At 43.5% G+C, this 101,123-nt stretch overlaps 1 protein-coding gene across 3 annotated transcripts; it reads right to left on the bottom strand.

Annotated features, from left to right (window-relative positions):
* Positions 1–24,032: 24,032 nt before the first annotated feature.
* castor1 (cytosolic arginine sensor for mTORC1 subunit 1) lies at positions 24,033–99,513 on the bottom strand. Of its 3 annotated transcripts, none has more exons than XM_084307982.1 (9): positions 99,278–99,513; positions 81,832–81,902; positions 51,901–52,094; positions 48,336–48,471; positions 47,919–48,096; positions 43,726–43,827; positions 36,859–36,941; positions 34,652–34,746; positions 24,033–25,159 (listed from the first exon to the last, which is right to left on the bottom strand). In XM_084307982.1, exons 1-9 carry the CDS (start codon positions 99,388–99,390, stop codon positions 25,088–25,090), a joined length of 1,044 nt encoding a protein of 347 aa, XP_084164108.1. In that variant the 5' UTR covers positions 99,391–99,513; the 3' UTR covers positions 24,033–25,087. The 3 variants fall into 3 exon arrangements, with proteins under 3 accessions (XP_084164108.1, XP_084164109.1, XP_084164110.1); XM_084307983.1 differs by having other exon boundaries at positions 47,919–48,042; XM_084307984.1 differs by having other exon boundaries at positions 47,919–48,042; positions 48,345–48,471.
* Between the last annotated feature and the right edge of the window lie 1,610 nt (positions 99,514–101,123).

The raw sequence follows: 101,123 nt of genomic DNA, 5'->3' as shown, positions 1-101,123 counted from the left end.
CTAGTCCCCTTTTGTCACCGTTTGGCCACCACCACCGCACATCTATACCGCCTATATGCCTGCCAAAAAACACCCTGTCTGCTGTTGAACAGGAACATACAACAAACCGAAAAGTCCAGATGACTGGTGTGAAGCATGAGCACTGGCTCTGATGTCTGAGTCTGTGGCTGAACGAGCTCCTTATCTTGGCTAGCTCCTCATCAAGGGGGCGGGAAGGGTTTTTCAGGATAGCGTACAGCTTTTTCCTCATCCTCCTCTCTGCCACCACCTCTAGTTTGACCAGTTGGACTCCCAACACAAAGCTAGCCTTCCTCGCCAGCGTGTTCAGTTGGACTCCCAACACGAAGCTAGCCTTCCTCACCAGCGTGTTCAGTTGGACTCCCAACACGAAGCTAGCCTTCCTCGCCAGCGTGTTCAGTTGGACTCCCAACACGAAGCTAGCCTTCCTCGCCAGCGTGTTCAGTTGGACTCCCAACACGAAGCTAGCCTTCCTCGCCAGCATGTTCAGTTGGACTCCCAACACGAAGCTAGCCTTCCTCGCCAGCGTGTTCAGTTGGACTCCCAACACGAAGCTAGCCTTCCTCGCCAGCGTGTTTGTAAGTGTGTCTTGAGTTCATGTTACCCCCCCCCCAGCATAACACGGCGAAGAAGAGGACGCTGGCTACTACAGGCTGGTTCTCACGTCCTCTGACCCCTGACCCTACAGGCGCTCGTTTCCTGTGTATGTGAACCGCACACAGGTAACACAGTCTCCACAGTCTCTTGTCATCATAAGGTCGCAGTCAAAGGGAAATGCCAACCAAGTTACCAGTATCAGTAATTCTAGGCTATCGCTTCCATGGAATGAGTGCAGTTTTAGGCCAGATAACATGGCTATTGGCCAATACAGGTAAGTGGCTGGTGGTGGTGTTACTACAGAATTGTAATCAACAATTCTCTCAGGCTGCACTGATTGTAATATTAAGTCAGCAGGGTGGTGCCATTTGGACCCATGGCTTTTATTGATGATCATTATCTTTTTTCACTTACCAAATGTACAGTTTTTTTTTGCTTTTGCAGAAGTGTCTGGTCTGGGGTTTTGAGTCTTCAGGAACACTAGTTAGATTGTCGTAGACTGTAGGAAACAAACACTTGGTGAACAAAACAGTTTCAAGTTTCAAGTTTCAAGTTTCTTTAATAGTTGTCATACAGAAGTACAGAATACTTTTATACAAAATGCTTCTTACTGTTGCGCTCCAGAGACTGTGCAAGACAAGATAAGTATGAAATAAAATAACATAGTAAAATTAGAAGTAAAAAAAATGAGGTCACAGTGTTCAGTTTAGACATATGTACAATGTTCGATGCAGAATCGATGCAGAATAGACGTAGTTACCATACAATATACAATACTGTGCAGTGTACTAATATACAATACTATATAGTGCAAGGCAGAAATGGAGAAATGGGACGAGGTGCAATTTAGGTACAATTCACAGTAGGTGTACGAGTTGTAGTGCAAATCCTTTATCAATAAATATAAAGTGTAAGTGTGTTTGTGTGATCTAAAGTGTGGAGAGTGGGTGCTGCAGTGTGTTGTTTGTTTGAGTGAGTGTGTGCGTGTGGGTGTGTGTGCTGTGTGCATTTGATGGTTGTTGCATAGTGATTATTGTTCGTTTAGCAGCCTGATGGCCTGGGGATAGAAGCTTCTTCTGAGTCTTTCTGTGCTCGCCTTAAGACTCCGGTATCGCTTGCCTGACCGCAGCAGTTCAAAGAGGCAGTTGTTCGGGTGGCTCGAGTCCTTAATAATTCTCTTAGCCTTCCCCTTGCACCGCTTGTTGTAAATGTTCTGGAGGGTGGGAAGCCCCCCTCCAATTGTGCGTTCGGCTGAACGTGTCACTCTTTGTAGTCTGCTACGGTCTTGTGCAGTGCTATTCCCAAACCAGGAGGTGATGTTGCCGGTCAGGATGCTCTCTATTGTACATGAGTAGAAGTTCCTAAGGATCTTCTGACTGACTTGGAACTTCCTTAGGCGCCTGAGGAAGTAGAGGCGTTGTCGTGCCTTCTTCACAACACTGTCAATGTGTGTGGTCCATGTCAAGTCCTCGGATATGTGGGCTCCGAGGTACTTGAAACTGTTCACTCTCTCAACCGGTGCCCCGTCGATGCTGAGGGGGCTGTGGTCCTTGACCCCCGACCTCCTGAAGTCCACACTGACGTTCAGGGAGAGGCAGTTCTCCTGACACCACTGTGACAGGTTCTCTACCTCTTCCAGGTAGGCCCTTTCGTCGTTGGCAGAGATCAGGCCCACCACTACTGTGTCATCAGCAAATTTGATGATGGTGTTGTTGTTCCGCTGTGCTACGCAGTCATGTGTGTACAGGGAGTAGAGGAGGGGGCTCAGAACACAGCCCTGGGGGGCCCCTATGTTGAGCGTGATGGATGAGGAGGTGCAGTTGCCGGCTCTTACCACCTGGGGTGAATGAATGAATGAATGAAAACTTTATTAACAGATTGCAGAATGGGTACAGTACAGTACTGCTCAATACATACAATTGTTAAGAGGATGCAGACCAGAGAAAGACTTTCGTCTTGTTTACATCAGGGTCCCCCATTTTCAATTCATCGTAACATATATGACATACATGACATACAGATAGACAGTACTGCTACATCTATACATTTATGACATACCAGATTTGCAATTACAGTACTGTTTGTGATACAAAAAGAGTCCAGAAAGAAAAGAGTATATACATTAGGCGTAGAAACTGTACATTGGATTGGGTAGGTGGGGGTGGGGGGGGACTGTACATTGGAGGTGGTTGGGGGGGGGGGGGGGGGGTTGGGTAGGAGTGGGGGGGGGGGGGGGGTTGGGTAGGAGTGGGGGGGGGGGGGGGGTTGGGTAGGATTGGGGGGGGGGGGTTGGGTAGGAGGGGTGGGTGGGGACTGTACATTGGAGGTGGTTGGGTGGGTGGGTGGGGGGGGGGGGTTGGGTAGGAGGGGTGGGTGGGGACTGTACATTGGAGGTGGTTGGGTGGGTGGGTGGGGGGGGGGTTGGGTAGGAGTGGGGGGGGGGGGGTTGGGTAGGAGTGGGGGGGGGGGGGGGGGTTGGGTAGGAGGGGTGGGTGGGGGACACTGTACAACTGTACAAACAACACTGTACATTGGATTATTGACAAGACCATACTTGGTAATTTACTGTACATTGGAGGGGGTTGTGTTCGGACATTTACAGGGGCCAGTTTCGAGTTGCAGTCTCCCTTAGGTGTTTTTTGAGAGTGTTTTTGAAAGTGGGTAGTGATTCACATTCCTTTACAGCTTTGGGTAGGGCGTTCCACATTGATGTGGCATAATTGCGAAACGTGTTTAGTCCCTTGTTTGAGCCGAATCTGGGTTTAACATGATTTGTGGAGCTCCCTCTGGTGTTGTGATCGTGGTATTCACTGACCTTTGGGAAGTATTTAGTCATGTACATGGGTACCTTGGTCGTGTAGTGTATCTTGTAGACCAGGCCCATTGCAAGTTGCTGTACTCTGTCGTCTACTCTAAGCCATCCTAGGTTGTCAAAGTGGGCAGGGGTGAGGTGGGTTCTAGGAGTAAGGTCAAGCAGTAGTCTGACCAGTTTGTTTTGAGATGTTTGTAATTTTGTTTTTAGCGCCTTTGAGGTGCTTTGGTACCATGAGGTGCAAGCATAGTCGTAGTACCCTTGAATGAGTGCTCCTGCTAGAGTCTTCAGGGTATTCTTGTTTACCAGTGAGGAGATCCGGTACAAGAAACAAGTTCGTTGGTTGACTTTTTTTATTACATTGGATGCCATTTTGTCACAGGAAAGATTTGCCTCTAGGATGGAACCCAGGTAGGTAATATCTTCTTTCCTTGTGACAATATTGTCACCCACTGTAACTGAGAAGCCGTCGGTCTTGCTGAGTTTGTTATTTGAACCGAAGAGAATGGACTCTGTTTTGCCCATGTGTAATGATAGTTTGTTATCAGCGAGCCATATGCAGATTTTGCTTAGTTCTGAGCTGAGGGTTTTTTCAACCTGTAACTTGTTCTTGTCAGAGACCAGCAGGGCTGAGTCGTCCGCAAACAGGAACAAGTTGCAGTCACAAGCTGACGACATGTCATTTGCATAAATTAGGAACAGTAGCGGACCTAGTATGCTTCCTTGTGGAACACCACAGTTTACTGTGAGGGGGGGGGATAGGGTACCGTTTACCTCCACCATCTGCTCTCTCCCCTCCAGGTAGGATTGCATCCAGCTCACTGATAGACTATCAAAACCAATTGCTTTTAGCTTGTCAATCAGAATGGTGTGACAAGGTCTGCCCGTCAGGAAGTCCAAGACCCACTGGCAGAGGTCATAGTTCAAGCCCAGGTCCCTGAGCTTGGCTATGAGTTTGGAGGGGACTATGGTATTGAATGCTGAGCTGTAGTCGATGAACAGCATTCTCACATAGTTCCCCTGCCTCTTGTCCAGGTGTGATGCTGCTGTGTGCAGCACATGGGCTATGGCGTCCTCCGTGGACCTGTTGGGGCGATATGCAAATTGCAGAGGGTCCAGGTTGATGGGGAGGGAGGAACAGATGTAGCCCTTCACTAGCTTCTCAAAGCACTTCATGGCTATGGAGGTGAGGGCTACAGGGCGGTAGTCGTTGAGGCAAGCGGGCGTAGATTTTTTGGGTACAGGGATGATGGTGGACTTCTTCAGACAGGTGGGGATGACAGCCTGTTCCAAGGACAGGTTGAAGATGTCAGTGAATACCGGGGCCAGTTGGTCGGCACAGACTTTTAGGACGCGGCCGGGGATGCCGTCCGGTCCTGCTGCCTTCCTGATATTCACTTTTTTAAAGATCCGTCTCACCTCATGCTCTGTTACCCTGAACACTGAGTCTCCATCAGCAGACCCCCCCCCCATTGCCGTGGTTTGTAGGCTGGTGTTGTTATTCACAGCCTCAAACCTCGCATAGAAGGAATTGAGATCATTTGCTAAGGAGATGTCACTGTTCAGTTTGAGGGGGGTGCCTTTGTAGTCTGTCATTGTTCTGAGGCCCTGCCACATGCCTCTAGAGTCAGCCTGTTCAAACTGAAGTTCAACTTTATCCCTGTAACGCCGTTTTGCCTCTATTACTGCTCTCCTGACGTTGTATCTTGCCATCTTGTGTTCTTCCATGTTGCCTGTCACCAGCCCGGTGTTGTATGCTGATGTGCGCACTTTCAGAGCCTCACGGACGGATTTGTCTACCCAGGGCTTTTGATTTGATTTGAAACAGGAAGACCTTCCTAAGGAGAAGCATAAACATTCCAGACAACAGGCAAAATAACAACATCAGAAGTAATAATCATAGCAGTCTTAATAATAATAATAATAATAATAATACCAATAATAATAAATAAAGTTCTGTAAGTGCCCATATTATGTAAAAAAGTGCAATAGTGTTTCCCTTTACAATGTGCACAGTAGGGGGGAAAGACAACAACAACAAATCTTAAAGTCCCTGCAAAGTAAATTCAGAAATTTGTTTCTAAACACATTATATAGTTTAAGCAAAACGTTTTAGTGCTTGAATGGAAAACAAAATGGCAGTTGAGCTGAAAGGGAGCTGTCAATCAAGCGTGATCTGAACACACACCCCACAATCCTGAGAAATGGTCTGAGCAGCCAGATGAGCTGTTTTATTATAGTTGTAACGTTTTCCTAATCATTCAAATTTGTCTGGGTGGTAAACAACACCCTTTTCTGTGGTGTGACAAACAGAACACACATGTATTATTACTTTACAGGGACTTTAATAACCATGTATGCTACTACTATGCTCAAATCTAAAAATAAATACTATACTAAAATAAATAAATAAATAAATAAATAAATAAATAAATAAATAAATAAATAAATAAATAAATAAATAAATAAATAAATAAATAAATAAATTAAAATAAATTAAAATAAATAAATAAATAAATAAATAAATAAATAAATAAATAAATAAATAAATAAATAAATTAAAATAAATTAAAATAAATAAATAAATAAATAAATAAATAAATAAATAAATAAATAAATAAATAAATAGATAGATAGATAGATAGATAGATAGATAGATAGATAGATAGATAGATAGATAGATAGATAGATAGATAGATAGATAGATAGATAGATAGATAGATAGATAGATAGATAGATAGATAGATAGATAGATAGATAGATAGATAGATAGATAGATAGATAGATAGATAGATAGATAGATAGATAGATAGATAGATAGATAGATAGATAGATAGATAGATAGATAGATAGATAGATAGATAGATAGATAGATAGATAGATAGATAGATAGATAGATAGATAGATAGATAGATAGATAGATAGATAGATAGATAGATAGATAGATAGATAGATAGATAGATAGATAGATAGATAGATAGATAGATAGATAGATAGATAGATAGATAGATAGATAGATAGATAGATAGATAGATAGATAGATAGATAGATAGATAGATAGATAGATAGATAGATAGATAGATAGATAGATAGATAGATAGATAGATAGATAGATAGATAGATAGATAGATAGATAGATAGATAGATAGATAGATAGATAGATAGATAGATAGATAGATAGATAGATAGATAGATAGATAGATAGATAGATAGATAGATAGATAGATAGATAGATAGATAGATAGATAGATAGATAAATAAATAAATAAATAAATAAATAAATAAATAAATAAATAAATAAATAAATAAATAAATAAATAAATAAATAAATAATATAAAACAAATAAACAAAGTACATAATAGTAAAAGACATTAACACTTTCAGAGCCGGCCGTGTTTTCCTTTTTACCCCCTTGAATGCCCAGCAACCACTTCAATGTTAACGTTAATATCGCCTAATCTATGTTTTAAATTATGTGTCTAATCTGCCTGTCGCATTATCAATGACCCATTTCTAGTCAACATTGTCGAAGCGGATTGTTTTTTTATCGGTTCATTTCCGTTTTATAGCATTTTGAAAAGCCCTCGTTTTCAAGAAGAAAAAAAATAATCCCTGATACACGCTGATGTACTGTAATATTCTAGAACGTTGTCATTGTTCGGCCAATTTATGAATCGTTTTCAAATAAACGCTAGATTATCGATAGTATATGTGTACGTATGCATGCTGGTGCCACAAGCTGTAAATCGATTCTCTTATTTCCTGATCACTCGCACAGTCAAAACAGCCATATCACATATAGGGGGAAAGCTTATATCTCCGTGAAAAAAGGTCTGATTATCCTAATACTGGTAAAATAGATTCCTTACCTGAGATCAGATGGTATCCAAATGGATTATTCCAATTCCTGATCGACCATTCCAAAAATCGATCCTTTTATTGATCCCACGCGTATACTGTAAAACAGCGTATACACGCTGTGCTGAGGGTCCAACATGAAGCTGATCGGCCCCGGTTACATGCGTGAGAAGTAAAATGTGGAGTCCGGGTTTTTTTTTCGCATGCATTTTCATTGAGTCCAATCCAAAAGGGTGAATTACCATCTGGGAGACGATAGGGGGCGCTTTTTTCACATCTGAGCGCAGTGGCTGATTTACCAACGGTAGACTCGGTTGATGAAATATGAATTCAGATCGCTAATAAAATAAAAAAACGAATATTCTCGTTATGGGCATTCAACCCGCGGGGGGGTAAACCCGAGAAAACACGGGTTGGGCATTCAAAGTGTTAAGAAGGTTTGTTTTCTTGTTGTCGTGCGGTGATGGGAAGCCAGTGCAGCTCTGTCATCGCGTGGTGACGTGAGACGTTGGTAGGTTGGAGATCAGGCAGGCCGCAGCGCTCTATGAGTTGAAGTGCCTTGGTGGCGCAACGGGCCGGATTAACGACCGGGCCTCTAGTGACGAGGGGCCTCCAATTTTTTCTTTTTTTTTTCTTCTTATTTTGGAGATCGATGTCATACTGTGACACTGAAATGAAAAACTATTTCATCAACTAAAATATTTAGTCAACAAATATTTTATCAACTAAAATATACAGTAGGTCACACCCCGTGCCCATGGCCGTAGCCAGCTATGAGGTCACCGAGGTCCGGACCTCGGTAACTATTTGTAACTACATTAGTACATTAGTACACTGTACATTGTACATTAGTACACTGCATAGTATTGTATATTATATGGTAACTCAGAACATTGTACATATGTCTATACCGAACACTGTGACCTCATTTTCTTCTTCTAAATTACATGCTATACTATGTTATTTGATACTATCTTGTCTAGCACAGTCTCTGGAGCGTAACAGCATTTTGTATGAAAGTATTCTGTACTTCTGTATGACAACAAACTTGAAACTAAAAAAATAATAATAATATATTTTTTTTTGGTCAACGACCGGCCCACTACTAGGCTGGGACAGCGGCCCATTGGTACTGACTGACACTGGGCTGGCCCAATCACATCTCTTACTAAGCACAATTCGTAGCCGCATTTCTGCAGACCCCTCTCTGATTGGTTGAACTCCATTTTTGCAGACCCCTCCCATTTCTGCAGACCCCTCTCTGATTGGTTGAGCGAAGCCCCTCTCTGATTGGCCCCCCGCATGAGCCGAGACAAGCTCCTCTAGCCAGGAGTCGAAACTCCGTTAACTGAACTCCAGAGAGAGAGGCTGAACGCAATTTATACGCATGGAAGTATTCATTACGCCATAACGAATCATTAAAAAAATATACCGTTAACTGGAATATGTTGTGTGTGCCTTTACACATGTTGGATAGGATTATGTAATTGGTTTGTATAGCGTCGCGTATAACGTTATTTCGCGTGACTTCACGGTTTATTCACATTTCACAACACAGCCAGCGGTCAACTTGTTTACACTCCCCACTTACTGTACAATGTAACATTTAGATTAACCCAGTTGTCTATCTGTATGTCATATGTTACGATGAATTGAAAATGGGGGACCCTGATGTAAACAAGACGAAAGTCTTTCTCTGGGGTCTGCATTCCCTTAACAACTGTATGTATTGAGCTGTACTGTGTACTGTACCCATTCTGCAATCTGTTAATAAAGTTTTCAATCAATTCAATCAATCAATAACTAGACAGTTACAATATAACATTTAGATTAATTAACCCAGTTAATGCCTTAAGAGAGAGAGGCTGGTGGTCAAGTCAAGTCAAGAGTTATTTGTCACAAGTTGTTTATTAGCCTAGACATTTTCAATTCATCATCTTGTTTACATCAGGGTCCCCCATGTTCAATTAATGATAACATATCATACAGGTAGACAGATGGACAGTACTGCTACATTTAGACATTTATGACATACCAGATTTTGAACTTGTGGTAGGCCTAGACATTTTCAATTCATCATCTTGTTTACATCAGGGTCCCCCATGTTCAATTCATGATAACATATATGACATACAGGTAGACAGATGGACAGTACTGCTACATCTAGACATTTATGACATACCAGATTTTGAACTTGTGGTAGGCCTAGACATTTTCAATTCATCGTCTTGTTTACATCAGGGTCCCCCATGTTCAATTCATGATAACATATATGACATACAGGTAGACAGATGGACAGTACTGCTACATCTAGACATTTATGACATACCAGATTTTGAACTTGTGGTAGGCCTAGACATTTTCAATTCATCGTCTTGTTTACATCAGGGTCCCCCATGTTCAATTCATGATAACATATATGACATACAGGTAGACAGATGGACAGTACTGCTACATTTAGACATTTATGACATACCAGATTTTGAACTTGTGGTAGGCCTAGACATTTTCAATTCATCATCTTGTTTACATCAGGGTCCCCCATGTTCAATTCATGATAACATATATGACATACAGGTAGACAGATGGACAGTACTGCTACATCTAGACATTTATGACATACCAGATTTTGAACTTGTGGTAGGCCTAGACATTTTCAATTCATCGTCTTGTTTACATCAGGGTCCCCCATGTTCAATTCATGATAACATATATGACATATATGTATGGGCCACTCTCCAGGTGACCTGCATCGACCTTGCCCACACCAGGATCTCCTCCTCAGACTGGTGAGTCATTCGCACAGTGGCCTCAAAAGAGGTATGGTCAACGCAGGTCCAGGATGGGTTCACCGCACGTCTGTACGTGCAGATTATGTGTAACCCTTCGGTAAAAGTCCTTCAACACACAAGCAACAAGATGTTATTTTTTTGAAAGCCAGTAAATACTGACAAAAAAAAGCATAGACACTTAGAAGAAGCAATGTATAGTCCCCCCCACCCACCCAACCTCCTCCAATGTACAGTTTCTACGTCAAATGTATAGCCTTTCTTTTCTGGACTCTTTTTGTATCACAAACAGTACTGTATTTGTAAATCTGGTATGTCATAAATGTCTAGATGTAGCAGTACTGTCTATCTGTCTACCTGTATGTCATATATGTTATCATGAATTGAACATGGGGGACCCTGATGTAAACAAGACGATGAATTGAAAATGTCTAGGCCTACCACAAGTTCAAAATCTGGTATGTCATAAATGTCTAGATGTAGCAGTACTGTCCATCTGTCTACCTGTATGTCATATATGTTATCATGAATTGAACATGGGGGACCCTGATGTAAACAAGACGATGAATTGAAAATGTCTAGGCCTACCACAAGTTCAAAATCTGGTATGTCATAAATGTCTAGATGTAGCAGTACTGTCCATCTGTCTACCTGTATGTCATATATGTTATCATGAATTGAACATGGGGGACCCTGATGTAAACAAGATGATGAATTGAAAATGTCTAGGCCTACCACAAGTTCAAAATCTGGTATGTCATAAATGTCTAAATGTAGCAGTACTGTCCATCTGTCTACCTGTATGTCATATATGTTATCATGAATTGAACATGGGGGACCCTGATGTAAACAAGATGATGAATTGAAAATGTCTAGGCTAATAAACAACTTGTGACAAATAACTCTTGACTTGACCACCAGCCTCTCTCTCTTAAGGCATTAACTGGGTTAATTAATCTAAATGTTATATTGTAACTGTCTAGTTATTGATTGATTGAATTGATTGAAAACTTTATTAACAGATTGCAGAATGGGTACAGTACACAGTACAGCTCAATACATACAATTGTTAAGGGAATGCAGACCCCAGAGAAAGACTTTCGTCTTATTTACATCAGGGTCCCCCATTTTCAATTAATCGTAACATATGACATACAGATAGACAACTGGGTTAATCTAAATGTTACATTGTACAGTAAGTGGGGAGTGTAAACAAGTTGACCGCTGGCTGTGTTGTGAAATGTGAATAAACCGTGAAGTCACGCGAAATAACGTTATACGCGACGCTATACAAACCAATTACATAATCCTATCCAACATGTGTAAAGGCACACACAACATATTCCAGTTAACGGTATATTTTTTTAATGATTCGTTATGGCGTAATGAATACTTCCATGCGTATAAATTGCGTTCAGCCTCTCTCTCTGGAGTTAACGGAGTTTCGACTCCTGGCTAGAGGAGCTTGTCTCGGCTCATGCGGGGGGCCAATCAGAGAGGGGCTTCGCTCAACCAATCAGAGAGGGGTCTGCAGAAATGGGAGGGGTCTGCAAAAATGGAGTTCAACCAATCAGAGAGGGGTCTGCAGAAATGCGGCTACGAATTGTAGAGACGCCCGCCAGTCGTGCAGGGTACATGACTGAGAGGGGAGCTGGTACATGACTGAGATGGGGCTGTGGTACATGACTGAGAGGGGGCTGTGGTACATGACTGAGAGGGGGCTGTGGAACATGACTGAGAGGGGGCTGGTACATGACTGAGAGGGGGCTGGTATACAGGACTGAGAGGAGGCTGGTACATGACTGAGAGGGGGCTGGTACATGACTGAGAGGGGGCTGGCTGGTACATGACTGAGAGGGGGCTGGTACATGACTGAGAGAGGGCTGGTACATGACTGAGAGGGGGGCTGGTATACATGACTGAGAGGGGGGCTGGAATACATGACTGAGATGGGGCTGTGGTACATGACTGAGATGGGGCTGTGGTACATGACTGAGAGGGGGCTGTGGTACATGACTGAGAGGGGGCTGGTACATGACTGAGAGGGGGCTGGTATACAGGACTGAGAGGGGGCTGGTATACATGACTGAGAGGAGGCTGGTACATGACTGAGAGGGGGCTGGTACATGACTCAGATGGGGCTGTGGTACATGACTGAGAGGGGGCTGTGGTACATGACTGAGAGGGGGCTGGTATACATGACTGAGAGGGGGCTGGTACATCACTGAGAGGGGGCTGGTACATGACTGAGAGGGGGCTGGTACATGACTCAGATGGGGCTGTGGTACATGACTGAGAGGGGGCTGTGGTACATGACTGAGAGGGGGCTGGTAGATGACTGAGAGGGGGCTGGTATACATGACTGAGAGGGGGCTGGTACATGACTGAGAGGGGGCTGGCTGGTACATGACTGAGAGGGGGCTGGTACATGACTGAGAGGGGGCTGTGGTACATGACTGAGAGGGGGCTGTGGTACATGACTGAGAGGGGGCTGGTAGATGACTGAGAGGGGGCTGGTATACATGACTGAGAGGGGGCTGGTACATGACTGAGAGGGGGCTGGCTGGTACATGACTGAGAGGGGGCTGGTACATGGCTGAGAGGGGGCTGGTACCATGTATTGTGCATCATTGTAGGTCAAACCATTAAAAAGTTAATTTCCACAGCAGTCATTTTGGATTTTGGTCTCTCACAAATTTCCCCCGCCTTTAAAAAAAATACACCCCGGCTAAATCAACTCTCCTAGATGACAAATCCATTGAGAAACGAAGTGCCACAGATGACCCAACTACTAGGTCCATATCGTATCTTCATAATATAATTTTTTTAAACATTAGGATAAGGGTTCCCTTGATAAAGATGCATGAAAAGGCTGTATAATATACAACACCTGTAGCTCAACTGCAAAAACTGCTTTTTTGATTTGATTAGATTTATTTGGAAATTAAAAACACATCATAAAAACAAATTATCTTGACCAATTTGTATTCCTGAGGATATCACCTAAAAGCATTAATTAAAACACTTATTTCCAAGGTTTTAAATTGTACAGCTTTTTGTACAGCTTTTTGCACATCTTTGTCAGGGAATTCCAACTATTCTGGACCTGAATGTACCAGTTACATGTGAACAGGCTATAGACTACTTTGCCCATCCTGAGCCTGCTATGATGCAGGTGTTTTTACATCACCACCCAAAACAAGATTCAGCCAAGAGCGAGGGAGTACACTGGTCCACTTGTCCATGGCACTTACTACCCAGCTTTGTAGTGGTTTGGGGGAATAGTACAGTAGGTACGCATATTTAAGGGGACCGCAAGGATGGTGTACTGGTGGGTGGTGTCCGACCGATTATAGTGGGCGGTCACCAAAAAAATAAATGGACCTCCCTAATTTCTAAACCCTGGCTACGGCCCTGCCCGTGCCTCTCCCTGCCGTCTGCAAGTGGCTAATCTTGAGTCTCCGACCCCCCAGTAAGCTAACCATGGATAAATCCAAGAAAAGGAAAGTCTGAGGAAAATAGAGGGTTTAATTCAGCGTGGACAGATTAATTTGCTTTCACGACTAACAATGCAGGCTTACCTGTATGCCTGATATGTGGTGCGAAATTTGCGAACAACGGAAAATTTACTTTTTATTTTATAAATGTTCCACAAATAAGGGAAGGACTCAAATATACCTGAATAGTTCAGGGTTTTATTTAAAAGTCGGTCTACAGACACCAGTGTTTTGTCTCCTCTTCTGTGTTTTATAAAAAAAATAGATCTACACAGCCAGTATTTTTTCTCCTCTTCATAAGAGTTTGAGGTTTTCCTTTGTTATAACAGGTCAAAACAGCAATAAAAAGTCAAAACTTTTCTTTTTGTTGCTTTATAATTCCATTAATGCAATAAGTATAAAGTATAATATACACTGTGTTATCTTCATTTTAAGGGTAAATAGGTTGTGCGGCTCCCTGAGCATTTTATTTTGTGGGAGGGGGGAAAAGTATCTATTTTGATAGTAAAGGTTGCTGACCCCTGGACTAGATGTATAGGGAGGGCTGGAAATCTATAGTGCTCCCTCTGTCAAGTCAAGTCAAGTCAAGTCAGTTTTATTTATATAGCACATTTCCAGGCAGCGGCAGCTGGCACCAAAGTGCTTCACAGGCAGGTTGATAAAAACAAAATAATGTGATGCAAGATATAAGATTAAAAACATAGTAAAGCAATGAAAGTAATAAAAACAGGTAGGACACAGTAAAACAAAGAGGATAGGAGGGCCAGGGGTCTAGTGGTGATTAAGTGGGGGGGAAGGCCAAGGAGAACAGGTAGGTTTTTAAAAGTGATTTAAAAGCCTGCATGGTCTGGGCGGTCCGTACACTGAGGGGGAGGCTGTTCCACAGTCTAGGCGCTGCGGTGGAGAAAGCTCTGTCTCCCCTAGTCTTGAGCCTAGTTCTAGGCACCACCAGTAGCAGCTGGTCAGCTGATCTGAGGGATCGGTGGGGGGTGTGGCGGTGCAGGAGTTCGGACAGATAGGGAGGAGCCGTGCCATTTAGTGATTTAAAAACATTTAGGGCTAATTTAAAATCGATCCTAAAGCGGACAGGCAGCCAGTGGAGCGAGGCCAAAACTGGGCTGATATGTTCATGTTTTTTTGTTTTGGTGAGGAGGCGCGCGGCTGCGTTCTGCACCAGTTGTAGGCGGCGAAGCAAGGATTTGTCGATGCCCGTGTAAAGGGCATTGCAGTAGTCGAGGCGAGTGGTGACAAAGGCATGTATCACCGTCTCTAGGTTACTTTGGGAGAGGTATGCCTTTGTCTTCGCCAGGAGTCTAAGGTGGTAAAAACTGTTTTTGACTACGGCGCTGACCGGTTTGTCAAATTTAAAATTGCTGTCGAAGATGACCCCGAGGTTCCTGACAGAGGTGGAGAGGTTTGGACCCAGGGGACCAAGTGCGTCAATGAGGGGGGCCGGGGGGGCACTATTAAAAACAATGACCTCGGTTTTCCCTTCATTTAATGTCAGGGAGTTTTCAGACATCCAGCACTTGATTTCTGCCAGGCAGTCAAGTAGTGGTGTTATTGATGTTTTCCCTTGGGTGGGTTTTAAGGGGAGGTAGACCTGCACGTCATCGGCGAAGCAGTGGAATAAGATGTTATGTTTTGCCAAGATTTGGCCTAGGGGGGAGTATATATAGGAGGAAGAGAGTGGGACCCAATATCGAGCCTTGGGGCACCCCGCAGGTGAGGGGGGCCACAGAGGAAGTGAAGTCACCAAGTTGGACAGAGAAGGTCCTATTACTTAAGTAGGACCGGAACCAGTCTAAGACGGGGCCCCTAAGGCCTACGTAATGCTCGAGGCGAGCTAAGAGGATGTGGTGATCTACCGTATCAAAGGCGGCTGTGAGGTCAAGGAGTAGTAGTAGGGATGAGTTACCTGCATCAGCAGCTGAAATCAGGTCGTTTAAGACACGGAGGAGGGCCGTTTCAGTGCTGTGTCGTGGAGGGCGGCAATACGCCTAGACGCGTAGTCCGCCGGAAATATACAAGAAGAAGAAGAAGAAGAAGAAGACTAGACGTAGAGTCTGCTGTCACGCCCGCGTCTAGTTTTTTACCAACGGATTTCCAGTTCCGCGTTCGCGTTCTGCGATCTGATTGGCCACTGACGTTTCTGGTGAGATCTGATTGGCCACTGACGTTTCTGGTCATGTGACATGTGCGCCCAATCGCGTGACGCGCCCATTTCCGCCTCGAACAGCCTGCAAACTACCTAACGCCTAGTTTATCACTGGTTAAGCTTAGGCGACTCTTTCGAAGTTGGTTAAGGTTAGAGTTTGGAATCAGGGCTGGTGTTCTATCGCCCTGCTCTAAGACAAACTCTAACCTTAACCAACTTCGAAAGAGTGCCTAAGCTTAACCGGTGATAGAAACAGGCGTCACACGATTGGCGCAGATGTCACACGCCCAGAAACATCAGTGGCCAATCAGATCGCAGAACGCGAACGCGGAACTGGAAATCCGTTGGTAAAAGTAATCAGGCGTCACGCCCGCATCTCCACATCCCAGCCCCGACACGAATGAGGCAGATTGGGATCATGACAGACAGCAGAGACCCGCCGGTGCTGATAGCGGATATCCTCGAGCTCCCGCTAGTGACTAGGGGCCTCCACTACACACTAGTAAAAAAAATTTAAATAAATACGAAAAAATAAAATATATAATCAGATCCAGCGTTTACTTTCACAGCATTATAGTGACTACTAGTATCATCTCATCTCTATCTATTTTTATTGAATTTTTTGTATTGCAAAAATATGATTGATTGTTTGATAATGAGGGGGTGAGAGACGTTGAGTCGACGTGACACTGACGTCCAGGTCCAGGGGTCACTGTCAGGTCAGGTGACCACTGACCGCGAGAATTGCACTTGCAAGTTGATCAAGTAGGCTAAGACTCGAGTAGTACTGTATCATATGAGACTAAAAAAACATGGATAAAAAAGTTAAACGGTGGGAAAGCGGAGCTGCTAAGTTAAAATCTAAACAGGAAAGGGACAGAAAGAGCGCGTTACTTCGGCAAAGGATACCGACTATCTCAACTTTTTTCACCCCGTCAGGTAAGGCTAGCCTGGCTAGCACTAGTAGCAGCAACGTTAAAGAGGCTGAGCCAGACGCCGCGGGCAGAGAGGACAAGAATGTTAACGTTATTGATGCTAGCGACAGAGAAGAGGCAGCTTCTAGTTCAGCCGGCCCACCAGTGGCTGCCACCTGTTCGTCTATGCCCGCCGCATCTCCACAGCCCAGCCCCAACACCAACACGAATGAGGCAGACCGCGATGATGACAGCCCGCCGCCGGCGGTGCTTGAACATGAAAACCAGGATTGGTTGAACAATGTTACAGATCCAGCTTTATGGGAAGACACGAGCAGCGATAGGATCAAATCTGTGCTTATTGAGAGAGGTGCATGCAGCATATCTTGTTATAATAATATCATATATTTGCATATCGTATATGTCACAAATGTAACAGTACTATATAACTGTATGTCATGTATGTCCCTATGCCATAAATGTCATGATGATGTCATTATGTTGTGTGTCAGTCATACATTTAAATCCGCCCTAAAAACATGGCTCAGCAGCAACTCAAATTGGTCTTAATATGGTTTTGATCTCTTTTATCATAACTTGCTTTTATTTCTCTTTATCATGAGTTGCTTTTAAGAGTTTGCAGATTTTCTTTTAACATTAGTTGACTGTATGAGTTGTCAGGTTAGGTGTTATTGTACCTAACAAACATGTCCATTTGTGTTTTTGTGCCCTTTATGTTCCATGTATGGACCACAATGGAAACAAGCCTTGGCTTTATTGTGTTTTATCCATTTTTGACCAGCGTGTTGACACTGTTATTGTTTGTCTTTCAAATGTTTGTCCTACGATTGTGTAAAAATAAAGTATTCAATCAATTCAATCAATCAACTATGAATTGAAAATGGGGGACCCTGATGTAAACAAGACAATTGCACTGTTGCAGAACTGTTCTTTCTTTGTTTCTTTGTTGTTGAAATTGTTATCAAAAATGACAGTTTTCTCGTTGTGTTTTCCTGCATTTAACCTTTTCAAACAAAGCCATCATGAAACTGACAGAATAACTGAACAATAAAGTATAATATATGGTGTGGTACCCTGTCAATAACTTTGGCAGACAGGGAATATAATACATTTTACTCAACTATACTTTCTCTCTCTCGATGGATAGCTGTTTGTTGACGTGTTAAAAACACATCAGTAGCAGGATTACTGTCATTTTGATTACTGTATTTTGCCTGGTATGTAGCCTTGGTTAGTGGCTGCCCCACCAATGTTTTACATATAAAAACGCCACTGTGCGTGCATGTGTATGTGTGTGTGGGGGCCTCCACAAGAGTCTGGCCCAGAGGCCTCTGAATTCTTAATCTGGCCTTGCGCAAGCCGGTAAACCAACTAAGCAGTGCAGTGTAGTCGAGGCGAGACATGATAGGTGGCTTCTTCTGTCACCCTCTTCCACCCTTTACTGTTACACGCTTCCTTTTTCTCCAACTCCCTAAACTCTTTACGCACCTCTGTAAGCAGACCCTTGAGCGTGGCTGCAACGGACCATCCATAGTATTTCTTGGCATATTCATCGGGGTGGTTCAACACTGGTGGGGCCTCCATTGTTTTTTTTTTTTTTTTCTCCATTTTCCTCCGATTTTCTCCCATCCCAATGTTAGTCGTATGCCAATTCCCAATCCCCTTCCTAGTCGCTGCGCACTTACCCCCCACAGTCAGATCATCTGGGAGAGTGGAGGCTATCACGTGCTTCCTCCGACACACGTCCAGCCAATCAACCGCTTCTTTTCACCTGGCAGCGCGGATCCTCCCTGAGAGGGCGTAGCGTGTGGAAGGATCACACTATCCCACTCAGGTCCTATCCGCGCTTAGCAGGCGCCCCGACCGAACTGTAGGAGTCGCTGTTTACAACGACCCGGACCCACCCCGCAAGCTTCTCCCACCCTCTAATACAGCCAATTGTATTAGTGTGAACGGCCAGCCAAGCTGGTGACAACCGCGGAGCTGTGAGCTGGAATCCAGCTCACAGCTCCGGGGTTGGTGACGAACGCAATCTCTGCTACGCCACCTAACCGCCGGTGGGGCCTCCATTGTAAGGGGAGCATGTTGTGGGTAAAAGTTGTTGAGATAGTCCTTTACTCTACTGAGGTGTGTGGTGAGTCTAAACTTAATTGATTCAAGGGTTCCTTCAAACATAGATTGTAGTGGTGGTTGCCCAACTGGACCTTCAGGTAGGCTTCAACTTCAGAAAGGTGCCACTGGAACAGCCTCTCCGCGGTGTAGATGCCATGCAGCCGCTCTGGAGCGCTGGAGCCCTGGAGCCCGTGATTGTGGCGTTACGGACACCGTCGACGACTTCTGGGGTGGAATTGTTATTGAATCCACTATACACAATCTATAAGAAAGTAAAGGGTTTGCAATCAATCCAATGTGTTCTTATTTCCATCCGTCTGTCTTATTTGCATGCAGCCAGACTGTGTCGTCACACTGTGTGAGGTCCTGTTGACCTCCACCATGTGTGTCAGTAAACATCCATGTTGTCATTATGGCTCTGCACACAAAAACAACACTCCCTGACAAATCCCTGTACATTTAGTGGACTTGGAGATTACAGTGATTCTGATTCAGACTGATCATGTTAAAGGGATAGTTTAGATTTCTTTGACATAAAGTGGTATGACATAGCCTACTTGAGAGTAGTGTCATTGATTTATAGCCATTAGCTGACAGGGTCGGCGTGTGTGTGTGTGTGTGTGTGTGTATCTTGTGTTTGTGTTTGTGTCTTGTGGATAGCAAGAGCAGCATCTCTAGCTGGTACTTACATATGTGTGTGTGTGTGTGTGTGTGTGAGAGAGCTGGTACTTACATATGGTGTGTGTGTGTGTGTGTGTGTGTGTGTGTGTGCTGGTACTTACATATGGTGTGTGTGTGTGTGTGTGTGTGTGTGTGTGTGTGTGTGTGTGTGTGTGTGTGTGTGTGTGTGTGCGTGTGTGCGTGTGTGTGAGAGCTGGTACTTACATATGGTGTGTGTGTGTGCTTGTACTTACATATGGTGTGTGTGTGTGCTGGTACTTACATATGGTGTGTGTGTGTGTGTGTGTGTGTGTGTGTGTGAGCTGGTACTTACATATGGTGTGTGTGTGTGTGTGTGTGTGAGCTGGTACTTACATATGCTTTCAGTAACTGACTGTGTTGCTTCATGTTCTGCTATCACAGTGAGGCCTTTGGTCAATTGTAGGGCCTCACATTTCTCACTGGGTGCAGATGTCGGAGCACCAAGCACTGAGCACATCTTGCCCACCAGGAGAATGAGGAAGAGGGCTGTGGGAGGAAGGGTTGTGGTGGTTAGTTTGACGTATCCTATCAACTATTTTATACAACTTCCTTGAATCTGCGGAAAATGTTTGCTTGTTTTAATTTTTTATTTTGATCATTTATTTTCCACCACCACTTTCTTTCCTTGTACCACATTTTAAATGAATTATTTCACAAGGACTTTTGCAAACAGGGCAGTACATCAGGTAAGCAGTGTTGCTGGTTCCAAAAAGCACAGCTAATTGTTTAATCAAAGCATTAAATTCAAAATTCATCACAAACTGCAATAATTCTGAACAGCTTGCTTAGGCTTGTTAAGACTTCAGACCCTGGCCAAACGGCAAGGAGCACCTATGCAACTTCTCCCCACTGGCTAAATAACCAGACGATAGCCACACAGAGACCAGTGGCTAAATAATACCCACACAATAACCACACAGAGACCAGTGGCTAAATAACCACACAATAACCACACAGAGACCAGTGGCTAAATAATACCCACACAATAACCACACAGAGACCAGTGGCTAAATAACCACACAATAACCACACAGAGATAAGGCAAACCCTGCTTTCTTTATGTTCCCTTTAAAAGGGATATAGTCTGTGATGTACATTTAGATCATGCATGTGGATATAGACCTGTTCAGTGGTACTGCACTGCTGGGAAACAGCTGACTGTAGACTGACTCTATCTAGTTTAGAACATTGGGGCTGTGACCCGTCCTCTTCTTATTATAGCAGACCTCAGACTGACCTCAGACCAACCTCAGACTGACCCAGACCGAACTCACTGACCCAGACTGACCTCATACTGACCCAGACCGACCTCAGACCAACCTCAGACTGACCCAGACCGACCTCACTGACCCAGACTGACCTCATACTGATCTCAGACTGACCCAGACCAACCTCAGACTGACCCAGACCGACCTCACTGACCCAGACTGACCTCATACTGATCTCAGACTGACCCAGACCGACCTCACTGACCTCATACTGATCTCAGACTGACCCAGACCGACCTCACTGACCCAGACTCCCTACACACTGTGCTTCCTACAAGTACAGCTGGAAACAGCGACACATACACAAACACACTTCCCTCTGGCTCTAAAATGTTAACTAGCAATACAAATATCAAAACGTTTCATTAAGTGAGAGCATGTTAACACAAGTAGCAATGAAAATATGAAATTAAATACCAAAACGTTTCATTAAGTGAATTCATGGTATTATAAGGAGGAACCACCAGCAAGCCATTCAAACGTACTGACCAGTTTTGATCAAATACAATTATAAAAGTGATGATTATTATCTTTAACATTCTTCAGGTATAATAAAGATATTCACCATTGAGATGAGAGTCCATGATGACAGTGAGCATGGAGTCGTTCTTCCCTCAGACACAGTTGAAATGATGAATTATGTTTATGATCCAACTTGTCAACCAATGGGGTAGACCAGGGGTTCCCAAACTTTTCAGGCCGCGACCCAAAAATAACGGGGTCAGAGAGCCACGTTATAGGAGGTACATTTTTTTAATTTTTTTTTAATAATATATTAAAAAAAAAAAATTATAGATGGAAATGTATGGTTGAAACATGCACACGTTCAAACGCACACACACTAATAAGCATTGGAGGCTTTTAACCAGGGCCGGACTGGGGAAATCATTCAGGCCAGGAAATATAGTGCAAAATATAGCCCCAGTCAGGCTTAAAAAAAATAATGGTTTGTTTCCGGTTGCCGACCGACCCTGCCGATTTAGGTGCGACCCAATATATTTTATGAGTAAAAAAAAAAAAAAAAAAAAAATTCCTTTTTTATTTTTTATTATTATTTTTTTGAATAAAGTTTCATAGAAATCTTAGTCAAACCTTTAGTATTATGGATATTAAACATGCTGGCAGAGTACATGCATCCATGTTGTTGTGAACATTTTAATTAAATAAAGAAATTCCCTATCCACAGTCACCGTGGGAAAGAATAAAATAAAAAATAAAATAAAATAAATTCCCTACCTACCCATGGCCTTAACTGACAAGCAACACCAGGACATTTCTTGTTACAAAGACTTCATTTCCTGCATTCTGGTGCAGGCATTTTTTTATTTGTACCCTTTAAATGCCAGTGTTTGTGATGGCATCACAAATTATTGTTAAAAAACAGGCTAGCATATGTATGATTAGCAACAACACTGATTTTGATGGATTTTCTGTTTTTTTGTAATGTCAGATTGAAAATAATACAATCTTTTATTCAACTTCAGCCCTGATCATAACACCACATATTAATTTTATAATTCTAACCCTTTAAATGCCAGTGTGTGTGATGAGAGAGAGAGAGAGAGAGAGAGAGAGAGAGAGAGAGAGAGAGAGAGAGAGAGAGAGAGAGAGAGAGAGAGAGAGAGAGAGATAGTTCTCCAACTTGTGTGAGTTGCAGTGATCTCCTGGTTGTTCCCCACATAGAGATAACCTAACTATTGCGCTGCTGCAACTAGAAACACTGTCCTGGCCTGCTTCTAAGTTCAGTGGCCTGACTGCAATAATAAAAAAAAAAAAAAAAAATGGGATTTATTTTTATAAATCATCTGGCGACCCACCTGTAAACTATTTCATCTCGGAAATCTTTTTTCTTTTGGTGAGGTTTTTTGGACCCAATTTGCTATCAATTTGTATACAGCAAGTGCACATGTAGCCAGGGGGTTAATGAAACAGTCATCAGGATCATCTGATGCTCTTTGTGGCTCAAAACACTGTATTTACGCTCAGGTTAGTTTTCATGTGAAGTGCCCCCCCCCCCCCCCCCCCTACCAACCCTCAAATGAAACCTACGCCCCCTGATGGAAATGTCTCTAAGCTGCCTCCGTTTGACGTGTACTCTTGGTGAGCGGTGGCCTACAGGTGGAGAGGCTGACTGTTAACGGGAAGGTCTCTGGTTCAATTCCCAGGGTGTATTCCAGAGGTGAGTGGGTAACTGTGTCAGTGCCAAACATGGACTCACACGTCACTCACTCTCACACACTCACGTGTCATTGAGAGGGTGTACGTGGCTAACACCGTAGCCTCCTCTACATAGGAATTTGTTGAGATTAAGTGACTCAATGACACTCAATAGGCAACAATGTGAGCCACCACGATATTGTGCAATGTTTTAATGGTTACTTGTGTAACGTGTATTGTTATTGTATGTATGCCTGCCTAGGTAGTATATGTATACACTATATATTGTACAGGTGGTATGAAGTAATGAATTACATTATTTCCTTCTAAATGACTCATCCCACATGATATTACATCATAATAATAATAACTTTATTTGTATAGCACCTTTCATACAGGGGATTGCAGTTCCAAGTGCTTTACATCAGTAAGAAATAAGACATCAAATCAGTGTAAAACAAGCAGCAAGAGCAAAGCATAAAGTGGGATAAAATAATGCAGATATATTAATCAAATCATATCAGAACCTCACGTTCCAATAGGCTTCTTGAATTAGTAGTAATCTAACCCTAACTAACCTTACCGTCATGCACTTGTCCTAATAAACTAACCCACACTGTAGCACGCAACACTTTGATGAACATTGTTCTCAGCTGATAGAGTTGTACCCTTCCTGATGACTTGTCGTACAGAACTTGTAAGTCGCTTTGGATAAAAGCGTCAGCTAAATGACTAAATGTAATGTATATATTAGGTTGTAGGTATATTGGGCAGTGCACCTAGGTAATGTATATATTAGGTTGTATGTATATGAGCAGTGTGCCTAGGTAATGTAATATTAGGTTGTATGTATATGAGCAGTGTGCCTAGGTAATGTATATATTAGGTTGTATGTATATGAGCAGTGTGCCTAGGTAATGTAATATTAGGTTGTATGTATACAAGTCTAGGTAATGTATGGGGGGGGGGTATTTTATAGGCACAATATGGGGTATACATGTGATGTATTCAGTTGAAGTCAACCAAAATCATATAATTATTAGTCAACAAAGATAATGCTTAAATACATACACAATAAAGCCAAAATAGACCACCTCAATTCAATGTTCTTTATTGAATGAAGCAGCACAAAATTACAAATGTTTAAAGAATACTTCTTTTACTTCAAAATGTACAAAACGTAATTGTACCAAAGAAAACATACCTAAATAATATTAGCGCAAGTCTTGAGAGTTCAGTTTACTGTGCAAATCAAAACAAAAATAAGACAATAGTGTTGTTGACCTTGGAATAATGCTAAAAAGTTAAGAAATGTTGACCCTTTAAAAAAATGTAAGAAGCAACATGTTGCCATAGAAATACAACATTGACCAAAGCTACCATCATGCTCATTAGCTTTTGCAGTCTTTGTAATATTACCGGCACATTCTTTTCAAAACAAAATGAGTGTGCCCGGTCTTAAAAAATAAAAATAAGTCTTAAATGTTTATTGCCTGACAATCCAGATCAGATTTTAACCGATAGGCTTCACTTTGGAGCCTCGCTCCTTTGAGCTCCACAACAAAAGAAAAATAGTTCTTGAAAGTCCAAAGTATGAATCCACTAATGACCTTTGACACAAAGGGCTTCTTCAGACACACGGCATTACGATAGAAACATGGGAAGACTCAGTCATGTTTACAGCACTGGTAACATGTGTGGAAGTGTGTCTGCTGGACGCAGCAACGTATTCCAAGTACAACTGGACTTCAGATCACAACTCTCAAGTCCTGTGTGTGTGTGTGTGTGTGTGTGTGTGTGTGTGTGTGTGAGAGAGAGAGAGTAGAGTGTTAGTGTGTATGTATTTGTGCTTGTGAATGGGAGTGTGTGTGTACTTAATGTTTTATGTCAGAGTGTGCATGTGGATGAGCACGTGTGTGCGTGTGCTTTGGCAGGGCCTCTCTGAGAGTCAGTGCACTGCCCCACATATGTAAGACAAGAGGCCTATCACACACACACACACATACTGTATATGCAAACCGCAGAGAAGCGCTTCTGGTGGTCATGGCAACAACAAGTTCAAAGTGGTATTAATACTGCTGGCGATGCAGTGCTAATCTAGGCACAGAGTTAGCCTCCTTCTCCCTCCTGCCCTGCCACCCCAAGCCACCAGGGGGCAGTGTGGGGACCAGCAGTCTCAATAATTAACTGGCGGCTGGCTCCTTCCTCAGCTGCTGCAGCATGGCCGTCACACTCACGATGTCCTCCTCGGGAACCTGGAGCCGGGAAGAATAGAATAAAAGAGACAATAGGTTCTAAATAAAGAATAATAGATGAGAATCTATTGGAATTTAGAGTGACCAATGTATTAGATCTGCAACCCTTTTCCACCAAGTTAGTTCTGGTTCTCGAACCGCTTCCGTTGGGGAGTAATCAAGGATGCGTTGACTATCTGGTGTAACTCAAACAGTTGTGGTCAGTCTGGTCCCTTTGCTCTGGAGGTGCGTCCAGTGAGGATGTGTTGGAGGATTATGCCTAACATCACGGCTAGATGGTATGCACTGAAATAACAAATTACCCAGACTGCATTGTGCTGCACGACAGGAAATATCAACTTTACGGCTAGATGGTATGCACTGAAATAACAAACTACCCAGACTGCATTGTGCTGCACGACAGTAAATATCAACATTACGGCTAGATGGTATGCACTGAAATAACAAATTACCCAGACTGCATTGTGCTGCACGACAGTAAATATCAACTTTACGGCTAGATGGTATGCACTGAAATAACAAACTACCCAGACTGCATTGTGCTGCACGACAGTAAATATCAACATTACGGCTAGATGGTATGCACTGAAATAACAAACTACCCAGAGTGCATTGTGCTGCACGACAGTAAATATCAACTTTACGGCTAGATGGTATGCACTGAAATAACAAACTACCCAGACTGCATTGTGCTGCACGACAGTAAATATCAACATTACGGCTAGATGGTATGCACTGAAATAACAAATTACCCAGACTGCATTGTGCTGCACGACAGTAAATATCAACTTTACGGCTAGATGGTATGCACTGAAATAACAAACTACCCAGACTGCATTGTGCTGCACGATAGTAAATATCAACATTACGGCTAGATGGTATGCACTGAAATAACAAACTACCCAGACTGCATTGTGCTGCATGACAGTAAATATCAACATTACGGCTAGATGGTATGCACTGAAATAACAAACTACCCAGAGTGCATTGTGCTGCACGACAGTAAATATCAACATTACAGCTAGATGGTATGCACTGAAATAACAAACTACCCAGAGTGCATTGTGCTGCATGACAGTAAATATCAACATCACGGCTAGATGTTATGCACTGAAATAACAAACGACCCAGACTGCAAGTGGCCCAAATCTGATTTCTTTACTCATATGTGACATGACGTGAGCCGTGTACATCAAAGTCTTCTCAGCCTCTATTTCATAAGTTAAGTATCCTCAGTGTTTATCAAGTGAATCATCTTCAGATTGGTTTATTTGTGTATAGTTCTTTAACACAATGGGGACCGGCCACGTATATATATGGCTTTCGGTGCCATGCGTTGTGGACCAGAGGCACGTATATAGCCGTGGCAAGTTGTTATCGTTTTATTCCATATTAATAACCGGATCAAGATCCCCGACCGGCTCTGCAGATCTACCCTCGTCTGTGGAATCGCGAACATGCAATACCGGCCAGATCCTCTTAGGGGCACCATCGCTCCACTGCAGTATACCATGTGGGCGAATGGGAAAAAAAAATTTACCTTCCAATGGCATTTCATATTACCCTGATCCCGAACCAACAGCATGCACCGTTTCGAATCGCAGATTTCACCATGGAATAAGGGGATTTATCATCAACCAATGGATATATCGATCTACCAGATGCCGATCGATAACGGGGAAATGCTGGGGGGTATCCCACGGGCTGACGGTAAGACCTTATTCACCTAAATTACAGCCGGATCAGACCTTTTTGTGAGACGCAAGCATTTGATCAGTGAATGTGGCTAGTTACACGGACACTGTATTGGTAATCAATAATACTAAACGCCGTCCCCCGCCGCCCCCCTTTCATCCATACATGCTTTGGGAGAGCCCGGATCATATGCAGTTTGTTTTATTTCTTTAGCATATATAAAACGGAAATGCCGTTGAATATAACGTTAGTAGCCTTTAGCTCCATAACTAGCTTTCCAGAAAATATATGAGACGAAATCTGCGATAAAGCTTATATTCACGGCGCTATAAAATGACAACCTATTGATGGATTTTTTTTTCTTTAAGCCATTTTGAAGGGACGGTTTATGAACTCAAGTGACAATGAGAATGGACAGATAGCAATACTATAAAGTATAGATATAGCTCTACAAAAAGACATCGGTGTGTTGACAAACCTTGGTCCTCTACCACCATATTAGATGGGTCCCAGCGGTCGTCAAAGTGTTAAAAAGAGCCCTTCCCCTTTTCTTTCATAATAATAATAATAATAATAATTCATTACATTTATATAGCGCTTTTCTCAGACTCAAAACGCTTTACAACGTAGGATTAGGGAAATTGTCTCCTTCACCACCACTGGTAGCACCCAACCTTGGGCTATGCAGGCTCAATGGCTACCATACACTGGCACCCGGCACACATCACACTACACAATGGCTTAGCGGCTCAGGAGACAGGGATTGATATCAGCCAATTAAGGGAAAGGGATGATTAGGTGGCCTTGATGTCAGAGACCCGATTGGGAATTTGGCCAGGAACATCGGGGAACCCCCTACTCTTTACGATAGGCGTCCTGGATTCTTTAATGACTGAATTCAGTCATGAGTTTATTAGGATCCCCATTAGCTGTTGCATGACAACAACTAGTCTTCCTGGGGCCCACAATTACCAATTTCATAATTACTCCACACGTAGCTCTTGTTTTCTTAGACCACCCCATTCCCACACTTCCCCATCTCAGTTTAGTATTCTCTACCGAGGGTCAAAGTTGTGGAACTCTTTGCCTCCACATATTTTGGATTTTTCTTTTCTGAAGTTCAAAAGAGCACTGAAAGAGCACCAATATTTTCCATATGGGCTCCCTATACAAACTGTGGTCTGATGGCTTTCTTTTCATAGAGCTTGTTTGATCTTTGTTGTATTTTGTTAATGTTCCTGGTCATTATTTGTACCTTGGTCAAAATGTGCTTTAAAATGATTTGTGCTTTAAAATGAGTTGTACTTTATTTAGACCTAAAACGCCTGCTAATAATGCATTATATAGCCTGCATATACACACACAAAATGTGTTTCCCTGTTTCAATGGGTTAAAATGGTATGCCTTAATCCACTATTCTTGGGCAACTGAATAGAACAATAAAATACGTCAGTGATTTTGCCATTCAGGCCTAAAAAAAATAATGGTTTGGTTCCGGTTGCCGACCGACCCTGCCGATTTAGGTGCGACCCAATTTATTTTATGTTTATATATATATAAAAAAAAAAAAAAAAAAAAAACACAATAAAGTTTCATAAAAATCTTAGTCAAACCTTTAGTATTATGGATATTAAACATGCTGGCAGAGTACATGCATCCATGTTGTTGTGAACATTTTAATTAAATAAAGAAATTCCCTATCCATAGTCGTCGTGGGAAAAAATAAAATAAATTCCCTACCTACCCATGGCCTTAACCGACAACCAACAGGAACCAAACAATATTTTCTTTTATGCCTCACGGCCACATGGTAGGACATTTTATTGTAAGATTTGTGTGGATTATCCTGACAGCACAGGAGGCTAAGGGACACACTTGTGATTTTATGGGTTTTAAACTGGCCTACAGGCTTTGTCCCTGTGGGCACTCCCAATGTTTCACATCCCTCTTCACTGTGTACCATGATACATCTCAGTGCTTCTCGGCCGTTGTCAGTCTACTACTCCCAGCATTGATACACAAGGCTGCAGAACCCATTTGAAGTCTCAGGGACTGTTGTTGGTAACTATGATTACGTCTAGAAACCCATAGCAGTCTCCAACATCTTTTCAACCTCTCCCTGAGGCTGGAGAGGGTGCCCCAGCTCTGGAAAACCTCCTGCATTGTCCCGGTGCCCAAGAAGGGACGACCCAGCACCCTCAACGACTACAGGCCAGTCGCTCTGACGTCACACGTCATGAAGACGTTTGAGAGACTGGTCCTGCAACACCTCAAGCCCCTGGTGTGTGACTCCCTCGACCCCCTGCAGTTTGCATACCAGGCAAACATCGGGGTGGAGGACGCCATCATCTACATGTTCCACAGAGCGTACACGCACCTGGAGAAGCCACGCAGCTCAGTGAGGATTATGTTCTTTGATTTCTCCAGCGCCTTCAACACCATCCAGCCGTCACTGCTAGCGGAGAAGCTCTCTGCGATCAGGGAGCGAAATTAACTTTTTGACTCACCGGCCAGTGGCGGGTAGATGGGAAGAATCTACCCGCCAAGCATATTTCTTACCTGCCAACTTTTTTTTGATAATTATTTTTTTATTATTTTATATATTTTTTTTAATAAAATATATATATTATATAATCATACTTGTAGTTGTATTATCTGCGAGACATCGCCACCTCGCTGTCTGCAAACAGCTCCACTGTCTGTGTGTATACTCGAGTGGCCTCCAGCTCCAGCAAGGATTCTCCGGCGCTGCAGCTGGTCCCTAAACTCTACATTCAGCATGCAAAAGGATTCTCCTGGCTACAGCTGGACCCTATTCAGCAGCCCTCATGCGATGTAAGCCAGGGACTCGAATACGCATGTTGTAGGACATTGATGTCAGGAGCTATCTGTAGCTACTGCTGGATGGCGTTGGGACAACGCCTCAGTGAACTATTTAGTTTACTGCGACATTTCGTAGTGACTAGTGAGCTACCTAGCCAACGGAGGTATTATGCACTGGACTATTGCTGGAGCATTTGTTGATGTCGGGAGCTATCAGTAGCTAGCCGGCTGGATAACGTTACACAATGTCTCATGTATTAAACTAAGTGAATAGTTGACTGGGTCATTTTGTAACGGTCTGTAGCTAACGTTATCTCACGAAGGTCCCACACTGACTAGACTAACGTCACGGTGACTGTCGGAGGCAATAGCCTCTGTTTACATGCAGCATACAGAAACAGGTGCGGGAGGGGTAGGAGCAGCAGTGCGCTGCGTGTCTGTGCTGAGACAGCGAGTGAGAACTCCGCTAAAGAATTGGATCATGATTTTCGGTTTTCACATGACTATTTGATTGCCCTGTCTGCGATGCAGCTGGAGCACGGCTTGGTGGCCTGGATCAAGGACTACCTCACTGAGAGACCGCAGTACGTCAGACTAAAGGACAGTCAGTCTGACGTACTGGTGAGCAACACCGGCGCCCCCCAAGGAACTGTGATGTGACCATTCCTCTTCACCCTCTATACCTCAGACTTCTGCCACAACTCAAGCGGGTGCCACCTGCAGAAGTTCCCAGACGACTCCTCCATCGTAAGCTACATCACCGAAGATGATGAGGAGGAGTACAGAGCCCTGGTGGAGAGCTTTGTGGGGTGGAGCGACAGCAACCACCTCCAACTCAACACCAGTAAGACAAAGGAGCTGGTGGTGGACTTCCGGAGGGGCAAGAAGAGGCCCCCCCCGATTCCCATCACCATCCGAGGGGTGGTGGTGGAGGTGGTGGACTCATAAGTGGACTCATAAGACTGGTCGGATAACACAGAGGCCCTCTACAGGAGACTCAGGTCCTTCAACGTGTGCAATAGACTGCTGCAGTCATTTTACCAGTCTGTAGTGGCCAGCGTCCTCTTCTATGCTGTGGCATGCTGGGGAGGCTACATCAACTCAAGGGACACCAACAAGCTCAACAAGCTGGTGAGGAAGGCTAGCTCTGTGGTGAGAGTCGAGCTACCTAGACTAGAGGTGATGGCAGAGAGGGGGATGAGAAGGAAGCTGGCTGCCATCATGGAGAACCCCTACCACCCCCTCTACGACGAGCTAGTCAAGATGAGAAGCTCGTTCAGCCACAGACTCATAACCCCCCCCCCCCCCCCCCGACACTCAACTAACCGACTCGGACAGTCCTTCATACCAGCGGCCATCAGGCTCCACAACAGTGGGCAGCGACTAGCGGCCTCCAGGCTCCACAACAGGTGGCAGCGACTGCTGCCAGACATTGACCTAGGACTAATAGGAACCCAAGGAGGACAATAACACTACCTTAGGCATACTGCACCTTATGTGGATACTGTGATAAATGTATATTTCAGTGGATACTGTGATACTGTGAATAATGTATATTTCAGTAGATAGTAAATTATAACACTACCTTATGCATACTGCACCTTATATGACACTGTGAATACTGTGAATATATTTTTTCAGTTAGTTAGATAGTAAATTATATTGACCTATTTGTTTACACAGCTTGTGTTGTTTTTACTACCTGTACCCCCCCTCCCCCCATGCTGCTATGATGCCTGAATTTCCCCAAGGGGATCAATAAAGGAATATCTTATCTTATCTTATAATGTAGTTGACGAGTGAACAGTTGAGAAAGTTAAACCTATGATCAGAATAGTCACTCTTGTATATAGAACCACTGTACCTTCTAATAACAAAGACCCACCCACAAATTGTATTTATGTTAAATATTATAGAACTCTATTTGAACAAATCTCTCTTTAAGCTGAACAACAGACTAACAAAAGACTCCAACAGACTCTACTAGTGATGGTGTCATCAAGAGATACATTCTAATGCTGGTCCAACAGACTCTACTAGTGATGATGTCATCAAGAGATACATTCTGATGCTGGTAGACTCTACTAATAGAAAAGTCTGTTCTGATTCAGAGATTTACATTTAAATACAACTCATTTAGATGTACTATCTGTAATAAAGTCAGTCACCAGTCAATAGACTAACTCCAAAAAGAGTCACTTGATGACATCACAAATTCAAGTCTTAATGCTCGTTTCAATGAATATCTATGAAAATCCACTTGGAGACGTCAATAAATGCTTCAATTACTTTTAAGAGTCGGGCATAACCGCTTTAGTGACTCATTAGATCAAATATGTTTTGCAGATAAGATTCTGTGTAGGAAACAACCCAATAACTGATGACAAATACGCAAAAGGCATGCATGCATGTGCACCAGTGCATGTGAGCGGATCGGAGCGTGAGCGGCGCGGGGCGCTGCGCGGCCGGTTTTGACGTGAGCGAGGAGTGGGTTTTAAAATGAGTCGGCGCGACGTCCGGAGCGAGAGTTCTCCTCCGCTCCAATCCACTCCAGGCCGCTCACAGTGGTTTAACACTGATGTAATATATACATGCAGTACAATGCCAAAGCAACAGATGGCGATGTACAAACATGAAGGCCATTTTCAACCAATGAGAAGGGTGAACCTGTGATAGGCTGTTCGTTCAGGCTTTGTCACTGTAGAGACGCCCACACTCACTCCAGTTAGGAAAAAGTATCGACGCCATTGTTGTTGACGTTAGCTTACATGCTAACGTTAATGGCAGCGACCATAGCATTGTGGCTCGGCTAGCCTATCATCGCTTAATAGAGATAGTGAATGGATAAACAACGTTATTTAACATTGCAGAATGGCTACAATTACAATGCGGCTCAATACAAACAATTGTTAAGGGGCCCAGGGGGTGTAGACTGTTGTAGTTTGAGCTCATTTACACCATGCTCCAAAAAAAGAAGAAATAAAACTGCCGAGCGATCTGGCGCGGGGAGCGGAGAGCGCTCGATTCAAGGTGAGCGGGGAGCGAGCGGAGAGCGACTTGGGGGCGGGGTCAACATGAGTGATTAGCGGAGCGGACCAAGCTTTAAAGAGCGAAGAGCGGATTTCTCGGCCGCGCCGATCCGCTCACGTGGTCTGATGTGCACACACACACACACACACACACACACACACGTGGTTTGGATGTTAGTGAAGCTGGAATAGATAAGGTACATCACTGCATCCTGTACGTAAACCCACAGGAACTGTATTTGAAATCGTCAATTTCCATGAGTTTACCACGACTTCTCCATATGACCAATATTTGTCTTTGCATATATTAATGTGGCATATATACGTATATCTATTATGTCATATACTGTAATGTTACTAGATCTACCAGCAGATAAACTTAATATTTAAGAAAATGTAAATTTGATTTAGAGCCCTTTAGAGCCTCTTACTACCGTCTATGTCTAGTTCCCCCAATGATTTTGCAATGCATACCAGATGTAATTAATAAATTTTTCACATTTACTCACTGTTTGTCACTTTTGAAATACAAAACCATGCAACGTAAAACATTGTAGCCCACAAGGCACAAATAACTGAGTATATTATTCTAACAGAACAATCACTAAGTTGAGAAGGTTTAGTCAAGGTTTAAGCAAACACAACAGGTGGTGCTTGAAGAAAGGTCATGGTGTCACCAAAATACATAGTTTCTTCTTCTAGTGGTCATGAATGTTCATAACAAATTGTATGGTAATCTGGCTGTAAATTTTCAGTTTGGCCTCATGGTGGTGCTCATCTGGATCATAGGCTACATATATGACACCCTTCACAATGACCTATGGGTTTTGATTAACTTGATACATCCTTTACATACACATTAAACTTGCACTATGGAAAGTTTTAATGATTTTTTTTTGCTTCTTTAGAAAGCGAATTCATGGAATTATGGAATTGAAAAACAACATTAATGTTACCTTGCTTGAAGAAATTTCCTTCTTGTCATTTTCTCCAACCCCCCATGTTTAACTGGTTGAGTGCCAGCGATGAATGACGATTTATCGCTTGAGTGCCAGCATTCTACTCAATGGGAGGACAGGGATATTTGCGAACGCATAAACTATATCTTAAATTATGGCTATGGGTCTAAAACGACCCTGGCTTATCAATGACTTGCTTGCAGTCAACATGTATGAAACGGATTGTTTTTTTCATCTGTATATTTCCGTTTTATACCGTTTTGAATACAAGTATAGTTTTGGAGATTTCTAGGGGGGAAAAAAGATTCTGCGGGAATAGCCATTTACTGTAATACACAAAACACGTGTATTACGTGTAAACACTCAACGCATGGCGGCGAATCACAAGAAATCTCGTGGCTGGCACTGAATGTGTTAAACATGGTACAGTTACCTCTCACATGCCAACATGACATACCGTAGTACAGATTTAATAGTATTATTAGCAAATATCCCGGTTAAGGCTCAAACTCCGAATATTTGTATGCATTTTCAAATCCCGATTAGCAATGTGCCTGGTAACTGGACTATTGCCAGTATCAACATGGAAACAGAACTCACACAGACCACAAGACACAGAAGTAAACGGGATAAAGTCTTTACACACAACCTCAGTATCCCTGATAATATTGCCATATCCCAACAAGCATATTCAGGTTTCTCAGGGTCGAATAGCTTATCCTGGCTATTCTAAATAGAATGCCTCAAATGCCTCATAGACGGAATACTCCAGTATCCCCAATAATAGCAGAATATACATAACTATGCATGTAAACGCACCAACTGGACTTATCGGTTTGTAGTTCACCACAGTCTAAACTCAAGTGATGCAATTTACCCACAGACCACTCCCATGTGTCCTTAACACCCCCCCCCCCCCCCCTGCTACTGATGGTGAACAGTGCCCTCTGGTGGCCAGAATAGGGAGGTGACGAAGGTGGGCTTACCAGTGCGTGGTCAAAGCTGAAGGTGCTTATGTAATAGGCAGAGATGTCGCTGTCTGCTAGAGGCTGGGATATCTGGGCAACGATCCCACACTCATCTAGGACACAAGGGGAAGAAAGAGAGAGAGAGAGAGACAGAAACAGAGAGACAGAGAGAGAGAGCGTGCGAGAGAAGCACACTTTATATGTATTGGTAAAGAATTTGCACTACAACCCATACCTCATTACACCTTACTGTTAATTGTACCTAAATTGTACCTCATCCCACTTCTGCTTTGCACTGTATAGTATATTGTATGGTAACTCAGCTACCTCTACTCTACATTGAGCATTGTATATATGTATATACTGAAAATGTTTGTCTACGTACTTTACTTCTATTTTATACTTGCTATACTTATTTTATACTTATCTATTTTTGCCTAGCACAGTCTCTGGAGCGAAACAGAAAGAAGCATTTTGTATAAAAGTATTCTGTACTTCTGTATGACAACTAATAAAGAAACTTTAAACTTGAACTTGAGAAGAGAGAGAGAGAGAAAGCATTAAAATATCACATGACACTTATGCAGGTACCAAGTGAACATATGCAACGGTTGTCATATCGTCACCTTAAACTTCGATGCCCCAAGGGAGTTTCAAACCCGTGGTCTGCCGCACAACGGGTCGACAGCACAGACCACTATACCAAGAGGTGAATTCACTGCTTTGCAACGTGTCTAGGTGTCTTTTAAGGGTGAGAGTGAGTTGAACCCATAGCACCGCTACTCGCCCCAGTCACTTCACAACATCTGAAGTCCATCGTGACTGCGCCTCGCGGTGCCATCCGTTACACATATATAATTCTAAATAGTAGACTGATATAGTATTTTGACATGCTACTATTTGAGACCACTATATCCATCAATCTCAAAAGTAATATTATACTTTAAACGCTTTTATTTGAAGTCCCTATCATTTATTCACATAGCACTTTTCTAAGAACATAGCTTACAAAAGAAAAAATCTGAAAATCAAATATAGTTCATGCACACACATCCACATGTACACAATCACTTTAAACAAACGCTCACCTTACCACTCACTTTATATTGATCTATTATTAAAGAGGTTTGCACTACATTCATACCTCATTTGCACCTTACCCTAAGTTTTGTACCCCATCTCATTTCTGCATTGTACCCCACTGTTACTAATTTTACTCTGTATTGTATATAATATTGACTGAATATTCCTTTACTTAATTTTTACTTACTTCTTAATTACTTTTTATTTTACTGTATGTAGCACTCTCAGGGGCTCATACATAAACAAGCATTTCATCATAAAGTATTCTGCGTAGATTTTGACTGGCAAGAAGCCTGGGCAAATGTTCGACTTGCATCAAGGAACCCGGACCATCAACAAATCAATCTTAACTATATTCACAGGACATACTTAACTCTTATACGACTGAACAAAATGAGTCTTAAACAAGACTCCAAATGCTCCTTATGTACAAATGGGGACGAGGGGACATTTATGCACATGTACTGGGACTGCCCACCAGTTAAGATATTCTGGAAAGAAGTGACCCAACAATTATCAAATCTCTTAACTCTGAATATACCTGTACACCCCTCTGTATTACTGCTGAATGATGTATTTGAGTGTGCAGTACATCCACAGCTAAAGAGATTGGTTTTATCTGGTATCACAGTGGCTAAAAAGCTGATAGCATCACGATGGTTTCAACCGGAAAAAATGTGCCGGAAGGTCTGGATTCTTACATATCTCGATGTGATTTATCAAGAAATATCTACAGCAAGAATTTTGGGTCTCAATGAATCCAAAATGACAATGTGGTTAGAAGTGGTGGAGAGAATAAAAGCTAGCATATAAAGGTAGTGTCTGGTAGGAACAAGTTATAATGGATGGATTATCCAATGGGGGGTCCGGGAGGGGGGGGTACGAGCTGGAGCATATGCGTGTAGGGTACTAGATAACAGGTATTAGGGGTATATCCTGTATAAGACATTTAACTAAATGGTGATTTCATTGGATATGCACTGTTAATTAATGCTTGTATATCTTATCGTGTGTTGTCATGTTTGTTTATGTGTTTGTTTAAAAAATAATAAAAAAATAAAATACAAAGTATTCTGTGTTTTATTGTGACAAATAATAAACAAACTTGAAACTTGAGTGAAAAAAGGAGGAGAGGTTTGTACCGAAGCCCAGCGGCTGTCCTCCGATGCGGACCATCCTCCAGAGCTCCCCGGAGGAGCTGGTGAAGAGGAGGTCGGCCGGGAACCTGGAGCACAGGAGAGCAACACACACACACACACTTCATTTCTATCAAGGGCATATTCAACGCACACAGCAAATACAAGTCCTTGTTTTGCACAAAGGATGGGGGAATTTCAAAACGGCAGTGTGGGAAACCATAATATGCTCCAAGAGAAATGTTATATCTGCTAGCAAACACGCACGCACCCACCCAGAACACACATCCCTGTGTTGCAGGTCTGGGCAGCAGTGCACAACAGAGCGTGGTATGGGTATTGTGGTGGAAACCGCGCGTGAAATTTGTGCGCGTTGTATGTGCCCGGGCCGTAGGGTAGGAAGGGGGGAGGGTACAGGTAAAGGGTAGGTGTTAGGTAGGAAGGGGGGAGGGTACAGGTAAAGGGTAGGTGTTAGGTAGGAAGGGGGGAGGGTACAGGTAAAGGGTAGGTGTTAGGTAGAGACAGAGGGGAAGTGTATTGACGGGGGAAGGCCAGACGGCAGAGAGCCTCTCTGCCTGGGTCACGATGAGCATTTGGTCCAGGGCCAAGCTACAGGGGTCAGGAGCGTACAGGGGTCAGGAGCGAGCTACAGGGGTCAGGAGCGAGCTACAGGGGTCAGGGCTACAGGGGTCAGGACTGAGCTACAGGGGTCAGGACAAATACAGGGGTCAGGAGCGAGCTACAGGGGTCAGGACAAATACAGGGGTCAGGACCGAGCTACAGGGGGTCAGGAGCGTACAGGGGTCAGGACAAATACAGGGGTCAGGACCGAGCTACAGGGGGTCAGGAGCGTACAGGGGTCAGGACAAATACAGGGGTCAGGACAAATACAGGGGTCTGGACCGAGCTACAGGGGTCAGGACAAATACAGGGGTCTGGACCGAGCTACAGGGGTCAGGAGCGTACAGGGGTCTGGACCGAGCTACAGGGGGTCAGGAGCGTACAGGGGTCTGGACCGAGCTACAGGGGGTCAGGAGGGTACAGGGGTCTGGACCGAGCTACAGGGGTCAGGAGGGTACAGGGGTCTGGACCGAGCTACAGGGGGTCAGGAGCGTACAGGGGTCTGGACCGAGCTACAGGGGCAGGGCTGTACGCTGCGATGATCTCATCGCAAATTGCCCCTTTAATTGGCCGTTGCGATTGGTAAATAATATTTGGGGGCGGGCTTGCGAGTAGGGATTTCAAGCCTTGCATTCGCATTTCACTCCTAAATGATCCAAGGCGTGTGATGACGCTGAGCACTCAGGTATGATCAGCGGGGAAAATCAACTGAGCACTCACTCTGATAGACTGGCTGACTGTCTGATTTAGCTATGAAGAAAAGTAAAGTTAGTAGTAGGGATGGGAATCGATGGGTCCTAACTGGGTTTTGGCCATATGCTCCCGAAATTCTCCCGCTGTTTGGCTGCTTCTATGTGCAGTGAAAACTACTCGAAATGATGTCATTTAGTTCAGGGTTAGCCGCGGAGCTAACGCTAGCTAACGTGAGCTAATCAAGCTCACAGAGAGAGATAAACAGCTGACAGCAGGTAGTACAGGTACAAATACAATAAAACAAGGGGTGGGGGCTGTTGTGTAAACCTTGTGTCGCGTCAATCTGGTCCACACGTTACTCGTTCATATCTCAGCCTGTGCTGAGATATGCCCATTCCGCGGTCTGTTAATAAAGTTTTCAATCAGACAGATGTATGGAAAGGCTTTTATTATAACATTCGTTGAGGTAAAATCATTATGCCTCATTTAGTCATCCTGCAGAGCACTGGTCTCCTACTCGTGGGCCGCGGGGAGCTAATGTAAGTAGCTTTGTTGATGTCAGCACACGGGGCATTCAGGAAGTCAAAAACGAATGCGCTTGCCGATTGGTGCTAAGAACAGCAGGGCGGGTGCAAGCGTTGTGACGTAATTGGCAGACTCTACTGTCAATCAAAATGGGTACAGCTCAATACATACAATTGTTAAGGGGATGCAGACCAGAGAAAGACTTTTGTCTTGTTTACATCAGGGTCCCCCATTTTCAATTCATCATATTTCATATCTAAATCATATAATATCTCATTGCTAAATATATGCAATATATAATCTAATAATCCAATAATCTAAATCTAATATATAATATAAAAATGCTAAATGCATGGGTATTTTATTTTGTCTTTAATGTTAGCTTGCAAACTCATACTGTCTTGGTAAGCCTCATAATGAATTGTTTGGGGTAAAAAAGAAAAACATTGTGATGTGTATCGTGTATCGCCGAAAGGTCAGAAAATATCGTGATATCATATTTAGGCCATATCGCCCAGCCCTAGTTGGTTCATTATAAAAGATACAAACCTGACAACAAAAGCACTTAAATGTTAAATAAAAGGACCACAGTAATGAGGCAGGAGGAACATATTTTTTTGCACTATAATGGTAAAATTGTTATTTAAAAATGTGCCCCTAAAACATATTTTTTGCCCCTAAATTTCTAATTTAGGGGCAAGTGTGCCCCTAGTGAAAAAGCCTAGCGTACAGCCCTGAGGGGGTCAGGAGCGTACAGGGGTCTGGACCGAGCTACAGGGGGTCAGGAGCGTACAGGGGTCTGGACCGAGCTACAGGGGGTCAGGAGCGTACAGGGGTCTGGACCGAGCTACAGGGGGTCAGGAGCGTACAGGGGTCAGGACCGAGCTACAGGGGTCAGGAGGGTACAGGGGTCTGGACCGAGCTACAGGGGGTCAGGAGGGTACAGGGGTCAGGACCGAGCTACAGGGGGTCAGGAGGGTACAGGGGTCTGGACCGAGCTACAGGGGTCAGGAGGGTACAGGGGTCAGGAGGGTACAGGGGTCTGGAGCGAGCTACAGGGGGTCAGGAGGGTACAGGGGTCTGGACCGAGCTACAGGGGGTCAGGAGGGTACAGGGGTCTGGAGCGAGCTACAGGGGGTCAGGAGGGTACAGGGGTCTGGACCGAGCTACAGGGGGTCAGGAGCGTTGTTGTGGAAAATATTATCATGTCATTATAGATCTGTGTTGAGATATCATTTTATCATTTTACAGCTCGACTGGTCCAGTGTGACCAGCTAGTGTAATGTGTGTGTGTGTCTCTTTAAGAGACTCCAAGGTATCAACATCTCCCCAGCCAGCCAAAGCAAGGTTATTATTACTTCCCGTAACTGGGAACCATTTTTATTTACTTTCATCATCATATCTGTTCTAATGTTACGTCTTGCAAGTGTGTATAAACTATGTTCTGCCCAGACCTCCTGGTCACTTTATGGCCAGACGCGAGTGTGTGAACATGCTGCTATGATGCCTAAATTTCCCCAAGGGGATCAATAAAGGAATATCTTATCTTCTCTTATCTTAACATGATGTATCTGTCTGTAAACTGTCCTTTCATTGTGGCCACGGTGAAATAAACGTTTCTATTATTAATAATGACTCAGAATTAGGGATGCTCGATATTGGCTTTTTTACCGATACCGATATACCGATATTGTCCAACTCTTAATTTCCGATACTGATATCAACCAATACCGATATATGCAGGGTTTCCCCCCCCCAAAAAACGGAATAATTTCAGGTAATTAACATTACATATGTATTGTTGTGGAATTAACATAACATTATGCATACTTTTGACAATAAATAAAATCAGAATTTGTTCTTACTTGCTTGCCTGGGTAAATAAAGGTTATAGAAATGTAAAAAAAAATATATATATATATATATATATATATATATATATATATATATATATTTTTAAACAGATACTGATATTTTCCGATATCACATTTTAATGCCAATATCGGCCGATAATATCGGACATCCCTACTCAGAATGATTTATAAAACGGCTCATCGTTTTGTCCTTTAATATTTCCCATTAAAGCGTACAGGGGTCAGGACCGAGCTACAGGGGTCAAAAGCGTACAGGGGTCAGGAGCGTACAGGGGTCAGGAGCTACAGGGGTCAGGGCGTACAGGGGTCCGAGCTACAGGGGTCAGGAGCGTACAGGGGTCAGGAGCGTACAGGGGTCAGGAGCTACATGGGTCAGGAGCTACAGGGGTCAGGGCGTACAGGGGTCCGAGCTACAGGGGTCAGGAGCTACAGGGGTCAGGGCGTACAGGGGTCCGAGCTACAGGGGTCAGGAGCTACAGGGGTCAGGAGCGTACAGGGGTCCGAGCTACAGGGGTCAGGAGCTACATGGGTCATGGCGTACAGGGGTCAGGAGCTACAGGGGTCAGGAGCGTACAGGGGTCCGAGCTACAGGGGTCAGGAGCTACATGGGTCATGGCGTACAGGGGTCCGAGCTACAGGGGGTCAGGACCAAGCTACAGGGGTTAGGACACATCTTTAAATGACTTGTTCTGTGCTCGTCAAGTAGCCTCGGCCACTTAACCCTTTCTCTGCCACGCTTATATCCATCCTTATACCGTCCTCTGCCAGCTCTATTTGTCTATGGAGATGTTCCCCTTCTTTGCAGGGCTATAACTTTTTAAATTGTATTGCTAAATTGACATTACTATGGCCCATTCAACGTCAAGTATCTATCGTTTAGGATGTAGCAACGTTCTACTTTTTCATTCACATATTCATACAAAAATATGGTCTAAAGCAGGGCTATTCAACTAAATTGTTCAGGGGGCCACATTGTCAGAAACCCAAGGGGCCAGGGGCCGGACTGCCACGGCGCCTCCCCATGCTATGAATATATGTACACTTGACACAACACGCAACCACATTTTCACAACTTTTATTTAACTACATTGCAAAAGTAGTATACTTTTCAAAAAAAGTGCTTCATTTATGTGCCACATCTGCAACATCTCCTCTCCTGCAAAAAGTGCTTCAGTTATGACTGTGCAACAACTGCAACATCTCCTCTTCAACATTTCAATATAAAAATAAAATAAAAAACATGATGTGCATCTGAACATTCTAACATCAACACTTGAACAAAAAAACACATTTATAGTGCAGCTGAGCTTGTGAAAAAGTGCTTCATGTCTGTGCAACAACAGCAAATCACAGCATCTTATTAGCACTTATTGTCGACTCTTAACTCTCAAACATCAGGGGGGTGGGGGGCAGACAGGCCTAGCCTACATACACACATCTAATGAGAGCGATTGCACTTCTTTGACTGGGCAATGGCAGAGAAAGAGGGTTCATAGGAAGTGAGGGCTACCCGCAAACAGTGATGCAAATGCTCATTTGTCAAGGAGGCATGGTTGCTTGTTTTAATGGCATTCATGTGAGAGAAACTGGATTCACAGGTGTATGTTGAGCCAAACATTGTTAGCACAGATATTGCCAGCGTTTTTATTTTGGGGAATGTCTTGACATGAATACACTTTATCCAAAATGTTGTGGTGGATTCATTCTCAGGTGCCTGCTTCAGAGCAGATGATGCTTGCATGTCAATTATTTCAAGTTGCAGGAGACCTTCATCAATGTGAAGTGATGCAAGGAACTCTTGTCCTTTTGTGGAAATAGCAGCTACATTGGCAAATGGGTTGCTCACAAAATGCATCAATTCTCTGGACATGTCAAATTCATCAAATCGACTTGCAAAGTTTTCCCTCAATTTATCAATGAAATCTGTCATTAATTGAGTGACTTTTGGCTCAATTGTGCGTGTTAACGTTGACATGAAAAAAAAAAAGTAAAAAAAAATATATATATATATATAAAAAAGAAAATATTTATTTTTAATTTTTTTTAATTTTTTTTATTATCATGTAATCTTTGGCGGGCCGGTCAGAATCATCCCGCGGGCCGGATCTGGCCCGCGGGCCGCCAGTTGAATAGCCCTGGTCTAAAGTATAAATATGTTTTTATCGTTTTCTGCAGCATTCTGCAGAACGTGAGTTATAGCCCTAAATACATATATTAGATCATCAAATGTAGTTTGATACCGATTGACGTCAGATAAAAATGTTCAATTGTACAAGGTCCTACACGTCATGCCTCATCATCTGCTGGTGACCGAAGGGGGGGGGGGGTTTATAAGTCCGTGGCCGTCGTTAAATCATTTATTTAGTATGGATGATATGTTGATCGGAGCAGTGTGTATGTTTAATAATAATCAAACACGCTGAAACTCACCGCAGCTTCCTCTGACCGTTGGGTGATCAGCGTGGAGCAGAAAGATCGCTATTATGGGATGTTGTTATATGCGATCCATTTCCAGCTTGTATAATAGTATATACGTCCAAATCATGTTTATCGAGTTATTGGCAACAGATCGCTATCCAGTGTATCAAGCTGGAGTCCCGCTAGCAATCGCGAGTGGCCGAACGAAATATGGGTGAGCACCACTTCCGGCGCGGCACTTCCGGTTTTGGCGATTCGCCGATCGGCCACCAGATGGCGGTCTTGAACCGTTGGAGAGTTGAGAGGAGATCAACAGCAAGTCTCAAGTCTCCGTGGGTGAAATATGATTGCCATGACAGATTTTTGAAATATTGATCTCAAAGACGCTGTAAGACGCCATTGGCAGATTACGCATGGCGAGGAATGACGTCTAAAGTCGTCCATGGCGATTTTAATAATTATTGATTTGTTGGCGTTATGTGATAACGTCATAGCATTATTATTGTAAAATTGTCATAAAATAGGAAAACTATTTTGGAGGACTAGTCGGAGGGCTAGATGAGTACTTTGCCAAGACACCAAAGAACTGGGACGCCCTACACTACGTGGCCACGCGGAGGGGTAGGGCCAAGTAGTAGGGGGTATTGGGATCAACCCTTTAACTCCACGCCTATGTCTCATATGAGGCGTGGATGTGAGGGGTGCATGGAGTCCCGGTGCACAAGGAGAAACAAGGCCTTACTGTCTCTGTGCCTCCGTGTCCATCACCAGAGATATGTAGCCGTCGATGAGGGAGAAGGAGAAGAACTTGATGCGGTCCAGGTCCTGGGAGCTCTCCTTAGGACTGGCATCACGTCAGACGAGAGGAAAAACGCAGATTAATTAACACTGAATATGGTCCATTAAAGTCAAATGTACAACTTCAACAATACATGGGTGTCCATGTCCATCACACTGAAAATCAGGTTGTTCTCCATTTCGGAGATACAAGGTTTCACCCGACAGCACAGAGATGTTTCTCTCAAGTAATGAGAAGTAGTTATGTACTTGTAGGTGTTTCAACCAACCAGTGACAAGAGGACCACATGTAACCAATTACATTTAACACAACAGACACACTTATCACTGCTTCTAGTTCTAGACATTCACAGGGAACACCCTTTCCAATATGTTTCTTCCATGGCCTAGGAACGTTCAATCAGTATTTGTGAATATGGGCTACTCTCTCCCTTTCATTGGGTTTATCTTATCGGGAGGGGAAACCCTTGAGAGCACGGGGAGAACATGCAAACTCCACACAGAAAGGCCTGGGAGATACCCCACCTGGGTAACTGGCAAAACGGCAACCTGGTCCCCAAGCGGGAATCGAACCCTGGACCTTCTAGCTGTGAGGCGACAGTGTTAACCACTACACCACCGTGCCGCCGGTGCCAAATGAGCTTTTTATTCTATAGTAGTGTTCTGTTCTCAGTTCTGAAACAGAACATGTACCTATGGGTTCTCTCAGCGCCATCTAGAACATCTTTACCAAGTCATTGTTCTATGGAGCAGCTTCACACTTTATACCTGATGACATCACAAGAGTTGACGACGACCACCTCAAACTGAACCTAAGCAAAAAGTGAATTCACCTGCCGGCGAAATCCTCCCTGCTGACCTTTCCATCACAGTGGAGAATGTAGCCGAGGCTTCGTCCCCGACCGCCAAGAACCTAGGTGTAGCCGTTGACGACCAGCTGAACTTCTCTGCTCACGTCGCTGCAACAACCAGAACCTGCAGATTCCTCCTGAGTAATGTCAGAAGGATCCGCCCCTTCATGACAAAAGAAGCCACTCAACTCCTCGTGCAATCAACAGTCATGTCTCGCCTCGACTACTGCAATGCACCGCTAGCTGGTCTACAGACTACCGCCACGCAGCCGCTGGCCTGATCTCCAAACTACCAAAGTCAGCCCATGTTACCATGTTACTTCTTAGAGAGCTGCACTGGCTCCCTATCGCCGCACAAATCCGCTTCAAGGTCCTCGACCTGGCATATCGTGCAGCAAAAGGAACAGCTCCCGCCTGCCTCCGGTCAATGGTCTCTTAACTACACACCCTCAAGACCCCTCCACATCTTCTAACTACACACCCTCAAGACCCCTCCGCTCTATATCTTCTAACTACACACCCTCAAGACCCCTCCGCTCTACATCTTCTAACTACACACCCTCAAGACCCCTCCGCTCTACATCTTCTAACTACACACCCTCAAGACCCCTCCGCTCTACATCTTCTAACTACACCATCAAGAACCCTCCGATCCACATCTTCTAACTACACACCCTCAAGACCCCTCCGCTCTACATCTTCTAACTACACACCCTCAAGACCCCTCCGCTCTACATCTTCTAACTACACACCCTCAAGACCCCTCCGCTCTATATCTTCTAACTACACACCCTCAAGACCCCTCCGCTCTACATCTTCTAACTACACACCCTCAAGACCCCTCCGCTCTACATCTTCTAACTACACACCCTCAAGACCCCTCCGCTCTACATCTTCTAACTACACCATCAAGAACCCTCCGATCCACATCTTCTAACTACACACCCTCAAGACCCCTCCCCTCCACATCTTCTAACTACACACCCTCAAGACCCCTCCGCTCTATATCTTCTAACTACACACCCTCAAGACCCCTCCGCTCTACATCTTCTAACTACACACCCTCAAGACCCCTCCGCTCTACATCTTCTAACTACACACCCTCAAGACCCCTCCGCTCTACATCTTCTAACTACACCATCAAGAACCCTCCGATCCACATCTTCTAACTACACACCCTCAAGACCCCTCCGCTCTACATCTTCTAACTACACACCCTCAAGACCCCTCCGCTCTATATCTTCTAACTACACACCCTCAAGACCCCTCCGCTCTACATCTTCTAACTACACACCCTCAAGACCCCTCCGCTCTACATCTTCTAACTACACCATCAAGACCCCTCCGCTCTACATCTTCTAACTACACCATCAAGAACCCTCCGATCCACATCTTCTAACTACACACCCTCAAGACCCCTCCGCTCTACATCTTCTAACTACACACCCTCAAGACCCCTCCGCTCTACATCTTCTAACTACACCATCAAGACCCACCTGCTCTACATCTTCTAACTACACACCCTCAAGACCCCTCCATTCTACATCTTCTAACTACACCCTCAAGACCCCTCCGCTCCACATCTTCTAACTACACACCCTCAAGACCCCTCCGCTCTACATCTTCTAACTACACCATCAAGACCCCTCCACTCTACATCTTCTAACTACACCCCCTCAAGACCCCTCCACTCTACATCTTCTAACTACACCATCAAGACCCCTCCACTCTACATCTTCTAACTACACACCCTCAAGACCCCTCTGCTCTACATCCTCTGGCCGCCTCAGACCCCCTCCTATCCGAGCTCCGGAGGGGTCATCAAAGAGAAGCCGGCTATTCTCTGTCCTTGCTCCACAATGATGGAACGAACTTCCCACCACAGTTAGGACAGCCGAAACCCGCCCAATTTTACGCCGTCGACTAAAATCACACATCTTCAATAAAAAAAATGTTTATCTACTTTTTCTCCTTTTTCTGTGATTTTTCTCCCATCCCAATTTTTCCTCTCGTGCCAATTCTCCCTCCCGTGTCCTGATCGTTGCTCGCATGTGCCCCCCACTGGCCGGTCGTAGGGAGGGTAGAAACCCATCACATGTCCCCTCCGATACATGTGGAGGCAGCCAGCCACTTCCTTTCACCTGCCAGCGCGGACTCTCATTGGCGAGGTGTAACGTGTGGGAGGCTCACACTGCCCCCGCCATCTCCTGTCTTTGTTGTGCAGGCGCCCTGACCGACCTGTAGGAGTCGCTGTTTACAACGACCAGATTACCACCCATCGACTTCCCTCCCGCTGACTCTGCCAATTGAGTCAGTATGACGGCCGGCCCAAGCCGGAGGCAACGCTGACAGCCGGATTCGAGACCGGTGTCTCTTGCGTTGGTGACAAGCGCAATGTCCGCTGCGCCACCCAGCCGCCTTCTTCAATAAATATTTGAAATGAAGAAGGGGGGAAAATACTAACCTTCATACTCACTATGCACTTTGCCACAAAATAATCTTCCTTGCCTATATTACTACCTACTATGCTTGAGGCTGGTCTTCCTGTGTATTGGGTTCTGGGTGGAGTGAAGCCTGGTCTGGCTCTTGAGGGTGGTCTTCCTATGTTTTGGGTCAGCACCCTTCTCTCTTCCCTCTTTTCTCAGTCCTCAGAATAAACTGAGTAGCATAGATGGGTGGCAAGGGAATTGGGTTTCTTCATTGAGCGTTCATCCTTATCATTAGGGCACATTAGGGTATCTTGTGTTTTATTATGAATTAATAAAAAAAACTTTACTACTATGCACTCAAGACTGCAGCACCCAAGTTCCAGCACTGTTTGATGAACATTGTTACTCAGCTGATAGAGTTGTACCCTTCCTGCTGACTTGTTGTTCTGACAGAACTTTGCTTTGGATAAAAGCGTCAGCTAAATGTAAATGTAATGTCATCATGTCGTTATCCATGTGATCACTGGACTATAATGGGAGAGATCAGAATGGAGGCCTTGCACGGAATGCTGCCGGTAACATAGCAGCCATTGTTTTGTACATGGCGATGGAAGAGACAATGGTTGCTATGTGCAAAACAATGGTTGCCATTTGCCAGAAATATATCCTCAAAATATATCAACAAAAACAACCATTTGTCTCATTACTGGATCTTATAAATAAGTCACAGTAGAAGAGTAATATCATGCTTTTCGTGGTTACCAATGGTTACAGGCAGCCATGCTGGAGGAAAGAGAACGTTCTCTACACAAGGCCTCCCATCACTCCCTCTTCCCGTGTCTGTGAAGGAGGCTCACCTGTTGGAGTAGAAGAGCACATCGAGGAGGGTGGTGGCGATGGCCGGCAGTGTGTCTGGGTCCAGAGACATCACACAGAACTGGTTCTGCGGGATCAGCACCGGATGGACCGTAGGCTGGGTGGCTGGTAGGACAACAGGAACAATAACTAGACCTGACTCTACCGTGGCCAGGTTTCCTAAAAGAGAACCCAAAGCATAGTAAGGTAGCTCCCTCATAGTCCCATTCATAAATTAATCGATCGGTTTGGTCTTAAGTCGACCAAGTGTTTGTTAGTCGAGTAGGTGTTTCACATCTCGAAACCCAGGGCATTTGCCCAGTATGCCCAGTCAGAGTCAGTAATCCCGGCATGCGAAATCAGTGTATTTAGGCTGGCACAGCAGAATATTGAGACAGTGAGAGTAATTTTGGGGGTACCTTCTTTACCGTTCTTCTGGCAGCCGTTGTGCACGTCCTGACTGTGCACAGGGACCGACTCTCCGCCCACCTCTCTGAACATGTTGAACTCCTCCTCCAGAGTGGTGACGACGATCGAAAGGTCTTTCTCTCGCACCTACGAGAAGATAGACGCGCGAGTTAAAACGAGGACACAGTCAGGGACCGAAACTAAAGCCCGCCGCCCGCCAGGGGCGGTCAGTTTTTACCGTTGGCGCTTGACACTTAGAGGGCTGCCCGCCGTGTGACGTGTAATCAATCAAGTTCATAACGATACTCTTATTTTGAAAATCTGTGCGGGTCTCATTTCCGCCCCAAGCGCATCTCCAGTCATAATATCGATGGCTCTGGCAGTTAGCAACAATTAGGTTCGTATGATACTCTTATTTTGAAAAAAAAACGTGGCAACGAGTCATATCCGCCCAGCCCTGCAGCGGGATACTATTGGCTAAGGGCTTCTGCTCGCAGTGCTCATGTCAACACAGGCAGTCTGCTCTAGAAGAGCGGACCTCCGTTACTGTTTAAACAATGACCCAGTCAACTATTCACTTTTAGTTTAATACATGACGAGGCATTGTCTAACGGTATCTAGCTGGCTAGCTACTGATAGCTGCTGATATCAACAAATGCTCCAGCAATAGTCGACTCGAGTGCATAATACCTCCGTTCCCTCGTTAGCTCGCGTTAGCTAGCTCACGTTAGTTGATCTGTCCCAGTAAACTAAATTGTCTTAACGTTATCTACCGGGCTAGCAGTAGCTACAGATAGCTCCTGATATCAATGTCTTATAACATTGATTGAATGCGTATTCTAGCTGAGGGCATGTTGAATGTGATTTGACACAAGAACAGTAACGTTATAAATGGGTCCAGCTGCATCGCCGGAGAATCCTTGCATGCTGAATGTAGGGTCTAGCTGAATATAGGGTCTAGCTGCAGGGCCGGAGAATCCTTGCTGGAGCTGGAGGCTACTCAAGTATACACACACAGACAGTGGAGCTGTTTGCAGATAGCAAGCATTTTGACTTATTGCGTGGTGGCGATGTCTCACAGATAATACAACTACAAGTATGATTATATAATATATATTTTATTTAAAAAAACTTTTTATATAAAATATATATATATTTTTTTTTAATCAAATTTTTTTTGGCAGGTAAGAAATATGCTTGGCGGGTAGACTCTTCCCATCTACCCGCCACTGGCCGGTGAGTCAAAAAGTTAATTTCGCTCCCTGGACACAGTGTCGTAGATTCTCGCATTGAGCTGGTCTTACGCAAGGTGCCATACCTGTGAGCCACCACTAGAGGCAGAGAGTGGCTAATAGTGAGTGAGTGAGTGAGTGCGTGAGTGAGTGAGTGAGTGAGTGCGTGAGTGAGTGAGTGAGTGCGTGAGTGAGTGCGTGAGTGAGTGAGTGAGTGAACGAGCGAGTAAGTGAGCAAGCGAGTGAGTGAGTTTGGTGGTCACAAAGGTAATTTGCATCTAAAGAAAATTGTATTTAAATTTCACACTTTCAACATAATATCTTCCATTTCCTTTTCACCTTCATAGGGTAGCATAGAGTACTTTATTTACCCAAATTAATGCATTTTGAACTGACATTATTATAGCACAATGAAATGTGACGTTCTTAACCATTTGGTCAGAACCTTCTGGGCAGCTAATCCATCTCACCGTGTCTGTCTGTCTTTCTGTCTGTATCCATCAATCTTCAAATCACAACACCGTCTCTTATTAAGAAACAAAGAGAGACTACTTCTTCTGAACTGATCCTGTATGTATGTGAAGGAGCACCTGCTGACAGAGCGGTCAGTGAAGGCAGTGATGATCACCTGACTTTGAAAACACGTTTGCACCCTCAGCTCCATTGAGTTTTAATGTCTTACTTATTAAAATGGTGAGTGGGTGAAATACTAACAGCAAGACTAAGAGTTTAAGGCCTGTTAGGGGGACTAGTGTCAGTGAGTCTAGAAAGGTACCATGTAACATTTACACACAGACTTCACTGAGAGATATAAGATATTCCTTCATTGATCCCCTCTGGGAAATTCAGGCACCATAGCAGCAGGGGGGAGGGGAGGCACATGTAGTAGAAGACATGATACAGTTCAAAAAGAATTGTACAGTGGAGAAGTAAAAATTTAATAAAAAGAAGCAGTGTAAACAATATAATTGACTCGGAGCATGCGCATATGGGCAAGTAGGCAGTGTAAATAGGCATGTATGCCCTCTGTTATATTTGCCTTACAATAAATATAGTTACAATATATAATAATCTAATAGGGATGCACGATAATTATCGGGCCGATATCAGCAATTATGATGTCATCCCGATAAACCCGATAACGTTATTAATAGCTCCGATAATATAATATATTTTTTGGTAAAAAAAAATGCGGTGTGGGTGAATTGGAATGAAGTGCGTTTGTTTTGACTGTAGGCTCCTCCCGTTTTGCCAGTACTGTGGTACGACTGATAGCGTGTGGTTTAGGAACAGGGCGTTTTACACAAATCCAGCGCTCCCTTTCTTGGCTGTGACGTAGCCACGTAAGTTTCTGAATCAGCGCGGACGTTAACAACAAAGATGGCCGCGTCGGTACTCGGAATTTCAGAGGAAAAAGTTTGCTTGCTATTTGTAATAAATGCAATGCAGAAGTTCCACAAGGAGGGAAAAGGGCAACAACTTGTAATACATCCAGCCTGACGGGTCACCTGCGGCATCACCACCGCTATGATGGTGTGTTAACTTAGAAGCCTACGACGACGCGAGGAGCTAAGCAAAGCTAGCCCCTTTCATGGCTGTGATGCAACCCTTGGTTGAATACGCAGTCACTTATTGCTCCGTCATTTCTGTCAAACTTCTTTAATTTAGCAAACGACTCATCAATAGGTACAAGCGTGCTCGCGCCGTCGTCGTGGGCTTTTAACACCGTGGCGGTGGTGATGTTGCAGGTGACTTGTTGTGGTGGTGATGTGTCCACTCAAAGCCTTTTTTTCAAGGCTCCGCTTTGAAAAAAGAAGAACAAAAAGCTTCGAGCGTCTTAGGTTGGATGTATTATAAGTTGTTGACGGATTGTGAATTTTCATTTGGAAAAATAAATATGGTCACTTTATCAGTCAAAACTGTTGTCTTGGCTTTTGTTTCCGTTGTATGGTTAGGTCACATTTAAGTTGGTGTTAAGTTATTGTCCTGGGAAGTCTTTTTATGTATTATTATTGTATTGTGATATGTTTTGTTTCATGTTGAAAAAAAAAACGTTGATAAAAAAAAAAGATATATATACATAATTTTTTTTTATAATACAATAAATATCGGGTATCGGTTAACGGCTTGAGGAGCATAAAGTTATCGGTATCAGTGTCAAAATCAATATCGTGCATCCCTAATATCTAATCTAATATATATAATCAAATAATATTTTTTTATATATATATTGCAACAACAGCAAATAACATGATCTCAAAGTTGCGATTGGAGGATCAAGAAAAAAGGGCGGGGTTCGAAGGTCAATCAAAAGAGCAGAATTAAAAGAGCGGGCGAGACTCACCAAGATGAAGTCCGTCTGATAGGTGGACAGCATGAAGACGGACACATGCTGCTGGGCCAATGGGGCGATGACCGACTTGGCGATCTTGGTCACGCCCACGGCCTGCGAGCTGCTGGAGGCGTTGCCGTTGGAGACCACGTTGAGTGGCAGCCAGACGGAGCCCTCCACCTGGAGGTGTTCTGAGGGCTGGAGCTCTGGGGGATGGAAGAGGCGAGTCAGTGAGTGAGAATGCACTGTTGTGAGTCAGTGAGTCAGAATGCTCTGTTGTGAGTCAGTACATAGTGGTCGGTGAGTCAGAACGCTCTGTTGTGAGCTGTAGCCAGCTATGAGGTGACCGAGGTCCGGTAACTATTTGTAACTATTAAAAAAAGAAAAAAAAGTATTGACTGACACTGGGCTGGCCCAATCACATATCTTACTAAGCACCCCCCCCGCCAGTCGTGCAGGTACATGACTGAGAGGGGGGCTGGTACATGACTGAGATGGGGCTGTGGTACATGACTGAGAGGAGGCTGTGGTACATGACTGAGAGGGGGCTGTGGTACATGACTGAGATGGGGCTGTGGTACATGACTGAGAGGAGGCTGTGGTACATGACTGAGAGGGGGCTGAGGTACATGACTGAGAGGGGGCTGTGGTACATGACTGAGAGGAGGCTGGTATACAGGACTGAGAGGGGGCTGGTATACATGACTGAAAGGGGGCTGGTACATGACTGAGATGAGGCTGTGGTACATGACTGAGATGGGGCTGTGGTACATGACTGAGATGGGGCTGTGGTACATGACTGAGAGGGGGCTGTGGTACATGACTGAGAGGGGGCTGTGGCACATGACTGAGAGGGGGCTGGTACATGACTGAGAGGGGGCTGGTATACATGACTGAGAGGAGGCTGGTACATGACAGAGGGGGCTGGTACATGACTGAGAGGGGGCTGGTACATGACTCAGATGGGGCTGTGGTACATGACTGAGAGGGGGCTGTGGTACATGACTGAGAGGGGGCTGGTAGATGACTGAGAGGGGGCTGGTATACATGACTGAGAGGGGGCTGGTACATGACTGAGAGGGGGCTGGCTGGTACATGACTGAGAGGGGGCCGGTACATGACTGAGAGGGGGCTGGTACCATGTGTTGACCTGACATGGTCAACACACATAGGCACAGTAGTAAAGAAGGCGAAACAGCGTCTCTACCACCTGAGACAGTTAAGGAAGTTCAGAGTATCGGGGAAGATACTCCAGTCCTTCTACTCAGGAGCTGTAGAGAGCATCCTGACCGGAAACATCACTGCCTGGTATGGAAACAGCACGGCACAGGACAAGAAGGCCCTACAGAAAGTGGTGCGCTCAGCCGAGCGTACCACGGGTATTGCACTACCCCCCCTGCAGGTTCTATACAACAAGAGGTGCAAATCCAGAGCCTGCAGGATAATGAAAGACCCTCACCACCCCAATAACAGCCTGTTTCAGCTGCTGAGGTCAGGCAGACGCCTGCAAATCCCAGCTACTAGGACAGAGCGGCTTAGGCTCAGCTTCTTCCCCCAGGCCATCAGAGCCATGAACAATGTACATTGAGTGCTCAGAACATTGAACTGTCCACACACAAGCACACATGAACACACACACGACACGCACACTGTGCACGCTCACACACGAGCAGCCACTTAACACTTTAACATGAGCGGGCACACACTCATGTCGCACACACGCACACTTATGGCCAAAGGAAAGGACACTTTAAATTAGAATAACAGGAACAGTGTATTGCACTACCAAAGCTAACTAGCATGTCACACATGCGCTGTAAATAACTATGTACAGATACCGAGATGTCACCCCATGTTACCTGCTACCTGTTACTGCACAATGTTGTTTCTTCTTTTGATTCTATTATATGTACCACTGTATTGCACATCGTTGCGGGCAAGACCACCCGCATTTCATTGTATACCTGTATGCCGTGACAATTAAAACTCTTGACTTGACTTGATGTATTGTGCATCATTGTAGGTCAAACCATTAAAAAGTAAATTTCCACGGCAGCCATTTTGGATTTTGGTCTCTCACAAATTTCCCCCGCCTTTTTTTAAAAATACACCCCGGCTAAATTAGTTTATTAACCCTCCTAGTACTAATACAGTCAACATATTCTTAAATAATAGCGCTGCCCGAGGCTGGGCATGATACAGTCAACATATAGCAAGAGAGAGAGCGAGAGAGAGCTCCCGTTCTACAGTCAATATACAGTGTTATCGCTGCACAGACCCGGCAATGCCCCTGACCCTCCACCAGAGCAAGGCCAGAGAGAGAGAGATAGAGAGAGAGCATGTCTGTTTGTGTGTGTGTGTGTTAGAGAGAGAGCATGTATATGTGTGTTAGAAAGAGAGAAATATATAGAGAGCATGTCATTTTGTGTGTTAGAGAGAGATATAGAGCATGTCTGTGTGTTAGAAAGAGAGAGAGAGAGAGAGAGCATGTGTGTTTGTGTGTTAGAGAGAGAGAGCATGTCTGTGTGTGTGTGTGTTAGAGAGAGAGCATGTATGAGAGAGATAAGCAAAGATGAGCCCCTAAAGGATATTCAACTTTTAATGGAAGAACAAAACAGAAGGAAAAGATAACTTCACAAAGGCAACATGAATATACATAGATCCAAAAGGACAAAGATCAACACTTAAATCCAAAGAGAAGAGGGTCTATACCAGAAAAAACAAAGTAGCAAGGAGCCAATGGCCGACATCAGCTAAATAGGCTAACTGCAAATAGAGTAGCCAGGTACTGACACCAGGCCACACACAGCTTTGGCCAACGCTACCCAAGCTACACAAACGACCAAGACAATTCACACACAGCACATGTCGTATCTCCAAATGTTGTGAAGTAACATCGTTATTAACAAAACATTCGGGAGGGGAAGGAAGGAAGAGTGGGGTAATGTCCAATGGACATCTTACCTGCACCAAGGAACGCAGGGCGAAAGGCCGCAACACAGGTCTCCATGTTGACCAAAGGCCTCTCGCTGGCGGGACAAAAAGAAGCTATGGCCGGAGCCTTGTCATGGTCAAAGATGATGTCGTAGTCAGAGTGCCAGGGCCTGCTATTCTCACGGCTAATGTCAATGGTCGTAGCACAAGCTAACAGCTAACTCTAGGCTAACTGATAGCATCAAGCTAACGTTCCCAGCCGAGCGAAAACGAGCAGCTAACGTCGTAGCTAAACAGCTAACAGTTAGCTCAACCCGGCTCTCGCTAACCACTAGCTAACGCAGAAGCAAGCTATGCGGCTACCACTGAAAAACTGTACAACGTGAGAAAAGCAATACAGGCCAACACTTCAGACAGCCGCTGTGTTTTCCTCTTCTCATCCGAAGAGGGAAGGGAAAAAGAAGGCAATACACGTCCCACTACAGAGTGGTGTTTACCATAGCGGTGCCGGCAACAAGTCCCTCGCGGACTATAGCCGACTTGAGCATGGAGATATTCTCATAATGAAACACCAAGCTCACCTCCCTCGCACCAGGTGCTGACACCAGGCCACACACCGTTAGCTACTACAACAGCTAGCCGGCCCGTTTGGCTCCCGAGAGAGAGAGAGAGAGATATCCACGGCGGGAATAGAATAGAGTGCATTAAAAACTCACCAAACGTCCAAGAGGATGGAGACAACCGCATGGAGTTGACTAAGTTCATCTGCCGAATGACCGTCCTCTTCATCTTGGCATAACAATGCTGCACGTGCTCTCTCTAGGTTAGCTAACGCTAGTTAGCCTTTAGCTAAGCTAGCTACTAGCCGACATCATCATGGCTATCCCGACTGAACCACACGTTAGCACTAAATATTATAACGTAGCTAAAGCTAAATAGCTGTCCCTGCCTTTAGCCGGGATGGCTAGCCTGACTGAACTGTCTAACATGCAACAACTTTCATCTTCAGTCCATCTGCCGAATGACCGTCCTCTTCGTTTTGGCTGGCATAACTAAGCATAACCTCCAAAGCTGCACACGCGAAATAGTCAAACGTAGCTGACGCACGCCAGCGTACACATAATGTAACCCCTCCCTTTTTGAAACCAATAGTATGTCTGCTGCAGAGCCCCAGAGCTCCAATAGAGAATAGTGCAGAGCCGCAGAGCCAGGAACATTCTACAAACGTGTCTAATGTGAAATATATAAGCATATAAGCAAAACTAGATTTTATGTCTGTGATGAAAAAGGGCCTCGCGGGAAGGGGGGCCTCGCAAAAAAAAATTAAAAAAATAAAAAAAATAAAAAAATAAAAAAAAAATTTTTATTTTTTTTTGTGCGAGGCCCCCCTTCCCGTGAGGCCCTGTGCGACCGCACTGCTCGCACACCCCCTGAGGCAGCCCTGCCTACAGGGAAAAACACATTCACAACAGGCAGCTAAGTTTATTTTCAGCCAAGTATGGTAATAAGGTAACTATTAGGATATATATGGTATGGATTACTTACTCTTAATAACTTATTACTATCTGTGGTAGCTCTAGTCTCCACCTACACAAATTGTTTTTGTGCTGTCCATTGACCATGCACCTTCACCTGGTAGGCACATTAACTGTAGGTCAAACTCCCCAAACAAACACACCATTGATTTAATTGCCATATAAATCACATACAAATATCTAACCATTACTCCTCTCTGAACATGAATATAAAACAAGGTGATCTACTAACTGTGTAAACCTTATGCAATATTAATCATTGATATTTGAATACTTGAAATCGGTATGAACTGAGTAGTTAGTATCAAATGAAATAAGATGGAACAGCTCCATTCCATCTCCAACTTGCACTGGTCCACTTGTCCATGGCACTTACTACCCAGCTTTGTAGTGGGTTGGGGGAATAGTACAGTAGGTATGCATATTTAAGGGAACCGCAAGGATGGTGTACTGGTGGGTGGTGTCCGACCGATTATAGTGGGCCGGTCTGGGCCACAAACATTTTTTTACCTCCCTAATTTCTAAACCCTGGCTACGGCCCTGATTGCTGCTCTGTTGTGAGTGATGCCACAGATTATTTGTAAAAAATTACTTACTAAAGTAATCTAGTTACTTTACTGATTACTTGATTATCAAAGTAACTTAGTTACTTTGAAAGTAACTAGGTTACAAAGTAGTCATCGTCCCCCCTGCTGCCACAACATAAGAATGACAACAGTTATTTTTTTAAATAATGCTTTATTGAAAGTGCATAATGTCATAAATCATGATGGGCTGCTCAGACAGGTCATCATGAGACGTCATCAGCCATCAGGCCATATAAGGTCACAGCTGTTCACTACTCAGGCTCTCTAGGACAGTGGTTCCCAAACTAAATAAAATAGAAAATGTATATAATATAATTTTAATAAAAATAAATTGTAAAACCGGTGTAATATAAAACATGGTATTATAGTTTGTTATTCTCTCAAATTAGGCTTATCATTATGGGTAAATAAATAGTGGCATTTGTGCGTGATGACAGTTTTACTGACGCACCTGCTCCTCTGCTCTGCACTTACCAGCGTAAAAGCAGTGGCTCAGCAAGCAAAATATATTCACTGCTGCATCCACAGGAAGGCCCTAGCTGCCAAAAAAATGCCTGCCGATCTCAAAACAGTTTTGGACGAAGCGGTAAGAACTGTACATTTTATCAAGGCCTGTCCATTGAATTCACGGTTGTTTGCAGCTTCATGCGATGAGATGGGCAGTGGATCACCGGCAATTACTTCTCCACACCGAGGTCTGCTGGCTATCGAGAGGAAAGGTGCTTGCTCTACGAGTTGCGTGATGATGTTTTTACTTGACTCAAAATGTGATCTTTCACATCGTTTCTGTGATGCTCAGTGGCTTGCCAAATTGGCATACATGGCAGATATTTTTGAGCATTTGAATGGACGCAATCGGAGTCTTCAGGGGACTTTTTTGCCCCTGCGAAGCAACATCACCCGTCTCATTAGGTAAGTGCTAACGTTAAACGTTATCCAGTCTCTCGCTCTCTCTCTACCTTTCTACCAAATCCATTCTGAGACAACGGACTCAGTGTGTACTACGCAAGTTGCGCGTAACATGAATCTCTCTCTCTCACTTTCTCTCAAGTAGCCAAATTACACTATAAAACGAACTGGATAGTTGATTTAACTTCATGCTATCATCAATGCTATGCAGTGTTATTAAGAAGGCACGACAACGCCTCTACTTCTCACTGACTGTAATGGCTTGAACATGCTTACAAATAGGGCTGGGCGATATAACGATAATTTTTTTTTTTTTGTGACCTGCAACAGGGCAGTTTTAAAACCAGAGACAGTGGACAGACTTGTCTTTCTTGCCTGCAACTTAAAGTAATGGCTTTGCTTGTCCAAATGACAATACTGACCAAATTGAGATTTATTTTTCTCTTGTCCATTTATTTTGTTTGCTTTCTAATTTAAAATACATTTTGAAACCGTCTGTACACAGTAGGCTATGTGTGCTAGCAGAGCTAGACTCCAGTCACGGTGCAAATGTGCGGTGGTTTGTCCACCAAAAAAGCGCCAAAAGATCGAAAATAAACTAGCAGAACCAGAACTGTTCAACTCTCCTGGAGCCACAGCCAGCAGAGAAGCCGGTTTACTTTCGCTTTTAAACCAGCTGCAGCCTGAGAACTGGAGTGTGAGGGGATGTAACACTAAAGATGGCGGCAACAACAAAGAATTGCTGCAAAATAAACATACATCTGTTGTTTAAAAAAAAATAAAAAATAAAGATTTTAATGATTATTTTTATTTTTTAAACTTATAACAATTTCGATAATTATCGATATCAAGAAATATGATAACATTATCATATAGTTATCGCGATATGATTTTTTGCCATATCGCCCAGCCCTACTTACAAACCTAATCATTCCACTTGTTCTGCCCTTACAGTAATGACAGATGACTGGCTCAAGGAAATTGATAACTCAAAGATGACTGGTGCAGTATTACTTGATTTTAGTGCTGCATTCAATGTCATAGACCATGATCTGCTCATCGGTAAACTAGAATGCTATGGGTTTTGTCCAACAGCCATCATATTTATGAAGAGTTATCTCACAAGTAGGACACAAAGCGTTTATTACACTGGCAGCTGGTCTCACTCTAAGGTCTTAGACTGTGGGGTCCCGCAAGGGAGCTGCCTAGGACCACTCCTATACGCCATCTTCACAAACGACTTACCATCAGTTCTGTGTAAAGCAACTGTACAAATGTATGCTGATGATTCCACATTGTACTATGCTGCAAAAACTGTCAGTGAACTGGACAATGTTTTATCAGCCGAGTTAAATATGGTGTTTGATTGGATAAAATGGAATAAGTTGGTACTAAACATCTCAAAAACCAAATCAATTATCTTGGGTTCAAGTCATAAATTGTCATCAATACCAAAAATTTGTTTGAACGTGTCTGACGAACCCATAGAACAGGTAAATAAAGTAAAATTACTGGGCATAATAATTGATAGCCAGCTGTGATGGGCAGAACACATTGATACCATAGTGAAGAAGATGGGGAGTGGTATCTCCATGGTGAGGAAATGTCTTTCTTATGTCCCTACATATATTGTGGGACAGGTGGCGAAATCTTTAATTTTATGTCACCTAGATTATTGTGCACCAGTAGGCCTGCCGCGATAAGCAATAAATCGATTAATTGCCGCGATAATTAAAATGAATGCAATGATTTTGACGGGCGCGATTAATTGCTATTTGCGCGTTTGTTTTAATGAGGCGGACCCAGTGCCCCTTGTCAGTCACTGTCCGTGTTGGGAGGCGGGCCGCTGGCTTTACTACAGAGCACAGCACATTGTGTCTATTCTACTAGCATTAACGTTACTCATACAAACAGAGTAAACACAGTTTTCAATCAATCAATCAACAACAACATTAACGAGACCCTCGTTGTGTCTATTCTGCTAACGCTAACGTTACCTCTCATTGTGTCTATTCTACAAGCGTTAACGTTAGCTAGGCTGTCTATGCTAACGTTAACGAGCATTAGGCTAACAAGCTGTAACGTTACCAGTCGCGTCTATTTGCTAACGTTAGCATTATGTAATAACCGGTTTAAAATGGATGGTGATTACCTCACGTTGTGTCTATTCTACTAGCATTAACGTTACTCATACAAACAATCAATAGCGAGTTATATTGATCACGCTATGTACGATAGCCATGCTAAAACGCTAGCACAACATTAGCACCTAACCTAACAACAAGCCTTAACAAGTCAGCGATCTTTTTGCGAGACTAAACTCTCCGCTCGGTGGCAAATTGTGTTGATGTCGGTTTTGTTTAATCAATAAATGAGGCAGAATACACAGTGACTGTATCCTTTGTTTATTGCACTTGTGCCTGCTGCAAACATAATGATTATGAAATCCTAGAGACGCGTCTCTATTCAGTGGTCTGCAGTGTTTCACGTGACTTTTCTGGTACCCAAAAAGTACCTGAAATAATCACAACAATACTTCCGGTCCGGTCGGTGGGCTTCAAAATAAAAGTCTTAAACACCGGAAAAGACGGAGCGGTGGGCTTCAAAATAAAAGTTTTGGGAAATAAATTTCTCCAAAAAAAAAATTCTCTAACCGGTCGCAATAATATCGCTTATCGCGATATTTTCGGGGGCAATTAATCGCCCAGCAAAATGTGTTATCGTGGCAGGCCTATGCACCAGTATGGTTCTCTGCATCCAAAGGTCAACTAAAGAAATTGCAAACTGCCCAGAACAGAGCTGCAAGGTTAGTTTTACATTGTTCCATGAGAACAAACACCATCACTATGCACCGGCAACTCTCATGGTTAACGGTAGAGAATAGGCTGGTTTTCAACAGTTAAATTTTTCAGGAACACTGTCTTTTCGTCTCAACCTGTTTTCTTATACAAACAAATTGTCAGATGCAGTCAGGTTCATTCTTATTTTACTAGGTCAGCTGATGATGGACAGATTATGTTACCACGTCCAAAATCAAATGCTTTAAAGAGGACTGTTGTTTATCGTGCCATCAATCATTGGAATAACTGCCCACTGAACATAAGTAAATTGAATAGTAAAGTGTCTTTCAAATACCACCTGAGAATGCACTACTTAAATATGTGAGCAAACTATTCTGATGTTGATAATGATGTCTACAATGTTTTACTGTTTTTAGATTATCATTGTTAATTGTGATTGTCATATGTATCTCATGTTGTTATTTTTTGTGTTTTCTGTTGTCTTTCTATGTGGACCCCAGGAAGACTAGCTCGCCACTTAGGTGACAGCTAATGGGGATCCTTTTAAACAATAAACAACAATAAACTTCCTTAGGAACTTAAGGAAGTTCAACGCGAGTCAGAAGATCCTCAAGAACTTCTACTCATGCACAATAGAGAGCATCCTGACTGGCAATATCACCTCCTGGTTTGGGAATAGCACCGCACAAGACCGTAGCAGACTACAGAGAGTGGCCCGTTCAGCCGAACGCACAATTGGAGGTGGGCTTCCCACTCTCCAAGACATTTACAACAAGCGGTGCATGGGTAAGGCTAAGAGAATAATCAAAGACTCCAGCCACCCAAACAACTGCCTCTTTGAACTGCTGCGGTCAGGCAAGCGATACTGGAGTCTCATGGCAAGCACAGAGAGACTCAGAAGGAGCTTCTATCCCCAGGCCATCAGGATGTTCAATGAACAATGAACAATAACAAACCATCAACTAGGGGTGGACGGTATAAACGGTATATGGTATAAACGGTATGAATTTGCTCTACGGTATGGATTTTGAGTATACCGTGTAACCGGTAGTGCAGCTCTAAAATAGCAATGACGTCATGTAACCACAGCGCGACTATTTCACTCGCATTTGCCCCTAAAAATAGATAGAATTAGTCATAGATAATAGATATGTGCGAACTGGAAAAAGTTATTTAGGAGGCTTCGCGCAGTGGGCGTGCCAGCCCCTACCGCACGCATGTAAACACGGGTCTAGTAGTCTAGTGGGACGGGACACGGGAGCTGTCGGCGTCTCCCTGAGCTAACGTTAGCTTAGCTACCGTTACAAAATGACCCAGTCAACTATTCACTTTTAGTTTAATACATGATGGGGCATTGTCTAACCGAACGGTATCTAGTCGGCCAGCTACCGATAGCTCCTGACATCAACAAACGCTCCACAAAGTCTAGTACTAGAGACGTGTATGCTACCTGTTAGCTCACGTTAACGCAAGTTAGTTCACCGTTCAAAACGAAATGTCCCATTGAACTAAATAATTCACTGAGGCGTTGTATTAACGTTATATATGCAGTAGCTACAGATAGCTCATGATATCAATGTCTTATAACACTGATTCGATGCGTATTCGAGCTGAGGGCTTGCTAACGTTATAATACCAATACAATAGGGTCCAGGTGCAGCGCCGGAGAATCCTGGCCGTAGCTCTGCTCGAGGCTACTAGAGTATAGGTCCAGGTGCAGCTCCGGAGAATCCTGGCCGTAGCTGGAGGCTACTAGAGTACACACAGACAGTGGAGCTTGTTGCGTGGTGGCGATGTCTCGCAGATAATACCAGTACAAGTCTAATTATATAATATATATATTTTATAAAAAAAAAAAAAAAAAAAAAAAATTATATAAAATAAAAATTTTTTTTTTATCAAAAACGATGATACCGTGATATATACCGTTACCGTCTATGCTTCAAATTATACCGTGATATAAATTTTAGACCATACCGTCCACCCCTACCATCAACACACCGACAGCACACACACCCACACTCACTTTAAATAAACAACACTGTAGCACCCACCAGGGTTTCCGTTAGAAAATATTGGTGCCGGTCAAATGGAAGAAATTCCGGTCAGAGTTTATTGAGCTTAAAAACAATTGATAGGCAGGCTATATAAAGAATGACATCCTCAAGGCATGCAGATTTATAATATTTTAACTTAAAACTAGGCTACTTTTGCGTATACAGTCATTATATTCCAAATAAAATAAGTCCAGAGACTCCGTGCTGCTGCTGACTTTAAATCAAATAGGTGTCTGTGGGCAGTCGGCCCGACATTAATAAACAGCAGTGTGTTATAATCACATTTTTATGAGCTAACGAATTCCGTTATATTGGACATTTGTATTAATTATATCAAGCGAATAACTGAGAAATTTGGCAGAGAGAGACGGCAACATTATCGTGAACGCTCTGTTGTGAGTCAGTACACAGTGGTCAGTGAGTCAGTACACAGTGGTCAGTGAGTCAGTACACAGTGGTCAGTGAGTCAGTAGACAGTGGTCAGTACACAGTGGTCAGTGAGCCAGAACGCTCTGTTGTGAGTCAGTACACAGTGGTCAGTGAGTCAGTACACAGTGGTCAGTACACAGTGGTCAGTGAGCCAGAACGCTCTGTTGTGAGTCAGTACACAGTGGTCAGTGAGTCAGTACACAGTGGTCAGTGAGTCAGTACACAGTGGTCAGTACACAGTGGTCAGTGAGCCAGAACGCTCTGTTGTGAGTCAGTACACAGTGGTCAGTGAGTCTGTACGCAGTGGTCAGTACACAGTGGTCAGTGAGCCAGAACGCTGTTGTGAGTCAGTACACAGTGGTCAGTGAGTCAGAACGCAGTGGTCAGTGAGTCAGTACACAGTGGTCAGTGAGTCAGTACACACTACAGTGGTCAGTGAGTCAGCATGCTCTGTTGTGAGTCAGTACACAGTGGTCAGTGAGTCAGTACACAGTGGTCAGTGAGTCAGTACACAGTGGTCAGTGAGTCAGTAGAGTCAGTACACAGTGGTCAGTGAGTCAGAACGCTCTGTTGTGAGTCAGTACAGTGGTCAGTGAGTCAGTACACAGTGGTCAGTGAGTCAGAACACTCTGTTGTGAGTCAGTACACAGTGGTCAGTGAGTCAGTACACAGTGGTCAGTGAGCCAGTACACAGTGGTCAGTGAGTCAGTACACAGTGGTCAGTGAGTCAGAACACTCTGTTGTGAGTCAGTACACAGTGGTCAGTGAGTCAGTACACAGTGGTCAGTGAGTCAGTACACAGTGGTCAGTGAGCCAGAACGCTCTGTTGTGAGTCAGTACACAGTGGTCAGTGAGTCAGTACACAGTGAGTCAGTGAGTCAGTACGCAGTGGTCAGTGAGTCAGTACGCAGTGGTCAGTGAGTCAGTACGCAGTGGTCAGTACGCAGTGGTCAGTGAGCCAGAACGCTCTGTTGTGAGTCAGTACGCAGTGGTCAGTGAGTCAGTACGCAGTGGTCAGTGAGTCAGTACGCAGTGGTCAGTACGCAGTGGTCAGTGAGCCAGAACGCTCTGTTGTGAGTCAGTACGCAGTGGTCAGTGAGTCAGTACGCAGTGGTCAGTGAGCCAGAACGCAGTGGTCAGTACACAGTGGTCAGTGAGCCAGAACGCAGTGGTCAGTACACAGTGGTCAGTGAGCCAGAACGCTCTGTTGTGAGTCAGTACACAGTGGTCAGTGAGTCAGTACGCAGTGGTCAGTGAGCCAGAACGCTCTGTTGTGAGTCAGTACACAGTGGTCAGTGAGTCAGTACGCAGTGGTCAGTACGCAGTGGTCAGTGAGCCAGAACGCTCTGTTGTGAGTCAGTACACAGTGGTCAGTGAGTCAGTACGCAGTGGTCAGTGAGCCAGAACGCTCTGTTGTGAGACAGTACACAGTGGTGACTCACTGACCACGGTGTACTGACTCACAACAGAGCGTCAGTATGCAGTGGTCAGTGAGTCAGTATTGCACAAGCTCGTCATCATGTTGTATTGCATCACTACTCTACTCTAGAACAACAGGGCCCCCACAGTAGGGTCAGTGGGTCAGATTGTGGCCCTCTGTGATGTTATTTCAGACCCTCCAGAGTGCCAGACCCCTGCTATAGAGGGTCGTGGTGGAGCTGTATGTGCAACCAGGAGACAGAAACCGAGGGTGGACATTAGACAAACGGGTCAAGAGAGTGGTGTATTAGAGGCCTCGTCTAGAACGGAATGTCTAAAATGTTGGAGAAAACAACGGTTACTACAGTATGTGTTGATGTGTAAATGAGAAATATATCAACAGAAATGTATGGAATGGTTCATTATTACTGGAGTTTGTGAACAAGTCAGTGGAACAGTAATAGAATCTTTTAACTACTCTACCCTACTGCACAGAAATGAAAGCATTTTATTTTCTAAAAGTGCTGACCAATGGTTACAAGCAGCCATGTTGGAAGAAGGACAACAACAGAAACAAGTCGGTGTAAGCCAAGGCCTCCATTAGCTCCTCCTTGCAACATAACCCACCCCCCCCTCCTCCACCCCCCTCCCCCCCCTAGCGACAGCACAGAGGCCTTGAGTGCAGTAGTGCACGCTGGCTATTTATACCGAAGTTACATAGCTAGAAGTTAAAAGATATAGCCACAGGATGTGGCTTTGGGCCAAGGCCACCCACATACATAGCCATCCTGTGTGAACAGATACCTACATACACACACTAGTGTTTTTCGATACATATCGATTCTGAATATTTAAAACAGTTTCAATACTTATTTCCCGCAATATCGATATTTAATATTTAATTTAATCAGGTTAAGGAAGGGCTAAAGGGTCAAAGAGTTCAACCGGGGTCTTGGCTCAGGCCTGGCTGGCTGGATCACCTCACACAGGACGGGAAGTGAAGACCGAGCTGTTCCACTGAGCTGCCTCTGCTGCTGCTGAGCCAACATGGACGGACAGGACACCATCCTCCCCTACCTTCCCCCAAACAAGGCCTGGAAACGGGCAGCTACCTGGGAAACAGGTGCAGATCCAGCGAGTGAGCAGCCAGGTGAACGGAGATGGGATGTGGGGGACGACGACGACATGTTTCAACTAGGGCTGGGCGATAAAACGATAACGATAACTATCGCGATAAATTATTTCCTCGAAATAAACATGAAACGTGGTCGCAAAGTTTCGATATATCGATTTTCCAAGCTTGGATATGAGCACACGCACTAACAACCAATCAGTGAAGGAGATGGCCGACAGCGAAGGAGACCCGCGCTGCACCTCTGGGTAGAGAGGTAGGACTCCAGTAGTAAACAAGGCTGGCTAGGATAATTAGCTTGCACGCCGCTATTTTATAGTTTACGTGCCGAGTGGGTGTGTGGCGTGAATTCTGAGGCCACGGTTAGAGTAGTGTGGGGTATGCGGTGGACGTCGTTGCAATGTATTGGGGCTGAACGGAGTATTTTAGGGTGATAGTTAGTACATTGTCATGGGATACACCGCTTGCTCTGGCTAACTGCTAACGTGCGCGGACTGATGACGACATCAACTCGAGACATTCGCAGCAGCAAAACAAGTCTATTAATAGCCCGTTCATCGGCGCCGGGCATAAGAAGTTAATTAAACTTGACAGAAATTATATCGACGATAATTATCGATATAGAGTTATATGAAAATAATTTTATCATTTTATCGCGATAACGTTTTTGTCCATATCGCCCAGCCCACGGCGGAAATATAACTCCTCTCCTGCTTCTAGAGCTCAGAATATACTCTGCGTTTTCCTTCATTTGGAGTCGAGTTGTGCTGCATCTCAGTCTGCTGAAGCTCTACTCCAGTGTATCTCAGTCTGCTGAAGCTCTACTCCAGTGTATCTCAGTCTGCTGAAGCTCTACTCCAGTGTATCTCAGTCTGCTGAAGCTCTACTCCAGTGTATCTTAGTCTGCTGAAGCTCTGCTACAGTGTATCTCAGTCTGCTGAAGCTCTACTCCAGTGTATCTCAGTCTGCTGAAGCTCTGCTCCAGTGTGTCTCAGTCTGCTGAAGCTCTGCTCCAGTGTATCTCAGTCTGCTGAAGCTCTGCTCCAGTGTATCTCAGTCTGCTGAAGCTCTGCTCCAGTGTATCTCAGTCTGCTGAAGCTCTGCTCCAGTGTATCTCAGTCTGCTGAAGCTCTACTCCAGTGTATCTCAGTCTGCTGAAGCTCTACTCCAGTGTATCTCAGTCTGCTGAAGCTCTGCTCCAGTGTATCTCAGTCTGCTGAAGCTCTGCTCCAGTGTATCTCAGTCTGCTGAAGCTCTGCTCCAGTGTATCTCAGTCTGCTGAAGCTCTACTCCAGTGTATCTCAGTCTGCTGAAGCTCTGCTCCAGTGTATCTCAGTCTGCTGAAGCTCTGCTCCAGTGTATCTCAGTCTGCTGAAGCTCTACTCCAGTGTATCTCAGTCTGCTGAAGCTCTACTCCAGTGTATCTCAGTCTGCTGAAGCTCTGCTCCAGTGTATCTCAGTCTGCTGAAGCTCTGCTCCAGTGTATCTCAGTCTGCTGAAGCTCTGCTCCAGTGTATCTCAGTCTGCTGAAGCTCTACTCCAGTGTATCTCAGTCTGCTGAAGCTCTACTCCAGTGTATCTCAGTCTGCTTTAGCTCTGCTCCAGTGTATCTCAGTCTGCTGAAGCTCTACTCCAGTGTATCTCAGTCTGCTGAAGCTCTACTCCAGTGTATCTCAGTCTGCTGAAGCTCTGCTCCAGTGTATCTCAGTCTGCTGAAGCTCTGCTCCAGTGTGTTTCAGTCTGCTGAAGCTCTACTCCAGTGTATCTCAGTCTGCTGAAGCTCTACTCCAGTGTGTCTCAGTCTGCTGAAGCTCTACTCCAGTGTATCTCAGTCTGCTGAAGCTCTACTCCAGTGTATCTCAGTCTGCTGAAGCTCTACTCCAGTGTATCTCAGTCTGCTGAAGCTCTACTCCAGTGTGTTGTATCTCAGTCTGCTGAAGCTCTACTCCAGTGTATCTCAGTCTGCTGAAGCTCTACTCCAGTGTGTTGTATCTCAGTCTGCTGAAGCTCTACTCCAGTGTATCTCAGTCTGCTGAAGCTCTACTCCAGTGTGTCTCAGTCTGCTGAAGCTCTACTCCAGTGTGTTGTATCTCAGTCTGCTGAAGCTCTACTCCAGTGTGTCTCAGTCTGCTGAAGCTCTACTCCAGTGTGTCTCAGTCTGCTGAAGCTCTGCTCCAGTGTGTTGTATCTCAGTCTGCTGAAGCTCTGCTCCAGTGTATCTCAGTCTGCTGAAGCTCTGCTCCAGTGTATCTCAGTCTGCTGAAGCTCTGCTACAGTGTATCTCAGTCTGCTGAAGCTCTACTCCAGTGTGTTTCAGTCTGCTGAAGCTCTACTCCAGTGTATCTCAGTCTGCTGAAGCTCTACTCCAGTGTATCTCAGTCTGCTGAAGCTCCTGCTGAAGCTCTACTCCAGTGTATCTCAGTCTGCTGAAGCTCTACTCCAGTGTATATCAGTCTGCTGAAGCTCTACTCCAGTGTATCTCAGTCTGCTGAAGCTCTACTCCAGTGTATATCAGTCTGCTGAAGCTCTACTCCAGTGTATCTCAGTCTGCTGAAGCTCTACTCCAGTGTATCTCAGTCTGCTGAAGCTCTACTCCAGTGTATCTCAGTCTGCTGAAGCTCTACTCCAGTGTATCTCAGTCTGCTGAAGCTCTACTCCAGTGTATCTCAGTCTGCTGAAGCTCTACTCCAGTGTGTCTCAGTGAACATGGAGTAAGCAAGCTATGAGTTGTTGTTATGCAGGATTTATTTTTTAACTTGAGACCCACTTCCCCTCAGATCACCGGTGACAGTTATAGTCCTCACCGTTGTATCATGTACAACAAGGTTGGGCGGTCCTCTCCTCTCTGGCAGAGAGACGTGATCTGCACTGGCATCTTGTTTCTATATAAAGCCATTGTTGGAGATATTTTACCATATATAACTTCCTTATTGGACTGGACCTCAGTCTGGACTTTATCATACTTGCTCCAATGATTGGGTAAACACTTCAGGCCCCCAGAGTTTGCACTGAACCTGGGAAATCTGCTTTTAGCTTCCGTGTCCCTGACGTGGAAATTCCTGCAATGCGCCTTGAGACTCGATGCATTAGTATCCATTGGTCAGTTTAAATCCTTAACACTTTCAGTGCCATCCACGTAATAGTGTTTTTGGATCGTTTCTTCTTTTATTCGATATTTTTATTCATTCACGGACCTCGTGATACCATAGGGCAGGGGTAGGCAACCCTAGGCACGCGTGCCTGCATAGGCACGCGGGGGCATTTGCATAGGCACAGGGGGCAGCAGTAAAAAATATATATATATATATATAATATTTTTTTTTTTTTAATATTATAGTGAAATATTTTGCACTGTTGTCACATTTATCTTGTTGAAATCCTCCCACAGGTTCTTTTTACTACCACATATTTAATTGAGACCCTTTATTTGTTTATTATTTCAATTTAGCTGGAAATACATTGCTACATCATTCAGTTCAACATTTGCAGATCCTTATAACAAAAACATTATTACGGTCACCGTTGTGACCAGTGGGATTAATCAACAAATTTTATTATTTATTTTTCTATTTCATTGAACATTGCACATGTTAAAAGCCATTTCTTTTACTCAAAATGTGAGTATTACCAAGTCAACTTGTGTTCTTAAAACAATGACAATAAACATAGTTTTATTAGGTTGAAATAATGTGGTTGTGTACTTATTTTTCTGTTAACTTATTATGGATTGAAAACTGAAAACCTTAATGCACAGTAACTGAACTCAATATTTTCTGGTAACTTATTATTATTATTTTTTACAGTGTAGTCTTGCGATCAATCAAAACTTATTTACACGATATACCTCACATTCACCCTCCATTCACATCCTGGTGTTCTCCTGGTGTTCTCCATTAGGCCTGTAGGTGGAGTTATGACAGCACACGTACAGTACACACACCGATGGTGTGTGATGTGTCCAAAAATGAATGGGCAAATGTGAGTGAAATGGTCGCACTGTATGCAGCTGTTTGTCTGCATTGCATCCCCCCCCCCCCAACTTGATTTAGGGTTGATACAACCATCATAATAATATTGTTAATAATAACAATAACAATAATGATGTAATAATGTAAAAACTATCATTAAAAATACCTGATTATGAGAAAAAAATTACGATGCATGGAATATTGTTGAGGCACACTAGTTACAACTATATTTCAAACAGGCACTCCATGTCAAAAAGGTTGCTGACCCCTGCCATAGGGAATGAGTCTGAGATCGCCAAAGTGCAATACCGGCCGCATCCTGCTAGGTGGCATTATCGAGCACCCTTTGAAACCCTATATCTCACCCTGTGTTACGTTTAAACCCCTATGGGCACTAAATTTAGACGGAGCCAAGTAAGTCGCTTCATCCGACCACTCCGAAACGAATCTAGCACACTCAATCCATAAATTGTGCCAAATTATGTCCGGGACCAGATGGACACCAATACTGTAAATCGCGAGCTGACAATTGGTATATTCTTTTTGGAATACCCCCGATCAAAGGTAAGGACTATCTGACGTCAATTCCAGCTTGATCGTACAATGATTTCATATCGATCCAGCTGATCAGCGTGTGTGGTGTTCAATACGAATGCCGTTAGTGGCGATCAAAGCATAAAGAAACGACCCCTCCCCCCTTCATGCATTCATGATGAAACATAATACCTATTATATACATTTGATTTGGAAATAGTAGCGTGTCCAGGCAAGAAACGCCAACGCTTATAGAAGAATTCACGTAGCTCCCTATAACTCGGCTTCCAGGAATGATCCGGGATCACTCTGAAATTATACTTATATTCACCACAGGATAACGCACAAACGTATGCATGAATTTTTCTTCTCTTTTTTGCATGTTTGACGGAAGAAAGTCACTGTCAAATGACCATAGTATTGTATCCATAGCTATAATTATAGCATATAGATATAGCTCTCCAAACATAGTGACGCACAGTGAAAATATGCTATGGAAACCTGGCACTAGATTAAATAAAAATATGGAATTTAATTTAATTTCCAATTCAAAACTGTACGCAAGACTTCTGAGGGAAGTGCAAGTGTTGTCAACAGACGTCTTCTCCGCTTTCAAAAGGCCCACTGTTCTGGTTGGCACAGTTTGTCAGAGGCAACCCATTGTGGCTTCTCTGTACTGGCTCTCACCTCTTAAAATAGATGCTCAGACCAGCGTTTCCGTTAGCCGGTAATTACCGGTATTTGACTGGCAAAATCTGTTGAAGTCCGACATATTTAATCTCTCCGGTCATAATGTCCGGTGAAAATAATTCCCTCTAAACACAATTAGATTATTTGAATTGTATTAAAATAGGCTAAAATTATATAGCCTATGCGATGAACGAAACAATCTCACCAAGCAGCCGGTCTAATAATGACATCCTGCTGTCAGCGCGAGCTGGCTGCTGATATATTTACGTGAAGCATGGCTTGGCAGGGTGCAGTACTCCAATTCAGCCATTGGCAATTCAGCTGTTGGGTGGGGGCGCTGCTGACACCACTGCTCTGCTCTGCCTGCTCCAAGTGCTCCATGCTTCACGTAAATATATCAGCAGCCAGCTCGCGCTGACACAGCGGTGCCAAATTTCTCAGTTCTTCGCTTGATATAATTAATACAAATGTCCAATATAACGGAATTAGTTAGCTCATAAAAATGTGATTATAACAGACTGCTGTTTATTAAGGTCGGGCAGACTGCCCACCGACACCTCAAGTCGGCAGCAGCAGCACGAAGTCTCGAGGGACTTATTTTATTTGGAATATATTAATGACTGATACGCAAAAGTAGCCTAGTTTTAAGTTAAAATATTATAAATGCCTTGATGATGTCATTCTTTATATAGGTCTATCAATTGTTTTTAAGCTCAATAAACTCTGACCGGAATTTATCCCATTTGTCCGGTAGATTGAAATCTACCGGACACTCAGACCTGCAAAAAAAAATTCTAACGGAAACCCTGGCTCAGACAGAAGGAGGGAGGGAGGGAGAGAGAGGGAACCCTGAGGCAATACATTGTCTTTAATATCTAGATCTGTGTGCAAAGTAAATGCCTGGATGACAAAGTGGTTGGAGCAATAAAGCATACAGGAAGCTGTGCTGTTGACTTTGTCCCAAAGAGTGTCGAGTGAGGAACAAGGGTGCGTTCCAAAGAGTGTTGAGTGAGGAACAAGGGTGCGTTCCAAAGAGTGTTGAGTGAGGAACAAGGGTGCGTTCCAATGAGTGTTGAGTGAGGAACAAGGGTGCGTTCCAAAGAGTGTTGAGTGAGGAACAAGGGTGCGTTCCAAAGAGTGTTGAGTGAGGAACAAGGGTGCGTTCCAAAGTGTGTTGAGTGAGGAACAAGGGTGCGTTCCAGAGTGTTGAGTGAGGAACAAGGGTGCGTTCCAAAGAGTGTTGAGTGAGGAACAAGGGTGCGTTCCAAAGAGTGTTGAGTGAGGAACAAGGGTGCGTTCCAAAGAGTGTTGAGTGAGGAACAAGGGTGCGTTCCAAATAGTGTTGAGTGAGGAACAAGGGTGCGTTCCAAAGAGTGTTGAGTGAGGAACAAGGGTGCGTTCCAAAGAGTGTTGAGTGAGGAACAAGGGTGCGTTCTAAATAGTGTTCAAACATCTGTCTCACCTGGGTCACCTCTCTCTCTCACCTGGGTCACCTCTCTCTCTCACCTGGGTCACATCTCTCTCTCTCACCTGGGTCACATCTCTCTCTCACCTGGGTCACATCTCTCTCTCTCACATGGGTCACCTCTCTCTCACCTGGGTCACATCCCTCTGTCTCACCTGGGTCACATCTCTCTCTCTCACCTGGTTCATCTCTCTCTGTCTCACCTGGGTCATCTCTCTCTCTCTGTCTCACCTGGGTCATTTCTCTCTCACCTGGGTCATCTCTCTCTGTCTCACTTGGGTCATCTCTCTCCGTCTCACCTGGGTCATCTCTCTCTGTCTCACTTGGGTCATCTCTCTCTCTCTCACCTGGTTCATCTCTCTCTGTCTCACCTGGTTCATCTCTCTCTCTCTCACCTGGTTCATCTCTCTCTGTCTCACCTGGTTCATCTCTCTCTCTCTCACCTGGTTCATCTCTCTCTGTCTCACCTGGTTCATCTCTCTCTCTCTCACCTGGTTCATCTCTCTCTGTCTCACCTGGTTCATCTCTCTCTGTCTCACCTGGTTCATCTCTCTCTCTCTCACCTGGTTCATCTCTCTCTGTCTCACCTGGTTCATCTCTCTCTCTCTCACCTGGTTCATCTCTCTCTGTCTCACCTGGTTCATCTCTCTCTCTCTCACCTGGTTCATCTCTCTCTGTCTCACCTGGGTCATCTCTCTCTGTCTCACCTGGTTCATCTCTCTCTGTCTCACCTGGTTCATCTCTCTCTGTCTCACCTGGTTCACATCTCTCTCTCTGTCTCACCTGGTTCATCTCTCTCTGTCTCACCTGGGTCATCTCTCTCTGTCTCACCTGGTTCATCTCTCTCTCTCTCTCACCTGGTTCATCTCTCTCTGTCTCACCTGGGTCATCTCTCTCTGTCTCACCTGGTTCATCTCTCTCTGTCTCACCTGGTTCATCTCTCTCTGTCTCACCTGGTTCACATCTCTCTCTCTGTCTCACCTGGTTCATCTCTCTCTGTCTCACCTGGGTCATCTCTCTCTGTCTCACCTGGTTCATCTCTCTCTCTCTCTCACCTGGTTCATCTCTCTCTGTCTCACCTGGTCCATCTCTCTCTGTCTCACCTGGTTCATCTCTCTCTCTCTCACCTGGTTCATCTCTCTCTGTCTCACCTGGGTCATCTCTCTCTGTCTCACCTGGTTCATCTCTCTCTGTCTCACCTGGTTCATCTCTCTCTGTCTCACCTGGGTCATCTCTCTCTCTCTCTCACCTGGTTCATCTCTCTCTGTCTCACCTGGTTCACATCTCTCTCTCTGTCTCACCTGGTTCATCTCTCTCTGTCTCACCTGGTTCATCTCTCTCTCTCTCTCACCTGGTTCATCTCTCTGTCTCACCTGGTTCATCTCTCTCACCTGGTTCATCTCTCTCTGTCTCACCTGGTTCACATCTCTCTCTCTGTCTCACCTGGGTCATCTCTCTCTGTCTCACCTGGTTCATCTCTCTCTGTCTCACCTGGTTCATCTCTCTCTCTCTCTCACCTGGTTCATCTCTCTGTCTCACCTGGTTCATCTCTCTCACCTGGTTCATCTCTCTCTGTCTCACCTGGTTCACATCTCTCTCTCTGTCTCACCTGGGTCATCTCTCTCTCTCTCTCTCACCTGGGTCATCTCTCTCTCTCTCTCACCTGGTTCATCTCTCTCTCTCTCACCTGGTTCATCTCTCTCTCTGTCTCACCTGGTTCATCTCTCTCTCTCACCTGGTTCATCTCTCTCTCTCACCTGGGTCACCTCTCTCTCTCACCTGGTTCATCTCTCTCTGTCTCACCTGGGTCATCTCTCTCTCACCTGGTTCATCTCTCCGTCTCACCTGGTTCATCTCTCTCCCTGTCTCACCTGGTTAATCTCTCTCTCTCACCTGGTTCACCTCTCTCTCTGCCTCACCGGGTTCATCTCTCTGTCTCACCTGGTTCATCTCTCTGTCTCACCTGGTTCATCTCTCTGTCTCACCTGGTTCATCTCTCTGTTTCACTTGGTTCATCTCTCTCCCTGTCTCACCTGGTTCATCTCTCTGTCTCACCTGGTTCATCTCTCTGTTTCACTTGGTTCATCTCTCTCTCTGTCTCACCTGGTTCATCTCTCTGTTTCACTTGGTTCACCTCTCTCTCTGCCTCACCGGGTTCATCTCTCTGTCTCACCTGGTTCATCTCTCTGTCTCACCTGGCTCATCTCTCTGTCTCACCTGGTTCATCTCTCTGTTTCACTTGGTTCATCTCTCTCTCTGTCTCACTTGGGTCATCTCACCTGTTGTCCCTCTTTCATCTACTGCTGGTGCAGCACAATCTGACTTCTCACTCCACAACAGGATTCCTCAATATTATAGGATTGCCACTATGATCACCTCAACCATTTCTGTTTTTAGGAAAATATGTATGATCGTTTCTCCAAGGAAGATCTTCTCAGGTGTGCATCTTGGCTGGTCTGCTTAGCCGTTTCTCCTGATCCTGTCTTTCCCGGCAAACTCTCATCCTGAGATCCATCTCTCTTGTTCGTAGGCTTGACATGCTCGTCAATATTCATGATCTCAACACGTGAGAAGACACAACTTTTACCTTTTAGTAAAAAGCTTGTGGTACATAAATCAAGCGGCTAGCCTGGACTCGTACACCAGCCTCGAGACAAAACAGCAACACTACATCATCTCCTTTGAGATAAAGCCATGTTTGGGACATGGAAACGTAGGCTATGTGACATAACATTTAATGACTGTTTAAGATGGAGCCTGCGATTAGTAGCCTACAGACATATCACAGGCAGGGTCACACATGTGGACATCAGAACTGGACTGCAGATCTTTGGAGAGATTCCACTTTTTCCATTCGACTCCCTGCTTGTGTTTTTTTTAATACCAGAAAGTAAAATTTCACCTCTAATTGAGGACGTTTCAAAAGCCTAGAGAAAGCTTGTCTTAACTCGTCATCATCATGAATGTGAAATTGATTATATTTCCCTCGATTAATTAGACTTCTGCCCCAGTAGCCTGCCTGCGCAGTCAGCAGTCTAGGTGTGTCCCCAAGATCACAGCGTTGCTGTGCCTTTGTAGATGAGGGTCGCCATATACAAGGTCTTATTTTATTGTATTTTTTAAGCACAAAGGGCGAGCTCAAATAAGCTTACAATGTATGAAGGAGTGGAGATAAAAGCAGTGTTTGTTGCCACCAAACTAATTAGGGAGAAAAGAACAAAGTCTTGCATGCCAAACCTATTTCAGCACCACAGCCTGACATTTACATTTGGTCATTTAGCTGACGCTTTTAACCAAAGCGACTTACAAGTTCTGTACGACAATTCATCAGGAAGGGCAAAACTCAGCTGAGTAACAATGTTAGTGTTGAATCTTTTTTCGACTCGTCGTGCCTAGAGGTCGCCATTTCGCAGCGGCAACAGGTTCCCAGCACTTTTGCAAACATTTGCTAGTTTCTATCGCATAAAACCATTTTGAGATAAATTAAACATCTTACTATCAGACTGGATTTGTCAGTGGATGAAACTATCGACGATTTGGAAGTGTTTATTGACGTGTTTTATGATAATATGTCGGCTAAAAAGGCCGCTGGACGGGAAAGAAAACGCAGCAGGAATCAGCTGGGCTCTAGCGATACGGAGTATCCACTTCTCGCAGAACTAAAAGTAATGCGTGAGTCTATGTCAACTATGCAAAAGCAGCTGGAGAAGTTGAATCTTTTGAAGAAGCTAAGTGACGACGTGGAGGAGGTAAAGCAATCGGTGGAATTCAACAACTCCCTAATCGAAGTCCTAAAGAAGGACAACGCTTCTCTCAGGGCTGACGTTATAAGACTACAGAAAGTCACAATCGAGCTTCAAGAAGACAACTACAAAACGGCGAATGATGTGCTGGATCTTCAGAACCGAAGCATGAGAGACAATATAATTATACATGGGCTTCCTGAACAAAGTGGTGAAGAAAGGGGAGGTAAGGGAGCTTACATAAAGTCGGAGCAGATCGTTCGGTCTTTCTTGGTGGACAGTCTCAAGATGATAAAGTCAGACGCAGACCCAATCCGCTTCTGCAGAGTGCACCGTCTTGGGCAATCCAAGCCTGGGCTCCAGAAGTCTCGTCCCATAGTGGCGAGGGTCACTGAGTCCAGAATGAAGCACGCCATCATGGAGAGAGGCAGAGAGTTGAAAGGCTCTGCCTTCTCGATCACTGATCAATATCCATCGGAGATCATGAGGAGACGACGTCTATGCCATCCAATTATAACGGACACCAGGAAGAGCAACAAAAAGACCCGTCTGTTCATCGATAAACTCTTCATTGATGGACAGTTGTATCGCAACTCCGACATCACATATTGGCTGACGGGTGGTGATGAAAAAGCACAGGCTGGACGCTAACGTGTTTCTTACTGCAGTAAACAATGGCGCAGGCTTGTGACGGTACACACGCGACGGTTGGTTGCTATGGTAACTATCCTCATTGAAAGTAACATCCCGTTACTAGTGATGTCTGATGACCATTCATGCGTGTCCTGGGTTGTTGTGGTGTTTCTTACGTATTTTTATAACATATGTGTGGTATTTTCTACATCATGTCTATGGGCAATTTACCGAAGGGCTTAATCTTTGCCCACATTAATATATGTAGTCTTAGGAATAAGACACATGAGTTGGCTCTCTTCTTACAGGCTAATAGGATACATATTCTTGCTGTGTCAGAAACGCATTTGGATGACTATCTGTAACTCTAGTATGGCTATAGATGGTTTTACTTTGTATAGAAAGGACAGGAACAGATTTGGGGGAGGAGTGGTATTCTATATATGTGATCTATTTCCGGTAAAACTACGAAATGACATTGACATCAGTGATATTGAGGCCATCTGGTTGCAGGTACAGCTGCCACACCCTGTGGATTATTTCAAATTATGTCTCTACCTACAAGGATATCTGTTAATTGTCATGGAATCACCACTTCCAAATGTATAGACCATATCTATACTAATAATCCTGAAATGTGTTCCATACCTGTGTCTATCCCAGTTGCCTGTTCCTTAATGACAAGCAAGCAGTGCAAGAATGCGGAAGCATTCTACCGTAGTGGCGTGCGGTAATGCGCCTTTCATTTTCCTTCGCCCAGCGCCCAGGTGCGTGCACCGGCGGCGGCGTGCTCGCTCAGGTGCGTGCGTGCGTGCGCCGGCGTGCTCCGGCGTGCCCGCGCATGCGCATGAGATCCCGCCTTGGTTCGACACGAGCGGAGATCAATATATATAAGTCACCGCCCCTTATTCAGTATCCAGAAATAGCTCAATTGGCAAGACTGCATGGCTGTGGATCCTACGGCTCGTTTGCTGGCGAGTTCGAATCCCATCAAATATTTTTTTTTTAACGTGATTTTTTTTTAACGTGTATTCTTTCGCCGGTTAAGGTTAGGCATGGTTAAGGTTAAGGTTAAGGTTAGGCATTGTTTCGGAGTTGGTTAAGGTTAGAACGGTTAAGTTTAGGCGCTGTTAAGGAGCTGGTTAAGGTTAGAGTTTGTCAAAGAGAATGGCAATATTCTTTCTATGGTTAAGGTTAGGCATGGTTAAGGTTAAGGTTAAGGTTAGGCATTGTTTCGGAGTTGGTTAAGGTTAGAACGGTTAAGTTTAGGCGCTGTTAAGGAGCTGGTTAAGGTTAGAGTTTGTCAAAGAGAATGGCAATATTCTTTCTATGGTTAAGGTTAGGCATGGTTAAGGTTAAGGTTAAGGTTAGGTATTGTTTCGGAGTTGGTTAAGGTTAGAACGGTTAAGTTTAGGCGCTGTTAAGGAGCTGGTTAAGGTTAGAGTTTGTCAAAGAGAATGGCAATAGACAGCCTATTTCCGCGCGACAGCTCCCAAAGCGGGCCTGAAAAGAAAGGCGCTTTACCGTAGTGGCGTGCGGTGACGAATGCTTACGCATTTTTGCACTGCTTGCTTGTCATTATGCTACACGCATCCCAGTTGGCTTCAGTGATCATAATATTATTGCTGTTTCCAGGAGAACCAAACTACCAAAGGGCAGTGCTAAAATTGTACTTACAAGATCCTATAAGCATTTTAGTGAGGAGGCTTTTCTTGATGATCTTGGTTCAGTTCAGTGGAAGGACGTGAGGTCTGTTGATGATGCTGAGGTAGCTCTAAATATATTTATGGATTATTTAATGAAAATTGTGAACAAACATGCGCCTTTAAAAAAGTTCACCGTCAAAGCTAAATGTGCTCCTTGGATTGATAACTCTTTAAAGGACTTAATGTTGCAAAGAGATGAGGCCAAGAAGATTTCGTTTTTATCAGGTCTAATTGAAGATAGAAATCATTACTGTAAATTAAGAAACCAGGTTACTAAAATTAACAGATTAAGTAAGAGAACCTATTATAAGCAGAAAACCTCAGAAAGCAGTAGGGACAGTAAAAAACTCTGGAATGTACTGAATGAAATCATGGGTAAAAAAAATCTACCCTGGCTTCGTTTGTGGAATCAGATGGTGGTATTTATCTGACTAAGCCTCTTCACATTGCTGATTATTTTAATGACTATTTTGTAAACAAGGTGTCCAAGCTTAGGCAGGGAATGGATAATATTGTCAATAACAACTCTGAGGGGTTGATAAAAGAACACATTATGAAGGATAAAAACTGTGTTTTTGAATTCCAACAGGTGGATATTGTGACTGTGGATAGGCTATTGCGCTCTCTACCAGTCTCTAAATCCACTGGTAACGACCACCTGGATAGCAAATTGTTGAGAATAGCTGCGTCTCATATCTCTGCACCAATCTGTCACATTTTTAATAGGTGTTTAATCTGTGGCATGTGTCCTTTGTTATGGAAGGAGGGAAAGATCATTCCACTTCCTAAAGATGCTAAATTACCTTTTGGAGGTCCCAACAGTAGGCCTATTAGCATGTTACCTGTTCTCAGTAAATTACTGGAAAAGATTGTGTCTGAGCAAGTCCAGGCCTACTTTTCAGCTAATGACATAACAACTGTACACCAACATGCATACAGGGCCGGTCATTCGACCAGCACTGCTTTGACACAAATGTCTGATAGTTGGCTTTCAGCTATCGATAGTTCAATGCTGGTGGGTGCTATTATGTTAGACTTCAGTGCCGCATTTGATGTGATCGATCACAATCTTTTAATACAAAAACTCATCTGCTATGGTTTTAATAACTCAGCAATTTTATTTTTCAGGAGTTATTTGTCCTCGAGGTCTCAGAGGGTCTATTTTAATGGTGCTTTGTCAGGCAGCAGAGGGTTAGAATGCGGTGTCCCACAGGGAGTTGCCTGGGGGCCCTCTTATTCTCTATTTTTTACTAATGATATGCCTTTTTCTATTCATCAGGCTAGTCTGACTTTATATGCTGATGATTCAACCCTTTATTATGCTGCAGCTACAAACTCTGAGCTTAATCAGGTTTTGGCTGGTGAATTGGACATTTTATATGACTGGATAAAAACAAATAAGCTGGTGCTTAACATATCAAAAACTGTTTGTATGCTTTTTGGGACCAATCAAAGATTGGCACGTAAACCTACATTGGTTCTACAAATTGCAGGTCAACCTATACAGCAGGTTGAAAAAACTAAGCTTCTAGGCCTTTGGCTTGATAGTACTTTATCATGGTCTGATCACATAAACAAAACTGTTTTTAAAATGGGTAGAGCTGTTGCTACTGCCAGGAAATGTGCACCATTCCTTCCATTTGCATTGTTTAATCAGATTGTTTGTGCTTTGGTTTTGTGCCACTTGGATTACTGTTCTGTAGTGTGGGCTTCTGCTTCAAAACAGTTGCTAAATAGGTTACAAGTGGTACAAAATAAGGCAGCAAGACTCGTTCTTGGTTGTTCATATAGGACTAGTGTTGTTCAAATGCATGAACGTCTTAGTTGGCGGAGTGTTGAGAAAAGACTTTCTGCCAACTTATTAATTTGTTTTCATAAAGTGATCACAACCCACAGTCCGAAATATATCACGGATCAAATCATTTACAGCTCAAATGTGCACATGCATTTTACCAGAGGGGCAAGTAGAGGGCAGATTATTCTACCCCATGCAAATACTAACCGTATGCAAAGAACAGTTTTATATAGGGCTATCAGGGCATGGAATTATCTTCCAAGTGACATACGTGACATAAGAGGTGTAGCAAGCTTCAAAAATAAATTAAAATCTTACATGTGAGCAAATATTGATAATGTTGAGTTATGCAATATGTTACCATTGATGTATATATTTAGATATAATTTGTTTGTGTTAATGTTGTTGCGTTTCCTCGGTTGGTACGTCTTGCTATGTTGTGTTTCCTTGGTTGGTATGTCTTGCTGTTTTAATTGTATTATGTTTTAATTGCAATGTATATGTTGTAATGTTTTAATGTTGTCTCGGACCCCAGGAAGACTAGTTGACGTCTTGGCGTCAGCTAATGGGGATCCTTTGCTAATAAACAAATAAACAGTGTAGGTTAGTATATTAGGACAAGTGCATGACAGTAAGGTTAGATTCTCTTTATTTATTATTATTATTTTTTAGATAATGGTTGAAGAAGTGCGTCTTTAGTCGACGGCGAAAGATTGGACGGGTTTCGGCTGTCCTAACTGTGGTGGGCAGTTCGTTCCAGCTTGTCGTTTAGAGATAGTTTGCCAATGTTCCTGGAGATGCTGGTTTTCACGCTACTTGCTATAGTCGCTTGGATACAGCTGAGAAACGGGCCACACTGTGTAATTAATATTTTTACTACTGCCGTGCCACACCTCGCTTCCTAACCACCACCACCGCCACCTTGCTTTGATGTGAATGACCCAGTTTTAGAACATTTACAACCAGGACGTCTTGGAATTCCTTTGCAAGTTGCATCCAGTCTCGTAGCAAATCTTGATCTAAACTGGCCTTTAGACGTCACACCTCTGATTCCAGGGTGCCGAGTGGACTGGCAGGCATGCAGTCTAAAAATCACACACGAGGGGGCGGCATGTTGCCGACTTTTGTTTGGTTCGGTATAAAACAGCAAAGCCGGCATTGTGAGGAGTCTTCTTTACGGCAATATTGCGGGATCTCCATTTAAAAAGGGGCTACTACTGACTATAGATTGCGCATAGCGACTGCATGGGGGGACGGCTTATGCTGGAAGTTAAGTTAAACAAAAGGCCGATTTTGTAGTTAAAGTTGTATCCCGCGCATGTTTCTTTTCTGGCTTAAACATCTAGCCCAGGGACTACAAGTGTAAACTAGTAGCAACCCTGCTAATGTTGGCATATTTACAGTTTAATTTTTTTTTTTTAAATATTCATAAATGTATAACTGTTGATTGATATGAACTGTCGCTGATCAAATAAACTGAGTAAACTAAATACACAGTAATTTGTCAATATACAATATATCATCCAGCCCTAGATGGTGGTAATACAAGGAAGAACCACAGTGTGGTTAGTGTGATGCATGTGTGTGTTTGTGGGGGAGGGGTTACCTTTGAATCCTTCTTCATCAAGGACAACGGTGTAATTCTCAGGTGTCTCCGTCAGACTGAGAAACTTACATCTGAATTGAATAAGAGAGAGTCAGAGGTATGGGAAGAGAGAGCCAGGAAAACACAGCAGGCAAGAGAGAGCCAGGAAAACACAGCAGGCAAGAGACAGAGACAGAGACAGAGACAGAGAGAGAGAGAGAGAGACACAAAATAGCGTTCATTATTCTTTTAGAACAAACAAAAACAGAGATTCCGATTTTCACAATGACAGTCACGTCGCTGAGAATCGAGGGTGAGGGAACAGAATTTGGGACTGGCAGACATTCAATGGCTCAAGGCCAAAGCCATGCTCAACACCCGTTGCTCAACCCCCATCCCTGCCCCCCTCTTGTCTACCCAACAACAGGGGTAACCAATCAGACTGGATCACAACACCTCAAATCACCCACCGTTTAATTCCGAGGGGAGGGTCAGGCGACCTCACTCCTAAAATGGACAGAGTGTGCGTATGAGTGAGTGTTTTGTCTCCTGAGGTGCTGGTCCATTGCATAACCACAGACCTGAATCCAGAACCATTGGCTTTCAAAGACAAGAGTTGCTGGGTCTGGAGGCCGTGTTCAGTTCTATTGAATGTTGCCTTTCTGGGAGACAGCTATGGTGGGGGACCGAGGTTGAATAAGGCCCCTTTTTGGCTTAATGTGGCCCCTGGAGTAAACGTTTGACTAGAGCCATATGAAATCCGTTTTATTATTTTCCAAATTCCATTTTATTTTTTTCCAAATTCCGTTTTTTCCGTTTTAATATTTCAGAATTCTGTATTTTGCTTTGTACGCTCATTTTACCATCAGAAATAGTGTCTAATAATAAGTGGGAATGAATAAATGTCCACAATTTAATAAGATATAACAGTCCATTTAATAGGGCTGTCTTAAATACTTTGAAGCTTCAAAGCTTCGTTCGATGGGCATGGGATTCGAATATGAAAAAAAAATTTGATTATTAAAAAAAAAAAAAAATTATTATATATATTTTTGCAAAATCAACTCTGCCTCTCTTTGTTAACTACAACAAGCAATGCTGTTTGTTATTTAAGATGAGGTCGGACTCGGCACTGACAGATTTGTGTTCATTGTGCTGCTTTTATAAAGCCTCAAATGACGGCTTACAATATTTCATGAAAGCAAAGTGTTTTGTTTGTCTAAGATTTTAAAAGGTTTAAACTTTACAGCACTGACAAAGTTGAACAAAGTGCTGTACAAGTCCCACAACATAAAAAAAAAAAAAAAAAAAAAAAAAAATTTTTTTTTTTTATAGTGGATTCCATTTTTATTGCTCAATTCCGCGATTCCGTCCGCGATTCCGTGATCGCGGATTCCATATGGCTCTACGTTTGACCTATTTATTCCACATCAACAAGAACACTGTTGGTATGTAAAGTATGTTTACATTTGAGGGAGATGTTTTCATCCACAGCGACAAGAGGTGCAACAGTAGAAAAATGCCCAAATTCTTGTTTCACCAACATAGCATGTTAGGCAGAAATTACTGGTAATACTGTACTGGGGGCAGGTTGACAGTGTTCAGTAAGTAGCCTGACAATAAGTAGCCTGATGGGACAGATATGGTGAGTGAACTGGATAGGCTTTACCTTGCACTGAATGATATCCCACCACTGACCCTGGTACACAAGCTATACCATGATTAGGGATGCACCGATATGAAAATTTGCCACCGATACCGATTGTTCAACTAACACAATCGGCCAATACCGATTCCGATATTTGTGGCAACAATTTTTTTTTTTAATAATTTTTAAATATATAAATTTTTTTGTAATATTTTTCTTTTTTGTAATTTTTTTTTTTTTTATGAAACTACTGTATATTTGTGTTACAAATTCACCGATATGAACATAGGCCTCTTTACTTACTTAAAAAAAGGAAACATCAAGAAATAGCACTATCTCTCTCCCAGTATGTTCTGCAGGGCTGCAGCTAGATACTAGTTCTCCCAGCATGGTCTACCTGCTGGGCTGCAGCTAGATACTATTGTCTCAACTAGGGCTGGGCGATATGGCCTAAATATGATATCACGATATTTTCTGACCTTTCGGCGATACACATCACGATGTTTTTCCTTTTTTCCCCAAACAATTCATTATGAGGCTTACCAAGACAGTATTTGAGTTTGCAAGCGAACATTAAAGACAAAAGACTCATGCATTTAGCATTTTTATATTATATATTAGATTTAGATTATTGGATTCTTAGATTATATATTTAGCATTTTAGCCTTTCGTTTTTTTAGATTATATATTAGATTTAGATGATTAGATTACATATTGTAACTATTTATTTATTTACATGTATGTATATATTTATTATTTGAACGGCTTAAGGCTATATCTGTACTTGATGTTTGTTTGTTGTGTTGCATACTTGAAATAAACTTCAATCAAATCAAATCAAACCCCCCCTCTTAAAAACAAAAACCTGTGTTTAACCTAGCCATCTATAAAACATCATGCTAAAACTGAAACAAATGTCCTACTCCCCTAAAGAAAGAAATACATAGCAAACATGACTCAGTTATCCAATAGTGCTGCTGCTTTTTATTTTGTTAAAATCTTTTAGTTAATAAGACTAAAAGACTACAATATATATGACTACAAGGGCCAGAAGCCGACTTCATGACGGCTTCCTGTCCTCCCATTCCATTTCCGGTTTTCCGGTTAACGTTACATTTTCAACAACAGATTGCTGCTAATTAAACACTTCATGGAAACGGAGTAATGTTAACGTTATGTCGAGTTCATACGTGTAGTGTAGTATGAACTCGACATAACGTTAACATTACTCCGTGTCCACTGTTGCTGCCACTGTTGCGTCGCAGATGGATGGTACACTCAGTTAGCTCCGTAGCTAATCCGCTCATAGACTAACTTACCGATTGCAGTACCGTTAACGTCGGAGCTTACTCCTGGGTTTCAGGGGGCATCCCTAGCACCGAGCCACCACCTCTCTGTCTCTGGCTAGGTGTGTGCGCTTGCGTGCGTGTATGTGCATGTAGATGACATAATTTGGGCAAGTGTGTGTGTGTGTGACTGACTTTTTTTTTCCTGTGAGAGGGAGAGGAAAGCATTTAGCACTGCGCTTGTAAGTCTCATCTCAGCCGCGGCGGCCTCTAACGCGAGGGCAAAACATCACGATATCCACGATACGTTTAAAAAGTGTATTGTTAATGAACTGTACCCGATATTTATATAATATCGTCATATCGCCCAGCCCTAGTCTCAACCAATGAAATTTTGATTGACAGTCGATTCTGCCAATTACGTCACACACCGCTTGCACCAGCCTCTGCTGTTACCACCAATCGGCAAGCGCGTATACATTTTTTACTTCGGCTTTTGTCCGCCATTGATTTTGAGTTGACGAGAGCTTTTCTACAACAACAACAATGGCGGCGCGGCTGACGTTTAGCTTTTAGCTACGCAGAATGACTTAAATGAGGCATAATGATTTTACTGCAACTAATGTTATAATAAAACAAAGCCTTTCTATACATGTGTCTGATTGAAAACGTTATTAACAGATTGCAGAATGGGTAAAACTCAGGGCTCTGTGAGCAACGGAAGGAACTGAGCTAGTATGAACGCTTGCTACGTTCGGGTAAATAATATGCTGATGTTATTGAACGTGTAACACTAACTATATAACGTTAATGCCACAAAACGAATGCCTTGTTAATCATAAGTAGTAACTTTGATGCAGTAGCTTGTGTGTGTGTGTGTGTGTGGGGGGGACTGGGGACGGCGTTGTGCAGGTCGCGAGTGAACTTTTTTTGTCTTGACGCTACACAAATTGATGGATATTTATCGGCTACTGCCATCGGCACATTCGAGCTTATCGGCCGATAGGCCGATTGCAGTCAACAAGGCACTTATCGGCCGATACCGATACCCGACCGATACATCGGTGCACCCCTAACCATGATGATCCCAGCCACCCTTGGCCAGGTTCTAAAGACAATGGAGATGCTCACTGTGTGCCAGACAGACAGACAGACAGACATACCTGCAGGTATGTTCTGCCAAACATCTGTCAAACTGTCTTTGGCTTCCGTCCTACCAGTGAGAGGCGTCAGGAGAAAGTTTGTCTCGGACATGACATCGTGTGAAGAGTCACGTGGGGTTCAGACCAACGGTTCTGGTTTAGGGGTTTCAAACATACCAAACGTTCTGGTTTAGGGGTTTCAAACATACCAAAGCATCTGAGAAGAGGTAGGACAGGGACAGCGCTAGAGTTGTATTATGTCCATCTATTGTTTTAACCTCTTAACTGGCAACTGCCCGGCCACAGGCCCTATTTTGGACGATTTGCCCACCGGCGCAACACGCCACTTTGCGAGTGTCTATCGGCTCGGGTCTGAGTTTTTTTTATAAAACATATAATAAATATATATAATTAAAGCCCTATATGTTCCAGTTCGAATGCCACCTCAGGCGTCAAAATCCGTTCAGCGGTTCTCGAGGTTCTCAGGCGTGTGACTTTGTACACACGAGAGTCAGATTACCGCCGCAGACTCCTGGGGCTCTGGAACTGTCAATCATTTGCCGATTGCGAAAGTTATTGGACAGGGTTGTAGCCAATGAGTGTAGCTTTCCAATGATACCCCACTTGGGGTTGTGCAAATCAGGGATCTAGGTGAACATTTTAGGCTTATGCATGTGCTATAAGTATAAAGATACGCTTTTTAAAAAAAGTATGCAGTCCTCAAGTTCAAGTTTTTTTTAAATGGCCACTTTTCTGGGTGCCAGTTAAGTAGAATATATATCAAAGCCAAATATCTAGAGTAATACCACAAGCGTAGGTTTTAGGTTTCTTAAGGGTTCCGAGTAGGGGTGGACGGTATAAACGATATGAATTTGCTCTACGGTATGGATTTTGACTATACCTTGTAACCGGTAGAGCAGCTCTAAAATAGCAATGACGTCATGTAACCACAGCGCGACTATTTCACTCGCATTTGCCCCTAAAAATAGATAGAATTAGTCATAGATAATAGATATGTGCAAAATGGAAAAAGTTATTTAGGAGGCTTCGCGCAGTGGGCGTGTCAACACGCAATTGTCATTTCATAATAAACACATATCACCGCGGCGCACAGCAAGTTTCAATTTCAGTTCCTGGCATTTTTAACCAGTGGAGAAAGGTAAGAGATTTCCCTATCGTTTTTCTTATATGAATTATTCTACGTTAATAAAACATACCTGGTGATCAACTACAGTTTGCTGTGAACATTATGATGTGTGTAGTGTTCTGATAACGACGGCTGGGCAGCGGGAGCTGGATGCTGGATTTTGCGAGAAGCATGCAGCTGCAGAGCGGGGCCGCTGTGCCTGCACAGTGCAATACTCCATTCAGCCATTGGCAATTCAGCCGTTGGGTGGGGGGCGCTGTTGAGCGGGCCTGTGACCGGACCTGAAAGCTAGGGATGGGTACCGAATTCGGTACTTTTGAGGCACCGAACCGAAACACGTCGGTACTACCGAGTATCGAATCAAGTGAGAAACCAAAATAATAATAATAATAATAATAATTTAACTTTTTTCTTTTCTTTTTTTTAAACTTAAATTTTTATTTTCATTTTTTCAACAACATACATAGACAACATTCATAGACAATACACAGTACATAAATTAAAACAAATAGACAAAAAATGGGTAAAGAAAAAGTGTGACATGGGTCCTTCGGTCAACTTTTTTCTTTTCATGTCAACGTTCACACGCACAATATATGCTTACCTAGGATTTGACTTGATTCAACAACAAAGCAGTCGGAGCAATGACAAGCCGAAAACTGTCGAAATTGTAGTTATTTGAAGTTTGGATTCTTTTTTTTACGACTGAGGTAGGCAAATTAAATTTCTTGAGACTAAAGTACCGAAAAAAGGTACCGTTGGGTACCGGTATCGATTCACAGGTACCGGTACCGGTATCGGTTCAAATGTGAAAGGTACCCATCCCTACTGAAAGCGCCCCTGCTCTGCGGCTCTGCAGTTGCATACTATTGGGATTCGTTGGGAGCAGCACGGAGTCTCGTCTCAGGACTTATTTTATTTGGAATATAATGACTGTATATGCAAAAGTAGCCTAGTTTTAAGTTAAAATATTATTATTACAGGCACAAAAAAAAAATCTAACGGAAACACTGATACCGTGATATATACCGTTACCGTCTATGCTTCAAATTATACCGCGATATAAATTTTAGACCATACCGTCCACCCCTAGTTCCGAGTGCAACACGCAATCTGTGAGAATGTTTCCGTTTCCCGTTTGTGAGGCAGTCTGCTAAATGTTCTACAGACGAGCCTATAGGCTTTGCTCTGCAAATGTTCTAAGAATATAGACCCGGCTTATGCCTAGATTCATTTGGAGGCAGCGACAGCCACACAAGGACACTCGCACCTCATGCCATCCCATAATGAGTTAATTTCCCTGTTCCCACAACATAATGTAACATGTCGCTGAGTGGTGACACACATTCTACGTGCTACCGGTTCTGCGGTAATGAGGTAACGTTGTTCCTATTGAGCCGAGCGGCAGCCATAATAGGGGAACAAGAGAGGTAGAGGGGGGGGGGGGGGGGGGGCAGGGTAGCAAGTTGCAACAGATCGGGAGGTAGAGCAAAGCAGGACAAATCAGCTGGAAGGGCTTTGAAAAACAAGAAAACAAGGCAGACTGGACTTTGATCCAGCTGTATGAAGCAAAAGCTGGGGGGGGGGGGGTGACGACTTCTGCGAATTATGCTCCAGCTGAGGAAAGGCGATCAGGGGAGTCCGAGAGCGAGGTGATGTTGTCACAAGCACACTGTAACCCCCCCACCCCCCAAAAGCTATCGCCACACAACCTTCAGCTTGCTGTATCCTGAGTCCTGACCTAAAGGACGGGGCACGTTCTCATAAGGGTTCTCACAGGGAGATAATGGGGGACGTTACCCTGCAACTCCCTGCTTGTTATTAGAGGCCAGGCAGTCAGGCACCCCCCTGTGTAAACAGGGGACGGAGTGAGCGCCTCAACCCTCGACGGAGCACACAAGTGGTAAAGCCTCTGTTGTTCTTTAGGCTTTAGAGTCGACGCATCATCTCAACTAGGGGTGGGAATCACCAGTTTCATCATGATACGATACGATATCGATTCTTTGGACAACGATACGATATTTGCCGATATCACAAAGTCTCTCACGATACAATACGATTAGATTAGATTCAGGTGCCTGCAATCGATATGAGATGATATCATATGCCCATTTAACACAATCAGTAACATTTAGATCAACTAAAAAAAGGTAACGAAAATATCATTTGACATTTGTATTTTTGAGCTCTTCCAGACATTTAAAGGAAAATCAATCTATTGTTTTTAATACAAATAGACCTCCTGTTCACTGTAAAGTGCCACGTTTTGATATATTGAGCTTTAAACTTTAAGCTCCATTTTTTGGAACTCAAAACTCAACCTAAAACCCCTCCCTACCTCCCTCTCCCAAACCGTTCCTACAACAATTTGTTGATGTTGCATGATCATGTATAGGCCTACATTTATTATGTATTATATTGTTTATGTTTAAATAACATTTAAACATCAAACTCCTCTGACCTCATCTGGTCTTTCCAAAGACGCGCGCACAGTCACACACACAGAAAGGGAGAATGCTATGCTGTAACGTCTACACACACGGAGCTACTGCTGTTGTTCTTGGGCGGATATGAGACTCGCCACAGGATTTTCAAAATAAGAGTATCGATATGAATCGATCTTATTACATTGCATCGATCCGATTCGATTGTTGATAATTACATCGATGTATCGATCTGGATCGATGTATCGTCCCACCCCTAATCTCAACTCATGCTTTCTCATTAGAAGGCAGCAGAGGAGTGGCGGGGAGAGAGAGGAGGGGAGGGAGGAGATAGGAAGGAGCGGGAGGAGAGGGAGAGAGGGAGGAGAGGAGAGGGAGAGAGGGAAAAGAGGGGAGGGAGAGAGGGAGGAGGGCCGTGAAGCAGCCTGCAGGACTGGTTTCACAGAGGAGTGGAGGGGAGAGAGGAGAGGAGAGAGGGAGGAGAGGGGAGGTAGAGGGAGGAGAGGAGAGGAGAGGGAGAGACTAGAGAGGGAGGAGAGGGAGGGAGGGCCATGAAGCAGCCTGCAGGACTGGGCTCACAGTAGGTGTGCTTGTGTGGAGTAAACAGGCACAGGGCCAGTCGTAGGTTAAAGCACGACAAAACCATAGCGAGTTTGTTCTTTTCCGTGTTCTCTTGTGTTTGTGAATTCACCCGTGGATTATGAATAGCAACACAGGAGGCTTTAGTAACCATCCTGATAGCTTGTGGCGTTTCTCGTTCTGGAACGGTGAAGTCAAATGATCCTCTTTCCAAACATGCCTGGAGAAATGACAGCTGGGGCACTATGGCCAAAATATCACATCACAATATTTGTCTTAGTTTTGATGGTATAACAGTATTTTGACTGTGTGTACAGTATTTAGTTTTTCAGTACAAATGACTAGGGATGCTGGAGAAAAAGAAGTTACTCAAAACAACAATCTAGAATCAAATCTATGCATGTATTGCATTGAGAATACATTTTCAAATTGAATCGTGACTCATGCATGTCTTTATCTTGTGCCTTTTCATACAATTGTCGTATATTCGTTTTTTTTATTTATTTCTTTATAACAATATGTATATCGTGGATGACTTTTTTTTTATATATTGTTTTTACTTACTTACTTACTACACATTCAGCGCCAATCATGAGTATAGTCAGGTTATCTCGCCAGCGGTTGAGCGCCAATCACGAGTATAGTCGGGTTTTTATCCTTTGATCTTTTTCCTCTGATCCCCGTTCTAAATTATCATCCGGATCATTCTAGCCATCCCTGGCTCGTTTGCCTATGTTGGAATTGCAATGTCAATCAAATAAGTATCGTCTGTGTCTGAACTGGAATTACATTGACGTCAGGGTTAGAAATAAAAATAAAAAATCCAGGGCTTTTTTTTGTATTTCGGGGGCACAGAATTTTTATGATGAAAATTAACAAAGATTATAAAACATTGTCGACACTTTTTTTTACAGTCTTCGTCCCTATGTTTGATAACTAGGGATGCACCGAAAATTCGGCTACCGAAAATTATCGGCCGAAAAAGGTTAAAACGGCTCTTTCGGCTTTCGGCCGAAAGGGTTTTAGCACCGAAAATATATGACCGAAAGTCAAATAACGTGTTGTTGTGATGACGTCATCAAAACGCGACTACTACAGACATACCGGTAGCATGCGCAACATGTAACGTGAGCAGCTTGGCAGCTCTTCCTGCATTCTACAGCCTGTGATAACTAACTCCTCTTGGGAGTAGGGATGCCCCCCGAAACCCGGTTCTAAACTAAATTAGAAAAAAACTGAGTATTGATCAGCTCCGACGTTAACGGTACTGCCATCAGTAGTCTAGGAGCGGATTAGCTACGGAGCTAACAGTGTACCATCCATCTGCGACGCAACGGTGGCAGCAACAGTGGACACTGAGTAATGTTAACGCTATGACGAGTTCATACTACACTACACGTATGAACTCGACATAACGTTAACGTTACTCCATTTAAATGAAGTGTTTAATTAGCAGCAATCTGTTGTTGAAAATGTATCGTTAAACCGCAAATGGAAATGCGAGGACAGGAAGTCGTCATCAATCGTTGTAGTCTCTCATAAGCTACGTCATCCCCTGCTAAGAGTCATGGGAGATGTAGTAAATGCAACAGTCCTGTGTGTGTGTCTTTATGCAATCGTTATGCAGTTTTAAAGCACCTTGGCTTTGTTCTGAATGCACTTTGTTGTAATTATCCTACAGAGAAAAGAAAATGCACTCGACTTTAATGCAAAGAGAAAAATTTTAAATTGTACAATCTTTCAGCAGTCAGTCTGGAATTAATGTATGCATTCAAAAGTGCTGAATAAATGTTTTATAGGCCCATAATAGTGATTATTAATATTATTTAAGTTAAGTTTAGCCATAATCATGTCTTTTGCCATAATCAGGTAGCTAAGAAAAAAAATATATATATATATATTTATATTAATCATTTTCGGCCTTTCGGCATTCGGTTTTCGGCCAACTGTTTCCTATTTTCGGTATCGGTTTCGGCCAAGAATTTCCCATTCGGTGCATCCCTATTGATAACGTAATGTTAATGTCTCCATATATAGGGCTCTACGCTAACCTTTTCCCCAAGGAGCACATGTGCTCATAAAAAAGAAAAGAAAAAAAAAGGCAGACCAGTGGGAGGCATGGTCTAACAACGTTCGAGACAGGGGAGGGTAGAATTGGATAATACAAAATTGGGATGGGAGAAAAATAGAAAATGGGGAGAAAAAGTAGATAAAAAAATCTAAATAAAAATGTAGGAGCACACAAAGAAATTTAGGAGCACAGTGAAAATTGTTCAAGTAACGGAGTTTATTAACAAACTATTTATTACTAGGGATGAACGATAATTATCGGGGCGATATCAGCAATTATGACGTCATCCCGATAAACCTGATAACGTTATTGATAGCTCCGATAATATATAATACATTTTTTGGTTAAAAGAAATCCGGTGTGGGTGGATTTGGATGAAGGGCGCTTGTTATTATTATAGCCTCCTCCCGTTTTGCCAGTACTGTGGTACCACTGATAGCGTGTGGTTTAGGAACAGGGAGTTTTTCACAAATCCAGCGCTCCCTTTCTTGGCTGTGACGTAGTCACGTTACATTCGGAGGCAGACAGTCGATCTGACAATTACGTCCCACCGCTTGCACCCACCTCTTCTTCTTACCACCAATCAGAAGCTCTCGTTCCTTTATTTACCTCCGGATTGTCAGCCATTACTCTACTCGGAGCTCAGGCTAATAACTTTAGCTCCCCGCCAGCCACATTGACAAGTACCAGCGCTTATACATTACTGGCAAATGTCTTGTTGCACTTGTGGCAACGAGCGTTGTCAGCATCGACTTTAGTAAAATAGACCCAGACTTTTGAACGTTTCGTTCTGTCCGCCATGATGAGAGCAGAGCTGTCTGTACTCGGCAGCACCCGTGTGTGTGTGTGTGTGTGTGTGTGTGTGTGTGAGTGAGTGAGTGTGTGTGTGAGCACAGCCCGCTCCTCGCGCAGGCAGAGACACCGAGGCAGGAGAGATATAGAAAACGGCCAACAAGATTAGTTTGCAACGTTTAAATTCCTCAAAAAAAAACTCCATAATTTCTCGAGTACCGATAGCAGTACCGATGACGTCGGAGCTTATAAATACTAAAAAAAAAAATTTTGATTAAAAGAAATATATATATATACATTTAAAAAAATATATATATATAATACAATAAATATCGGTTATCGATATCGGTTATCGGCTTGAGGAGCATAAAGTTATCGGTATCGGTGTCAAAATCAATATCGTGCATCCCTACTTAATATTCTGTATATCTTCATATTGGCCCCAGCATGTACACCAGGGCTATTCAACTGGCGGCCCGCGGCGGATGATTCTGACCGGCCCGCCAAAGATTACATGATAATAAAAAATAAAAAATAAAAAATAAAATTATTTTTTTTATTAATATATATATATATATATATATATATATTTTTTTTTAACTTTTTTCTTTTCATGTCAACATTAACACGCACAATTGAGCCAAAAGTCACTCAATTAATGACAGATTTCATTGATAAATTGAGGGAAAACTTTGCAAGTGAATGAATGAATGAATTTGACATGTCCAGAGAATTGATGCATTTTGTGAGCAACCCATTTGCCAATGTAGCTGCTATTTCCACAAAAGGACAAGAGTTCCTTGCATAACTTCACATTGATGAAGGTCTCCTGCAACTTGAAATAATTGACATGCAAGCATCATCTGCTCTGAAGCAGGCACTTGAGAATGAATCCACCACAACATTTTGGATAAAGTGTATTCATGTCAAGACATTCCCCAAAATAAAAACACTGGCAATATCTGTGCTAACAATGTTTGGCTCAACATACACCTGTGAATCCAGTTTCTCTCACATGAATGCCATTAAAACAAGCAACGTGCCTCCTTGACAAATGAGCATTTGCATCACTGTTTGCGGGTAGCCCTCACTTCCTATGAACCCTCTCTCTGCCATTGCCCAGTCAAAGAAGTGCAATCGCTCTCATTAGATGTGTGTATGTAGGCTAGGCCTGTCTGCCCCCCACCCCCCTGATGTTTGAGAGTTAAGAGTGGACAATAAGTGCTAATAAGATGCTGTGATTTGCTGTTGTTGCACAGACATGAAGCACTTTTTCATAAGCTCAGCTGCACTATAAATGTGTTTTTTTGTTCAAGTGTTGATGTTAGAATGTTCAGATGCACATCATGCACTTGTTTGTTTTTTATTTTATTTTTATATTGAAATGTTGAAGAGGAGATGTTGCAGTTGTTGCACAGTCATAAATGAAGCACTTTCTGCAGGAGATGTTGCAGATGGGGCACATAAATTAAGCACTTTTTTTGAAAAGTATACTACTTTTGCAATGTAGTTAAATAAAAGTTGTGAAAATGTGGTTGCGTGTTGTGTCAAGTGTACATATATTCATAGCAGGGGGAGGCGCCGTGGCAGTCCGGCCCCTGGCCCCTTGGGTTTCTGACAATGTGGCCCCCTGAACAATTTAGTTGAATAGCCCTGATGTACACACTACACACACACACCACTGTACACACACACCACTGTACACACACCACTGTACACACACACCACTGTACACACACACGGGCAGCCTTTGCCAACTAGTAGAAGTAGGCTGACTAGGGCTGGGCGATATAACGATAACGATAAATATCGCGATATATTTTAATAATCGATATCGAATATCGAAATAAAAAAATCGTTTTTTTTTTTTTTTACTTTTTTTTTTTTTTTTTTTACCTGCAACAGGGCAGTTTTAAAACCAGAGACAGTGGACAGACTTGTCTTTCTTGCCTGCAACTTAAAGTAATGGCTTTGCTTGTCCAAATGACAATACTGACCAAATTCAGATTTCTTTTTCTCTTGTCCATTTATTTTGTTTGCTTTCTAATTTAAAATACATTTTGAAACCGTCTGTACACAGTAGGCTATGTGTGCTAGCAGAACTAGACTCCAGTCACGAGTCACGGTGCACATGTGCGGTGGTTTGTCCACCAAAAAAGCGCCAAAAGATCGAAAATAAACTAGCAGAGCCAGAACTGTTCAACTCCTCTGGAGCCACAGCCAGCAGAGAAGCCGGTTTACTTTAGCTTTTAAACCAGCTGCAGCCTGAGAACTGGAGTGTGAGGGGATGTAACACTAAAGATGGCGGCAATGACAAAGAATTGCTGCAAAATAAATATTCATCTGTTGTTTAAAAAAAAAGAAAAAAAAAGAAAGGAAAAGTTTTTTTTTTTTTTTTTAATTTTTTTTATACTTATAACAATTCGATAATTATCGATATCGAGAAATAAAATAAAATTATCATATCGTTATCGCGATATGATTTTTTTCCATATCGCCCAGCCCTAAGGCTGACAATATATTGCATTCTGCTCCTTTAGCCCATGTTGTAGAAGATGAGCACTTATTCTAGTAACAAGAGGGTTCCTTAGACAAGAGGGTTCCTTTGATTAACAAGTGTGTTCATCCTACGCAGCATTAGCAGCCATACAGGACCTGTGGCTGTGGGATAGTTTTATTATATTAAAAAGGAACACGCCAACATTTTGGGAAATTAGCACCGTCTTCTCCAGAGAGACGAAAAGTGAGATAACAGCTTCCTCTCTGTGTGTTCAGTAGAAAGCCATCTGGCTGCACGTTAGCCTAGCTTAGCACAATGAATGGGAGCGGACAGACTTATTAGGAGGTTTTCTGGATGCGCAGTTTACATTAGAGGTTGTTGATGTTGTGCTCTCCAATTGTTTTGAGTTGCTATGAATGTAATCCAACTAAACCCACGCAGGATCTCACAGGGCAGTAGATCCCCTCCCCTCGAAAAAAAAAACAGGAAAGACAACGAGGCAAAAAGGCAACCATAGAGAGTAGGGCTGCAACTAATGACTATTTTGGTAGTCGACTAATCTGTCGATTATTTTTTCAATTAGTCGACTAATCGAAAAACAACTATATTTATAAAGAAAAAACCTATCTTTGTGAAAGTGGCTTCTCAGCTCTGGTCCAGCTGAAGACGGAGCAGAGGAACAGATTGGACATTGAGCATGACCTCAGAGTTGCTTTGAGACTCTTGTCAGGACCAAACAACATAACCAGTTATCCCATTAGTTCCCCCAAACTTACTGTCGGTCTGTTATGTTAAGCTAAGAAGTCTTCAGCTGGCTGGACCAGAGCTGAGAAGCCACTTTCACAAAGATAGGTAGTGCAAAAAAAAATAAAAAAAAAAATAATATATATATTTTTTTTAATGACTAATCGACAATATCTAGTCGACGTCATCGATTATGTCGACTAATCGTTGCAGCCCTAATAGAGAGCGTGTGCCGTACTACATTACTACACAGCATGTGCACAACGAGACACACAGGCCTGCTGATCTGAACCTCAACTTCAACTATTTCTGGTGCTTTCTGGGACATACTTTCCAATGACATAATAGCCTGGGTAGGTATATTGCATATAAACGGGCTCGCTGTCAGGATCTTTCAGGGTGACAAATGCTTTTAAAAAGAAAAAGAAGGTGAAGTCAATCATTACACAATGCATCCGTCAAGCATGGGCATGTCCAAACACATCGCCCCCGATATCGAGAGGTAGAGGATCACTGTCGGGGAGGGGATCATCCCTATGGTCCCCGGGTCCTATGTTCCCCGGGTTCTATGTTCCCCGCTTTGATTGATTAATAGATTGAACATTTTATAAATGTTTATTATTTTATTAATTATTAATGTCCGCCTTGTTTCGAACGGTTAAACTTAGGCCCTTTTTCGAACTGGTTAAGGTTAGAGTTTGGAATCAGGGCTGGTGGTCTAAAATTTTCAATCAATCAATCAATCAAAGCGGGGAACATAGAACCCAGGGAACATAGGACCCGGGGAACATAGACATGCTCCCTCGGGGAGCGGCTGTATGTGGATTGAAATGTTGTGCGTTGGATAGAAGGAAGATAAATGTCTGCCTGCCGTCTGCCTAATATAATGTATCAGTGATGCTTTGAAAGCCATTAGTCCGCTGTGGTGATAAGAAAGGGACTATAAAACCTGATTCTAATCAGCCGCTGCTACAGTAGACTAGATAGGACTATGGTGGACTGTCTGGCTGACAGACTGATGGGAGGACAGACTCGTGTTGTAGATTTGATCTGTGGGAAGCCTGTGAGGGAGTCCTCGAGGACAGTCAGATATACAGTAGATATACAGTAGATATCAGGACGTGGACATTACAGAGCACAAAGGAGATCAATGGCATTAAATCCTACCAACATTTTCAAACAAGATATTGGGTTTTCCACCCGGCATTGGTGTTTCATCCTCTGCGAAGGCTGCAATTATGCCCGTTTCCCTTTCATTTTTGAGCTCTTCCAGACATTTAAAGGAAAATCAATCTATTGTTTTTAATACAAATAGACCTCCTGTTCACTGTAAAGTGCCACGTTTTTATATATTGAGCTTTAAGCTTTAAGCAAAATTTTTTGGAACTCAAAACTCACAACCTCCCTCTCCCAAACTGTTCCTACAACAATTTGTTGATGTTGCATGATCATGTATAGGCCTACATTTATTATGTATTATATTGTTTATGTTTAAATAACATTTAAACATCAAACTCCTCTGCCTCATCTGGTCTTTCCAAAGACGCGCGCACACACACACACAGAAAGGGAGAATGCTATGCTGTAACATCTACACACACGGAGCTACTGCTGTTGTTCTTGGGCGGATATGAGACTCGCCACAGGATTTTCAAAATAAGAGTATCGATATGAATCGATCTTATTACATCGCATCGATCCGATTCGATTGTTGATAATTACATCGATGTATCGATCTGGATCGATGTATCGTCCCACCCCTAACCAGTAGTACAGAAGGTGAAAGGGTTAACCTTCTGTAGTGTGGTTGTGATTGAAATGGGGTAACCCTTTGTCGTGTGGCAGTGAAAGGGCTAACCTTCTGTATTGTCGCAGTGAAAAGGGTTAACCATTTGGTAGTGTGGTAGTGAAAGGGTTTAAATCAAAGGGATAAAGTGCTAGAAGAGGCCAACTGTGTGAAGTATCAGAGCCTCACTCCAGCCTTTACCGCTGCACTGCAATCACACATAGGGCAGCTTGAAGCCAGATGTTGATCCTTTCTTCATATGTGGGGCAGCTAGAGAAATAAACAATTGCATAACAATGGCAGGATATCCAGGGATTAACTCAGAAATCAGAATTGCCACCGTCGCCAGACTCGCCACACCACCAGCGCTGGCCTGTTTGGGGGGGGGGGGGGGGGTCATTGGTGGCACAGTGTTGAATCAGGATCCCATTGGAAATAAAGCAGTGTAAGCATTATCTGGTCTTCCACTAGAGCAGCTCTGGCCTGGCTAAGGCTTAATGTGATCCCCTTACAAAGAGTATAGGCCGTCACGACTTCACGTTAGCTGCATCACCTAATGCTTTAGTAGTAGAATTAAAATTAAAAAGGTAGTGATATATTAATCATATATAGATTATATATATTTCTACTTTTTGTATGCTTTCCTATCAAAATGTGCCATAACATCACAGCTACTTAGAACTATTTATTTATATCAGGTTATATATCTTATTTATTCTGATTATTCATTTATCATTTATGTCATTTATTTAGCATCATATTTATCTTGTGTTTCACCCTTGGGCAATAACACTTAATACCATTTTATCCTGTGCAATTATCCAATCTTTGTGCAATTAGGTATACTGTATTTAAAGTATATTGTCTTTCTTGTAAGTATATGTATAAATTATATTGTTTTTCCTGTAAGTATATATAGCATATTGTTTTTTCCCCCTTTTACTTCTGTGCTCTTGTAACAAGTGAATCTCCCCAGTGGGGGTCACTAGTTAATAAAATTGTATAGCCTATATTAGAAAGTAACCATAACTGGAAATCCCATACAGTACGTAATTTCTGACATGTGTATTTCCTTGCCTGCGTTGCCAAGCTTGCATTACAAGAAAGTGTTGATTGAAATCCTGTCCTAGTAGTTTTAGGCGTGTTGCAAATGTAAAGGATGTAAACGGGCAGTACAGTACAGGGCATGCAGCACAAAGCAAGCTAAAATACTGGCTAGGCCACCCTGGATGAAGTGGCGCTATAGGGCAACTCATAGCAACAACAGAGCAGGATTGCAAGCTAGTTCGCCCTTATATAACGTCGCCATAAATATCAATGCACCCTACCTGGTTCTATTCCGAAGAAATATCAGCTTGATCAGAGGGTGTGTGAAATCCACCAGCCCATTCTTGGCTATGCTGATGACCCGTAGTCTGTGGTCCAATATGTGCAAGTCCATGTTAGCGATTTTGCGAACAGTGAACAGTGCAATACGTGCATGCGGCGATGTGAAGGAACGGCAGAAAATAGCGTTCCTATATTATATCGATGGTGTTTTGCATTAGCGATGACAACAACGGCACTAGACAGACAGCCAGGTCGTCTAAGCGCGTCTTGCATCAGTGTTATCGGAAGCAGAAAAACATCCGACGCAATCTGACTCCAGGCTCCAGCCAGCCCTCTGACTGCTGTTATTCAAATACAAGAGAGACGACGCCGGAGAGACACCCCCCCCCTTCTTAAAGCGACCGTACAGGGGACCACGTTGACTTCATGAGTGAGTAGGGGGTATCTGCAGAGCCGCAGAGCCAGGCTGGACGGGTTGGAGGCGGTCTGGACAAGTATTAGTGGTCTGGACAAGTATTTGCACTACTGCGCACCATTTTCAACTTCACTTTCGTCTCGTTTACATAGGTACATAGACAGTAATGTTACATCTAGACATTTATGACATGTAATAATAGAGTAAACTTGTAAATAGACAGTAATGTTACATCTAGACATACCAGATCTAGTAATAATAATAATAGTCCCTCAAACTGCAGGACATGTAAACAGTCAAGTTGCAAAACAACTGTTTGCACAAATGAGAAAGAACAATAACTTTTTAACGCAGCAACTACCATCGACCCATCTGTTCCTGATGAGAAACATCCTAGAACACTTCAACAACAACAAAAACAAGAAGCGAATAGACAACATCAAAAAGTTATTTGGGACGACAGCGGTGGCAATAAACAGCTACCACCAGGCTGTATTGGGTACATTTTCTACTTGCACTTGCATTAAAGATATTTAATGCATTAATCCTGTTTTTAATTGATCTAGGAAATAATGTATAAATGTCTTCATTCATCAAGTTCACTGTTCCTTACTAAGCTGTGTTTGTCATCTGCTTACAGTGTCACAGGAAGCAGTCCTTGATCTATCACTGGAAGCAGCTCAAGGTGTGCTCCCTGAAGCGGGTTCAGGTCTGCCCCCAGCAATGACAAGTAAGTGGAATTGCATGCCTGGGTCCTTAGAAAGTCTTAAAATGTCTTAAATTCAAGTTTAGCCGCCTATTGACTGAAACCACGCATGATTTGTCCAATAATCTTATTAAACTGCCACCCACCGCCTTAAATAGTGAACTTCACTGTTCCTTGGTAAGCTGTGTTTGTCATCTGCTTACAGTGTCACAGGAAGCAGTCCTTGATCTATCACTGGAAGCAGCTCAAGGTGTGCTCCCTGAAGCTGGTTCAGGTCTGCCCCCAGCAATGACAAGTAAGTGGAATTGCATGCATGGGTCATTAGAAAGTCTTAAAATGTCTTAAATTCAAGTTTAGCCGCCTTGACTGAAACTGTTGTGAAGGATCAGATTAAACCAAATATATATATTTATTTATGGATATATATTTAATAGTATTTGTATATCGTTTGATATCTCTTGTATATTCCTTGTACATATACACTGAATATCCCTTTAGTCTACTAACAGCCCATAATAGTTTCATTCTCTCATTGGACAAGAACTTGGCGCCAGCAGCCAAGCCCCTTGGTTCAAGTTCAATCGTGCCGACGAACATGTCGTTACTAGCCCCGGTTCCGCGTAGGAATACGTCTGGCGAAATACGAATGGTACTATTTGTTCACAGCGCATATATATATGGCGCAAGTAAAGTAGAACTTTCTTTTTAGTCCCTTAGCCCTTAG

Source organism: Notolepis coatsorum, assembly GCF_963971535.1.
Source record: "Notolepis coatsorum genome assembly, chromosome: 2".
NCBI classification, from domain to species: domain Eukaryota; kingdom Metazoa; phylum Chordata; class Actinopteri; order Aulopiformes; family Paralepididae; genus Notolepis; species Notolepis coatsorum.
This window is presented reverse-complemented; position numbering and strand designations above follow the sequence as displayed.

Excerpts from the sequence above, each read along its gene's own strand:
- castor1 (XM_084307982.1), bottom strand. The coding sequence starts at position 99,390 with ATGGACTTGCACATATTGGACCACAGACTACGGGTCATCAGCATAGCC. Across the intron at positions 52,095-81,831 it reads TGATGAAGAAGGATTCAAAG|AGCTCCAGCCCTCAGAACAC; the intron begins GTAACCCCTCCC and ends TCCATCCCCCAG. Across the intron at positions 34,747-36,858 it reads AGGACAGCCGCTGGGCTTCG|ATGAGTGTGGGATCGTTGCC; the intron begins GTACAAACCTCT and ends CTTGTGTCCTAG.